General features: G+C 45.4%; 3 protein-coding genes across 9 annotated transcripts; all 3 read right to left on the bottom strand.

Moving 5' to 3' along the window:
* Window positions 1–64,270: 64,270 nt before the first annotated feature.
* UBOX5 (U-box domain containing 5) lies at window positions 64,271–81,563 on the bottom strand. Of its 5 annotated transcripts, none has more exons than XM_077280299.1 (6): window positions 81,428–81,486; window positions 80,048–80,112; window positions 75,200–75,292; window positions 73,131–74,298; window positions 70,879–71,046; window positions 64,271–67,218 (listed from the first exon to the last, which is right to left on the bottom strand). In XM_077280299.1, the coding sequence occupies exons 3-6, from the start codon at window positions 75,251–75,253 to the stop codon at window positions 67,010–67,012; spliced, it is 1,599 nt and encodes a 532-aa protein (XP_077136414.1). In that variant the 5' UTR covers window positions 75,254–75,292; window positions 80,048–80,112; window positions 81,428–81,486; the 3' UTR covers window positions 64,271–67,009. The 5 variants fall into 5 exon arrangements, with proteins under 5 accessions (XP_077136414.1, XP_077136415.1, XP_077136412.1 ...); XM_077280300.1 differs by lacking the exon at window positions 81,428–81,486 and adding an exon at window positions 80,743–80,864; XM_077280297.1 differs by lacking the exon at window positions 80,048–80,112 and having other exon boundaries at window positions 81,428–81,563.
* Window positions 76,931–81,552, bottom strand: FASTKD5 (FAST kinase domains 5). 3 transcript variants are annotated; one of them, XM_077280293.1, is made up of 3 exons: window positions 81,428–81,472; window positions 80,048–80,112; window positions 76,931–79,446 (listed from the first exon to the last, which is right to left on the bottom strand). In XM_077280293.1, exons 2-3 carry the CDS (start codon window positions 80,064–80,066, stop codon window positions 77,129–77,131), a joined length of 2,337 nt encoding a protein of 778 aa, XP_077136408.1. In that variant the 5' UTR covers window positions 80,067–80,112; window positions 81,428–81,472; the 3' UTR covers window positions 76,931–77,128. The 3 variants fall into 3 exon arrangements, with proteins under 3 accessions (XP_077136408.1, XP_077136409.1, XP_077136410.1); XM_077280294.1 differs by lacking the exon at window positions 81,428–81,472 and adding an exon at window positions 80,743–80,769; XM_077280295.1 differs by lacking the exon at window positions 80,048–80,112 and having other exon boundaries at window positions 81,428–81,552.
* Window positions 81,564–82,034: 471 nt separating the features above from the next.
* Window positions 82,035–143,837, bottom strand: LOC143793043 (progonadoliberin-2). Its single transcript, XM_077279624.1, has 4 exons — window positions 143,750–143,837; window positions 117,714–117,886; window positions 100,342–100,425; window positions 82,035–82,501 (listed from the first exon to the last, which is right to left on the bottom strand). Exons 2-4 carry the CDS (start codon window positions 117,849–117,851, stop codon window positions 82,466–82,468), a joined length of 258 nt encoding a protein of 85 aa, XP_077135739.1. The 5' UTR covers window positions 117,852–117,886; window positions 143,750–143,837; the 3' UTR covers window positions 82,035–82,465.
* Window positions 143,838–144,179: the final 342 nt, after the last annotated feature.

Genomic DNA, 144,179 nt, shown 5'->3' with positions numbered 1-144,179 from the left:
ATATATATGTTAAAAAATGATTTTATTACCAAAATTTATTACAAAAAAGAAAAAACGACAACAAATAATACTACAGTATTTTACAAAATGTATAATTAATGAGGAGACCAGATCCATATAATAAAAAAGATACTAGAAAAATATATAATTCATATACATATATGTGACCTTCCAGAGTGCAAAAACAAAAAACAATAGATGGCGCTATAATAGGCCTTCTATCCCAATAAAGTGCATATGCATCAATAATAATAGTCTAACCCAGACAATAAAGTGCATAAATCTCTGAAAAAATACTAGTACCAGTGTGAAGATGATCTGTGGCCCTCCAGGACTCCGACCCCAACGTACGTTTCACCTGAGTGGCTTTTTCAAGGAGTTTTCCTGACTCCTTGAAAAAGCCACTCAGGTGAAACGTACGTTGGGGTCGGAGTCCTGGAGGGCCACAGATCATCTTCACACTGGTACTAGTATTTTTTCAGAGATTTATGCACTTTATTGTCTGGGTTAGACTATTATTATTGATGCATATGCACTTTATTGGGATAGAAGGCCTATTATAGCGCCATCTATTGTTTTTTGTTTTTGCACTCTGGAAGGTCACATATATGTATATGAATTATATATTTTTCTAGTATCTTTTTTATTATATGGATCTGGTCTCCTCATTAATTATACATTTTGTAAAATACTGTAGTATTATTTGTTGTCGTTTTTTCTTTTTTGTAATAAATTTTGGTAATAAAATCATTTTTTAACATATATATATCTTTCATGTGATTATTTGATATATGTTCACTTTTGACATTGGTTATATGGTTATTTGTGGACATGAATTCGCTAGGGTGAATTTTGTTGTGTTTTTGCGATTTAATATGGGCAGTCAAATTCAGTATGGTGTGGGAATCATATGGTAGCGTTGTGAGGGCACTATATAGAAGTATTACTTGAAAACTATATTGTTACAGGAAAGAAATTGAAAACTATATGAAAGATTTATATAGGCATTGTATGACGGTATTATTTTGGCACTTTTTATGGGCATTCAAATTCAGTATGGTGTGGGAATTATGTGGCTCGGTTATGAAGACACTATATAGAAATATTACTTAATTGTAAGATTATTACAATAAACAACGCCAGGGCCGGACTGGGACTAAAATTCAGCCCTGGCATTTGAAGGCACACAGGCCCACTTGTCACATGGTGACAAAGTGGGGCCCTAGGTAAAGTTTAAAATGGGGCCCCAAATGCTAACATATTGCACATCACACAAAAGCATTTCGTTTGTATTTACAAGCGCTGAGTTCAGGCCGCTAAATGAGTTTGATCGACAATACGGAAGTTGTTCAACGCTTGTTTCCCGGCCTCTTTCCACCAACTGAGGAATAATGATGGGACAGAACGATCACTAATAGATCACTAACAGATCACCATACAGTATCATGTTATAAGCAGCACATCTACAGTTTACACCCGCGATGTGCTGCTGAGAACAATGATTTTTGTTCCAGCAAAAACAATCTGAATATGCAGCATTTTACTTGTTTAGTAAAATACACCCCATAGTCCTCCATATATTATAATGTGCACCACAGTCCTCCACATAGTATAATACACTCCTCATAGTCCTCCATATAGCATAATACTGTTGTGAACTCTATTTTTGGGCTCCCTCTAGTGGTCACAAGCGGTACTGTGTAGTGTTGTCTTTCTGCAGGTGGCCTCATCAGCTGGTTCGTTATCCTTGGTTGGTTTCCTATTTAACTCACCTGGATACTCAGTTCCTTGCCTGCTATCAATGTATTCAGTGCTCTTCAGATTCCTGGTGACTACCTTGCTCCCAGGCTCTCCAAGACAAGCTAAGTCCTTGTTTGTTCATTTTCTGATCATCAGCGTTCATCATGTTTTTTTGTCCAGCTTGCTAAAATGTGATTTCTTACTTGCTGGTTGCTCTAGGGGACTGACTTTCTCCCCCCACACCGTTAGTTGGTGTGGGGGTTCTTGAAATCTCAGTGTGGATATTTTGTAAAGGTTTTTTACTGACCGCATAGACCCCTTTGCTATTTTCTGCTATCTAGAATTAGTGGGCCTCTTTTGCTGAATCTGCTTTCACCCCTGTGTATGTGCCTTCCTCTTACCTCACCGTTATTATCTGTTGGGGGCTTCTATATCTTTGGGCATTATTTCTCTGGAGGCAAGAGAGGTCTTTCTTTCTCTCTAGGGGTAGTTAGTTCCTCAGGCTGGCTAGAGACGTCTAGGATTTTTAGGCACGTTCACCGGCTACTTCTAGTGTGTTTGGATAGGTTCAGATTTGCGGTCAGTCCAGTTTGCCACCTCCCTAGAGCTTGTCCTATGTTTTGTTACTTAGCTGGAGTAATTTGTGATCCTCAACCACTAAGGATCATAACATAATACACTCCTCATAGTGCTCCATATAGTATAATGCACCGCCATAGTCATCCATGTAGTACAATTCACTTCCCATAGTAAAATACACTCCATAGTCCTCCATATATTATAATGTGCTCCACAGTCCTCCATATAGTATAATACACTTCCTATAGTCCTCCATATTAAAATACAGTGCTCAGTCCTCCACATAGTATAATACACTCCTCATAGTGCTCCATATAGTATAATGCACCGCCATAGTCATCCACGTACTACAATTCACTTCCCATAGTATAATGCACCCCATAGTTCTTCATATAGTATAACGTATTCCCCATAGTCCTCGATACAGTATAATGCAGCCCACATATAGTATAATGCAGCCACCCCAGAGTATAATGCAGCCACCCCACAGAGTATAATGTAACCCCCCATAGAATATAATACAGCCCACCTTCCCATAATATATAATGTAGCCCCCCATAGAATATAATGCAGCCCCCCATAGAATATAATGCAGCCCCCATAGTATATAACACAGCCTCCCCCATAGTATATAACACAGCCCCCCCATAGAATATAATATACCCCCACAATAGTACATAACACAGCCACATAGTACATAACATGGCCTCCCCCATAGAATATAATATACTCCCCATAGTATATAGCAAAGCCCGCATAGTATATAGCACAAACCGTATAGTATATAGCACAGCCTGCATAATATAGCACAGCGTGTGTAGTAGATAACACAGCCCACACAGCAGTATACAGCACAGCCCACGCAGTAGTATACAGCACAGACCACGCAGTAGTATACAGCACAGCCCACGTAGAAGTATACAGCACAGACCAAACAGTAGTATACAACACAGCCCACAGAGTACTATATACAGCACAGCCCACAGAGTACTATATACAGCACAGCCCACAGAGCACTATATACAGCACAGCCCACAGAGTACTATATACAGCACAGCCCACAGAGTAATATATACAGCACAGCCCACAGAGTACTATATACAGCACAGCCCACACAGTAGTATACAGCACAGAGCACAGCCCGCATCTCTCCTCCCCCCCCCGAGAATGGCCCACTGTCCAGTAAAAAAAAACAAAAAACACTCTCCTCATCTCTCCTCTTGCCTGCGTTGCTTCCTGGTTCCTGCTCCTGTCTCAGCAGCTGCAGTCTGCCCGAGACACAGCAGGTGCGCGATGATATGACGTCATCGCGCACCCGCAGTGTCAGAGGCAGAGCGGGGAATGATGGGAGAGGGAGCGTCTGTAGACGCTCTCTCCTCCATCATTACATTCAACTGTACCGGCGTCTACACGCCGGTATAGTTGAATGCGACGGCGAGGGGGGGAGTCGGCGAGGGGGGGAGTCGGCGGGGGCGGGGGAAGGCAGATCGAGCGGCTCACGACTGGCATTTGCCAGAAGTGCCCGATGGCCAGTCCGGCCCTGAACAACGCTACGTTTCCACGCATTTTTTTCCGCAGCATGTGCACTGCGGATTTTATTTTCCATAGGTTTACATGGTACTGTAAACTCAGGGAAAACTGATACGAATCCGCAGCGGCCAATCTGCTGCGGATCTGCAGCAAAATCTGCAACGTGTGCACATACCCTCAAAGGGAACCTAACAGCTGATACATGCAGCGCCCCAGAGTCCTGGTCGTTGCAGTAGCATGGTTCAGCCACTAAGGGGGGCCATGCTGCGTTCGATGGCACGGAAGGAGTTCTCTGAGCAGGTATCACAGTCACCAATACATTTCACAGCTGGGCCTCCGGGGGGAGCTAAGGGTGCTATTCATTAGGCCACTCCCCACCATAGTGGGTAAACTGGGGGTCAGGCAGGAAGTTAGGGAGAACGCTGACGGGATTGAACGGAGCAACACCTGGTGGCAGAGGGTGTTGTGAAGGGAGAGACTGTAGGGTCTCTGCCAGGGGTGGGATCCTGGCAGAGGCTTGGCATGGAAAGAACGTAAAGGGACCGTGCCTGCTCAGCATAGCGGCGGTGCCCAAGGAAGGACTAAGAAGCGAGATAGATTGTGCTGAGTGAGAAACGAAATCAAGCGAAAGGAGATACCAGTGAGGGTTGTGCTGAAAGAGGCAGCACCTTACTGAGGCGCACTACCGGTGGCCGGAACGCCGAGGAGGTAAAGAGTTTCAAGCCATACCTCAGACCTACGGCAGGGCAGTTAGCTTGAGGCGGACTGTCTCACGCATCACCCAGGAAGGCAAAGGGGGGTACCAACAGGAGAGGGGCGCAGATAGAGTCCCGGAAGATCTCCGAGCCTCCCCGTCATACGGGTGCGTTCCTACCATAGTATCTGGAGGGACGAGGAAGATCATTGCGAATTAAGTTGTTGTGAGGGAACACGAGAAACAGACACAACAGTTGTGGGGTACTTTCCGTAAGCACAGCAGGGAAGGACTGCAACACATAGCGCTAGAAGGAAGGCACCGATTTCCACCTGCAAAGAGAGCTCTGGAAGTGCCATTGGACCGGCCGGACTTGCGCAGCCTGGTGAGCCGTATTCCGGACTGAGGACCCAGAGAGCTTCAGTAAAGAGGTAAAGAGACTGCAACCTGGTGTCCTCGTTATTTACCGCGACCTGCACCCCACAACTGCACCGCTACAACATCACTTATTGCACCGGACGTCCCCCACTGACAGACAGGGCCACGGACCGGGTCTAGCCACCGTGACAACCCCAGGACTGAGACCTAGAGGCCCGGCTCCGGGTACCCCTCGGCCCTGCGGCGGTGTGGGGGCGCTCCAACTTGGCGTCACGAACAGGATCTACTTAAGCCTGAAGAATCAGGTCATGTGTGCCTAGAGACTGTGATTTACTGTACTTTATTGCAAGATTGTGCTGCGCCATTGGCCGCCAGAAGTTCCCGCCAAAAGGCGCCGCCATTGCTACACCCCAGGAGAAGGAGGGTGTGTTATGGGCGGAGACTCTCAGTGTGGCGCGAGAAATGGCTACCGCCCCCTGCACTTCTGGCTGCAAAGAGATGACCTGCCCCAAAACAGAAGACAACCCCCTGAGATGCAACGGCGGGAAGCGGGTGATGGAGAAGCCCGACCTCAGAGAAATGGCGGAGTTAGGTGCATGCACTGCCAGCGACTATCGGGCGGCAATGATGAACGGCGAGTGCCTGAGCGAGGAAGAAGCAGTTCAGGCCTGCCTTTCTTCACCGGAGGAGGAACCACAGCCAGCGGAGCCGAATCCGAGCATCCCATTGGAGGAGCCCCGGTCCGGGCTGCAGCAGACTCTAGCGTCCTCGTTAACGGACCGGAGCGACACCGATGGAACCACATTAGACGCAGGTATGGCCGACGCCCCTGCTCCCCTTCACGAGCCCGCTTCCATGGCCCACCTCCATCGCAGTAGGGAGCGACTTATCTCGGCAGGGCTAATGGTGCTATCCCCCGATGACCTGGGAAGGATGGTGCCACCGCTGTCGACTGGAGTGGGGGAGCCTGTGGATGTGAGCTTAGATGGAGTAGTTCTTCGGTGGGACACCCCCTGGTTTAGAGCAGATGGATCCCGGGAGAACGGGTCCACTCTTGCGGTGCTTACATGGGAACAATATAGACAGTGCTTGATTCTACAGTGGAAAGGCCGGAAAGAGGCCGAGTCGATGGGCCCATCGAAAGTACAACAACCCCCTCCGGCATGGGATGACAGAGATGTGACAAGGCGGGGCACTGTGTTGGCCTACCATGCAAGAAGAGGGTGGGGCCTCATACACGAGCCAGGATTGGATACTGACGTTTTTGTTGCGCATTGTAACGTGAGGGCTCCCTGCTGTGGCCGAAGTGGAGAACCATTGCAAAAGGGGGATTCGGTGACCTACAGCCGCCACCAGAACCCGCTCGGGTGGTATGCACGGAATGTTCGGCGGTGTATGTCTGGAGCCGCGACCCTTACCGCCTCGGACCTGGTCCCAGGAGCACCCGATCTTGTCACCATCGCAACGGTGCGCCTGGTTGCGGCCACCGAGTTGGCCAGTCGAGTTCATCTTCACGTTCGAACCGCGGACGCTGGCACCACGGTGGCTGGGGAGCAGGAGCCCAAGCCACCAGAAAAAGAATAAACCTCGATACCATGGAAAATGTAAATAGTTACTGTTTGTCTTTTATTCCTTTAAGTTGCTGCTAAACCCGCCCAGGGTTAATGGATCCCTCTGTTCACCCGGGATCCTCTTTGTTTGTTTTCCTTTCCTAAAATTTTTGCACAAGTTTAAAGAACTGCAGAAATCATGGACTGTGCATGATTCGAACTTCCCTTGTAAATAGTTTGCACCTTCTTAAAGGTGCTCCCTACTGGTTTTAGCCAAAGACACTTTGCGAAGATATTTGCCCTATTTGTTGGAGTTAAAGACACTTTGCGAAGATATTTGCCCTATTTGTTTGAGCCAAGGACACTTTGCGAAGATACCTTTCCTACCGGTTCTAATTAAAGACACTTTGCGAAGATACCATGCCGGAACCTTTGCATGGGCCGGTAGGCTGAGGAGATGAGCTACCTTAGAAAGACTTGGTCTCCTCTTAAAGGGGATGTGAGAAACTGAACTTGAGAGAGATACTGTTGCAGAACAGTAATGCCATAATGATGCCTTGAAAAGAAATGTAACTGTTTTACATGCTAAGTTATATGTGTTGAATTTGTTAAAATGTGAAATTTGAATAATGTTTTGAAGACATGAAAGATGCAGAGAGCCCGTAGGGGTAGAAGTAGAGGTCTGCACAGTTGAAAGTAAGAGAAGTAATAATGAGGGTGAGGATAGAAGGTAAACCCTGCGTCCCCATTGAAAAGTTACTTTATTGCTAAGGACAGAGAGTGAACCCGTAGGGGTTAGAGAGTGAGTCCTTAAAGGGGCCGAGTAGAGCTGGCTCAGAGTTCTTCAACCGAAAGGAATGTTATGTCTATACTGTGTATAGTAGCGAAAGGCAGTAGGCCCTGGCTGAACAGGGCGGTCCTGTAGAAGAAAGGAGAGGCAGTAGGCCTGGTGCCGTAGGGACAGGCGGTCCTGCAGGTTCACAAGAAGGAGAATGTAAAGTTGAAATGCCTTATAATGTGATTATAGGAAGGCCTTTGATAGACTAAGAGTGTGAGTTTCTTAAAGGCAATGTTAAGTTACTATTTCAAAAATTGTACTAAATAGAATACCCGGTTGGGTAACAGAAGTTATTTATACTCTGTAAATTATAAGGTTAATTATGTTTGTAACGTTACAAGTGTCCTCACCTCCCATAAAGGGAAGCCTACTTAAGTATGCTTATTGTTATTTGCACTCAACGAAATTGTATGTCTTTTTGCTAACCTGTATTGTTGTTTTTCTTCCCAGTCCCGGAGTACTGTGTTTAACCAGGGGGGAGTGCAGCGCCCCAGAGTCCTGGTCGTTGCAGTAGCATGGTTCAGCCACTAAGGGGGGCCATGCTGCGTTCGATGGCACGGAAGGAGTTCTCTGAGCAGGTATCACAGTCACCAATACATTTCACAGCTGGGCCTCCGGGGGGAGCTAAGGGTGCTATTCATTAGGCCACTCCCCACCATAGTGGGTAAACTGGGGGTCAGGCAGGAAGTTAGGGAGAACGCTGACGGGATTGAACGGAGCAACACCTGGTGGCAGAGGGTGTTGTGAAGGGAGAGACTGTAGGGTCTCTGCCAGGGGTGGGATCCTGGCAGAGGCTTGGCATGGAAAGAACGTAAAGGGACCGTGCCTGCTCAGCATAGCGGCGGTGCCCAAGGAAGGACTAAGAAGCGAGATAGATTGTGCTGAGTGAGAAACGAAATCAAGCGAAAGGAGATACCAGTGAGGGTTGTGCTGAAAGAGGCAGCACCTTACTGAGGCGCACTACCGGTGGCCGGAACGCCGAGGAGGTAAAGAGTTTCAAGCCATACCTCAGACCTACGGCAGGGCAGTTAGCTTGAGGCGGACTGTCTCACGCATCACCCAGGAAGGCAAAGGGATGTACCAACAGGAGAGGGGCGCAGATAGAGTCCCGGAAGATCTCCGAGCCTCCCCGTCATACGGGTGCGTTCCTACCATAGTATCTGGAGGGACGAGGAAGATCATTGCGAATTAAGTTGTTGTGAGGGAACACGAGAAACAGACACAACAGTTGTGGGGTACTTTCCGTAAGCACAGCAGGGAAGGACTGCAACACATAGCGCTAGAAGGAAGGCACCGATTTCCACCTGCAAAGAGAGCTCTGGAAGTGCCATTGGACCGGCCGGACTTGCGCAGCCTGGTGAGCCGTATTCCGGACTGAGGACCCAGAGAGCTTCAGTAAAGAGGTAAAGAGACTGCAACCTGGTGTCCTCGTTATTTACCGCGACCTGCACCCCACAACTGCACCGCTACAACATCACTTATTGCACCGGACGTCCCCCACTGACAGACAGGGCCACGGACCGGGTCTAGCCACCGTGACAACCCCAGGACTGAGACCTAGAGGCCCGGCTCCGGGTACCCCTCGGCCCTGCGGCGGTGTGGGGGCGCTCCATACATATCTCCTGATCCATGGCAGTATGTGCCAGACAAGGGCTGCATGATTTCAGTCATGTATGTTTCGTTGTGAAATGCTGCACTATTTCTTAGCAATGTATGTCAGTATTTCATTTTCTGAGAAAATAGATCTCGGGCAACTTTTATATGGTAACAATTTCTTTGACACCTTGCATGTGTTAATAACAATTGTGGACGCAATTTTGCACTTACTCTGTATACCTAGATAGTAGCATGTCCATATTCTGGTGACCCATGGGTCTCCAGTACAACACTGGCTGCACCGTCCACAGAATATCTGAAGGCTTAATTTACCAATCTTCCTGCATGGGTGGAAAACTGACAACCCTTCTGGACACCACGAAAGGGGCAGAGCGGTTGTCACTTTCTTTTGCTTTTCTAGTCCCCTTGGTTTCTAGGTTCATCGCACTGTAATTATCCAAATTGTTTTTCTTTTATGTACTTAGAAATAATGACACCACATAATGATAACAAAATTATTCTTCAGCTTTGTTCTTGTTCTTTCATTGTTCTATTATTGTTCACCCCTCATTACCGTGTCTCTGCTGTATGGATGATGTATATTGTTATATAGTATTGTCTATAGCTGTCATTTAGCGCTAAACTTTTTGATTTTTGGTTTAACTTTCTTTGGTTTATTTCCTATTTCAGGAGTCTCAAATTAAAAATCCTGTGAAATGTCGCATTGCGATGCCTAGTGTCCTGCTACTCAACAGCCCCCTAAATACAATACGATGGCCACATAGGTACAATGGGTACAGAGAGAATTCAGACCCCTTTAAATTTTTCACTCTTTGTTTCATTGCAGCCATTTGGTAAACTCAAAAAAGTTAATTTTCTTCTCATTAATGTACACTCTGCACCCCATCTTGACTGAAAAAAAAAGAAATGTAGAAATTTTTGCAAATGTAATAAAAAAAGAAAAACTGAAATATCACATGGTCCTAAGTATTCAGACCCTTTGCTAAGACACTCATATACAAGTCACATACTGTTCATTTCCTTGTGATGATCCTTGAGATGGTTCTGCCCCCTTATTGGAGTCCAGCTGTGTGTAATTAAACTGATAGGACTTGATTTAGAAAGGCGCACACCTGTCTATATAAGACCTCACAGCTCACAGTGCATGTCAGACCAAATGAGAATCATGAGGCCAAAGGAACTGGCCAAGGAGCTCAGAGACAGAATTGTGGCAAGGCACAGATCTGGCCAAGGTTACAAAAGAATTTCTGCAGTACTCAAGGTTCCTGAGAGCACAGTGGCTTCCATAATCCTTAAATGGAAGAAGTTTGGGACCACCAGAAGTCTTCCTAGACCTGGCCGTCCAGCCAAACTGAGCCATCGTGGGAGAAGAGCCTTGGTGAGAGAAGTAAAGAAGAACCCCAAAATCACTGTGGCTGAGCGCCAGAGATGCAGTAGGGAGATGGGAGAAAGTTCCACAAAGTCAACTACCACTGCAGCCCTCCACCAATCGGGCCTTTATGGCACAGTGGCTCGTCAGAAGCCTCTCCTCAGTGCAAGACATATGAAAGCCCACATAGAGTTTACTAAAAAACAAACGAAGGACTCCCAGACTATGAGAAATAAGATTCTCTGGTCTGATGAGATAAAGATAGACCTTTTTGGTGATATTTCTAAGCGGTATGTGTGGAGAAAACCAGGCACTGCTCTTCACCTGCCCAAATACAATCCCAACGGTGAAACATGGTGGAGGCAGCATCATGCTATGGGGGTGTTTTTCAGCTGCAGGGACAGGATGACTGGTTGCCATTGAAGGAAACATGAATGCAGCCAAGTACAGAGATATCCTGGATGAAAACCTGTCCCAGAGTGCTCTGGACCGCAGACTTGGCCGAAGGTTCACACCTTCCAACAAGACAATGACCCTAAGCACACAGCTAAAATAAGAAAGGAGCGGTTTCAGAACAACTCTGTGACCATTCTTGACCGGCCCAGCCAGAGCCCTGACCTAAACCCAACTGAGCATCTCTGGAGAGACCTGAAAATGACTGTCCACCAATGTTCACCATCCAACCTGACGGAACTGGAGAGGATCTGCAAGGAAGAATGGCAAAGGATCCCCAAATCCAGGTGTGAAAAACTTGTTGCATCATTCCCAAGAAGACTCATGGCTGTACTAGCTCAAAGGGTGCTTCTACTCAATACTGAGCAAAGGGGCTGAATACTTATGACCATGTGATATTTCAGTTTTTCTTTTTTAATAAATTTGCAAAAATTTCTACATTTCTGTTTTTTTTCAGTCAAGATGGGGTGCAGAGTGTACATTAATGAGAAAAAAATGAACTTTTTTTAAATTTACCAAATGGCTGCAATGAAACAAAGTGTGAAAAATGTAAAGGGGTCTGAATACTTTCCGTACATACAGAATGCTGCCCCCCCTCAACCCCCTTACGTACATTACAATGGCCCCACAGAACCCTGAATACATTTGTATGGTCCCACATCCCCCTATATAAATTACAATGTCCCCCTTACATACTGTATGATGGACCCAAAGCCTCCTTACATATAGTATGATGACCTCTCAGCCCCCTTACATACAGTATGATGGACCCACCCCCTACATATGATCTTCCCTACATACAGAATAATAGACAAAAAGCTCCATATAAACAAAATAATATATACAAAAAATGTATAGCTGTGGAATAGTATGATGGTCCAACCGCTCCATATATACAGAATGATGGCCAGTGGCCACACATCATATCTACTTACAGAATCATGGCCCTATGGCCTCCTTACATAAAGAATGATGGCCCCTACAGCTCAACCTTACATACACTATGATGACCCCTACAGCCTAACCTTACATACAGTATGATGGCCCTTACAGCCTAACCTTACATACAGTATGATGGCCCCTATAGCCTAACCTTTTGTACAGTATGATGGCCCCTACAGACCAACCTTACATACATTATTATAGCCCACAGCTTTCTTACATACAGTATGATAGTTCCACAGCACCTTTACATACAGATTGTTTGCCCTGCAGCCCCCTATATACAGAATAATGGTCCTACAGCTCCCCTATAAACAGTATGATGGCCCTATAGCCTACTTAAATACAGTATGATGGCGGTACAGCTCCCTACATATAATTGGATGGCCCCCACAGCTCCCTTAATACAGTACTAGCTGAAGAGCCCGGCATTTCCCGGGCATAGTAACTAACTGTGGTTAGTTATAACAAATTATATTATAATTATAACAAATTGGCAGGGGTGCATTCGTGCACTATTATTCGTGTACATTTATTCAAAGTACTTTTTTCTAAGTACTCGGCAGTTATAACATGGCAGAATATAACAAGCATCTCTTTTCTCTTCATTCAGGTAAACTTATCATTCATTCTCTGAACTGAAATATCCTGCATGTCTACTGCTCCACTCCCTGACAGCAAGCAGCCTGAATGGTATCTGAGTCATTCTATCTTCGGCATTGAATCCTGCATATATCTATATATGTTAGCCATCTTATTATGCAATTGTTTTTGTCTATAGATATTTAACTCACTTCTGCTTGTCCTTATGCAGAAAGATCACATAACTGTTTCAAAGTGGTTTATGATCCATGTAGACCTGGACATTTGTTTATCTGATCACTACATTTATTGTGTCCTGCTGTCTCAACTGAGTTAGATTGATTGGTAACGAGAGGGAAAAAAGAAAAAAAAAAGTGAGATCTAAGAGCTAGCCTTCTATAGGTGTAGACATACTTTGGGGATGCATTCGTGCAGGGGTGCATTCGTGCACTATTATTCGTGTACATTTATTCAAAGTACTTTTTTCTAAGTACTCGGCAGTTATAACATGGCAGTTAGACAGGGCAGGAGACAGGTAAGAAAAACTAAATCTATTCCCTATTCATTTGAAACAGAACAAATTCTTACCATATGTATTTGTATAATCTATATCCTGGCTGCTGCATTCACTCACTTTCACCGCCCTTGCATAAACTCTTTACACTCCATCCATATCAGCCCCTCTGTCCTTGCCTCTCCTATGTATAGCACTCATGCTCTGTTCCCATTGCTTAACAGCGCAGATCCATTCAGTCCCACCATCCAACACAAGAGAAACTCTCACAAATCACTTAACCATCTGCTCACTCTTTCTATCCTCCTTCTCCTAGTTGCTGGAGACATCTCTCCCAACCCCGGCCCCCCATGTTATAGCCAGTCAAACCTCCCAACTGCTACACTCAGAAACCCCTCTAACCTTATTAATATTCCATGCATGCCTTCTGTCTCTTTCAATTGTGCCCTTTGGAATTCTCGCTCTGTGTGTAATAAACTCTCCTTCATTCATGACTTCTTCCTTTCTAGCTCTCTTAATCTCCTGGCTCTTACTGAAACCTGGATCCAGCAGTCAGACACCACCGCTGCTGCTGCTCTTTCATATGGTGGACTACACTTTTCTCATACCCCAAGATCAGACAACAGAGCAAGTGGAGGCGTTGGTCTGCTCCTTTCACCCAAATGTATCTTCAAAATTATCCCCCAAGTACTCTCACTTGTATTCCCTTCCTTTGAGGTCCATGCTGTCAGACTCTACGTCCCTTCTCCATGCGAGTGGCGGTGGTGTATCGTCCTCCCGGCCCCTCTCATCAGTTCCTGGATCACTTTGCCACCTGGCTTCCACACTTTCTCTCCTGTGACACCCTTACCCTTATCATGGGTGATTTCAACATCCCCATTGCTTCTCCCCTCTCCCCATCTGCTTCTCACCTTTTATCTTTAACCTCCTCTTTCGGCCTCTCGCAGCATACTAATTCTCCAACACATGAAGATGGAAACTTCCTTGACTTGGCCTTCTCCTGGCTTTGCTCAGTGGATGATTTCACAAACTCCCCTCTCCCGCTCTCTGACCACAACCTTCTTTCATTCTCTATCAAGAACTGCCATCCCGCTCAGGTCACCCACACTTTCCACACTTATAGAAACATACAGGCCATTAACACTCAGAAACTTATGAAGAACTTGCAGTCCTCATTGGCCCCAATCTTCTCCATCTCATGTCCTGATTCTGCTCTGAAGCATTACAATGAAACCCTGCAAAGTGCCCTGGATGAAGCTGCACCTCCTATACATAGAACAACTCAGCACAGACGGCGACAACCGTGGCACACGCTGCAAACACGTTTCCTGCAGCGGTGCTCCAGGTGCGCCGAACGTCTGTGGAGAAAATCTAATCTACCCGAAGATTTCATCCATTATAAGTTCATGCTAAAAACATACAACTCTGCCCTTCACCTCTCCAAACAAACCTATTTCAACACCCTGATCACCTCACTGTCAAATAACCCTAAACGTCTCTTTGACACTTTCCAGTCCCTACTCAACTCAAGAGAGCAGGCCCCAACCACGAATCTCCACGCTGACGATCTGGCCAATTACTTCAAAGAAAAAATTGACCACATTCGACAGGAAATCATCTCCCAATCCCTTCATACCATGCACTGTCCTCCCTCCCCCACTGCATCTAGTTCACTCTCTGACTTTGAGCCAGTTACAGAAGAAGAAGTAGTCGGGCTCCTTGCATCTTCTCGCCCGACCACTTGCACCAGTGACCCCATTCCGTCACATCTCCTCCAGTCCCTTTCCCCGGCTGTCACCTCTCACCTAACAAAAATATTCAACCTTTCTCTCACTTCCGGTATTTTTCCCTTCTCATTTAAGCATGCCATCATACATCCATTACTTAAAAAACCATCCCTCGACCAAAACTGTGCCGCTAATTATAGACCTGTCTCTAATCTTCCCTTCATCTCTAAACTCCTCGAATGCCTGGTCCACTCCCGTCTTACCTGCTATCTCTCAGATAACTCTCTTCTCGACCCTCTTCAATCTGGCTTCCGCTCTTTACACTCTACTGAAACTGCCCTCACTAAAGTCTCTAATGAGCTACTAACAGCTAAATCTAATGGTCACTACTCCATGCTAATTCTCTTGAATCTCTCCGCAGCATTCGATACTGTGGATCATCAGCTCCTCCTCAATATGCTCCGCTCCATCAGCCTCAAGGACACCGTTCTCTCCTGGCTCTCCTCCTATCTCTCTGACCAATCCTTCACTGTATGTTTTGCTGGTTCCTCCTCCTCCCACCTTCCCCTTACTGTAAGGGTTCCTCAAGGATTAGTCCTAGGCCCCCTCCTCTTCTCTTTGTATACTGCCCCTATTGAACAAACAATCAGTAGATTTGGTTTCCAGTACCATCTCTATGCAGACGACACCCAATTATAAACCTCTTCTCCTGTTATCACGCCGACCTTTTTAGAAAACACCAGTGATTGTCTTACCGCTGTCTCTAACATCATGTCCTCCCTCTATCTGAAAAAACTGTCAAAAACTGAACTCCTCGTGTTCTCTCCCTCTACTAACCTACCTTTGCCTGACATTGCCATCTCTGTGTGCGGTTCCACCATTACTCCAAAGCAACATGCCCGCCGCCTTGGGGTCATCCTTGATTCCGAGCTTTCATTCACCCCCCACATACGATCACTGGCTCGCTCTTCTTATCTGCATCTCAAAAACATTTCTAGAATTCGCACTTTTCTTACTTTCGACTCTGCAAAAACTCTTACTGTTTCACTTATTCATTCCCGTCTGGACTATTGTAACTCTCTACTAATCGGCCTCCCTCTTACCAAACTCTCCCCACTCCAATCTGTCCTGAATGCTGCAGCTAGGATCATATTCCTCACCAACCGTTACACCGATGCCTCTACCTTGTGCCAGTCATTACACTGGGTACCCATCCACTCCAGAATCCAGTACAAAACTACTACCCTCATCCACAAAGCACTCCATGGCTCAGCACCACCCTACATCTCCTCTCTGGTCTCAGTCTACCACCCTACCCGTGCCCTCCGCTCCGCAAATGACCTCAGGTTAGCATCCTCAATAATCCTCAATAATCAGAACTTCCCACTCCCGTCTCCGAGACTTTACATGTGCTGCGCCGATTCTTTGGAATGCACTACCTAGGTTAATACGATTAATCCCCAATCCCCACAGTTTTAAGCGTGCCCTAAAAACTCATTTGTTCAGATTGGCCTACCGCCTCAACGCATTAACCTAACGATCCCTGTGTGGCCTATCATAAAAAAAACCCAAAAAAAACCCATAATCAGGTTCCTCGCATCATGTTCTCATACACTTTATGCAATTAATAGCCCTCTGTGTCTGTACTGTTACATACTTAGGCTGTTAACTGGTTCATGCAGCTTTACATGAACACCCGAGCCTTACACTATGGCTGGTCCAAATAACTAAAGCAATTGTCACCATCCACCTCTCGTGTCTCCCCTTTTCCTCATAGTTTGTAAGCTTGCGAGCAGCAGGGCCCTCATTCCTCCTGGTATCTATTTTGAACTGTGATTTCTGTTATGCTGTAATGTCTTTTGTCTGTACAAGTCCCCTCTATAGTTTGTAAAGCGCTGCGGAATATGTTGGCGCTATATAAATAAAATTATTATTACATATTATTATTATTAATTATAATGATTATATTGCACATAAAAACATTTCACATCATATATTCAACACTGCAGCTTTGCAACACAAATTAACTAAATGATTACCCAATTATTGATAGTATTTTATTTTCAACTCATTCAAGAACCTTTTGATAAACGACATTTTTGGTTTTTATTTCCGGTGCAAAGATGAACAGATTTTTGTCAGTTCCAACTCTTGAACAGGCCACGTAAAGTTGACCATGAGAAAAGCCTGAAGATTTCAAATCGATCCCTACTACTTTCAAGGAATGTCCCTAAGTCTTGTTAATGGACATTGCAAATGCCACTGGAAACTGGAGGCGTTTAAAATCAAAAGCCGAATCAGATGGAATGAGTGGAATTCTTGGAATGAAAATGTCCTCTCCTTTGGCTAGTGTTGAGCATTCCGATACCGCAAGTATCGGGTATCGGCCGATACTTGCGGTATCGGAATTCCGATACCGAGATCCGATACTTTTGTGGTATCGGGAATCGGAATCGGAAGTTCCCAGTGTATGGTTCCCAGGGTCTGAAGGAGAGGAAACTCTCCTTCAGGCCCTGGGATCCATATCCATGTAAAAAATAAAGAATTAAAATAAAAAATAGGGATATACTCACCCTCTGACGCGCCCTGGTAGTAACCGGCAGCCTGCTTTGCTTAAAATGAGCGCGTTCAGCACCTTCCATGACGTCATGGCTTCTGATTGGTCGCGTGCGCTCATGTGACCGCCACGCGACCAATCACAAGCCGTGACGTAATTCTCAGGTCCTAAATTCCTAATTCTAGGAATTTAGGACCTGAGAATTACGTCACGGCTTGTGATTGGTCGCGTGGCGGTCACATGAGCGGCACGCGACCAATCAGAAACCGTGACATCATGGAAGGCCATAAACGCGCTCATTTTAAGCAAAGAAGGCTGCCGGTTCACAGCGGTAAGGTCTAGGCTGCGTCGGAGAGGTGAGTATATCAATATTTTTTATTTTAATTCTTTATTTTACACATTAATATGGATCCCAGGGCCTGAAGGAGAGTTTCCTCTCCTTCAGACCCTGGGAACCATCAGGGATACCTTCCGATACTTGAGTCCCATTCACTTGTATTGGTATCGGGTATTGGTATCGGATCAGATCCGATACTTTGCCGGTATCGGCCGATACTTTCCGATACCGATACTTTCAAGTATCGGACGGTATCGCTCAACACTACCTTTGGCACATCCTGTCAAAATGGTTGCTTCAATTACAGGTGTAAACAGGTTCTTAATCAAGAGTCTTGTTCCATTACACAGCTTTGGTGGATCTAAATTTCTCAACAGCAGAATAGGTGCTCCAGGTTTTAGAAAGAGTTTATGTGGAGGAAGTCTTTGTGGTTTCAACGAATTGAGGAACTCTATTGGATAGAATAATGCTTGATCAGGGTTTGTTACTATATCCACTGACTTTGTAGGTCATGCACATACTTGGAAGGAGACCAAAAATTTGAAGATTGATCTTGTTGACACTATCATTTTTCGGAGCTAGAATAACCCTTTCACAAAGCCAGCCAGACTTTCTGAAGTTGCATTGAATGATTCCAAAAAACTTTTCTTTTAGCTCCTCAATTGATGTAACAAAATGTAGCAAAAGTAGTATTTTTACCTCTGTATTTGTAAGCTAAAACTTAGCGTAAAAACAAATCAGAGGAAAAGTATATTAGAAACACGTCACCACTTCTGTATTTTTCTCCCACTCCTGGTCTTGACTTATAAATACTGAGGTAAAATACTGACCAAATACTGAACACTGTGAATGTGGCCTTATACACAGCCTCCACCTGCAGCGCCTCACTCTTCTCTATACACAGCCTCATACAGCAGCAGCACCTCACTTCTCTCATTTTCCCATCATGCCTCTCATTTCCCCCTCACATCTCTCATTTTCCCCCTCACATCTCTCATTTTCCCCCTCACATCTCTCATTTTCCCCCCTCACACCTGTCATTTTGACCTCACACCTGTCATTTTCCGATCACTCCACTATTTTCCCCTCACTCACTCCTCTCATTTTCCACTCAAACCTCTTCATTTTCACCTCATGCCTCTCATTTTCACCCTACACCTCTCATTTTCCCCTCACTCCAGTATTTTCAACTCACTCTAGTATTTTCCCCTCACGCCTCTCATTTTCCCCTCACTCCTCTCATTTTCACCTCACTCCTCTCATTTTCCACTCATACCTCTTCATTTTCACGTCACACCTCTCATTTTCCCCTCACTCCACTATTTTCCCCTCACTCCTCTCATTTTACCCTCACTCCACTATTTTCTGCTCACTCCCCTCGTTTTCCCCTCACTTGTTTCATTTTCTCCTCACTCCTCTCTTCCCCTCACAAGTGCACAGCAACTTCCTGTTATGAGCACAGCAGTGTAATCCATAAGGCTCCTCCCTTTCACTTGATGTCATGCCTCACAGGAGCAACTCTATTCTAGGCATGAGCTAGATGTGGCCTGTGCCTGCCGCGCACTGATACTCTGAAGGTGGCGGCCCTTATTGTAGCTCGCAGTGGCTGGGACGTTGCAACCAGTGAGTTTTGCCGGGTGGCTTTCGAGGTGAATGTGTCTCCGGCCGTTTGTGCTAACAATGTGGGCCGTGTGGATGGGGCTTTGCAAGTGGAGTTTGTGTAACTATGTGGAGTGGACATAGCTTGATACATACACACACATACATACACTCAGCTTTATATAGATAGATAGATAGATAGATAGATAGATAGATAGATAGATAGATAATGGCCCCACATTTGACTTCTGTCTTATTTAGTTACTTAAATTGTTCCTCTAATCTAAATTCCAGTTATCATGTGATAGCCGAAGTTTGGTCACATTTTTAACAGATGTCAAACTACTAGATTTTTTTAGACTAATTAATGGCAAGTAATCTAAAATTATCCTAAATAAAACATTCTTGCAAATAGTTTTATTTTACAAATATTTTACTGTTTCAAGTCTACAGCTCCTATATAGACTTGTGTTTCCATAGTTACAGAATATAAACACTGTGTATTCTGATCCTGAAGCCACGTAGTAATCACCTTCATCTTCACCCCCCAGTATTGTCTGTAGATTAGCAAAAGGAAAGGTCAGAGGTAATGGAGTAAAGGTACCTTCACACTAAACGACTTAGCAGCGATAACGACAGCGATCCGTGACGTTGCAGCGTCCTGGATAGCGATATCGTTGTGTTTGACACGCAGCAGCGATCAGGATCCTGCTGTGATATCGCTGGTCGTTGCTGAAAGTTCAGAACTTTATTTGGTCGTCAGGTCGGCGTGTATCGTCGTGTTTGACAGCAAAAGCAACGATGCCAGCGATGTTTTACAATGGTAACCAGGGTAAATATCGGGTTACTAAGTGCAGGGCTGCGCTTAATAACCCGATATTTACCCTGGTTACCATTGTAAAAGTAAAAAGAAAACACTACATACTCACCCTCTGATGTCTGTCACGTCCCCCGGCGTCCTCGCTGCTGCTCAGAGCTTCCTGCACTGAATGTGTCAGTGCCGGCCGTAAAGCAAAGCACAGCGGTGACGTCACCGCTGTGCCCTGCTACTGCCGGCGCTTACACAGTGCAGGGAAGCGGACGCCGGGGGACGCGAATGTAAGTATGTACTGTTTGTTTTTTTACATTTCCACTGGTATCCAGGGTAAACATCAGGTTACTAAGCGCGGCCCTGCGCTTAGCAACCCAATGTTTACCCTGGTTACCCGGGGACTTCGGCATCGTTGGTCGCTGGAGAGCGGTCTGTGTGACAGCTCTCCAGCGACCACACAGCGACGCTGCAGCGATCGGCTCGTTGTCGATATCGCTGCAGCGTCGCTTAGTGTGAAGGTACCTTAACACATGTCTGTGGGATTTGTCTGGGCTGGCTTTACTTTCTGCCTACATAGAAGCTGCATAGAAAATGGTAGGAGAATTTCATCAGGACTGTTTCCAAAGTTGTATATAATTTTAGATAAATTGGAAATAGTTTTTTGCATAAACGTATATATCCTGGTATTATGCATACATGTCTCATCTGGAAAATCCCTTTAATTTACCCTGTTCGCATGGAAGGAACCGTACTTGGGTTACTCACCTTGAGTCATAATCTAAACTTTGCTCTCTATGGGTCCTCCAATGCCTTTGCTTTCAGAATCATTCCACTCACACCTCTCCCCCAACTACTCCCACAATACCTTAGCGCCATTTCAGAAGTTATTTTTGGAGTTGGATTTTCTCTTTAAAGGTGAATTTCCATTTTAATCCAACTACAAGGTTTGAAATGATATCCTGAAAGGTAACCAGCTGAGGGAGATCCATTATCGGTGGATAGTGAGTGGTGCGGCAAAGTTTGAAGGCTTTTGTATCATTACATAGAAATGTCAGAAAGAACTAGAAACTTTGTCAAAAATTTATTTTACAATACCTGTGACAGACGATGACATTTTAGGTGTTTAGTGGAGGGAATAATGTTGATGCTAAGAGTCCAAATCATCCATTACTTAATTTATCCAGAACATCTCGAAAGGATAATACTTAATTACAAGCACGATTAACGATTCACCTGAGAATGTGCAGAAAGTTTTTTGGGGTCAACAAACTTAACACAAAAGTTGCAAAGTGGGAATTAAGAGTTGTTTTCTTTTCGGCAGGTTCCACAGATTCATGATCAGATAGAGAATTGGGGAGTTTGGTGGCAAAGTCAATTCCTTTCCATTAGACAGCCCCTTTAACTATGTGGCTTCATATAGAATTGCAAAATTCACATTTACTGGTATAGATAGAACTGAATGAATAAATATAGATTAGACAGAAAGACTTCACCACATGCACATTAGACAGGAAAGAAAAGGGGAAAAAATTATCCAAATGCAACATTCAGTCTAGAAAAAGCTGAGATGGTGCTCATCGAAAAGAAATGTGTAGGGAAGGTACTGAGAAAGTAATGTAATGGAGTCCCATATGGTGTTTAGAGTGTGACAAACCCCTAACAGATTTTTCCAAAATTAAAGATCTAGAACTCAAATGTTGTCCCCAACTAATCTGCAGCTCACGAGTAGCTTCACAATCTCAACCTTTCCTTTTACTTAGTCAAGAAGGTATGTACTACATTTAAAAAAAAAAAGAGCCCATGTATGCAAAAAAACGAAGCAAATCCTACTTTTAGCTCCAATCATAACATTTTATGCAATTTTTTTGTGTGATCTGGGAATATTTTGTGTTGGATGTGCACTGAATCAAAATATTGTAGAAAATCTGTATAAATTGTTTATTTTATAGTAAGGCATTCACATTTTGCCTTCTTTTGACAGCAGATATGTTATTGCCTAATTATCATGTTTTAATAAAATTATCAGTCCGGAAACCAGTTCGTCATTCAATAGACTAATTTGCTGTGACTTCGTCGGCTCGCTTGCATGGTAATAAGTCATTTCTCGGAGGCGCTAGGTCCCCTGTATTACGTCTTCTGCACTTATAGTGCACAGACCCCTTGGTTGTGACTTTTGAGCCCCCGTTATGGGTCATGTTTACGTGATAAACGCTAATATCGGGGGGTCAGAGTCATTATGGAGACACTTGCACATCCTAATATTGAGCTGACGTGAGTAATGTAGGATTAAAATCACGAGCTTTAATGTCTGTCGTAAATTATCTCTGGAATCAAAGGCTATACTATTATCTTATCACACCCCTCCATTCTCTGTGTACAAACACAATGAAGTCAAGGCGATGGGGGTCCGCAATGGCGAAAAGTGAAGAACCTCATAAAGACGTTAATAAAATGATTGCAGGGTTTTCATATCTACTCTATCGACATCTTCAAAGGCAAGTCGTGAAAGCAAACCCCCCCAACCCGACCACTACAGCCCTCAATGGCCGAAGTTTTGAAGTAGTAGACAAAAGAAAGCAGAAGGGATCGACACAAAGAACACGGATTCTTCAAAGTCCGTTTCCACTTCTTGTTCGATATAAAGCGACTCCCACACAATGAAGGTATTATTTATGCAGCCATTACATAAGCCCATGGAATCATTAAGGGCCTATCTGAGAGCAAAATTATCGAAATGCTCCCCTCATATTAGCTATTCCACATACATAATGTCACCCATGACTTAGGTCCAAGGATGAGAAAATCAATAATTGTTGGCAACCATAACTACTAATGATGTACAGTACTGGGGTAAAGTAATAGGCAGGGGTGGAACAATGCTGCAAAGTAAAAATGCTTTTAAAAATAGAATTGTTAATAGTTTTTTTTTTCAATTAACAATATGCAATGTGAACGAAAAAAGAGAAATGTAAAGCAAGACTCTATCTCCCTGCATTGCCACCTGGCGGTTATGGGGCCCCTGAGCAAGAGGGGGGAACCCCAGGACCAGGCCCCCCGCCAGTCATCGCAAGTTGGATGCAGATACAGTTAAAAGCACTGATGAGACACAAAGCGTCATGTTCCCTCTCCCATCACCCCCTCTCAGCATCTGAAGTCCCTGACGCAGACACTGACAGCGGGCACGATGATGACATTACTTGGCATCTGCTGTCCTGAGATGAGCGGGTGCTCGACTGCTCGGAACAACGGGGGTAACGATGAGGAGAGGTGAGTATTGTATTATTTTTTTGTTATGGAGAGTGCATTATACTATATAGAGTCTGCCTATGGGAAGTGCATTATACTTTATAGAGGCCAACAGGGAGTGCATTATACTATATAGAGTCTGCCTATAGAGAGTGCATTATATTATATAGAGACTGCCAATGGGAAGTTCATTATACTGTATGGAGGCCTACAGGGGTGATTTATACTGTATAGAGACCTATAGGGGTGCATTATACTGTATGGAGACCTATGGGGAGTGCATTATACTATTTAGAGGCTGTCTATGGGGGGGTGCATTATACTACATAGAGTCTGCCTATGGAGAGTGCATTATATTATATAGAGACTGCTTATGGGGAGTTCATTATACTGTTTGGAGGCCTACGGGCAGGGTCGGACTGGCCCACCGGGACACCGGTGAAATGCCAGGTGGGCCCTGCCCCAGAGAGGAGGAGGAAGAAGGAAAAAAAAAGGACGCGCGCCCTTTAAATCTTCAGGAGACGCTGACCGCTGCCATGACCAGGGCCGGCAACACCACCCGGCAAACCCAGGTAAGCTCTGGGGGCCCTGGGCGAACGGGGTGGGACACAGAGTATGGGGTCCGTGCGTCGGGGGAGTCAGGTGCCAGCGCTGGCATCGGGCCCCCCTTCTAATACTCACTTCTCCTCATTCTGGGCGGCAGCTTCAGTGCCCTCTGACTCTGCGACGTCTCAGGGCAGAAGGTGCGATGACGTCATCACTGCGCGCTCAGCCTCTCTGTCCTGAGCGTTGCAGAGCCGGAGAGACGCTGAGTGTACCGGACCTGTGGTGGGAACGAGAGAGGTGAGGATTTTACTTTTTTTTTTAAATGTATGGTGCCCATAGTAATGTATAGAGGAGCGCAGGGGCATAATACTGTGTGGAGGAGCTGGGGGGCATAAAACTGTGTGGAGGAGCTGGGGGGCGTAATACTGTGTGGAGGAGCGGGGGCCCATAATACTGTGTGGAGGAGCGGGGGCCCATAATACTGTATGGAGGAGCTGGAGGCATAATACTGTGGAGGAGCGGGGGGCCCATAACACTGTGTGGAGGAGCGGGGGGGCATAATACTGTGTGGAGGAGCGGGGGCCCATAATACTGTGTGGAGGAGCGGGGGCCCATAATACTGTATGGAGGAGTGGGAGGCATAATACTGTGGAGGAGCGGGGGGCCCATAACACTGTGTGGAGGAGCGGGGGGGCATAATACTGTGTGGAGGAGCGGCTTCCCAGAATGCTGTGTGGAGGAGCTGGGGGGATCTCATAATACTGTCTGGAGGAGCGGGGGTGGGCATAATACTGTATGGGGGGGCGGGGTCCCATGATACTGTGTGGAGGGGTGGGCTTCCTGGATACTGTATGGAAGAGCGGGAGGGCATAATACTGTATGGAGGAGCGGGGTCCCATAATACTGTATGGAGGAGCGGGGGGACATAATACTGTATGAGGGAGTGAGGTCCCATAATACTCTATGGAGGAGCGGAGGGGATAATACTGTGTGGAGGAATGGGGTCCCATAATACTGTATGGAGGAGTGGGGATCCATTATACTGTATGGAGGAGCGGGGTCCCATAATGCTGTATGGAGGAGCTGGGGGGCATAATACTGTGTGGAGGAGCACGGGGCCCACAATACTGTATGGAGGACTAGGTGGTTGGCCATAATACTGTATGAAGGACTATGAGGTGCCCATAATACTGTATGGAGGAGCATTATATGGGGCCAATAATACTGTATGGAAGAGCATTATATGGGGCCAATAATACTGTATGGCAGACTTTGTGGCTGGCCATAATACTGTATGGAGGACTATGAGGTGCCCATAATACTGTATGGAGGAGCATTATATGGGGCCAATAATACTGTATGGCAGACTTTGTGGTTGGCCATAATACTGTATGGAAGACTATGAGGTGCCCATAATACTGTATGGAGGAGCATTATATGGGGCCAATAATACTGCACGGAGGAGCATTATATAGGGCCAATAATACTGTATGGAGGACTATGTGGTTGCCCATAATACTGTATGGCGGACTATGTGGTTGCCCATAATACTGTATGGCGGACTATGTGGTTGCCCATAACACTGTATGGCGGACTATGTGGTGCCCATAATACTGTATGGAGCACTATGTGGTTGCCCATAATACTGTATGGAGGACTATGAGGTGCCCGTTATACTGTATGGAGCACTATGTGGTTGCCCATAATACTGTATGGAGGACTATGAGGTGCCCATAATACTGTATGGAGGAGCACTATATGGGGCCAATAATACTGTATGGAGGAGCATTATATGGGGCCAATAATACTGTATGGAGGAGCATTATATGGGGCCAATAATACTGTACATGGAGGAGCATTATATCGGGCCAATAATACTGTATGGCGGACTATGTGGTTGGTCATAATACTGTATGGAGGACTATGAGGTGCCCATAATACTGTATGGAGGAGCATTATATGGGGCCAATAATACTGTATGGAGGAGCATAATATGGGGCCAATAATACTGTATGGAGGACTATGTGGTTGCCCATAATACTGTATGGTGGACTATGAGGTGCCCGTTATACTGTATGGAGCATTATGTGGTTGCCCATAATACTGTATGGAGGACTATGAGGTGCCCATAATACTGTATGGAGGAGCCGTGTTATGATCCTAGAGGCAAGGATCACAAGTTTGGCTAGCTAAGTAACTAAACCGACGACCAGCTCTGGGAAAGTGGTATCTGGATTGACCGCAACCTGATCCTATCCGCAAACAACTATAGGCAGCCGTGGAACGTTACCTGGAAATCCTAGACGTCTCTTCACGGCCTGAGAAACTACCTATTCCTAGAGGGAAAGTAAAGTCCTTACTTGCCTCAGAGAAATGACCCCAAAGATATAGAAAAGCCCCCCACAAATATTAATGGTGAGTTAAGGGGAAAGCACAAACGCAGAGATGAAATAGATTTAGCAAATGAGGCCCGCTAACACTAGATAGCAGAAAATAGGAAGGGAGCTGTGCGGTCAATAGTAAACCCTAAGCAAAATATCCACGCAGAGATTGCTCGAGCCCCCGCACCAACTAACGGTGCGGGGGAAGCAACTCCGTACCCCAGAGCTTACCAGCAGCAAGAACTCACATATTAGCAAGCTGGACTAACTCATCATACACTGAAATCATATTGCAGACTGATAAGCAAAAAATAATCAAACAGAAACTTAGCTTCTCCAGAAGAGACTGAAAACGAAGATAATCAGGGGAGATCGGAATAGCACTGAATACATCGACAGCTGGCAACAAGTGGAGGTGAAGCAGAGCTAAATAGGAAACTCCCCAGTGCATAACGAGGCAGCTGATCCAGCCACAGATCAGCAGGATAACAAACAAAGCCACCAGGGGGAGCCCAAAAACAACACTCACACAATACCACCTGTGACCACAAGAGGGAGCCCGAAAACAGAGTTCACAACAGTACCCCCCTTGAGGAGGGGTCACCGAACCCTCATCAAAAAACCCCAGGGCGATCAGGGTGAGCCACATGGAAGGCACGAACCAAATCAGCCGCATGAACATCAGAGGCGACAACCCAGGAATTATCCTCCTGACCATAGCCCTTCCACTTAACCAAATACTGAAGCCTCCGTCTAGAAATACGAGAATCCAAGATCTTCTCCACCATGTATTCCAATTCTCCCTCAACCAGCACAGGGGCAGGAGGCTCAACCGAAGGAACCACAGGCACCACATACCTCCGCAACAACGACCGATGGAACACATTATGAATAGCAAACGATGCTGGGAGGTCCAAACGAAATGACACAGGGTTAAGGACTTCCAAAATCTTATAAGGACCGATAAACCGAGGCTTGAACTTGGGAGAGGAGACCTTCATAGGAACAAAGCGAGAAGACAACCACACCAAGTCCCCAACGCGAAGTCGGGGACCCACACAGCGACGGCGGTTGGCAAAGCGCTGAGCCTTCTCTTGTGACAGCTTCAAATTGTCCACCACATGATCCCAAATCTGATGCAACCTATCCACCACAAGATCCACTCCAGGACAGTCAGAAGGCTCCACCTGACCCGAGGAAAAACGAGGATGAAACCCCGAATTACAAAAAAAAGGCGAAACCAAAGTAGCAGAACTAGCCCGATTATTAAGGGCAAATTCGGCCAATGGCAAAAAAGCCACCCAGTCGTCCTGATCAGCAGAAACAAAACATCTTAAATAGGTTTCCAAGGTCTGATTAGTTCGCTCGCTCTGGCCATTCGTCTGAGGATGGAAGGCCGACGAAAAAGACAAATCAATGCCCATCTTAGCACAAAAGGTCCGCCAAAATATAGACACAAACTGGGATCCTCTGTCGGAAACAATATTCTCAGGGATCCCGTGCAAACGAACCACATTTTGAAAAAACAGCAGAACCAACTCGGAGGAGGAAGGCAACTTAGGCAAGGGCACCAAATGGACCATCTTAGAAAAACAATCACACACCACCCAGATGACAGACATTCTCTGAGAGACAGGGAGATCTGAAATAAAATCCATGGAAATATGCGTCCAAGGCCTCTTCGGGACAGGCAAAGGTAACAGCAAACCACTGGCACGAGAACAGCAAGGCTTAGCCCGAGCACAAATTCCACAAGACTGCACAAAGGAACGCACATCCCGCGACAAGGAAGGCCACCAAAACGACCTGGCCACCAAATCTCTGGTACCAAATATTCCAGGATGGCCTGCCAACACCGAAGAATGAACCTCGGAAATAACTCTGTTGGTCCATCTATCTGGGACAAACAGTCTCTCCGGTGGACAACGGTCAGGTCTATCCGCCTGAAACTCCTGCAGCACTCGTCGCAAATCTGGGGAGATGGCAGACAAAATCACCCCTTCTCTGAGGATACCAGCTGGCTCAGAATCTCCAGGAGAGTCAGGCACAAAACTCCTAGAAAGAGCATCAGCCTTCACATTCTTCGAACCAGGCAGGTACGAGACCACGAAATCAAAACGAGAGAAAAACAGCGACCAACGAGCCTGTCTAGGATTCAGCCGCTTGGCCGACTCGAGATAAATCAGATTTTTGTGATCAGTCAAGACCACCACACGATGCTTAGCTCCCTCGAGCCAATGTCGCCACTTCTCAAATACCCACTTCATAGCCAACAACTCCCGATTACCGACATCATAATTCCGCTCGGCAGGCGAAAACTTTCTTGAAAAGAAAGCACATGGCTTCATCACAGAGCCATCAGAGCTTCTCTGCGACAAAACAGCCCCCGCTCCAATCTCAGAAGCATCAACCTCGACCTGGAAAGGAAGAGAGACATCTGGCTGACATAAGACCGGAGCCGAGGAAAACCGGCGCTTCAGCTCCCGAAAGGCCTCCACAGCCGCAGGAGACCAATTAGTAACATCAGAACCCTTCTTGGTCAAATCCGTCAAAGGCTTAACAACACCAGAAAAATTAGTGATGAAGCGACGGTAAAAATTAGCAAAACCCAAGAACTTCTGAAGACTCTTAACAGATGTAGGCTGAGTCCAGTCATGAATAGCCTGGACCTTGACTGGGTCCATCTCAATAGTAGAAGGGGAAAAAATGAAACCCAAAAAAGAAACCTTCTGGACTCCAAAAAGACATTTTGAGCCCTTCACAAATAAAGCATTGGCACACAGGACCTGAAACACCATCCTGACCTGCTTAACATGGGACTCCCAATCATCAGAAAAAAACAGAATATCATCCAGATACACAATCATAAATTTATCCAGATACTCGCGGAAGATGTCGTGCATGAAGGACTGAAAGACAGAAGAAGCGTTAGAAAGTCCAAAAGGCATCACCAAGTACTCGAAATGGCCTTCGGGCGTATTAAATGCAGTTTTCCATTCATCACCCTGCTTAATACGCACAAGGTTATACGCACCACGAAGATCTATCTTGGTGAACCAACTAGACCCCCTAATGCGAGCAAACAGATCAGATAACAATGGCAAAGGATACTGAAATTTGACCGTGATTTTATTTAGAAGGCGATAATCAATACAAGGTCTCAGGCAACCATCCTTCTTAGCCACAAAAAAGAATCCCGCACCCAGAGGGGAGGAGGAGGGGCGAATAAGTCCTTTCTCCAAAGACTCCTTTATATAACTCCGCATAGCAGCATGCTCCGGCACTGACAAATTGAAAAGTCGTCCCTTAGGAAACTTACTACCAGGAATCAAATTTATAGCACAATCACAATCCCTATGAGGAGGTAGAGAACTGAGTTTGGGCTCATCAAATACATCCTGGTAGTCCGACAAAAACGCAGGGACTTCAGAAGGAGTGGATGAAGCAATTGACACCACAGGAGCGTCGCCATGAATTCCCTGGCAACCCCAACTTGACACAGACATTGCTTTCCAATCCAGGACTGGATTATGAGTCTGCAACCATGGCAGACCCAACACGACAACATCATGCAAATTATGCAGAACAAGAAAGCGAATCACCTCCTGATGAACAGGAGTCATGCACATGGTCACCTGCGTCCAGTACTGAGGTTTATTCATAGCCAATGGTGTAGCATCAATACCCCTTAGTGGAATAGGGAATTTTAAAGGCTCCAAAACAAAACCACAGTGCCGGGCAAATGACAAATCCATCAGGCTCAGGGCAGCACCTGAATCTACAAAAGCCATAACCGGGTAAGGTGACAGCGAACAAATCAGGGTAACAGACAAAATGAACTTAGGCTGTAAAGTACCGATGGTGACAGATTTATCAATCTTTTTTGTGCGCTTAGAGCATGCTGAGATAACATGAGCTGAGTCACCACAGTAAAAGCACAACCCATTTTGCCGTCTATAATTTTGCCGTTCACTTCTGGTCAGAATTCTATCACATTGCATAGACTCAGGTGTCTGTTCAGAAGACACCGCCAAATGGTGCGCAGGTTTGCGCTCCCGCAAACGCCGATCAATCTGAATGGCCAGAGTCATTGACTCATTCAGACCTGCAGGTGTAGGGAACCCCACCATGACATTCTTAATGGCTTCAGAAAGACCCTTTCTGAAATTTGCAGCCAGGGCACACTCATTCCATTGAGTAAGCACCGACCATTTCCGAAATTTCTGGCAATACACCTCTGCTTCATCTTGCCCCTGAGAGAGGGCCAACAAAGCTTTTTGAGCCTGGTTCTCAAGATTAGGTTCCTCATAGAGCAATCCAAGGGCCAGAAAAAACGCATCCACACTGAGCAATGCAGGATCCCCTGGCGCCAATGCGAAGGCCCAATCTTGAGGGTCGCCGCGCAAGAAAGAAATAATAATCTTAACTTGCTGAACGGAATCACCAGAGGAATGAGGTTTCAAAGAAAGAAACAATTTGCAATTGTTCTTAAAATTCAGGAACCTAGATCTATCTCCAGAAAACAACTCCGGAATAGGTATTCTAGGCTCTGACATAGGACTGTGAACAACAAAATCCTGAATACTTTGTACCCTTGCAGCAAGAACTCACATATTAGCAAGCTGGACTAACTCATCATACACTGAAATCATATTGCAGACTGATGAGCAAAAAATAATCAAACAGAAACTTAGCTTCTCCAGAAGAGACTGAAAACGAAGATAATCAGGGGAGATCAGAATAGCACTGAATACATCGACAGCCGGCAACAAGTGGAGGTGAAGCAGAGCTAAATAGGAAACTCCCCAGTGCATAACGAGGCAGCTGATCCAGCCACAGATCAGCAGGATAACAAACAAAGCCACCAGGGGGAGCCCAAAAACAACACTCACACAATACCACCTGTGACCACAAGAGGGAGCCCGAAAACAGAGTTCACAACAGAGCAGTATATGGGGCCAATAATACTGTACATGGAGGAGCATTATATGGGGCCAATAATACTGTATGGCAGACTATGTGGTTGGCCATAATACTCTATGGAGGACTATGACGTGCCCATAATACTGTAGGGAGGAGCACTATATGGGGCCAATAATACTGTATGGAGGAGCATTATATGGGGCCAATAATACTGTATGGAGGACTATGTGGCTGCCCATAATACTGTATGGCGGACTATGTGGTTGCCCATAATACTGTATGGCGGACTATGAGGTGCCCGTAATACTGTATGGAGCACTATGTGGTTGCCCATAATACTGTATGGAGGACTATGAGGTGCCCGTTATACTGTATGGAGCACTATGTGGTTGCCCATAATACTGTATGGAGGACTATGAAGTGCTCACCGACACAAAAAGAGGACTTAAAGATCCTCCAAAAAATTGAAAAAAGTCACAGAGAAAAATGCAGAGATGTTTACCTGCTGAAAACACAGGTGCAAAAAATACCGATGAAACAACCACTTTCAATCCAGTGTTGGCTGTTTGGTGAGCTTTTATTCTATGTTTAGCATTAGGACTGGCAAAATGTAAGGACCCTTGACGCAGGTTGCCAGCTTACGTATTGAGGCCCCAATATAAACTAATACCTTACATACATTGATATGTGGGTTTTTTTTGCACTTTATCTTGCAGGGTGTGGTCGGACCAAGATGGCTATGTAAACTGTTGGCCTCTGTTCACACAGCATGCATTTGTGCGTCAGTAATAGGCTGTAAACCAGATGCTTTGCATTGCCTGTGTGAACAATGCCACATACAGACTATTATCGCTTATCTTTTTTGTGCTCTAATGCCAAACAGCCAACACTGGATTGAAAGCGGTTGTTTCATTGGTATTTTTTGCACCTGTGTTTTTGCCATCATTAAACGTGTCCGCCGCACCCTGCTAGTGCATTTGGTTGGAGGCTTCAGCAGGTAAACATCTCTGCATTTTTCTCTAGGACTATGAGGTGCCCGTAATACTGTATGGAGCACTATGTGTTGACCATAATACTGTATGGCGCACTGTGTGGTGCCTATATATTGTACTATATCTGTTTTCTATCTGTGCATCAGGAATTGTGGCATGTGTTAAAGGGACCCACTGATACTCTTTCGCCTGAGGCCCATGAAAACCTGGAGCCGACCCTGGCGACAACGCACATCAAGATAAATACCGGCTGCTACTGTGACAGGGCGCTCTGCTCTGTGACAGGCCATGTGTTGAAGTCACATAGCAGTTTAGTTAAATGACTCCTGCAGCCTTTGATAGGCCGGCGGCCTTTCAATGTTACTACTATGTGACATCAGTGCAAGGCCTGTCACAGAGCAGAGCGCCCTGTCATAGCGGCAGTGGGCAGCCATTGTAACGACCACGCCGAATATGAAGCCAAAAGAGGATGCTGGGGAGCGCAAGAAGGTGAGAAGAATCCCCCCCACTGTAGTTGGGCAAGGTAGTGGCGATAGGGATGGACATAGGGGCCCAGGGAGGGTACATTAAATAAAGGTGCCCTGTATGAGGACATTATTACTGGAAGGGGCCCAGGATAGGGACCTTATTAAGAAGGACATTGGGGTCCAAGATGGAGACATTAAATAAAGGGGCCAAGGATCTGGCACCTTATTAAATAAAGGGGTGACATAATTACTGTATTGAGGTCAGGATGAGGAACATACATTATTGGTTTATGGTGGCAAGTGGGGACATAATTACTGTAGGGGCCAATCAGGGGACATTATTACTGCTGTAAGTTACTTTTGAGCTTACTGTCCTCCATGGGGAGAACAAAAGGGGGTCCTGCTACTGTGCAGGGTGGCACTATGTCTTTTTTTCTTCATCTGACATAGTATAGAAGTCACGGAAAATAGTGGGGAATGTGCTCTGGAAGCGATCAGCTATAGCTAACTGTGTTATTTTATGCAGAGACGAGACTTTGCTGGAAGAAGTAATGGCGGTCTGCACTGGATGAAGAAAAAAAGACTTCAACTACAGATGTCACCGGTGAGTCAGTGTGTTGCTTTTACACTTACATTATATACTGTATACTGTGTACAGAGCTCCTTTGTATAATGTCACTGGTGATCACTGTATTATGTGTACACTGACGCTATATACAGAGCTCCTGTGTATAATGTCACCGGTGATCACTGTATTACCTGTACACTATACACCATATACAGAGCTCCTGTGTATAATGTCATTGGTGATCACTGTACTACCTGTACACTGACACTGTATACAGAGTTCCAGTGTATAATGTCACTGGTGATCGCTGTATAACCTGTACACTATACACTATATACAGAGCTCCTGTGTCTAATGTCATTGGTGATCACTGTATTACCTGTACACTATTTACAGAACTCCTGTGTATAATGTCACTGGTGATCACTGTATTACATGTTCACTATACACTATATACAGAGCTCCTGTGTATAATGTCACTGGTGGTCACTGTATTACCTGTACACTATTATTATTATTATTATTATTTATTGTTATAGCGCCATTTATTCCATGGCGCTTTACAAGTACACTGACACTATATACAGATCTCCTGTGTATAATATCACCTGTGATCACAGTATTACCTGTAAACTGACACTATATACAGAGGTACTGTGTATAATGTCACTGGGGTAATAACAGTGTTGTTAGTATTGTGTATTCATAATCAATATTGTAGTATTGGGTCACTTTGTGTTGTTAATTTATGGTCTGGTCACGGCGTGGCAGTATTTCTCCTTGTATGTGGTATCATTTGGTCCCTATATGCTGGTAATATTTTTTTTTTTTTTTTTTACTCATTTATATAGCGCTATTAATTTGACAGTGCTTTACAGACATTATTGCCACTGTCCTCGATGGGGATCACAATCTAGATTCCCTAGCAGTATGTCTTTGTAAATGTGGGAGGAAACCAGAGTACCTGGAGGAAAGCCACGCAAACACGGGGAGAACATACAAACTCATTGCAGATGTTGTCCTTGGTGGGATTTGAACCCAGGACCCCAGCGCTGCAAGGGTGCAGTGCTAACCACTGAGCCACCGTGCTGCCCTAATATGTCATATTATTCAGTCACTATGTGGTGGTAATTTGTGATCTGGTCATGGTGTGGCGGTGTTTGTCCCTTGTATGTAGTATTATTCGGTCACTATGTGGTCTGGTCATGGTGTGGAGGTATTTCTTCCTGTATGTGGTAATATTGGTCTTGGTATAGTGGATTGTATTGTGTATGGTGGTCATTTGTTCTCTCTGATATTAATTAGGAGAAGATTCTTTATTTCCATTAGAGTTTTAATGCTTTGTACACAGCGGCGGAGATGCACTTACAGGGGTTCTCCTGTGGAAAAAAGTAATCACCTCTCCACAGGATAAATGATAACATATTGATTGGTGGGGGTCTGACTGCTTGGACGCATTCAGCAAAATGTGGAACTTTTTATCCCCATTAGACTGGAGTGGCATGTCCGACTAGATCACTGATCCATTCATTCCCTCAGCGGCTGCACTTGTTTTTTTCTGGAAGCCCAAAGAGAATGAATAGAGCTGCGGTCAGACATCCCACCTGCCGCTGCATTTTAAAATAGGGATAAAAGTGTCCTGTCAGGGATAAAATTTCCCCATTCTTCTGATCAGTGCAGTTTCTAATGGTCGGACTTAAGCGATCACCTATCCTGTGGAGCCCAAGGATCAGTGATAATTTGATTACCCAAAGAAACCCATTAATGTAAACTACCGTAATTATACATCCCAGTTATTGGGGTGCACAGTAGATATGCAGCAGCTGCCTGTGATTTACAGCTGATGCTCCGCTATAATGACAGATATTTGCATATAGCTGTAGGGTGGGCCCCTAGAGTCCATTCCACTGGTGGGCCCCAGACACCCCAGTCCGACCCTGCCTACGGGGGTAATTTATACTGTATGGAGGCCTATGGGGGTGTATTATACTGTATGGAGGCCTATGGGTGTGCATTACACTAGAATCTTTCTATGGGGGGTGCATTATAGTATATAGAGTCTGCCTATGGGGAGTGCATTATACTATATAGACTGCCTATGAGTAGTGCATTATACTATATAGAGGCCAACAAGGAGTGCATTACACTATATACAGTCTGCCTATGGGGAGAGCATTATACTATATAGAGGCCAGCAAGGAGTGCATTATACTATATAGAGTCTGCCTATGGAAAGTGAATTATATTATATAGAGACTGCCTATGGGGAGTTCATTATACTGTTTGGAGGCCTACGGGGGTGATTTATACTGTATGGAGGACTATGGGGGTGTATTATACTGTATGGAGGCCTATGGGGAGTGCATTATACTATTTAGAGGCTGTCTATGGGGGGTACATTATACTATATAGAGTCTGCCTATGGGGAGTGCAGTATACTATTTAGAGGCTGTCTATGGGGGGTGCATTATACTATATAGAGTTTGCCTAAGGGGTGTGCATATACTATATAGAGTCTGCCTATGAGTAGTGCATTATACTATATAGAGGCCAACAAGGAGTGCATTATACTATATACAGTCTGCCTATGGGGAGAGCATTATACTATATAGAGGCCAGCAAGGAGTGCATTATACTATATAGAGTCTGCCTGTGGAGAGTGCATTATATTATATAGAGACTGCCTATGGGGAGTTCATTATACTGTTTGGAGGCCTACGGGGGTGATTTATACTGTATGGAGGCATATGGGGAGTGCATTATACTATTTAGAGGCTGTCTATGGGGGGTGCATTATACTACCGTGTTTCCCCGATAGTAAGACAGCGTCCCACATTCTTTTACCACTCAAAAGTCCCACTATGTCTTACTTTCGGGGGGGTGTCTTACATTGGAAAAAAAACCTGTGTGGTCGCTGGAGAGCTGTCACACAGACAGCTCTCCAGCGACCAACTATGCGAAGTCCCCTGGTAACCAGGGTAAACATCGGGTTACTCAGCGCATGGCCACGCTTAGTAACCCGATGTTTACCCTGGTTACCAGTGTAAATGTAAAAAAAAAAAGAAAAAAAAGTGAGGTGTCATATCTTGTTTTTGCCAGAGGTGATTTTGGAGTTTTTGGGCTGTCGGGACAGAATACAGTGGCTCTTCCTTTGCCTTTTGGTGTTTTTAATCCTTCAGAAAGATACTGTTGACTTCCATCTCCAAGTTCTAATGGTCGCTTCGCCGGAGGGCGCCCCAGTGCAGGCTGCAGTAGGCCGGCTCTGGCGGCGGGTCCATGCCGGGTGGAGTAGATGAAGCTGGCCGCTGCTTGCTGCTCCGGAGCGCACAGTCCGTGCGGGGGATGGTGCACCGGGCCGGGGGAGGACAGGACGTGCAGGTATCCGCCGCCTCCTGCGCCAACCACAGCGCCGCCCCCGGCCACAAACCCCCCGGAGAAGCTGGAGCATTTGTCGGGGAGCAGCAGCTGGTCGTGCCCGAGATGGCTTCCCTTTCTCATGGTACAGAGCCGCCGCCTTCTCCGCTCTCCTCCTTGTGACCCCAGTAATCCGCACTGCCCGGCCTGCACCCTACAAATAGCCGGGGCTGCAGTTAGAGCAGGTCCCCTCGGTGCTGAGGTGAGCTCGTCGGAGGGCTATCGAGCACCGGGGGAGGCGGATTGTACGGCTGTGTGTGCTCGGGCCCCAGCTCCGACCTCCCTGCCACCGCCGCGGCTAAAAAATGGCTCCAGGAAGCTGACAATGAATGAAGGGATGCGGTTTACGCGCGAAGGTCGGAGCTGGGCCCCGAGCACACACAGCCGTACAATCCGCCTCACAAGGAGGAGAGCGGAGAAGGCGGCGGCTCCGTACCATGAGAAAGGGAAGCCACCTTGGGCACGACCAGCTGCTGCTCCCCGACAAATGCTCCAGCTTCTCCGGGGGGTTCGTGGCCGGGGGCGGAGCTGTGGTTGGCGCAGGAGGCGGCGGATACCTGCACGTCCTGTCCTCCCCCGGCCCGGTGCACCATCCCCCGCACGGACTGTGCGCTCCGGAGCAGCAAGCAGCGGCCAGCTTCATCTACTCCACCCCGCATGGACCCGCCGCCAGAGCCGGCCTACAGCAGCCTGCACTGGGGCGCCCTCCAGCGAAGCGACGATTAGAACTTGGAGATGGAAGTCAACAGTATCTTTCTGAAGGATTAAAAACACCAAAAGGCAAAGGAAGAGCCACTGTATTCTGTCCCGACAGCCCCAAAACTCCAAAATCACCTCTGGAAAAAACAAGATATGACACCTCACTTTTTTTTCTTTTTTTTTTTACATTTACACTGGTAACCAGGGTAAACATCGGGTTACTAAGCGCGGCCCTGCGCTTAGTAACCCGACGTTTACCCTGGTTACCAGTGAAGCCTTCGCTGAATCGTCCGCATCCCGCAGTTAATGCAGCAAAAGGTACCGGTACGGCTTATATTTTTCCAACGTACAGTACTATGTCTTACTTTCGGGTGTGCGTCTTACATTAGTCGACCCCGCTAAAACCCCCACTACGTCTTACTATCGGGGGTGTCTTACTATCGGGGAAACACGGTATATAGAGTCTAACTATGGGGAGTGCATTATACTATTTAGAGGCTGTCTATGGGGGGTGCATTATACTATATAGTCTGCCAATGGGGTGCCTTATGCTATAGAAGCCTATGGGGAGTGCATTATTCTATATAGTCTGCCTATGGGGAGTGCATTATACTATATAGAGGCCTATGGGGTGTGCATTAAACTATATAGAGTCTGCCTATGAGAGTGCATTATACTATATAGAGTTTGCCTATGGAGAGTGCATTATACTATATAGAGTGTCTATGGGGGTGCATTACACAATATAGTCTGACTATGGGGGTGCTTTATACTATAGAGGCCAATGGGGGTGCATTATACTATACAGAATCTACCTATGGGGAGTGCATTATACTGTATGGAGGTCTATGGGGAGTAAATTATATTATATAGGCCTACTGGGAGTGCATTATAATATATAGAGTTTCCTATGGGGACTGCACTATACTGTATAGAGTCTGCCTATGGGGAGTGCATTGTGCTATTTAGAGTCTGCCTATGGGGTTGCATTGTACCATATAGAGTCTGCCTATGAGGGGTGCATTATACTATATAGAGTCTTCCTAAGGTGAGTGCATGATACTATAGTCTGCCTATGGTGAGTGCATTATACTGTATAAAGTCTGCCTATGGGGAGTGCATTATACTATATTGAGTCTGCCTATGGGGAGTTCATTATACTGTATGGAGGCCTATGGGGGGTGCATTATACTATACAGAGCTATAGGGAGTGTGTTACACCACATAGAGTCTGCCTATGGGGGAGTGCATTATACTATAAAGGCCTGTGAGGGTGCGTTATACTATAGATAGGCATATGGGAAGTGCTTTATGCTATATAGAGGCCTATGGGGAGTGCATTATTTTATATTGAGGACTATCTGTTGCATTATACTATAAGGAGGCTATTTAGCGGACCATCATACAGTGTGGGAATTAATGTGAGGTCTTTGTACAGTGTCGGAGCCATCAATTTGCGGGCTACTAAGGGGTCAGTATACTGTGTGGGTGGTACTATACAGTGAGGGGGCATTATACTGTGTATAAGAGAGCATCATACTGTGTATAGAGGAGCTGTACAGGGGGGAGACTCCGGACATTATTAAATGTAAAGTGAGCACTCATTGTTATAGGGGAACTCGGGTTACTGTGACTGTCAAGAGGGCACACAGAGGGCATTATTACTTTCTGGGGGGGGCAAAATATGGGCACTGTTTTCTAGAGAACTTGCACACGGCATTACTATATTCTAGAGAGTTGTTTTACCATCTAGAGCAGTGATGGCGAACCTATGACACGCGTGTCAGTGCCGACACGCGTAGTCATTTTCAGTGACACGCCGGCCGCCGGCCGCGGCCCCATAGAAATTGCTTCTTTCCCAGGGTCTGAAGGAGAGGAAACTCTCCTTCAGGCCCTGGGAACCATATTAATATGTAAAATAAAGAATTAAAATAAAAAATATTGCTATACTCACCTCTCCGACGCAGCCTGGACGTCCGCGAGGGAACCGGCAGCGTTGTTTGCTTAAAAATCGCGGTTTTCCTTCCTTACTTGAAGTCCCGGCTTGTGATTGGTTGCGTGCCGCCCATGTGACCGAGACGCGACCAATCACAGCAAGCCGTGACGTAATTTTAGGTCCTTCAGGATTTTAAAATTACGTTCCGGCGTTGTGATTGGTTGCGTCGCCCATGTGACCTCACGCAACCAATCACAACGCCGGAACGTAATTTTAAAATCCTGAAGCTGCACTTCTGAGGCTGCTGTCTGGAGGCCCTGTGATAGCTGTCTGGACTCAGGCCCTGTGATAGCTGTCTGGACTCAGGCCCTGTGATAGCTGTCTGGACTCAGGCCCTGTGATAGCTGTCTGGACTCAGGCCCTGTGATAGCTGTCTGGACTCAGGCCCTGTGATTGCTGTCTGGACTCAGGCCCTGTGATAGCTGTCTGGACTCAGGCCCTGTGATTGCTGTCTGGACTCAGGCCCTGTGATAGCTGTCTGGACTCAGGCCCTGTGATTGCTGTCTGGACTCAGGCCCTGTGATTGCTGTCTGGACTCAGGCCCTGTGATAGCTGTCTGGACTCAGGCCCTGTGATTGCTGTCTGGACTCAGGCCCTGTGATAGCTGTCTGGACTCAGGCCCTGTGATTGCTGTCTGGACTCAGGCCCTGTGATAGCTGTCTGGACTCAGGCCCTGTGATAGCTGTCTGGACTCAGGCCCTGTGATTGCTGTCTGGACTCAGGCCCTGTGATAGCTGTCTGGACTCAGGCCCTGTGATAGCTGTCTGGACTCAGGCCCTGTGATAGCTGTCTGGACTCAGGCCCTGTGATAGCTGTCTGGACTCAGGCCCTGTGATAGCTGTCTGGACTCAGGCCCTGTGATTGCTGTCTGGACTCAGGCCCTGTGATTGCTGTCTGGACTCAGGCCCTGTGATAGCTGTCTGGACTCAGGCCCTGTGATTGCTGTCTGGACTCAGGCCCTGTGATAGCTGTCTGGACTCAGGCCCTGTGATAGCTGTCTGGACTCAGGCCCTGTGATAGCTGTCTGGACTCAGGCCCTGTGATAGCTGTCTGGACTCAGGCCCTGTGATAGCTGTCTGGACTCAGGCCCTGTGATAGCTGTCTGGACTCAGGCCCTGTGATTGCTGTCTGGACTCAGGCCCTGTGATTGCTGTCTGGACTCAGGCCCTGTGATTGCTGTCTGGACTCAGGCCCTGTGATTGCTGTCTGGACTCAGGCCCTGTGATTGCTGTCTGGAGGCCCTGTGACTACTACAGCAACCATCATCCAGTGAACTGTGGGGTGTCATTGGCCATTACTGAGATAAGTGAGAGGGAGGCATCAGTGATGGCGAACCTGTGGCAGTCCAGCTGTTGCAAAACTACAATTCCCATCATGGCTGGCCATTCAAAGCAAAGGCTTTGGCTGTGAAGACATGATGGGAATTGTAGTTTTGCAACAGCTGGAGTGCCACAGGTTCGCCATCACTGGAAGAATTCCCCCTCCCCCTCACTTATCTTAGTTCACGGCACCCCACACAAGTTAAATAATAGCAAGACCAACAAAAGAAACCAACTGACAGATGAACAAAGAAGTCACTAAGCAGGTAAGTTAATTCTAATTATACATATTTGTTATTTAAACTATACATGTCGCAAAATTATGTTTTTTTATCAAGGTGACACACCACCCAAGCTATGCTCGGTTTTTTGGCGAATTTTGACACACCGAGCTCAAAAGGTTGCCCATCACTGATCTAGAGGCACAGAGAACAACACAGCAGGTGCAGTAAATGGGACACATACGGCAGAAGCGGCTCAGTATTGGGGTATCAGCAGAATGAGATGTTTGTACAGGTTGGGGATAGATGGGGAAGGCGCTGGACATGTGAACAAATGTCTTTGTTGTAATCTCTGCAGAAGAGTCCTGGCTGGAGAAGTTGTCATGTCAGTCTGGGCCACATGGAAAAGACGTTTGTAGTGTAGCCCTGGAGCGTCTCTCGATAGTCCAGCAGCATTCTCCTAACATTGCCGGGCTCTATTTCCCTTCATACCTTTTCTCAATGGCCTCAATGTCCTGATGTTGTCTCTCACCTTGATCATTACTAACGGCTCCACAGTTCTTTGGAAAGAACTCAAGGTGGGAATGGAGAAAGTGAATCTTCAGAGACATGAGTTCGCGAAGCTTGTGGTAGCACATGAGCATCTCATCCACCAGCTCTCATTGGACGCACACTTGTTTCCAAAAAATCCTGAACACTCTTAAAATTATTCCACGCTGCCTTCTCGATAGCCTGAAGTACGTCATTGAACGGAATGTCCTTTTAACGCTAGTTTGATGTGTAGCGCAGGGAGTAACATTTTCTTAGAAACAACCAATGGTTTGTTTTGTACATTTTTGTACCAGGGTGAAGTGTTTCTCTTCCCTGGATAAGCGAACATGCTCGGATAAACTGTTCTCCAGCCACAGTCAGTTTTCTATGTTACTTAAGAAAATCGCCTCCAAGCCTGAAAGTGAACCTTTGAGCAAAAAGGGAAAGTTCAGATTCTATTAAATACTTTAGTAACCGGCTATCTTGATGTTTTTGAAATAGAAAATAATTGAACTTAATATACTTTCATTATGAAATCAAAACTGGTTATTTGTAAATGGCTCTCGCCTTCCCAGCAGCTCCACGTCTACAGTTATTCCCACAAATGAAGAAGGGGCTGGCTGTCAGGTTTAGTTCATTAACAAGCCCAGCATCCCTCTCGATCTCTTTGTTAACTATTCAACAGAGTCTAATAGACGATTCCATTACTTGGCTATTTCAGAAGGAGAGCAGGAGTGGAGTTTCCAGGATGGTGGAAAAGGGCATCAGGACATGGGCATAAACTAGACTAGCAAATTCTATCTTTTTCTATTTGCAAAACATCCAAAAAGCAAGTGACCACCAATACCTTTCCACTGGCCTTTACCTCTCTCTTCCTATAACTATTTTTCTAGCCCCAGACAAAGAGGATGTAATATATACAGTGTTTTCATCATTTTTCCTCCACTTGATTTCTACCATTGTATGTTTCACTATAAGTAGCTCAGTCACATATAAGTATGTATACCAGTTTCATTTTGGGCATACTAATGTATATGACGATACTATTTTGCGGTGCTTATTTTTACATATTTGGCTTTAGCTTAGAAAATTGCTCCTAGTTTCAGTCTGCAGTCTTCATTCATTTTCAGACCCATTAAAATGCAGTTTGCAACCTGAACTAAGTTTCAAGTGTTTCTCTTGTGGAAATGTATCGTCCAGTAATAAAGGATGCATGTGAGGTGTATATCCAGGGTGCTTCCATCTTTATTAGCTCATATATCAACAACGTTTCCCTTGCTTCATTTTGCTGCTCTTGCCTCCCTTTCTATAGCCCATTTTCTTCCCTCCCAGAGACTGTAGATCCTTTGTCTTCTCCACACTGTAAAAATCTGTCTGTAACTGTGACGATAATGTATAATATGATTTTCAATTTTCCTTGTTATTGCACACGCTGTGGGCTAGTCCGACCCCCCTCTCTTCACTTCTGCTGCTGTGTGCTTGTGAATCCCAAACCTCTAATTCCCTCCCACCAAAAGAATGGTCATTGCCCCTGTATCTGCGGTAGACAATTATCCCATCTAATACCAGCTGAAACTGGTATAGTCCCTCTCAAAAGACATGAGGTTCTTTGTTCTATTATAGTAAGATATTGGGCCACTGATTTGGGCTAGAAAAATAAGGAGTACATATTGCGAATTGCCATCGGTAGATCTGTCAACCACTAGCAGCTAAACACAATGAGTACAAAGTGCAGAATTCTCCTGAACCGTGTGGAACAACTAGTACGAATTTCATATCATTAGATAGCTAATTTTAATACAAGATGAATGATGTGTGTGCCGTTACTCTGCTAGATTCACGAGCACAGTTATGAGAATTATAAGTATTGCTGGTAAAATCTGTACTTTGAGGAGAGGTGAGGGTGCAGGTAAACCAGCCCCTTTAGTGATGTCACAAGCCTGCAAGTATAAGGCATGGCACAACTCAACCTTCAGTCTTGCCTGAGGAGCTGTTACAGCAGGACCCTCTGATGAACTGGGACATTTGGCTCTGCCCACCGGCCTGGTAAGCTGAAATGATCTGAGCACATGGGAGTTTTCCTTTCTGTTTTAATCCCTGTTTTTTTTATAATTGCTGTACATACTTTAAATTGTCTCATATTGTAAAATCTTATATACCTTTTATAAACACTGCCTAATCTTTTTATGGAGTAAAAGTTATAATATTTACTAGCTTCGTTCCCTTGCTCTAAAACATACCCTAAGTCTTCTGAAGTTAATTACGCTACTAATTTGGGTTGGCTCTGAAGCCCTCTGTGGAGAAATCTGAGCTGGTGGCAGCGAAGTGTGTTCTGGGCTATGCAGGTGAGCTGGCAGCGATGGAATGGGGTTTTATAAGCTATTGTCTGGCTGCGGCCTGAGCATTTATAATTCCCTCGCTGCAGCGCGCCTGCTAGCCAGTCCACAGTGAAGTGGCCCATCCGGCGACCAATTATCCTAGGTGTAGTTCCCTGACTAACCTGAGAGTAAGGGGGCACCGGAGAGCTGCAAGTTCCAAAGCGGAACTGGAAAGCGGGATATAAATAAATCCCTGCAGTTCGTGTTATATTGTAGCAGCAGTGGGATAACTAAAATAAGCCCCTTCGGTAAATTGGTAAGCCTTGTTTGTGTTGTCATCACATGGTAGCAGTGGTGGGATAGCTAAGATAAGCCCCCTGCACATGTCATCGCCGTGCGCTGGCCAACGGTCACCCCGATTTGTGACATATTGGTGGCAGAGCGGTGGGATCAGAGAGCATTAGTGATCTGGTTTGAGCAACCATTCCTCTCACTGAAAGTGGCACGGTTCTTTCCAAGGACCCTGCAGCAATAGTTTGGAGAACGAACTCAGTGTTTATTAGTCCTGAGATAATTGAGTGTACTTGTGATTATCCCCTCCCTTTTCCCTTGGTTTTTCTATCCTATCTTTTATTTGACAACCATGGCTGCGATGGGAGAAGTGTGGTATAAGCAGCTTAAGAAGGACGCTCGTATTGCCCTTTGCGGGGTGTGGCAGATCAACGCCACGAGCAAAAACAAAGGCCAACTAGTCACGGCTCTGGTGCAATGGGAAAACGGCCAGAGCCCAGCAGGCGCAGAATCCGGCCCAAGCAGAGGTGGTGCTGCAGCAGAGGTCCAACCACTGAATGCCGGCCCTACTAGCAACCAAGGCGAATTGGACCCCCACCTGCTGGCGGCCTTGGAACAACTCACCGCTGACGACCGTGATGGACATCCGCAGCTGATCCAGCAGTACTGTAAGGAGGCCAAAGCCGAGCGAGAGGCCCAGCGAGCCGAGCGCCAAGCCCAGCGAGAATTTGAACTGGGGATGGTCCGGCAGGGGGGATACCCTCCACCACGAGCCCAACAGCGCTTAGATACCGAAGCCCCAGCCCGAGCACTTCCCTGTGATGGAAAGGGATGGGGACTTGGACACTTTTCTGCAGGCCTTCGAGAAAGCCTGCAGATTGTACCAGCTGCCTACGGAAGAATGGGCACGATACCTGACCCCAGGACTGAGAGGCAAAGCTCTGGAGGCATTTGCTGCCCTCCCTCAAGAACAAGATGGTGACTATGAGGCCATCAAGCAGGCTCTGATAACCAAGTACCAGCTTACACCTGAGGTTTACCGTAGAAAGTTTCGGAACCTCCAACGTGGCCCACACGACAGCTACGGCGATGTGGTGCATGGACTCAGGACCCACTTTAACCAGTGGATCCAAGGACTGTCAGTGACCACCTTTGAGCAGCTGGGAGACCTGATGATCAAAGACCGGTTCTTACATCTTTGCCCAGCTGAGGTGCGACAGTTCGTGATGGACAGAGAACCCAATGACGTGACGAAAGCAGCGCAGATTGCAGATGCCTATGAGGCCAACCGTAAATCAGAAGTGCGGGAGCCAGTCACTGCCAGCTGGAGAGGGGGTAAGCCTGCAACGAAAGTCAGTGCCCCTACCAGCCTACACAACAGAGGCCCTGTCCTCTTTGCCAACAGCACCAGACCTACCACCGACCACCAGTGTTTTGTTTGCAGACTGGTCATATCAGTCCCTACTGTCCAGACATGCAGAGGAACCCACCCAGCCAAGGCCCCAAGGCCTAGTGCAGCAGTTCTTTTGGTTGGGTGTGTGACAATGTGCAGCCCGTCACCGTGGAGGGCCATGTTGCTACAGGCCTCAAGGACACAGGGGCTGAACGAACCCTCATCCAACCCGAACTGAAGAGATCATTCTGGGGAAATCCCTGTCACTGGGATTGGGGGCATCAGCTGCCCCTTGCCGATGGCCCAGGTTTTCATTGATTGGGGTGTTGGGAGCGGGATGAAGGAAGTGGGGCAGTCTTATAACTTGCCCACTGATGTTTTTGTTGGGGACTGACTTGGGGAGGATGGTTGCGTACTACGTCCCTGACACCCCTCCCCAATCTGATAATAAGGGTAATGCTAACCCTGATGATGATGATGATGATGGGTAACTGAATGTGTTACCTGACAATGCTTTATCAAGTAATGATGCATCTGATAACCATTTTTTCCCTAGGAATGATGCTGAAAATGATGTAAATGTGCCAACTGAACCTGATAACCATTTTTCTGCAAAGGTTGATGTGTCCACAGGAGTGCTCAGCCACGTCACTCCGCAGGGTGGGATGGCTGAGGAACCCCTAACAGGAGCAAGCGTCGGTGCTCAAGGAAATGGGAAGGTGAATGGGAACCGTGAGGAAGGTGATGCCATGCAACTGACCAGTGCCACCGAGGAAGGTAACTGGCCCCTAAGTAGCACGGCTCCTGAAGTGTTGGGGGTGGATGGGGAGGTAGTACCCATAGCAGCGCCGGCTGATGGGTCTGTAGATATCGTCGGGGGGGCAGCATACGTAGCCGCTGCCACCCACAGTCGGAGTGCCCAGATCACAGGTAGCGCCCTGCCTTCTGGACCCTCCTCCACTACATGAGAGACTGAACCAGAGGTGAACCCAGAGCAGGTGCCAGAGGGTCCCAGTGAGGAGTGGACCCTGATGTCACTTCTGGCTGTCCCTAGCCAAGAGTTTCAGGCTGCTCTGCACACAGATGCAAGCCTGGAGAATTTGAGACAACTTGCCGAGACGCCCACCTCCGTGACTGATAAGGAGAGGGTGTTCTGGGAACAAGGGAGGTTGTACCAGGAGACAGTACCTGGAAAATCTCAAAAGGAGTGGTTGAGGGAAAAACAGCTGGTCGATCCGCAGCAATTCTGGAGTGAGTTGTTGCGGATTGCCCATGAGATCCCGCTCGCTGGACACTTGGGGATCAGCAAAACTAAGGCCCTGCTCTCTCAACACGTCTATTGGCCCAAGATGGGGACAGATGTGTCAAACTATTGCCGCTCCTGTGTCACCTGTCAAAGAGTGGGGAAGGCAGGGCTGTCATGATCTCTGCAGGCAGAGATCATAGCAAGCCTATAGAGGGACAAGCTCTCGGAAGATGGAACTATACTGACCATGAACTAAGCCTGCCGCGCAACTAGAAATAGCCAGGTAGCATTTCCTATTTATCGCTAGATGCCCAGCTCTGGCCTAAGACCTAAATAGCTAGCAGAGGGAAATATAAGACCTGGCTCACCTCTAGAGAAATATTCCAAAGAAGACAGTAGCCCCCCACATATAATGACGGTGAGTTCAGATGAAACAACAAACGCAGCAGGAAAATAGTCTTAGCAAATTTGAGGTCCGCTTACTAGATAGCAGAAGACAGATAGTGTTTTTCTGCTGACCATGAAAGTATACTAACAAAACACCATCCAGAGATTACCTTAAACTCTGGCATTAACTCATAACGCCAGAGTAGCAATCCCTGATCAACGAGAGCTTTCCAGACACAGTAACAAAACTTCAGCTGTGAACTGGAACAAATAGGCAAAACAAAACATGGACAAAAGTCCAACTTATCAGTAGTTGTCTAGAAGCAGGAACAAGCACTGAGAGGCATCAGATAACATTGTTGACCGGCAAGAAACCACCAGAGAAATGAGCTTAAATAGCGACACCCACTACTGATGGAATCAGGTGAAACAGGAAAGAGGATGACAAGTCCAATTCCACAAGCGGCCACCGGGGGAGCCCAGAATCCAAATTCACAACAGTACCCCCCCCTCAAGGAGGGGGCACCGAACCCTCACCAGATCCACCAGGGCGACCAGGATGAGCCCTATGGAAGGCACGAACAAGATCAGAAGCATGAACATCAGATGCATTGACCCAAGAATTATCCTCCTGGCCGTAACCCTTCCAGTTGACCAGATACTGGAGCCTCCGTCTGGAAACACGAGAGTCCAAAATTTTCTCCACAACGTACTCCAACTCACCCTCAACCAACACCGGAGCAGGAGGCTCAACTGAAGGTACAACAGGTACCTCATACCTGCGCAATAACGACCGATGAAAAACGTTATGAATGGAAAAGGACGCAGGGAGGTCCAAACGGAAAGAAACAGGATTAAGAATCTCCAATATTCTATAAGGGCCGATGAACCGAGGTTTAAACTTAGGAGAAGAGACCCTCATAGGGACAAAACGAGAAGACAACCACACTAAATCTCCAACACAAAGCCGAGAACCAACACGACGATGACGGTTGGCAAAACGCTGAGTCTTCTCCTGGGACAACTTCAAATTGTCCATAACCTGTCCCCAGATGTGATGCAATCTCTCCACCACCGCATCCACTCCAGGACAATCCGAGGATTCCACCTGACCGGAGGAAAATCGAGGGTGAAACCCCGAATTACAGAAAAACGGGGACACCAAGGTGGAAGAACTGGCCCGATTATTGAGGGCGAACTCTGCCAATGGCAAAAAAGCAACCCAATCATCCTGGTCAGCAGAGACAAAACACCTCAGATATGTCTCAAGGGTCTGATTAGTCCGCTCGGTCTGGCCATTAGTCTGAGGGTGAAAAGCAGACGAAAAAGACAAATCTATGCCCATCCTAGCACAGAATGCCCGCCAAAATCTAGACACAAATTGGGTACCTCTGTCAGAAACAATATTCTCAGGAATACCGTGCAATCGGACAACATTCTGAAAAAACAGAGGAACCAACTCAGAAGAAGAAGGCAACTTGGGCAGAGGAACCAAATGGACCATTTTAGAGAAACGGTCACAGACCACCCAAATGACAGACATCTTCTGGGAAACAGGCAGATCTGAAATAAAATCCATCGAGATGTGTGTCCAAGGCCTCTTAGGAATAGGCAAGGGCAACAGCAGTCCGCTAGCCCGAGAACTACAAGACTTGGCCCGAGCACAAACGTCACATGACTGCACAAAGACTCGCACATCTCGTGACAGAGAAGGCCACCAGAAGGATCTTGCCACCAAATCCCTGGTACCAAAAATTCCGGGATGACCTGCCAATGCAGAAGAATGTACCTCAGAGATGACTCTGCTGGTCCAATCATCCGGAACAAACAGTCTATCAGGCGGACAACGATCCGGTCTATCCGCCTGAAACTCTTGCAAGGACCGCCGCAGATCAGGAGAAACGGCCGACAAAATTACTCCCTCCCTAAGGATACCTGTGGGTTCAGAATTACCAGGAGAGTCCGGGTCAAAACTCCTAGAAAGGGCATCTGCCTTAACATTCTTAGAACCCGGTAGGTATGACACCACAAAATTAAAGCGAGAAAAAAATAAAGACCAGCGCGCCTGTCTAGGATTCAGGCGTCTGGCAGTCTCAAGATAAATCAAATTTTTGTGGTCAGTCAATACCACCACCTGATGCCTAGCCCCCTCGAGCCAATGGCGCCACTCCTCAAACGCCCACTTCATGGCCAAAAGCTCCCGATTCCCAACATCATAATTCCGCTCTGCGGGCGAAAATTTGCGAGAAAAGAAGGCACAAGGCCTAATGACGGAGCAGTCGGAACCTTTCTGCGACAACACTGCCCCAGCTCCGATCTCCGAAGCGTCAACCTCAACCTGAAAAGGCAGATTCACATCAGGCTGACGCAACACAGGGGCAGAGGCAAAACGGCGCTTAAGCTCCTGAAAGGCCTCTACAGCATGAGGGGACCAATTAGCAACATCAGCGCCTTGTCTGGTCAAATCAGTCAGTGGTTTAACGACATCCGAAAAACCAGCAATAAATCGGCGGTAAAAGTTGGCAAAGCCCAAAAATCTCTGAAGACCCTTAAGAGAGGAGGGCTGAGTCCAGTCACAAATAGCTTGCACCTTGACGGGATCCATCTCAATGGAAGAGGGAGAAAAAATATACCCCAAAAAGGAAATTTTCTGGACCCCAAAAACGCACTTAGACCCCTTCACACATAAAGAATTAGACCGCAGAACCTGAAAAACTCTCCTGACCTGCTGGACATGAGAGTCCCAGTCATCAGAAAAAATCAGAATATCATCCAGATATATTATCACAAACTTATCCAGAAAATCGCGGAAAATATCATGCATAAAAGACTGGAAAACTGAAGGGGCATTAGAAAGACCAAAAGGCATGACCAAATACTCAAAGTGGCCCTCGGGCGTATTAAATGCGGTCTTCCACTCATCCCCCTGCCTGATCCGCACCAAATTATACGCCCCACGAAGATCAATTTTAGAGAACCACTTAGCACCCTCTATACGAGCAAACAAATCAGTAAGCAATGGCAATGGGTATTGATACTTAACAGTGATCTTATTCAGAAGCCGATAATCAATACATGGTCTCAAAGAGCCGTCTTTTTTTGAGACAAAGAAAAACCCAGCTCCCAAGGGAGAAGAAGATGGACGAATATGTCCCTTTTCCAAAGACTCCTTTATATATTCCCGCATAGCAGCATGTTCCGGCACAGACAAATTAAACAAACGACCCTTTGGATATTTACAACCCGGTATCAAATCTATGGCACAATCGCACTCACGGTGCGGAGGTAACGACCCAAGCTTGGGTTCGTCAAAGACGTCTTGATAATCAGAGAGGAACTCAGGGACTTCAGAGGGAATGGACGACGAAATAGAAACCAAAGGTACGTCCCCATGAATACCCTTACATCCCCAGCTCAACACAGACATTGCTCTCCAGTCCAAGACTGGGTTGTGAGACTGCAACCATGGCAATCCCAGTACCAAATCGTCATGTAAATTATACAGCACCAGGAAACGAATAATCTCCTGGTGATCCGGATTGATACGCATGGTTACTTGTGTCCAGTATTGTGGTTTATTATTGGCCAATGGGGTGGAGTCAATCCCTTTCAGAGGAATAAGAGTCTCCAAAGGCTCTAAATCAAAACCACAACGATTGGCAAAGGACCAATCCATAAGACTCAGAGCGGCGCCAGAGTCAACATAGGCGTCCGTGGCAATGGATGACAAAGAGCAAATCAGGGTTACAGACAAAATAAACTTAGACTGAATGGTGCCAATGGAAACAGACTTATCAAGCTTCTTTGTACGCCTAGAGCATGCCGATATAACATGAGTAGAATCCCCACAATAGAAACACAATCCATTCTTCCGTCTAAAATTCTGTCGCTCGCTCCTGGACAGAATTCTATCACACTGCATACTCTCTGGCGTCTTTTCCATAGACACCGCCAGATGGTGCACCGGTTTGCGCTCCCGCAGACGCCTATCAATCTGAATAGCCATTGTCATGGACTCATTCAGACCTGCAGGCAAAGGGAACCCCACCATAACATCCTTAACGGCATCAGAGAGACCTTCTCTGAAAGTTGCCGCCAAGGCGCACTCATTCCACTGAGTAAGCACAGACCATTTACGGAATTTTTGGCAGAAAACTTCAGCTTCGTCTTGCCCCTGAGATAGTGCCATCAAAGTTTTTTCTGCCTGAAGTTCCAAATGAGGTTCCTCATAAAGCAAGCCCAAGGCCAGAAAAAACGCATCCACATCGCGTAACGCAGGATCCCCTGCTGGCAATGAGAAGGCCCAATCTTGAGGGTCACCCCTGAGCAAGGAAATCACAATCCTAACCTGCTGAGCAGGGTCTCCAGCTGAACGAGACTTCAGGGACAAATAAAGCTTACAATTATTTCGGAAATTCTGGAAGCTAGCTCTATTCCCTGTGAAGAACTCCGGCAAAGGAATTCTCGGCTCAGATACCGGAGCATGTACCACAAAATCTTGTAAATTTTGTACTTTCGTGATGAGATTATTCAAACCCGCAGTTACACTCTGGAGATCCATTATTGTCAGGTGCACACAGAGCATACAGAGATTAAGAGGAGAGAGAGAAAAAAGACTGCAGCAAGGCAGACTGGAGGAAAAAAAAAAAAAAAAAATTCCAGCAGACTTCTTATAACTCTCCTTTCTCAACCTGGGTCTTTAACACTTTATAGGCCGGTCAAACTGTCATGATCTCTGCAGGCAGAGATCATAGCAAGCCTATAGAGGGACAAGCTCTCGGAAGATGGAACTATACTGACCATGAACTAAGCCTGCCGCGCAACTAGAAATAGCCAGGTAGCATTTCCTATTTATCGCTAGATGCCCAGCTCTGGCCTAAGACCTAAATAGCTAGCAGAGGGAAATATAAGACCTGGCTCACCTCTAGAGAAATATTCCAAAGAAGACAGTAGCCCCCCACATATAATGACGGTGAGTTCAGATGAAACAACAAACGCAGCAGGAAAATAGTCTTAGCAAATTTGAGGTCCGCTTACTAGATAGCAGAAGACAGATAGTATACTTTCATGGTCAGCAGAAAAACACTAACAAAACACCATCCAGAGATTACCTTAAACTCTGGCATTAACTCATAACGCCAGAGTAGCAATCCCTGATCAACGAGAGCTTTCCAGACACAGTAACAAAACTTCAGCTGTGAACTGGAACAAATAGGCAAAACAAAACATGGACAAAAGTCCAACTTATCAGTAGTTGTCTAGAAGCAGGAACAAGCACTGAGAGGCATCAGATAACATTGTTGACCGGCAAGAAACCACCAGAGAAATGAGCTTAAATAGCGACACCCACTACTGATGGAATCAGGTGAAACAGGAAAGAGGATGACAAGTCCAATTCCACAAGCGGCCACCGGGGGAGCCCAGAATCCAAATTCACAACACAGGGCCTGCTGTTAAGGCTCCCCTGATCCCTTTGCAAGTGATAAAGGAGCCTTTCCAGTGGATCGCGGTGGACATTGTGGGCCCGCTGGCTGTCCCCAGCAGCTCTGGAAAGCAATACATCCTTACTGTGGTAGACTATGTACCAAGAGGCAGTGGCTCTGTCCTTCACTAGGGCAGATAAGGTGGCGGATGCACTGTTGGCTATCTTTTCACGTGTAGGATTTCCCAGGGAGATGCTTACCGATCAAAGGACCCAATTCACGTCTCGCCTAATGGAGGCTCTCTGTAAGAGAATGCAGGTGAAGCGTCTGGTATCGAGTGCGTATCACCCACAGACCAATGGCTTGTGTGAGCGCTTCAATAGTACCCTCAAACAGATGCTACGCATGCTGGTTGAGATCCAAGAACGCGACTGGGAGTGGTACCTCCCACACCTGCTGTTCGCTTACCGAGAGGTTCCGCAGGCCTAACCGGGGTTCTCCCCCTTCGAGCTCCTGTACGACGGCGAGTCCGGGGACCCCTTGGGTTGGTAAGAGAGTCCTGGGAAGAGGAGCCGAACCCTTCTGAAGTGTCCATAGTGGAGTATGTCATGCACTTCCATTACAAGATGCAGACCTTAACGCAGTTGGTGCATGACAACATGACGCAGGCTCAGGCTGACCAGAAGCACTGGTACGACCAGAACGGCCCGGGAGCGGACCTACCACGTGGGTCAAAAGGTGTGGGTGCTGGTCCCCGTACCAAAGGATAAGCTTCAGGCAGCCTGGGAAGGCCCATACATCGTCCACCAACAGCTCAACCCGGTCACTTATGTGGTCACGCTTGACCACGCTTGGGGTAGGCGAAAGGCCTTTCACGTCTACATGATGAAGGCTCATCACGAACGTGAACCTTTCGTCCTATCGGTCTGCAGCCTGCCTGAAGACGGGGAGGAAGACCCCCTCCTGGACATGCTGGCCCAAGCCAAGGCCGGTGGGTCCATTGAGGACGTGGAGGTAAGCGCCTCGCTAACTGAACCCCAGATGTTACAGTTGCGGACCAAGCTGGAACCCTTCCGGGCCGTGTTCTCCAACTGACCTGGAAGGACTGAGTTAGCAGTTCACGAGGTGGACACCGGGAATCATGCCCCACTATGGCGAACACCCTATCGAATCTCCGACCAGGTGCAGCAGGTTATGCGCCAGGAGATCGATAAAATGTTACAGCTGGGGATGATTCGACGGTCAAAGAGTGCATGGGCCTCACCTGTAGTTCTCGTGCCTAAGAAGGATCGGACCACCCGGTTCTGCATGGACTAAAGGGGGCTCAACGCCATCACAGTCTCTGACGCGCACCCAATGCCGCGCATCGAGGAGCTGCTTGAGAGGTTAGCTGGCGCAGAATATCTGACCATAATTCATCTGAGTCGAGGATACTGGCTGATTCCCCTGAAGCCCGAGGCGCAGGAGAAGTCCGCCTTTATCACACCCTTTAGACTGTATGAGTCCATGGTCATGCCCTTCAGCATGAAGAATGCCCCTGCCACTTTCCAGGGGATGGTCAAGCACCTGCTACAGGGACTGGAGAAGTACGCCATGGCGTACTTGGATGACATTGCCATCTTCAGTTCCTCCTGGGATGAACACCTGCAGCATCTCGAGGAGGTGCTCAGGCGAATTCTCTGTGCCGGATTGACTATCAAGCCGGGAAAGTGCCAGATGGGCATGAATGAGGTCCACTACCTGGGGCACTGGGTAGGCGGGGGCACCCTAAAGCCAGAGCCTGAGAAAGTGGGAGCGATCGTGAACTGGCCCACCTCCAGGACCAAGAAACAGGTGATGTCCTTCCTGAGCACTGCAGGGTACTATAGGTGCTTCGTACAGCACTATAGTAGCCTGGCAAAACCCTTGACGGACCTCATCAGGAAGAAGCTACCCCACATCATCAACTGGACTGACGGCTGTGAGGGGGCCTTCTAGGCATTGAAAACAGCACTGCGCAATGCCCCTGTGTTGAAAGCAGTCGACCGTTCTTGGTGCAGACTGACGCCAGCGAGTTTGGCCTCAGTGCTGTGCTCAGCCAGGTTGACTCAGAGGACCAAGAGCTCCCCGTGTTATACCTGAGCCGGAAATTTCTGCTGAGAGAAGTGGCATACTCCACCATCGAGGAGTGCCTGGCCATAGTCTGGGCACTGCAACGATTGCTGCCCTACTTGTACGGCCACACCTTTACTATGGTGACTGACCACAACCCTCTACACTGGCTACATGCCATGTGTGGAACCAACGGAAGGTTGCTACACTGGAGTTTTACCCTCCAGCAGTATGACTTCACCATTGAACACAAAACGGGCAGGGAGCATGGCAATGTGGATGGGTTGTCCCGCCAGGGTGAACCTGCTGAGGTGCGCATGGTGGAGTACCGAGAGGTTCTGCCTCCATAGCGCACACCAGAAGGGGGAGGTGTGAAGATAATGTATAATATGATTTTTAGTTTTCCTTGTTATCGCACACGCTGTGGGCTAGTCTGACCCCCCTCTCTTCACTTCTGCTGCTGTGTGTGTGTGAATCCCAAACCTCTCATTCCCTCCCTCCAAAGAATGTTTATTGCCCCTGTAGCTGCGGTAGACAATTCTCCCATCTAGTACCAGCTGAAACTGGTATAGTCACTCTCACAAGACATGAGGTTCTTTGTTCTATTATAGTAAGATATTGGGCCACCGATTTGGGCTAGAAAAATAAGGAGTACATATAGCGAATTGCCATTGGTAGATCTGTCAACCACTGTAAGCGCTAGCAGCTAAACACAACGAATACAAAGTGCAGATTTCTGCTGAACCGTGTGGAACAATTAGAACGAATTTCGTATCATTAGACAGCTAATTTCAATACAAGATGAATGATGTGTGTGCCGTTACTCTGCTAGATTCGCGAGCCAAGTGATGAGAATTATAAGTATTGCTGGTAGAATCTGTACTTTGAGGAGAGGGGAGGGTACAGGTACAGCGCCTTTAGTGATGTCACAAGCCTGCAAGTATAAGGCACGGCACTCCACAGAACCTTCAGTCTTGCCTGAGGAGCTGATACAGCAGGTCCCTCTGATGGAACTGGGACTTTTGGCTCCGCCCACCGGCCTGGTTAGCTGAAATGATCTGAGCACATGTGAGTGTTACTTTCTGTTTTAATACCTGTTTTTTTTATAATTGCTGTACATACTTTAAATTGTCTTATATTGTAAACTCTTGATATACCTTTTATAAACACTGCCTAATCTTTTTATGGAGTAAAAGTTATAATATTTACTAGCTTCATTCCCTTGTTCTAAAACGTACCCTAAGGCTGGTTTCACACTTGCGTTTTTATCTGCATGCGTTTTTAAAAAAAACGTGTGAAAAAACGCATGTAAACGCGGTAAAACGCATGTGTTTTTTAGACGCATGCGTTTTTATAGAAAAACACAAGAAAACAAGAAAAAAAACAAAAAACCCTAACCCTAACCCTACCCCCAACCTGAAATACGTGGCACTGAAATACGTGGCACTGAAATACGTTTATATATGTATATATGTATATAAGTGCCACGTATTTAAGTGCCACGTATTTAATTGCCACGTATTTAAGTGCCACGTATATAAGTGCCACGTATTTCACGTAAATGCCACGATATTTCAGTGCCACGTATTTCAGTGCCACGCATTTAAGTGCCACGTATTTACGTGCCACGATATTTCAGTGCCACGTATAACCACGTAGTTATAGTATTTATAGCACGTGGCACTTAAATACGTGGCACTGAAAGACGTGGCACTTAAATACGTGGCATTTAAATACGTGGCACTGAAATATTGTGGCACTGAAATACGTGGCACTGAAATACGTGGCACTATGACTGTCAGAAAATGTTCATTAAACGGTTAGGGGTGATGTTAGGGGTAGGGTTAGGGTTTGGATCCCTTTATCACCTTGATGGTGGTGGGTGACTTTTCAGTGTGTTTTCAGTTTTTTTTCTATAAAAACGCATGCGGTTTTAACGCAAACAAACGCATGTGCTTAAAAACGCATGCGTTTACATAGACAGCAATGCATTTTTTTGCCGCAAAAAAACGCCTCTCAAAAATACTACAAGTAGCATTTCTGAAAATGAAGGCATGCAGTAAAAAAACGCATGCGATTGAAAACGCGACCAAACGCGTACAAAAAAAAGCATGCGTTTTCAATGTTAAATATAGGGAAAAAAACGCTGCAGACAAAAACGCAAGTGTGAAACCACCCTAAGTCTTCTAAAGTTAATTACGCTACTAATTTGGGTTGGCTCTGAAGCCCTCTGTGGAGAAATCTGAGCTGGTGGCAGCGAAGTGTGTTCTGGGCTATGCAGGTGAGCTGGATAGCTGGGAGAAATGGTTGGAGCAAAAAAAGAGCTGTCGGAACCAGGAACAGGTGTTTTGATGTATATGTAGTGGAGTTGCAGCTGACTCAGGCAGATAAAGGAATTGCAAACAATTCAGCAGTAGCAAAATTATATAATTTTTTTTTTTTTTTACTGAAGACCAATTAGAAATTTGCTTAAATTTGCAGAAGAAACAAATGAATAAAAAAAAATCTGTGCAAAGGCTTACATAGCATATAAGGTTTAGTATTCAGTACCGGCTTAGCTTGCATGCTGCTTGAAACTTGACTACAATACTCTCAACTGTTTCTTCTGTGGCGGTATTATTAAGGTACAAGTCACACTATTCCAGCAGAAGTCAGTTAATTCCCAACATGTCAGCGAGCAGCGTCTTCATATGATTATATTTTCATTGTTATTCCAGTCTCATGAGGATTAGGTGTGATCTCAGGACACATTTATAGCTGAATCACATACGACTTTTTGTTTCTCCAAAACACAACATCTGTTCTTTTTCAAAACTGTAACAAAAGAGTGAAAAAGATTTGGACTTTTGAAGTAATAACTCTGATCCACTTATAAATTATACAGAAATCCGTCTCGGGGCTAAGAACTGTAGACTCCCTTATGTCAAGTTCATTCTATAAACTGTACAAAGATTTTGTTTCTTGTTGAACAACTTGCGTTAACTTGCCAAATCGTGAAAAATGTTCTTCTCTTTGACAAGTAAAGTTGGAAGGAATGGTTTAGCCGACAATTACTAGAGGGCCGAACATCTTAAAGAGGTCCATATCCTTTATTATTAATGATAAAGAGCAGCAGTCAATGCTACCCAGATGGATCACTGAAAAACAAAAAAGGAGGAATGGGTGAAGGGGACAGCTTGAAGACCAAAATAGTCATATGTCTTGCCGGTTACTTGTTGTTGGAAGAGTTCATGGTGGAGTACAGATTCATCCTAACTTTTTCCATGGTCTCTATTTACAACCCTTCTCTACTCTTCTACACATATTGCTAAGATGGACACAGGCATTGCTGACTTGATTAGTGGCAAATTCAATTTATGTGTAGTCAAAATAGATTTAGACCCAAGGACTGTGCGAGGTCTCCACTAAAGTCTACATTTGTTGAAGGCAAACCATGAATCAGGAAAGGATATAAAGGAGTTGTGGAACAGAGTAGTTCTATAGAAGTGCCTCAGTTCATTAAAGGGAACCTGTCACCTAAATATTGCCTTGCGCAGGCGTGTACTCCGGAGGACAGAGAATGAACTTCAATCCAATATTGTGGCCAGCATGCAGCCAGCGGGTAAGGAAAGGGTGAATCAAACACCCGAAAACCCCGCCCATATGACCCAAAACTGGTCCCGCCAAATTCAGGTGACAGGTTCCCTTTAAGAATACTCCAATACCTCCTACTAGCCACCAAGAGCAAGCAACACTACTCTGTCCTCCTTCTCCTGGACCTGTCTTCTGCCTTCGACATGGTCGACCATTCCCTCCTGCTACAGATTCTCTCATCTCTCAGCATCACAGACTTGGCCCTATCCTAGATCTCGTCATATCTAACAGATCGAACATTCAGTGTCTCCCTCTCCACCACCTCCTCACCTCGCCCCGTCTGTCGGTATTCCTCAAGGCTCAGTCCTAGGGCCCCTGCTCTTCTCCATCTACACCTTTGGCCTGGGACAGCTCATAGAATCCCACGGTTTACAGTATCATCTCTATGCCGACGACACACAGATCTACCTCTCTGGACCTGACCTCACTTCCTTACTGACCAAAATCTCACAATGTCTGTCTGCTATTTCAGTTTTCTTTTCTGCTCGCTTTCTAAACTGAACATGGATAAAACAGAATTCATCATCTTTCCCCCATCTCACTCCGCCCCTCCACAAGACCTATCCATTAAAGGGAACCTGTCACCCCCAAAATAGAAGATGAGCTAAGCCCACCAGCATCAGGGGCTTATCTACAGCATTCTGGAATGCTGTAGATAAGCCCCCGACGTATCCTGAAAGATGAGAAAAAGAGGTTAGATTATACTCACCCAGGGACGGTCCCTCTGCGGTCCGGGGCCTCCCATCTTCTTACGATGGCGTCCTCTTGATGTATTCATGCTGCGGCTCCGAAGCAGGCGTACATTGTCTGCCCTGTTGAGGGCAGATCAAAGTACTGCAGTGCGCAGGCGCCGGGAAAGGTCAGAGAGGTCCGGCACCTGCGCACTGCAGTACTTTGCTCTGCCCTCAACAGGACAAAGTACGCCTGTGCCGGAGCCGCAGCGTGAAGACAAGAGGATGTCATCCTATGAAGATAGGAGGCCCCGGACCGGACCGCGACGCCCATCAGATCGGACAGCCCCCCCCCCCACGTGAGTAAAATCGAACCTCTTTTTCTCATCTTTCAGGATACATCGGGGGCTTATCTACAGTATTCCAGAATGCTGTAGAAAAGCCCTGATGCAGGTGGGCTTAGCTCATTTTCGATTTTGGGGTGACAGGTTCCCTTTAATGTCAATGGCTGCTCACTTTCCCCAGTCCCTCACGCTTGGTGCCTTAGGGTGATACTCGACTCTGCACTCCCTTTCAAGCCACATATCCAAGCCCTTGCCTCCTTCTGCCAACTCAAACTCAAAAATATTTCCCGCATCCGTGCATTCCTTGACCATGAAACCACAAAAACACTAGTGCATGGCCTTATCTCCCGCCTCGACTCCTGCAACCTCCTACTCTCTGGCCTCCCCTCTAGCACTCTGGCACCTCTCAAATCCATCCTACACTCTGCTGCCCAATTAATCCACCTCTTTCCCCGTTATTCCCCATCCTCCCCTCTCTGCCAAGCCCTTCACTGGCTTCCTATTGTCCAGACTCCAGAGGCTCCAGTTCAAACCCTAACTATGACATACAAAGCCATCCACAACCTGTCTCCTCCATACATCTGTGACATGGTCTCCCGGTACTTACCCACACGGAAACTTCGATCCTCTCAAGATATCTTTCTCTACTCCCCTCTTATCTCTTCTTCCCACAACCGCATACAAGACTTCTCCCATACTCTGCAACTCTCTATCCCAACACATCAGACTCTCGCCTACCACAGAAACCTTCAAAAAGAACCTGAAGACCCACCTCTTCCGACAAGCCTACAAACTGCAGTGATCCTTAGTCTGCTGAACCGCCACACAATTAGCTCTACCCTCTCCTAGTGTATCCTTACCCATCCCCTGTAGACTGTGAGCCCTCGCGGGCAGGGTCCACTCTCCCTCTGTACTTATGTGTGCCTTGTTTTGCTCATGTTTATTGTACTTGTCTATAATTGCCCCTTCCACGTGTAAAGCGCCATGGAATAAATGACACTATAAAAATGAATAATTATACCAAGAATGGAGTAGCAATAAAGACCTCAACATGGTGGTGGTAGTCAGGCCTACATGTTTTGGAGTCCACAAGTTTGTGTAAACTTGGACCTGGCCATCAAGCCTTTGCACGACCAATGTTCTCCTGTGCTCTATTGTTGTATCAGTCCACTGTGGGTATTTTTAAAGCTATTTGTCAATTCTAGTCTCAACCCTTGATATGATGCCGTTAACGTTTTTATTTTTCACATAACAGGAATATATTAAAAAATAGGAAAATGCTGTTTGGACACAAAGCACAATCAATTGTGAACTGAGAGAGAATGATCGGTATCTTTTTTGGCACCTCGTCACAGGTTGATAAACCTTCTGGTGTTCTAATTTATATCTCAATTAGCAACTTATAAACCCTATATTCCAGCGTGTATTATCCACATGTGGACGCCTTTATGCAAGCTCTTGGTGTATTTATAAAAACCACATATACTTGGTTAAATGAAACCTCGTGCACTGGTTATAATCGTAGGTCCAGACGAGTATCCATCAGTAGGGTCTCGTCATAATGTAACTACAGGTCAAAATGTGTCCCAGTCGATCTATTCATCCAGTGTTTGTGACCACAAAAACAATACCGCCACATTAACCAAGAAACACGTAATCATTATTAGCATTGTCCTAAACTTTTTTATGCACAGCTCGTCTATAATTTGGTCTTTTCTGTGGTAACATAGGGATGCGAAACCTGGACAATAAAAGAACAAGACAGAAGAATTAACGCCTTTGAAATGTGGAGCTGGAGAATATGTTATCAATGCCATGGATGGAAAGAAGAACAAATAAATACAAATCAAGGCAGACAATGTCACTTGAAGAAAGGATCATCAAGCTATCATAGAATGGTAGAGTTGGAAGGGACCTCCTGGGTCATCTGGTCCAACCCCCTGCTCAAAGCAGGATTCACTAAATCATCCCAGACAGATGTCTGTCCAGCCTCTGTTTGAAGACTTCCATGGAAGAACTCACCACCTCTAGTGGTAGCCTGTTCCACTCATTGATCACCCTAGCTGTCAAAAAGTTTTTTATAATATCTAATCTGTGTCTCCTCCCATTCAGTTTCATCCCATTATTCTAGTCTTTCCTTGTGCAAAGGAGAATAAAGATGATCCTTCTAAAACATGACAGCCCTTGAGATATTTGTAGACAGCTAAGTCTCCTCTCAGTCTTCTTTTTTGCAAGCTAAACATTCCAAATCCTGTAACCGTTCCTCATAGGACATGATTTGCAGACCAGTCACCATTCTGGTCGATCTTCTCTGAACTTGCTCCAGTTTGTTGATGTCTTTTTTTAAAATGTGGTGCCCAAAACTGGACACAGTATTCCAGATGAGGTCTGACCAAAGAGGAATAGAGGGCAATAATGACTGTTATTCTGTTAATACATCCCAGAATTACATTTGCCTTTTTTTGCTGCGGCATCACACCGTTAACTCATGTTCAGTTTATGATCTATAACAAAGTCTTTTTCACATGTCCTGTTGCTTAGCCCTATTCCTCCCATTTATTGCATTTTTCCTTGTTAAAAAACATTCTGTTAGTTGCTGCCCACTGCTCCAGTTTATTTATATCTTTTTGAATCCTCTCTCTCTCTTCTCTATTATTAGCTATCCCTCCTAGCTTTGTGTCATCAGCAAATTTAATCAGTGTACCCTCAATTCCTTCATCCAAATCATTGATAAGGATGTTGAACAATACAGGGCCCAGGACAGAACCCTGTGGTACCCCACTTGAGACATTCTTCCAACTGGATGTGCAGCTATTTACGACCACTCTTTGGGTCCGATCACTAAGCCAGTTATAAATCCACCTAACAGTTGCCTTATCCATTCCATACTTAGTCATTTTTTCAATAAGGATGATGTGAGATACTTTGTCAAATGCTTTGCTGAAGTCAAGATATACTATATCTACAGCATTTCCCTGATCCACCCAGTCAGTGATTCTGTCATAGAAGGAAATTAAGTTAGTCTGACATGACTTATTAGTTACAAACCCATGCTGACTCTGGTTAATCACTTCATTCTTATCCAGGTACTTACATACATGTTGTTTAATAATTTGTTCAAAGATCTTGCCTGGTATGGAAGTCAGAATCACCGACCTATAGTTCCCTGGGTCCACCTTCTTCCCCTTTTTGAATATAGGAACAACATTTGCTCTTCTCCAGTCTTCTGGGACTTCTCCTGTTCTCCAAGAATTTTCAAAGATTATGGAGAGTGGTTCAAAAATTTCTTCTATCTCTTTCAGTACTCTGGGGTGTAATTCATCTGGACCTGCCTATGACTTGCCTATTTTGACATATCATACACCGGTCGAAAGAATAGAAGGAACAAGGCGAAGAAGTCCAGCAACTGGATGGTTTGATAATAAAAGGTTAATGGCGGGCAAGACCCTGGTGGACCTATCTAGGCTTGCACAAGATCAATCTTCCTACAGATCGTTCACCCATCAAGTCATCATGGCTCAAGATCAACTTTTTTCGCTTCTGGAGAAAAACTTGGACCTCTGGCTGGGTCTTTCACAATGATGTTCCATTTGATCCAGTATTTGGAATGTAGAAAGTGAGCAAGCAGTCAACACTAAGGCCAAAAGTAGTCATTTTTGGAAGATCGGCCATGACATTATGTTATCCTCCTAAGTATAGAATGATTTAGGCTCTTATTATCTTGTCAATTACTATGAAAGACTTCTCTTTTTTTTTCTTTACGACAATCGGAGATTGTCAGTGTTGGGATGAAGCGTTTAGATCAGATTGCAATTTTTCCTCTGTCATTTGTTGCATTTGCATGGTATTTTCTATTTAAAATAATCTATATATAATTGTCTAAGGGGTACTTCAGTCTTTCTGTCCTCAACTTCCGTAACGGAAATCCCGCGTCGCTGATTGGTCTCGCCAGCTGCCTGTCATGGCTGCCTCGACCAATCAGCGACGGACACAGTCCGATTAGTCCCTCCCCACTCCCCTGCAGTCAGTGCCCGGCACCCGCATACTCCCCTCCGGTCACCGCTCACACAGGGTTAATGCCAGCGGTAACGGACCGAGTTATGCCGCAGGTAACGCACTCAGTTATCGCTGCTATTAACCCTGTGTGTCCCCAACATTTTAAATATTGATGCTGCCTATACAGCAACAATAGTAAAAAAAGTAATGTTAAAAATAATAAAAAAACAAAAAACCTGCTATTCTCACCCTCCGCAGTCCGCTGAGCCACAAGCGGCTGCCGCCATCTTCCGTTCCCAGAGATGCATTGCGAAATTACCCAGAAGACTTAGCGGTCTCGCGAGACCGCTAAGTCTTCCGGGTAATTTCGCAATGCATCCTGGGAACGGAAGATGGCGGCAGCCGCGCGCATCGCCAGAGCTTTGGTGGATCCCGGAGGGTGAGTATTCACTATTTTTTATTTTAATTATTATTTTTTTAACAGGGATATGGTGCCCACACTACTAAATACTGCGTGGGCTGTGTGATATACTGCATGGGCTGTGCTATATACTGCGTGGGCAGTGTGATATACTGCGTGGGCTGTGTGATATACTGTGTGGGCTGTGCTATATACTACATGGGCAGTGTGATATACTGCGGGGGCTGTGCTATATACTACATGGGCAGTGTGATATACTGCATGGGCTGTGTGATATACTGCGGGGGCTGTGCTATATACTACATGGGCTGTGTTATATACTGCGTGGGCTGTGCTATATACTACGTGCCCTGTTATATACTGCGTGGCCTGTGTTATATACTATGTCGCCTGTGTTATATACTACGTCGCCTGTGTTATATACTGCGTGGCTGTTATATACTGCGTGGGCAGTGTTATATAGTACGTGGGCTGTGTTATATACTGCATGGCCTGGATTAACGCATCGGGTATTCTAGAATATGTGTGTATGTATGTATATAGCAGCCACATAGTATATAGCACAGGCCACATACTATTTATCTACTATATACTACATGACTCTTATATACTACGTGGCCTGTGCTATATACTATGTGGCTGCTATATACATACATACATATTCTAGAATATTCGATGTGTTAGAATCGGGCCACAATCTAGTAAAGAAATAAAAGGCTAAAAAAACAAGGCCGTATTGTCCAGACTGGATTTACTGCAGCATAGCCAAATTTGGTGGCAGACACTTTCAGAAGTCGGTTCAAAAGGCTTAGGTGAACCACAAGTGAAGGACTGGTTCAGTAGACTAAAATAAGGCAAGCGGTGGCACATGCCCTTCCTCCAAAGCAAAAAAAATAAGTATTTTAAAGCACAGAAAGCAAACCACAATAACAAAATTTTAGCAAATCTTTAATGCGCCATACATTACATTGAGCAGTTGTTATCCAAAGAACGTCCTACATGTTCTTACACAGACTATTCACTCGTCCGTAAGATTATTTAGATTGTGGCAAGACGAGAAGGTGCTTGTGAAAGTATTTGGCCCGTGTTGACATTGGCTTGAAATTTGACAGTTTAACTTACACAAAGGCACAAGAAACAGGCAATTTCGGTTCCATCACATATGCTGAAAAACACATATGGAACTTTACTTAAGACCCAGCAAGCTTATAGCCATATAAAAATCGATGAGCTTGACCTTATGTTTCAAAAAAGACAATCAGAACATGGAGAGATCTGGAAACATTCACATTACAAGGGATAGTCGAAACTGCATGTAATCTTAGGGAGTATTGTTGGCAATGGACAAAAATAGCTAAATTTTATCCAACAAAGAGTATAGTTAACATGGCGCAGATTTTACACAACTCTTCTAATTCATTGGTTTAGGGTTTGTAGAAATCCATGTGTTTGGCACCAAAAAAAAAAAAGCAATTTAGTAGAACACATGTTCGAAGAATACTGCAACAAAAATAGAATTCATCCCAAGGATCAGCTCACAACGCTCGTGGCTGCCCTTTCATGGCTTCTTCTTTACGAACGCACGTGGCTGCCCTTTCATGGCTTCTTCTTTCCCTCCATCAGAGCCAATCAATTCAGTAAGACCGTTTAGCTGGTGACAATAACGGAGTAGTCTACATTATTCTTTTCTGCTGAATTGGACACAGCTGGAAAACAGTGGTCAAACGTTTCATAATTTGGGCTCCATTTGTCTTATTCCACTGAATGGCTTTAAACGGGAGCACAGCAAAACCCTGCTTTTCGGATACACAGACCGAAGCCAACGGAGTCACAATCAGGTACCAAAACGTGATCTGAACCTGGCCAAGCTCATCTTGCCAGAACGTGAATATATAAATGGAGACTTGACAACGATTCCCACTTCACCAAAAAATGGATGCTCTGATGATCTGTACGGAAAGAGATTATTTTTTTCTAATGTTTTCTCTCTGCATTAATTGTATGACAGTAAGAAACATGTTTCTCCAAGATGGGTTACGACAATGCATCATTTTACCAAGCTTCAGTCAAATTTTGAAAAAATAAACCAAAGCCTATATAAAATAGATGTTTTCCTAAGGTGGGCATCTATAATACTTTGGGTAAAGAGTAAATGATGTCACAAAACATCAATCTGCACAGTGTTACCACAGTCAGCAATGAGGACCTAGACTTACGGAATGAAACTGACGTACTGCAAGAACACTTCACGTAAAGGTTAGAATTGTCGCACATTCACAGCCACCGTCTCAGAATTACAGCACAGTGAGGGTCGTGTACAAGTGTTCGAAGGTCTCTGAAGAAATTGCAAGTCCCCTTTCTGCAATAGTTATGTCATCTTTGCACTGATGGCCTCCAGTAAATCAACGGTGTAGAATGGAATTTTTTTTTAAAAATTGTACAAATGCCAAATTTCGGCATTTTTCTCCAACCGGGGTGGAGTTTAGTTATTTTTAAAAAAAACCTATGTGTATCAATTTATAAGGAAAAGGGGAATAATCTACTGGATACATGGACAATAAGAATGGCCAAGTCAAGCTCCGCTACGATATAGCATCTACACTATTCGTATATGACTCTATTGAGAGGGATGTCACGTCATCATAAATGGGTAATTTTGCAATTTACTTACTAATAATCTACTGGAGAGTGGATGAATTTTTAATGACGGTATTTTGCATACTTCTTGTTGCCAGGACTACAGGCCACCGCTGCAGAGAGTGGTCTTCTCGGCAAGGAATGCAGCGCTCATAAGCTCTTTGCTATGGTGACTGCAAGTGCTGCTCTGGAGCATCATCACTCCTCCGGTGCTGTAGAGGCAAAGCCACTGGTCCCCACCGTCAATCACTGAGAAGCGCATTGATCCTAGCGATCAGGAGGCCTCAGGTCAGGAGTGATATCTCCTGAAGATGTTGATGATAACCATTTAAGAAAACATTCTACATCGCTGCTCCGCATCGACCACAAAGACGGTCATCCTACTGACGTTAGAGAACATCTTTAAGATGGTTGCTAGGATGTAGACAGATTGGATCTGAAACCTTCGAACAGGTACCTGAGATGAATAATTCTAGACTGAAGACGGCCATATTGCAAATTGTACTTATGTCATGTGACAGGAAGTGCACATATATGGAGGGAGCGCCGTTCCTTTGACACATTTGGCGCCAATTTAATAACCACATTAGTCAACTGAAGGAAGACGGGGTGGTCTGTGCAAAGAGGGTGCCCGAGTAAGGCCATTTTATTACTATGGAAATGCTCAAGAGACCAACAGGGCACAACGGATGGCGGTACGAGGCCTGTTATTACTGGAACCACGAGGGGGAACATACCAGGCACCAAGGAAGGAAAGCATGAGGATCACGATACACAATTGCACTTAATTCCAAAATCAGGTTTCCATCAGGCGTCCGTTGTGGAATCCCATTGTAAACACAAAAACTAGATTTTTTTTTTGGCTAGCACAGCTATGAGCGAGCGGAGAGGCCGAGGCTCTGGCGCAACTTCCTAATATGACCTTTCTAAATAAATATGCACAAGTCTGTAGAGATTAGCAGCAAAGGTTGTGTCCCGTCTAAGCGTTATACCCTGGAAGGAAGCTGAACGTGATTGCTCCTCTGGTCTTGGCGCCGTCTACAGGTGGACCCTCAGCACGTCACGGGTGGCAACGGTCCGATTGCAATTCCTGCAGACGATGGAAAGCGCCTTTTGCGTTTCGGCCAGGCAAGGGCGACACATCAGGTGGCTGCAGGAAAGCTGGTAAATGGGTTCAGTCTTAGAATAAGCTGAAAATGTCCTCAGACAAGACGCGCAGCCTTGATCCGCGCCGCTCCTCGCATGCTCTGCAGAAGAGAGATCCCACACACAAAATCGTTACTAAAACCTGACGTCAAAAGGCAAATACACAACGATGAAGTCTGAAAGTAGAACCCCCCCTTTATGTAAAGACGATTAATACAGTCATCAATAATGGGGACCCGTCCTGGACACCCCCTGATCCTGCAATGTCAGCAGTACCTGCGAGAGATGGTGCGGCGGCAACATCAAGAGTGATAAATCCATGGCCTATTGTGGGCCTTCAGGAAGTGGATACTGTCTTTGTTTTTCACCAGTTAATTTACTTAGGCTGTGTGCTCACGTTGCCGATTTTTTGCGTTTTTTGCTATAAAAACGAGATAAAAACGCTTAAAATACGCATACATATGCATCCCATCATTTAGAATGAATTCCACAATTTTTGTGCATATGTTGTGCTTTTTTTCCCCGCGACAAAAAACGCATCGTGGAAAACAACGCAGCATGTTCATTAATTTTGCAGATGTTTTGCGGATTTCCCACTATATTATTGCATCCCAGAACCTCCGGAAAAAACACGCAAAAAATCCGCAGAAAAAAACGCGAAAAATCCGCATGCGGATTTCTTGCAGAAAATGTCTGGTTTTGTTCTGCAAGAAATCCTGACGTGTGCACATAGCCAGTCTGTCTTTAGCACAAAAAATCCTTGTTAGTGACTTTCCTTCTTAATCATCAAAGCGGTGACATGGCTTAGTTTTTGTGTTTTTTGGGGTGTGGGGGAGGGTAAAGAGTTGTCATTATATATTAGTAACATTCTGGGAACTTTAGTCTTTTTATGTATACAATATTTTTCTATTTTTCTTTTTTACTGCTTTCTGATAACATATTTTTGGATCTTTGTGGACCCAGCAATATTTATCTTTAAATTTATTTCTAATGTAAAAAAGAAGAATTTTGTGCTTTTTAATATCGTTACAGCTCTATAAAAAGAAAAAAATTAACTATATTTTAGACCCAACTTCTATGAAGTTTTTCACTCAAAACCATACTGTATGGTAAATTGGTCGGCATAACACTGATATGCATCGTTATTAGACGCTTGGATCTAACTGAAGAGGGGGTGAGAAAGGAGGTATTGTGGCAATAACATAACTGTGACATCTAAGGGGGTCACTGCCAGAAAAATGCTGTTAGAGAAGTGGCCGTGATATCACTCATTACCGAGCTTTGTATTTTAACAATTTGCGGGAAAAACCCGCCAACTAGGACGTCATTCACACGTATTAGTCTTTTCTCGTTATTGGGGTAAATGGGTTGAACTAACTTCTTAGGTCTTCATCAGTGATTCCAATCATAAACTTCAGTCTTTGCGATGATGTTTTTTCTTTGCTTTTTTCCCCACAAGTCACAACTTCATTTATTTAGAGATGAGAAACAACTTAAAAGTTCTGGATTTGTACCAGACAGTTAGTGTCCGGCGGTAAATGCTGAACACAGACTTCTGCCAGAAGCCCGTCGCATAGTCTGGAGTTCCCAGGGAAGCCCGTCACACAGTCCAGAGTTCCGGGGGAAGCCCATCGCACAGACCAGAGTTCGGGGGAAGCCCGTCGCACAGTCCAGAGTTCCGGGGGAAGCCCGTCGCACAGTCGAGTTCCGGGGAAGCCCGTCACACAGTCCAGAGTTCCAGGGGAAGCCCGTCGCACAGTCCAGAGTTCCAGGGGAAGCCATTCGCACAGTTCGGAGTTCCGGGGGAAGCCCGTCGCACTGTCCAGAGTTCCGGGGGAAGCCTGTTGCACAATCCGGAGTTCCAGGGGAAGCCCGTCGCATAGTCCACACTTCCGGGGGAAGCCCGTCACATAGTCCAGAGTTCCGGGGAAAGCCCGTCGCATAGTCCAGAGTTCCGGGGGAAGCCCGTCGCACTGTCCAGAGTTCGGGGGAAGCCCGTCGCACTGTCCAGAGTTCGGGGGAAGCCCGTCGCACAGTCCAGAGTTCCGGGGGAAGCCCATCGCACAGACCAGAGTTCGGGGGAAGCCCGTCGCACAGTCGAGTTCCGGGGAAGCCCGTCACACAGTCCAGAGTTCCAGGGGAAGCCCGTCGCACAGTCCAGAGTTCCAGGGGAAGCCCATCGCACAGTCCGGAGTTCCGGGGGAAGCCCGTCGCACTGTCCAGAGTTCCGGGGGAAGCCTGTTGCACAATCCGGAGTTCCAGGGGAAGCCCGTCGCATAGTCCACACTTCCGGGGGAAGCCCGTCACATAGTCCAGAGTTCCGGGGAAAGCCCGTCGCATAGTCCAGAGTTCCGGGGGAAGCACGTCGCACAGTCCGGAGTTCAGGGAGAAGCCCATTGCATAGTCCGGAGTTCTGGAGGAAGCCTGTCGCATAGTCCGCAGTTCTGGGAGAAGCCCGTCGTATCGCATTGTCCAGAGTTCCGGGGGAAGCCCGTCGCATAGTCCGGAGTTCTGGGGGAAGTCCGTCGCATAGTCCGGAGTTCTGGGGGAAGCCCGTCACATAGTCTGTAGTTCCAGGGGGAAGCCCGTTCAATAGTCTGGAGTTCCGGGGGGGGGAAGCCCGTTGCATAGTCCGGAGTTCCGGGGGAAGCCCATCGCATAGTTCCATAGTCCAGAGTTCCAGGAGAAGCCCGTCGCACAGTCCCATAGTCCGGAGTTCCAGGAGAAGCCTGTTCAATAGTCTGGAGTTCCGGGGGGGGGGGAAGCCCGTTTTCAATAGTCTGAAGGAAGCACGTCGTAAGTGGAGAAGGGGAGAATCAGTGGAGGAGAAAAGGGTGAGGCAGAGAGACGCACATAGCTGCATGAAGACTTGATTTTTGGAGATCGAGTTGTAGGTTTGACATTTCACCAAATAACAGTGAAAAATGAGAAAGAAAACCCTGAAATTTGGTTAAATGGCCCAAATAAAATGCAATTTCAATGGTCTTTGGGGTTTCGTTTTCATAGCAATTTGCGTGACGAGGTGACGGGATGGTCAGTACGGTTACGATGACTCCTAGACTTGTGCAGACTTTTTTATATTTTATTGGCTTAAAAAAAAAAAAATACTTCCATTTGTAAAATAGAAAAAAAAAAAAATTTGCTTGAGTACTCTCATTTTGAAACCTATAAATTCTATTCTTTACCCCGTGGATAGACCTGTATAAGAGTTTGTTTTTTATATTACTACCATTTTGGGGTAAATAATTTGTATTGCATTTTTAAAAGACATGCAGTTGCTTTTTTTTCCCCCAGCTTATATTCTATGGATTACATTTTTGTTATACTTTCATATATTGGACTTTTACAGACACAGCCATAGTGAATATCTTCTTGTTTGTAATTATTTTTTTATATGTAACTTTTTATTTTGGAAGCTGAAGGAGAATTAAAAGTTTTATATTTCTGTTTAACATTTTTAAAAGTTAACTTTTTTTGTCTTGAACTTGTGATTACTTGGTCTCTTGTTCTATGTTACAATACTTGGTACTGCTAGTATTGAATACAGTCAAGATCTCTAAAGACTATCCTGTGGCTGAGCCTCACAGGAGTACCAAGGTGGCGGTAATGGGTGTCCCCACTGCCATAGCTATCCATTAGGGCCCCATGGATATAGGGAGGACCATGAGGGGCAGGAGATGCAGGATAGACACGGTGCGCCTCATCCCTGCATTACTCAATATACGGATCATTGCCAGTAGTGATCTTCTCTAGGACAATACCGGTGAAGGTTGAGGCTGTGGTCCAGCGTGGGCTCCCAGCGCTCTCCATGTGAAATCCTGGCTGCTGACTCTTCATAAACCTTGCTGTGTACGACGGCATGGAGCCCAGGGCTGAGGTGAGAGCCTGGTCTAGGCTTTGTGTTAGTCTCTGCTCATGGGATATTGACTCTGTGGGCAAACAAACCAAAATCTTAAATCAAATCCCAAACCCCAACATTCATTTTCCAGCCCAACATCCTCGATGTCCCATTTCCCCTCCCACTGTGAGCCTCTTGAGTTTAGATGAAAAAGAGGAAAACAAATTTTTTTTTAACTTTTCCTAAGCCTTGACAATTCAGGCCCAAAGCCAGAGACACATGCCCATTCCTAAAATCTGTCAGTATGGAGACGTTGTCTACACTGATCACCTATGTGGACGTTGTGGCTAAACATACAGGGCAAGATCACTCCTAGGAATCACTCATAAGGATCCAGGAGAGCCTGCTTATCTCGGAAAACCTGGCTGATGAGACCATCAATACTTTTGTGAACCTCAACAGGGTTGTCCAGTTGAAAAAATGAAGTTTAGATGCTGTATTAACTGATGAAGCTGCTCCAATGGTCAGATTTAATGGTGGTCCCAGCTTGGGGCTGGGCCATTTTCAGCTTCTTCTCGACACAGGAGAAAGTTTTCTGTGTCGGCACGCTCCAGTGTTGACAAAGGATCATCCTTCGCTACCGAAATGAGAAGCTAGTCCCCTTCTCTCACAGCGCTGGACATTGGCCAACTTTCTCCAGTGTCGAGAAGCTTCCTCACAGAGGAAAAGGGTCTCTAGTGCCACTTATCCACCATTTAAAGATCCTTCATTTCACATGAATAAGGAAGTAAAACCAGACCGGAATTTTCTCCAGAACAAGCAGTCCGCCATCTTCAGACAGCTGTCTCATCAGTGCAACGTAGGAGTATGGTTGGCTGTGTGAGAGGACTTCGACAGAGGATAGAAGGGTCAAAGTTTGGAAGTGGCCATTTTTGCTCTTTTTTTTTTAATTCCGGCTGACCCCGACTATTCTGCACATTTTTTTGTTAAATTCCACATAGTTCCAGAGATTTTAATTTATTGCTACTTTGTATGCTCTTAACAAAAGAGCGGTGCTCACTGGGTAATAAAGCAGAGCAGCCGATTGACGCCCCCGAGGAGCTGGTGACCATAAAAATTAGCACTAAATATAAAAGGTCTTGATCTCTGGAACTGTATGGTGAATAAAAAAAAAACAATACTCAGGAGAGTAGCAGGAATAAAATGAGAGCAAAAAACTGTCCACGATTGATCCGATGATACGTCTACTAAGGTGGTCCCCAAATTGAATTGCCACTTCCCAGTTAAGCCTCTGTTCTTGTCCTATATGTAGAGGCTATTTGAATACTGTATTTCTGAGGGAACATTGCGAGGTTTATAGTTCTTCCTGCACTAATATGGTGGTCTCCATCAGGAGAAACATTCCCTATTATGGATTTATCGGCCTTCAGCTTGGCCACAAGCCACGGTGAATTGATGGATGAATGATCTGTAGGAAGATCAATCTTGTGCAAGCCTGGATAAGTCTACCAGGGTCTTCACTGCCGTAATTTTGTTAGCATGGGTTGCTGGTGCCTTAGTTTTGGCCATTGCCTTTTAGATCCCCATTAACGTCCTCTCCTTCACACAACCACTTTATACTGACGGGTAAGAACGATGTAAAACCTATATACAAGTGGAGGTTCTGGTTTGGCTTTATATCTACAAGTCATGTGACAAAGTTTCTTTAAAACAGTGGATATTGTCTTCTAGGATTTCTACTTCCAATTGGTGTCGCTAGAGTCCTTGTTCTCTTCCTATTTGCATATTTTATTTCCCACAGAGCACTGCATGTACTATGAGTTTCCCTACCCCAGTTTGGCAGTTTTCTTAAAGGGGCTGTCCAGTACTTTTATATTGAGGGTCTGGGACATCAAATTGGTGGGGGTACGAAACCCATCACCCCTGAAGATCAGCCCTGATGTGATCAGTTCTGGAACTGAACAGCACAGCTCCGTAAACTGTATAGTGGCTGTGGCCAGGTCCTGCACAATGAATAACGGTGGATCTGCAGCACGGCCACTACACAGTTGACAGGAGTCTCCAGCATCGGAAAACAGCTGATCGGTGAGGATGACGAGTATCGCACCTCCCCCGATCAGGTATTGACGACTGATTCCTACTTTACCCTTTAGAAATAGCCAGCGTTAGGAGTACCTGAATTGGAGCAATCCATCTGTGACGTGCGACTGTCATTCTCCATCTTCATCTTTTTCATGCCGATCGCTGAGGTAGAAGAGAGGCCACTCACTGCCGAAAAGTAGGTGTCTACCTTATCGCCATCGTTGGCCGAATCCTCCATCCACTCCACTTTCCTCTTCATGGAGGACAAAGTGATAGCGGAAGCAGTCACTGGGGCGCCGACTCGCGCTCTTCCCAGGAGATTGGAGCCGGGAATATTGTGCTGTAGGAGGAAGTAGTCTATCCTAGCTTTGAGTGAAGGATGCGGGAGAGGCTGGGAGTGTGCGGTGTACGGCACACCCGTAAACGGGTCACTTGGCATCCTGCCCCACGACGCTTCACTTTGGTTGCATTTGTCAAGTGTGCCTTGGTCGATGACTTTCCCCGATGGAAGGACTATGGGGAAAGTCATGATCTCCAGTGTAATTGGGTCCAGGAACTCCTCGGGGACATCTTGGAGAATATTGGCGAGCTCGCTCAGGCTGTGCTGTGTGTTTTCCGAGTTGCTTTCCATTGGCGACGCCGGACGTTGCTGCCCAAAGCCATGGGGAAGACTCAGGCAAGCGATTTGGTAGACACTCTCCACCAGTTCCTTGGGGCAAGTCTTTGCCGGCTGCCCCCACACCTCCACCCTCTTTATACTACAAGGCGTCCCCCCGGCCACATGCGTTATGCAGATCTTCAGGTGGCCAACATTACTTAGTGAGTGCAGCCCCTTGTTCCACAGATCTTGGCAAGACGAGCCATGGTAGGACATCACGTTATCGGTCTGATGGAACGGGTGTCTAGGCTTGAAGCCCCGGTTATTGAAAGTAGCCTTGCTTTGATTTTTTAGCACAACTTTTCCCACCAAAGTAAAGACTTCTTTGCCCGGTGCCTGGCCGACCGAAGCCGGCTGGTTCACCTCGTGGTTAGTACTAGACATTTTGTTGGTGGAGGTAGCTGTATATATGTCCATTCCTGAAAAGTGCTGGTGCCCCCCCGAGGAGGTGTCAATATTAATCCTACATATATCTAGGTTAAAGGGGAAGGAGAAGGTGATGTGTATCGGAGGCTTAATGAAATATTCACAGCGAAAGCCTCGGTTCCTTTTCGCCAGATCTTCGGAGACCAGATTCTCCACTTCGTATCCATCAGCGCTGATCTAAGAACAGAGGAGACATGTCATGGTCTATTCTTTGTACCGGTCTGACATTTCTCTACCTAAAATTGTGGATTTCTCCATGATTGGATTTGAAATCTGAACTTTGGGGAAAAAAAAGGAAGCGACGTATATATTCTTAAGGCGGATTCTGTTTGGAACCTATGTGGACTCTCCATGGAATCTGTGTGCAAATCAAATTACTTTTGCAGATTTTCTTTCAGAGCATTATCTGAACATGTCTGAGGGCAGCATAATGTAGGGGCAGAGACCCTGATCCTAGTGATGTGTCACTTACAAGGCTTTCTGCTGTTGATTCTATAACATCAGTGTTTTATCAGCAGGAGATTATCACTACAGGACTAGGTATCTCGTGCCATGTTGTCCTCCTGAGATGTGTAATCCTACTGATTGGAAGCTTGCTGCCTATGCAGTGTACTCAGAAAGTTACCAATCAGTGATGGGAACAGGGTAATACAGAGCTCAGCATTCTGAGCTCTGCAGAATAGAAAACTGTGATTGTATCAAAATGACAGCAAGCAGCATATTGCTGGAGTCCGGGATTCAATTTATCGCTGGGTTTTTGCTATGTAATCTGAGAGCAGCACGATGTAGAGGCATAGGCCCCGATTCCAGCGATGTATCACTTACTGGGCTGTTTGCTGTCAATTTGATACAGTAACAGTTTTCTTCGCTACAGATCTAGCAGTGCTCAAATGCTGAACTCTGTATAACTCCAGCTCTCTGTGTACATTGGCAGAAAGCAGCCAATCAGTGCTGGGGTCGTGGTTGGACTAGGAGGCACGAGACACCTAGTCGTGTACTGAAAAACTTGTTCTTTCGCTAGGAAATGTAAAGCCATCGATTCAATTATCTTTAGCGTTTAATAATTAGCAAACGTTACCTTGTTGCAAAATACCCGTGGCTTGAACTGAGGAAGGCAGAGATTTACGACCATCTTGGCGCAATATAGTGTCAGGTCTCCGCGCAGCAACACCTAGGAGATCAGAGGGTTAACGTTCAATCACAGGCTGTGGGTTACGGTACTGTGACGATGGTTGGGATCAGTGATGGATGGTGGACACTGGATTCATTAAAAAGGGAGATTTCAATAGAGAAAGTGGCACAAAATATTGTGTACGGTAACGCTGATATCCCTATGTAGCATACGCAAGACGTCGCCATAAAGATCGACACAAAGCTTTCTATATTTTCATAACGGCACCACTCTGCTGAACTAGTGCAGCCATCCCATAATTTACCAGTGTCTTCATGACTGATGCGTGGACCTAGGATATGTAACACAGGGAGCGACAGAAGCGCGACTCTCGGTCCTTCCTTACAGACGGACATGTAATGATCTAACAAGCCGGGATCCCTTATGAACACCGACATCGCCACCTCCTGGTCATTGATGGCTACAGCAAGACCCAAATCCCAAATTTTGGGAGAAATCTGTAGATTTTTTTTTATTCTTTTGCTATTCCTGGTAACATTGCTACTTTTTGGTTATGTGGTTTTTTTATTTTCTTTTTTGCATCTTTATTGTGACTTAAAATTAGAGCAGATATCAATTAATTGCAAAAATTTTTACTTAAATGGTCAAAACACAAAACAAGATAGATATTTCTGTCCAACGTTTACTATAGATATTTATCTTTATTATCCATGCGTTCCCTACTGTCCCCCGATATTATCGCCCCCAGGAGACCACCGATAACAGCGGTGATGGTAACAGCCCATCTACATAGACATGGTCACAGGGGCGCACACATTACCTGCAGAACCATAGAATGAGGGGTAAAAACAGACGGTCACTGGAAGAACTGATCCGGCTCTGCTAACCCCCAGACCCCCAGAGGGAGGTTCATGGTGAGGGGCAACTGCGGTCACATGACCATAGAACCAAAATGTGAGGAGCCGTATGTGTCTGATCTGATTTTGTGGGTGAAACTCACAGGGTCAGCAGGGCGTCTCCTGATCAGCGGTGTGGGGGCTGTACCTTCCTATCTGACAGATGGGACATGTCTAACCTCCATGGAAACAGCAAAAATATTCAGCTTTATTATTATTAACAATATTTCTTCCTGAAGCCCAATAATCCAGAAAATGTTATATTAATATTCAGGTCCCTTAAATATCAGTCTAAAGGGATTTTCAGGAATAATGATAATACTAGCAAACAACAACAGAGGAGGGGAAAGTGGAAAGCGGGAAGGCGGAAGGGGAAAGCGAGGTGGAGGGGAAAGCGAGAAGGCGGAGGGGAAAGCGGGAAGGCGGAGGGGAAAGCAGAAAGGCGGAGGGGAAAGCGGAAAGGGGGAGGGGAAAGAGGAAAGGCGGAGGGGAAAGCGGGAAGGCGGAGGGGAAAGCGAGAAGGCGGAGGGGAAAGCGGGAAGGCGGAGGGGAAAGCAGAAAGGCGGAGGGGAAAGCGGAAAGGGGGAGGGGAAAGAGGAAAGGCGGAGGGGAAAGCGGGAAGGCGGAGGAGGGCGATAATATGCTTATATAATATTTGCTATTTTAACTTATTCCTCCCCAAATAATTTTTTTTTTTTACTTTGCGATTTAAATGCACCTAAAAACCAAACACAAATTCAATCTGCAGAAAACAATAAATCTGACACTACAGAGACAAAAATAAATCCCACCATCTTTTTTTATTCACAGTAAATAGCATGGAGGAGAGGGCTGGAGATATCATTTCCTTGTGTCACGACTTTATTACTTCTCGTGAATGAATAAACCGATTGGATCAGTTCCGTGTTGGTCGGTCATTGATGACTTTGTCCTTTGGATTGTGATGATCAGTGGTCAGCACTACAGACCCAGCCGTCCGTCACCTCGCTTGGTCCAGTGATTCGAACACTTTGTAATGTAGATATGAAAGTTTTTCCGATTGGGAGCATTTGGTTAGAGGATACCACTCCCAGTACGGCAGCTCCACCACCACGTAACCCAACTTCTGCAACTGCCTCCTTTTCATGCCATGGAGACCCAAGAGCCGTTTCTGACCATAGCAATAGTGATTCCGGTTGGTGACCTGAAGGGCCAGCTTAATAACCTCAGCAACAGGTTTCTTATCAAGTTTCCTTCGTGTGGTCAACTGGGACAAAAGGTCTTCAGTGATTCTGGCAGAATCTTTATTTTTTGGACTGTCCCGAGTATCGTCAGGAAAAGGGTTCAGGTTTTTATTGAGTAATTGGCTCATGAGGTCATCGGTGACTTGGATGCCAATGGGTTTCTTCTTCGATCGCTCAGCTTTGACAATACTTGCATTTATCGGGATGGGCTTGTTGTTGATATCAAAGTGGACCTCCAAATCTTTTGATCGAGTATGAGGCAAGATCATGTGGTGCTTTACGAACTCAGGACCTCCCAACAAGGTTTCTAACACTGAGGCCGCTTCCAGAGCCTCTTCCTTCACGTAGATGTCCAGTTTGGAGAAATTTAGAAGCATTTGGGTAACTTCTTGGCGAAGCTCGGGGGAGATGGTTTCTCCAGTGTATTCTGGGCATTCGATCTCTACACTACCAGCTATGGTGAAGAGATCCTTCTTCAGTTCGAACAGGCTTATTTTAGATGACTGAATGATGAACGCTTCGCTTAGGGCCACCTTGATTAAATCCAGCGGGAACCTCTGACAAAAAGCAAGGGCCATTAGGCAAGTCAAGAAGTGTTCAGGAAAGCTCTGAAATTCTTCAAGATTTTTGTAGATTTCTTGAATTAAAACGGAGTAGAAAATGTCAGCGTTGGGTGGATTATAGGTCAAGATGCCAAAAGACCAGAGCAACTTGGCAATGTCTTTGCTCCTACAGTAGCCTACTCGATCCGGAATGACCGAGGCGACTGTATTCATGAGATCTTCATCCAGAATATGCATTGAGGCGAAAGACAGGGTAACGTGCATAATGCCCTGAATGCCCATGTTGGGTATACGTTGACCGGCCACCTTTCCAACTTGCCTAAAAAACTCCACATGGTCGACGCGGGTGAAGCGGAACATTTTAAGAACGTTGACTAAAGAATAGTTGCTTATGTCATTGATGTTTTCTACGATCAGATCACCAAATTTTCTCATCAGATACTCAGATAACCCATGACCGGTCTTAAAAAAGCCTAGACAAACCGTCCCGATTTCTTCTAGGTTGATGGTTTGGAGATATCTTAAGACCACAGCCTCGAGTTTCTCCATCAACTCTTCAGGGGCTCGTCTCCCTTCACCGATGATGTATATTAGCTGGATGGCCTGGGCTAAAGTTAGGTTTATAGAACGTAAGTGCATATAACTGTACATTATATCCAAAAACTTCGGGACGCTGAACGAGAGGCATCTCCACATATCTGCCACCAAAAGTAACTCATTGGTAGACAGGTACCAAACCCGGCCACTAAACTCTTTTTCGTAGGCCTTCAGAATGGGGTGATTCGTGGGAATTTTGAGTTGGACGAAGGCTCTGAGGATACGGATGAGTTCTTGATGACTGTAGAGCTGTAGGGCTTCAACGCTGCGGCCACATAATTTCTCAAAAAGTTTATTGGATTTTAGGTCTCCCATATGGTCTTCAGGGACGCAACTTAGTTTTTCCCAAAAATCTGAAATTTCTGCAGGAGAGAGGCCGTTACAAGCCTCTTTGAGTAGAAGGGTTTCGCCTTCTTCCTTGGATGTGTGCACAGTATGTCCGAAGCTGTAGCACAGAGACTTGTACTCTGCTCTACTCTGTTGGAAGCCCCTCGGATCGGCCATGCTATTGTACGATTCCACGTCATCGTACATGTCCTCATTTTGGCTTTTCCTATACGTCTTTGAAAATTTCTCCGACAGGTTTTCTCGGGTACGTGACGGCAAGTCCAACTTTTTAATTCTCGGCGGACCAGTTGCATTTTTATGCTGCTGGTAGAGACGTTGCGGTCGCCTCTTCTCGGCCGCTGTGGGGTAGTCTGAAGGTCTTTTGGGATCGGGAAGGTCTCCAGCATTGCTGCACACTTTCTTGTAATGGGAAGCGGGCTGATCAGCGATTCTTCCAAGTGGATCTGTAGTTTTAACGCTCATCCATCGAGTGAAAGATGAAAATGAAGCCGTGCGGAAAACGCCTCCTTGAAATCCTCGACATAGTGCAGTGGCCATGGGTCTTGAGGAACCGAATTGGAAGATTACTGAAAAAAGGGGTAGATGGAGAATGAAGATAAGTGTCTTCCTGATATATAATAATGCACAGAAAAGCAATCAGATGGAAGAAACATCCACAAGAGATAAGAGGCCTGGAAGTGCGTGGACAGGCGACGCGACGGAAAGACACTCCAGGCGGCTCACGTACATTCATCTCACGATAGCAGGCATTAAAGGAGTCAATTAAATGCCCAAGAAAAGTACTGTAAGAAGAAAACACCCAAGGGAAAGAAAAAATATTGTACCTTGGACAACATAACGCAGGACAAGTCACCACCAACACATCATGGGCGTCAAACACCAGGCACCTCCACCGATCAGCTGGAATAAGCACCGGCCCAAAGTATACAGAGATGGGAAACTGCAGCTCAGTCCACTGTCTAGTGGCCACTCTCGGTACTGCAGCCCCGATTACAGTGACTTCAATGGGAGCCAAGCTGCAGTACCTGAGAACGGCCACTACGTGATATACGGAGCTGTGCTGTACAGCTGATTGGTGGAGATCCGTCACCCGTCACCCCCACCAGTCTGATATGGATAACCTGTCCTATATCAGAGTTCTGGAAACCCCTCCAACTAGAACCATACCTCTATGTGGGACGGGCATTCTCCACCATGGACTGGAAACAACCACCGCTGCAAACAATCACCACCTGACGGGTGAAGGAAACCAGATATACAGGAGAAGGACCAAAAATTACATTAAAGGGACTCTTTCAGCACAGAATGGCCCACCGCTCGGTGCTCCAATGACATAAACACCCCTTCACTGCTTGTTTTCCCTCAGTCTCCATCCCCTTTTCTTTGACTGACAGCTCTAGCTTCATAGAGATAGATGGGAAACAAGTGGGGAAGGACGACCACATCAGCAGGCACTCGGCGCCCGCAGGCACTCGGCGCCCGCAGGCACTCGGCGCCCGCAGGCACTCGGCGCCCGCAGGCACTCGGCGCCCGCAGGCACTCGGCGCCCGCAGGCACTCGGCGCCCGCAGGCACTCGGCGCCCGCAGGCACTCGGCGCCCGCAGGCACTCGGCGCCCGCAGGCACTCGGCGCCCGCAGGCACTCGGCGCCCGCAGGCACTCGGCGCCCGCAGGCACTCGGCGCCCGCAGGCACTCGGCGCCCGCAGGCACTCGGCGCCCGCAGGCACTCTGCGGTGGTCTGCTCACCCTGGTGAAGGCATCAGATGTGAACAGTAAGGGAGAGGTCGTTCTTTTTAGCACTTCTTTCTCTAACACCCTTCAGCGCTCCTGGTACCAAAACTGCCCGGTCGGTCTATAATTACCACTGCAACATAGAAGTTCCGACACAGGTTCACGGGACCGCTGCAGCCAATCACACAGCTCACTATCGATCGGCCCAGCAGTCAGAGAGAACAGGAAGCGGAGACCGGTGAAGGAGGAACACAAGAAGGGACGGGGAAGAGATAATCACTTTTTTTGTCTTTTGTTCTGAACCCTGACAAAATCAATCCGATGTGGAAACCCCCTCTAAGATCACAAATGGGGCGATGATAAAGTATCGCCCATCAATAATGACGCTGTACGACGGGTAACGGGGGGCTACACATGGCTGCCGGACACCGGGGGGGAGGGAGGTGACCGGTGACTGACCAGCAGGGACATTATAAATGTCGCTTTATGCATCACTGATAGCGCTCTGCTCCGTTCTCACCGCCCGTCACCAGGCGCTAATCAGGTTGAAAATCAAACACAATGTCAGTAACCATCGGTTTCTATAGTGACCGGGTCTGTGAGGAAGGACAGGGGGCCACAAGTGTCACTGACCCCACAGCTCTAGACAACCAATCAGAGAGCAGCTCTCATCTCCAAATCCGCTCTGGGAAACTCAAAGCTGAGCTCTCATTGGTCGCCGTGACGACTGATCGTCACCAGTCTATGACTACACCGGAGCCGCATCCGTGCCCCTCTCCCCGTCTACACCGGTCCGCACTGGCGATGGTGACATACCCGCTCCGCTCTCCTCAGATCACCGCCTGTCCATGCACTGGGAAGAGACGCAATCCAGAGGCGCACACTGATGACGCGGCCAATGTCACAGCTCTGCCGGGCTACAAGGCGTGGTTAACTCTTTGGTGACGTCACAAGTCGGCGCCTTGCCAGTAAGTGGGTGGCTGTAAAATGCCAGTAAATGGGCGGAGCTTGACGCAAACGCGATGTAAGCGTAGAATGTGGAGGCGGAGCCAGGAGTGGTTGTCAATCTAATATAGGCGTGTCCAGACGCTAGCTATGATCCAATCAAGAGATGTGTGGGCGGAGTCAGTACTTACCAAGTCCAAAGTGCGTGGGCAGAGCTCGTGGTAACCTGGCAATGGAATGTATGTGGGCGGAGCTATTTACCAATGTGTGGGTGGAGCTATCATATATTGTGTAAACGGTGCCCACGACTACCACTAGGTGGCGCTGCTTGTACCATGACCTGCAGGGGCGGTCCCTGCACCGCCCAGTGCTCAGCTGTGACACACCTCATGCGTCCGGCAGGTGGCAGCACCGCACAGCAGAACAGATGGAGGGGGCATTAACTTTATCACTGGGGGCGCAGAGACCGTAGGTGACCATAATCGGATTATTATTATAATATGTTTTTGGTAATGTGCGGTCCTCCTGGGGACCCCGTAATGTAGCAGGTGGGCTCCCCCTGGTGGCCGGCAGCAGGCGCACACATTCAGGCCCAGACACCTTTATTACCAGATGTGGATTTTATTTCCTGTCCCATTATTAACCCCCTCAGCGCCATCTACAGTGAAAATACACGGAAATTATTTATGAAAATCTCAGGAAAATGGAGAAGGCGACGAGTGAGGAAACCCCGGAGGTCTGCGTCTTCATGTGTGACGAACGCTGGATCCTGGAGGACGGCGGATGAGGAATGTCCTGTAAATCCCAGACAGAAATCAAACGTGGCGATCCGTGCCCGGGTGAGGGGATGGTGGAGAGGGACGGCGGGAGTCCGGGGCGAAACGGGGAGAGTAATTTCATGATAACGTGTCACTTCTTCTGCAGCTGTCTCGCCAGCACATCCGCCTGCAAGAAAGCAAGATGGAGAGTCAGAACAGAATACTGAGGGGCGAGAAGTTAGATTTTTTGTAATATTGTGTGTGCACCCTGTATGGATCACACGCAGCTCCTGAGCCCGCACCAATCACCCGCACCCTGTATGGAGCGCACATCTCCTGAGCCCGCACCAATCACCCGCACCCTGTATGGAGCGCACGCAGCTCCTGAGCCTGCACCAATCACACGCACCCTGTATGGATCGCACACAGCTCCTGAGCCAGCACCAATCACCCGCACCCTGTATGGAGCGCACGCAGCTCCTGAGCCCGCACCAATCACACGCACCCTGTATGGATCGCACACAGCTCCTGAGCCAGCACCAATCACCCGCACCCTGTATGGAGCGCACATCTCCTGAGCCCGCACCAATCACCCGCACCCTGTATGGAGCGCACATCTCCTGAGCCCGCACCAATCACCCGCACCCTGTATGGATCGCACGCAGCTCCTGAGCCCGCACCAATCACCCGCACCCTGTATGGAGCGCACGCAGCTCCTGAGCCCGCACCAATCACCCGCACCCTGTATGGAGCGCACATCTCCTGAGCTCGCACCAATCACCCGCACCCTGTATGGAGTGCACGCAGCTCCTGAGCCCGCACCAATCACACGCACCCTGTATGGAGCGCACATCTCCTGAGCCCGCACCAATCACCCGCACCCTGTATGGATCGAACACAGCTCCTGAGCCAGCACCAATCACACGCACCCTGTATGGATCGCACGCAGCTCCTGAGCCCGCACCAATCACCCACACCCTGTATGGAGCGCACGCAGCTCCTGAGCCCGCACCAATCACACGCACCCTGTATGGATCGCACACAGCTCCTGAGCCAGCACCAATCACCCGCACCCTGTATGGAGCGCACGCAGCTCCTGAGCCCGCACCAATCACACGCACCCTGTATGGATCGCACACAGCTCCTGAGCCAGCACCAATCACCCGCACCCTGTATGGAGCGCACATCTCCTGAGCCCGCACCAATCACCCGCACCCTGTATGGAGCGCACATCTCCTGAGCCCGCACCAATCACCCGCACCCTGTATGGATCGCACGCAGCTCCTGAGCCCGCACCAATCACCCGCACCCTGTATGGAGCGCACGCAGCTCCTGAGCCCGCACCAATCACCCGCACCCTGTATGGAGCGCACATCTCCTGAGCTCGCACCAATCACCCGCACCCTGTATGGAGTGCACGCAGCTCCTGAGCCCGCACCAATCACACGCACCCTGTATGGAGCGCACATCTCCTGAGCCCGCACCAATCACCCGCACCCTGTATGGATCGAACACAGCTCCTGAGCCAGCACCAATCACACGCACCCTGTATGGATCGCACGCAGCTCCTGAGCCCGCACCAATCACACGCACCCTGTATGGATCGCACGCAGCTCCTGAGCCCGCACCAATTACCCGCACCCTGTATGGAGCGCACGCAGCTCCTGACCCCGCACCACTCACCCGCACCCTGTATGGAGCGCACATCTCCTGAGCCCGCACCAATCACCCGCACCCTGTATGGAGCGCACGCAGCTCCTGAGCCCGCACCAATCACCCGCACCCTGTATGGATCGCACGCAGCTCCTGAGCCCGCACCAATCACCCGCACCCTGTATGGAGCGCACGCAGCTCCTGAGCCCGCACCAATCACCCGCACCCTGTATGGAGCGCACATCTCCTGAGCTCGCACCAATCACCCGCACCCTGTATGGAGTGCACGCAGCTCCTGAGCCCGCACCAATCACACGCACCCTGTATGGAGCGCACATCTCCTGAGCCCGCACCAATCACCCGCACCCTGTATGGATCGAACACAGCTCCTGAGCCAGCACCAATCACACGCACCCTGTATGGATCGCACGCAGCTCCTGAGCCCGCACCAATCACCCACACCCTGTATGGAGCGCACGCAGCTCCTGAGCCCGCACCAATCACACGCACCCTGTATGGATCGCACACAGCTCCTGAGCCAGCACCAATCACCCGCACCCTGTATGGAGCGCACGCAGCTCCTGAGCCCGCACCAATCACACGCACCCTGTATGGATCGCACACAGCTCCTGAGCCAGCACCAATCACCCGCACCCTGTATGGAGCGCACATCTCCTGAGCCCGCACCAATCACCCGCACCCTGTATGGAGCGCACATCTCCTGAGCCCGCACCAATCACCCGCACCCTGTATGGATCGCACGCAGCTCCTGAGCCCGCACCAATCACCCGCACCCTGTATGGAGCGCACGCAGCTCCTGAGCCCGCACCAATCACCCGCACCCTGTATGGAGCGCACATCTCCTGAGCTCGCACCAATCACCCGCACCCTGTATGGAGTGCACGCAGCTCCTGAGCCCGCACCAATCACACGCACCCTGTATGGAGCGCACATCTCCTGAGCCCGCACCAATCACCCGCACCCTGTATGGATCGAACACAGCTCCTGAGCCAGCACCAATCACACGCACCCTGTATGGATCGCACGCAGCTCCTGAGCCCGCACCAATCACACGCACCCTGTATGGATCGCACGCAGCTCCTGAGCCCGCACCAATTACCCGCACCCTGTATGGAGCGCACGCAGCTCCTGACCCCGCACCAATCACCCGCACCCTGTATGGAGCGCACATCTCCTGAGCCCGCACCAATCACCCGCACCCTGTATGGAGCGCACGCAGCTCCTGAGCCCGCACCAATCACACGCACCCTGTATGGATCGCACGCAGCTTCTGAGCCCGCACCAATCACCTGCACCCTGTATGGATTGCACGCAGCTCCTGAGCCCGCAGCAATCACACGCACCCTGTATGGATCGCACGCAGCTCCTGAGCCCGCACCAATCACCCGCACCCTGTATGGAGCGCACACAGCTCCTGAGCCCGCACCAATCACCCGCACCCTGTATGGAGCGCACATCTCCTGAGCCCGCACCAATCACCCGCACCCTGTATGGATCGCACGCAGCTCCTGAGCCCGCACCAATCACCCGCACCCTGTATGGAGCGCACGCAGCTCCTGAGCCCGCACCAATCACCCGCACCCTGTATGGAGCGCACATCTCCTGAGCTCGCACCAATCACCCGCACCCTGTATGGAGCGCACGCAGCTCCTGAGCCCGCACCAATCACACGCACCCTGTATGGAGCGCACATCTCCTGAGCCCGCACCAATCACCCGCACCCTGTATGGATCGAACACAGCTCCTGAGCCAGCACCAATCACACGCACCCTGTATGGATCGCACGCAGCTCCTGAGCCCGCACCAATCACACGCACCCTGTATGGATCGCACGCAGCTCCTGAGCCCGCACCAATCACCCGCACCCTGTATGGAGCGCACATCTCCTGAGCTCGCACCAATCACCCGCACCCTGTATGGAGCGCACGCAGCTCCTGAGCCCGCACCAATCACACGCACCCTGTATGGAGCGCACATCTCCTGAGCCAGCACCAATCACCCGCACCCTGTATGGAGCGCACGCAGCTCCTGAGCCCGCACCAATCACACGCACCCTGTATGGATCGAACACAGCTCCTGAGCCAGCACCAATCACACGCACCCTGTATGGATCGCACGCAGCTCCTGAGCCCGCACCAATCACACGCACCCTGTATGGATCGCATGCAGCTCCTGAGCCCGCACCAATCACACGCACCCTGTATGGAGCGCACGCAGCTCCTGACCCCGCACCAATCACCCGCACCCTGTATGGATCGCACGCAGCTCCTGAGCCCGCACCAATCACCCGCACCCTGTATGGAGCGCACGCAGCTCCTGAGCCCGCACCAATCACACGCACCCTGTATGGAGCGCACGCAGCTCCTGACCCCGCACCAATCACCCGCACCCTGTATGGAGCGCACACAGCTCCTGAGCCCGCACCAATCACCCGCACCCTGTATGGAGCGCACATCTCCTGAGCCAGCACCAATCACCCGCACCCTGTATGGAGCGCACGCAGCTCCTGAGCCCGCACCAATCACCCGCACCCTGTATGGATTGCACACAGCTCCTGAGCCCGCACCAATCACCCGCACCCTGTATGGATCGCACGCAGCTCCAGAGCCCGCACCAATCACCCGCACCCTGTATGGAGCGCACGCAGCTCGTGAGCCCGCACCAATCGCCAGCACCCTGTATGGAGCGCACACAGCTCCTGAGCCCGCACCAATCACCCACATCCTGTATGGATCGCACGCAGCTCCTGAGCCCGCACCCTGTATGGAGCGCACGCAGTTCCTGAGCCCGCACCAATCACCCACATCCTGTATGGATCGCACGCAGCTCCTGAGCCCGCACCCTGTATGGAGTGCACGCAGTTCCTGAGCCCGTACCAATCACACGTACCCTGTATGGAGCACACGCAGCTCCTGATCCCGCACCAATCACCCGCACCCTGAATGGATCGCACACAGCTCCTGAGCCCGCACCAATCACCCGCACCCTGTATGGAGCGCACGCAGCTCCTGAGCCCGCACCAATCACCCGCACCCTGTATGGAGCGCACGCAGCTTCTGAGCCCGCACCAATCACCCGCAACCTGTATGGATCGCACGCAGCTCCTGAACCCGCACCAATCACCCGCACCCTGTATGGAGCGCACATTGTTGTGAACTCCGTTTTCGGGCTCCCTCTTGTGGTCACAGATGGTATTGTGTGACTTTGGTTTTTTGGCTCCCCCTGGTGGTTTGGTTTATTATCCTGCGGGTCTGCTGGATCAGCTGCCTCGTTATTCACCAGGGAGGCTCCTATTTAGCTCTGCTTCACTTCCACTTGTTGCCGGCTGTCAATGTATTCAGTGCTATTCTGATTACTCCTGATTATCTCGTTTTCTGCCTCTTCAGGATAAGCTAAGTTCTGTTTGAATATTTTTTGCTCATCTGCCTGCAATATGATTTCTGGGTATGATGAGTCTAGTCCAGCTTGCTAATATGTGATTTCTTTTTGCTGGTAAGCTCTGGGGTACGGAGTTGCTTCCCCCGCACCGTTAGTTGGTGCGGGGGCTCGAGCAATCTCTGTGTGGATATTTTGAATAGGGTTTTTATTTGACCGCACAGTTCCCTTCCTATTTTCTGCTATCTAGTATTAGCGGGCCTCATTTGCTAAATCTGATTTCATCTCTGCGTTTGTGCTTTCCCCTTAACTCACCGTTAATATTTGTGGGGTGCTATTCTATATCTTTGGGGTCATTCCACTGAGGCAAGAGAGGACTTTCTTTCCCTCCAGGAATAGTCAGTTTCTCAGGCCGTGAAGAGACGTCTAGGATTTTTTAGGTAACGTTCCACGGCTGCCTATAGTTGTTTACGGATAGGATCAGGTTGCGGTCAATCTAGTTACCACTTCCCCAGAGCTAGTAGTCTGTTCAGTTACGTAGCTAGTCCGACCTGCGATCCTTGCCACTAGGGTCATAACAGTACAGCCGGCCTATAAAGTGTTAATTGCATGGCAGAAGCAGGAGAAAAGAAGCTTGGAGATATTTTTTTTTTTTTTTGCTGCCGTGTGTCTAGCTGCTGTGTGTCTGGCTTCTCTCCTCCTCTTAATCTTGGTGTGGCTCTGAGTTCAGCTGCTGATATGGATATCCAGAGTTTAGCCTCCAGTGTAGATCATCTTGCTTCAAGGGTACAAAGTATTCAGGATTTTGTTGTTCACAGTCCTATGTCAGAGCCTAGAATACCTATTCCGGAGTTGTTTTCTGGAGATAGATCTAGGTTCCTGAATTTTAAGAACAATTGCAAGTTGTTTCTTTCTTTGAAACCTCGTTCCTCTGGGGATTCTGTTCAGCAAGTTAAGATTATTATTTCTTTCTTGCGTGGCGACCCTCAAGATTGGGCCTTCGCATTGGCGCCAGGGGATCCTGCATTGCTCAGTGTGTATGCGTTTTTTCTGGCCCTTGGATTGCTCTATGAGGAACCTAATCTTGAGAACCAGGCTGAAAAAGCTTTGTTGGCCCTCTCTCAGGGGCAAGATGATGCAGAGGTGTACTGCCAGAAATTTCGGAAATGGTCTGTGCTTACTCAATGGAATGAGTGTGCCCTGGCTGCAAATTTCAGAAAAGGTCTTTCTGAAGCCATTAAGAATGTCATGGTGGGGTTCCCTACGCCTGCAGGTCTGAATGAGTCAATGACTCTGGCCATTCAGATTGATCGGCGTTTGCGGGAGCGCAAACCTGCGCACCATTTGGCGGTGTCTTCTGAACAGACACCTGAGTCTATGCAATGTGATAGAATTCTGACCAGAAGTGAACGGCAAAATTATAGACGGCAAAATGGGTTGTGCTTTTACTGTGGTGACTCAGCTCATGTTATCTCAGCATGCTCTAAGCGCACAAAAAAGATTGATAAATCTGTCACCATTGGTATTTTACAGCCTAAGTTCATTTTGTCTGTTACCCTGATTTGTTCCCTGTCATCTTACCCGGTTAATGCTTTTGTAGATTCAGGTGCCGCCCTGAGTCTGATGGATTGGTCATTTGCCAGGCGCTGTGGTTTTGTTTTGGAGCCTTTAAAATTCCCTATTCCACTAAGGGGAATTGATGCTACACCATTGGCTATGAATAAACCTCAGTACTGGACACAAGTGACCATGTGCATGACTCCTGTTCATCAGGAGGTGATTCGCTTTCTTGTATTGCATAATTTGCATGATGTTGTCGTGTTGGGCCTGCCATGGTTGCAGACTCATAATCCAGTCCTGGATTGGAAAGCAATGTCTGTGTCAAGTTGGGGTTGTCAGGGAATTCATGGCGACGCTCCTGTGGTGTCAATTGCTTCATCCACTCCTTCTGAGGTCCCTGCGTTTTTGTCAGATTACCAGGATGTATTTGATGAGCCCAAACTCAGGTCTCTACCTCCTCATAGGGATTGTGATTGTGCTATAAATTTGATTCCTGGTAGTAAGTTTCCTAAGGGACGACTTTTCAATTTGTCAGTGCCCGAGCATGCTGCTATGCGGAGTTATATAAAGGAGTCTTTGTAGAAATGACTTATTCGCCCCTCCTCCTCCCCTCTTGGTGCGGGGTTCTTTTTTTGTGGCTAAGAAGGATGGTTCCTTGAGACCTTGTATTGATTATCGCCTTCTAAACAAAATCACGATCAAATTTCAGTATCCTTTGCCATTGTTATCTGATCTGTTTGCTCGCATTAGGGGGTCTAGTTGGTTCACCAAGATATATCTTCGTGGTGCGTATAACCTTGTGCGTATTAAGCAGGGTGATGAATGGAAAACTGCATTTAATACGCCCGAAGGCCATTTTGAGTACTTGGTGATGCCTTTTGGACTTTCTAACGCTCCTTCTGTCTTCCAGTCCTTTATGCACGACATTTTCCGCGAATATCTGGATACATTTATGATTGTGTATCTGGATGATATTCTGTTTTTTTCGGATGATTGGGAGTCCCATGTTAAGCAGGTCAGGATGGTGTTTCAGGTCCTGCGTGCCAATGCTTTATTTGTGAAGGGCTCAAAATGTCTTTTTGGAGTCCAGAAGGTCTCTTTTTTGGGTTTCATTTTTTCTCCTTCTGCTATTGAGATGGACCCAGTCAAGGTTCAGGCTATTCATGACTGGACTCAGCCTACATCTGTTAAGAGTCTTCAGAAGTTCTTGGGTTTTGCTAATTTTTACCGTCGCTTCATCGCTAATTTTTCTGGTGTTGTTAAGCCATTGACGGATTTGACCAAGAAGGGTTCTGATGTTACTAATTGGTCTCCTGCGGCTGTGGAGGCCTTTCGGGAGCTGAAGCGCCGGTTTTCTTCGGCTCCGGTCTTATGTCAGCCAGACGTCTCCCTTCCTTTCCAGGTCGAGGTTGATGCTTCTGAGATTGGAGCGGGGCTGTTTTGTCGCAGAGAAGCTCTGATGGCTCTGTGATGAAGCCATGTGCTTTCTTTTCAAGAAAGTCTTCGCCTGCCGAGCGGAATTATGATGTTGGTAATCGGGAGTTGTTGGCTATGAAGTGGGCATTTGAGGAGTGGCGACATTGGCTCGAGGGAGCTAAGCATCGTGTGGTGGTCTTGACTGATCACAAGAATTTGATTTATCTCGAGTCGGCCAAGCGGCTGAATCCTAGACAGGCTCGTTGGTCGTTGTTTTTCTCTCGTTTTGATTTCGTGGTCTCATACCTGCCTGGTTCGAAGAATGTGAAGGCTGATGCTCTTTCTAGGAGTTTTGTGCCTGACTCTCCTGGTGATTCAGAGCCAGCTGGTATCCTCAGAGAAGGGGTGATTTTGTCTGCCATCTCCCCAGATTTGCGACGAGTGCTGCAGGAGTTTCAGGCGGATAGACCTGACCGTTGTCCACCGGAGAGACTGTTTGTCCCGGATAGATGGACCAGCAGAGTTATTTCCGAGGTTCATTCTTCGGTGTTGGCAGGCCATCCTGGGATTTTTGGTACCAGAGATTTGGTGGCTAGGTCCTTCTGGTGGCCTTCCTTGTCGCGGGATGTGCGTTCCTTTGTGCAGTCTTGTGGAATTTGTGCTCGGGCTAAGCCTTGCTGTTCTCGTGCCAGTGGCTTGTTGTTGCCTTTGCCTGTCCCGGAGAGGCCTTGGACGCACATTTCCATGGATTTTATTTCAGATCTCCCTGTCTCTCAGAGAATGTCGGTCATTTGGGTGGTGTGTGATCGTTTTTCTAAAATGGTCCATTTGGTGCCCTTGCCTAAGTTGCCTTCCTCCTCCGAGTTGGTTCCTCTGTTTTTTCAAAATGTGGTTCGTTTGCATGGGATCCCTGAAAATATTGTTTCCGACAGAGGATCCCAGTTTGTGTCTAGATTTTGGCGGACCTTTTGTGCTAAGATGGGCATTAATTTGTCTTTTTCGTCGGCCTTCCATTATCAGACGAATGGCCAAACCGAGCGCACTAATCAGACTTTGGAAACCTATTTAAGATGTTTAGTTTCTGCTGATCAGGACGACTGGGTGACTTTTTTGCCATTGGCCGAGTTTGCCCTTAATAATCGGGCTAGTTCTGCTACTTTGGTTTCGCCTTTTTTTTGTAATTCAGGGTTTCATCCTCGTTTTTCCTCGGGTCAGGTGGAGCCTTCTGACTGTCCTGGAGTGGATGTTGTGGTGGATAGGTTGCATCAGATTTGGAATCATGTGGTGGACAATTTGAAGCTGTCACAAGAGAAGGCTCAGCGCTTTGCCAACCGCCATCGCTGTGTGGGTCCCCGACTTCGCGTTGGGGATTTAGTGTGGTTGTCTTCTCGCTTTGTTCCTATGAAGGTCTCCTCTCCTAAGTTTAAGCCTCGGTTTATCGGTCCTTATAAGATTTTGGAAGTTCTTAACCCTGTGTCATTTCGTTTGGACCTCCCGGCATCGTTTGCTATTCATAATGTGTTCCATCGGTCGTTGTTGCGGAGGTATGTGGTGCCTGTGGTTCCTTCGGTTGAGCCTCCTGCCCCTGTGCTGGTTGAGGGAGAATTGGAATACGTGGTGGAGAAGATCTTGGATTCTCGTATTTCTAGACGGAGGCTTCAGTATTTGGTTAAGTGGAAAGGCTATGGTCAGGAGGATAATTCCTGGGTTGTCGCCTCTGATGTTCATGCGGCCGATTTGGTTCGTGCCTTCCATGTGGCTCACCCTGATCGCCCTGGGGGTTTTGATGAGGGTTTGGTGACCCCTCCTCAAGGGGGGGGTACTGTTGTGAACTCCGTTTTCGGGCTCCCTCTTGTGGTCACAGATGGTATTGTGTGACTTTGTTTTTTTGGCTCCCCCTGGTGGTTTGGTTTATTATCCTGCGGGTCTGGCTGGATCAGCTGCCTCGTTATTCACCAGGGAGGCTCCTATTTAGCTCTGCTTCACTTCCACTTGTTGCCGGCTGTCAATGTATTCAGTGCTATTCTGATTACTCCTGATTATCTCGTTTTCTGCCTCTTCAGGATAAGCTAAGTTCTGTTTGAATATTTTTTGCTCATCTGCCTGCAATATGATTTCTGTGTATGATGAGTCTAGTCCAGCTTGCTAATATGTGATTTCTTTTTGCTGGTAAGCTCTGGGGTACGGAGTTGCTTCCCCCGCACCGTTAGTTGGTGCGGGGGCTCGAGCAATCTCTGCGTGGATATTTTGAATAGGGTTTTTATTTGACCGCACAGTTCCCTTCCTATTTTCTGCTATCTAGTATTAGCGGGCCTCATTTGCTAAATCTGATTTCATCTCTGCGTTTGTGCTTTCCCCTTAACTCACCGTTAATATTTGTGGGGGGCTATTCCATATCTTTGGGGTCATTCCACTGAGGCAAGAAAGGACTTTCTTTCCCTCCAGGAATAGTCAGTTTCTCAGGCCGTGAAGAGACGTCTAGGATTTTTTAGGTAACGTTCCACGGCTGCCTATAGTTGTTTGCGGATAGGATCAGGTTGTGGTCAATCTAGTTACCACTTCCCCAGAGCTAGTAGTCTGTTCAGTTACTTAGCTAGTCCGACCTGCGATCCTTGCCACTAGGATCATAACAGCACATCTCCTGAGCCCGCACCAATCACCCGCACCCTGTATGGAGTGCACGCAGCTCCTAAGCCCGCACCAATCACCCGCACCTTGTATGGAGCGCACGCAGCTCCTGAGCCCGCACCAATCACCCGCACCCTGTATGGAGCGCACGCAGCTCCTGAGCCCGCACCAATCACCCGCACCCTGTATGGATCGCACGCAGCTCCTGAGCCCGCACCAATCACCCGCACCCTGTATGGAGCGCACGCAGCTCCTGAGCCCGCACCAATCACCAGCACCCTGTATGGCGCGCACGCAGCTCCTGAGCCCGCACCAATCACCCGCACCCTATATGGAGCGCACGCAGCTCCTGAGCCCGCACCCTGTATGGAGCGCATGCAGTTCCTGAGCCCGTACCAATCACACGTACCCTGTATGGAGCACACGCAGCTCCTGATCCCGCACCAATCACCCGAACCCTGTATGGAGCGCACGCAGCTCCTGAGCCCGTACCAATCACCCGGACCCCGTATGGAGCGCACGCAGCTCCTGAGCCCGCACCAATCACCAGCACCCTGTATGGATCACACGCTGCTCCTGAGCCCGCTCCAATCACCCGCACCCTGTATGGATCGCATGCAGCTCCTGAGCCCGCACCAATCACCCGCACCCTGTATGGAGCGCACACAGCTCTTAAGCCCGCACCAATCACCCGCACCCTGTATGGATCGCACGCAGCTTTTGAGCCCGCACCAATCACCAGCACCCTGTATGGATCACACGCAGCTCCTGAGCCCGCTCCAATCACCCGCACCCTGTATGGAGCGCAAGCAGCTCCTGAGCCTGCACCAATCACCCGCACCCTGTATGGAGCGCACGCAGCTCCTGAGCCTGCACCAATCACCAGCACCCTGTATGGATCACACGCATCTCCTGAGCCCGCACCAATCACCAGCACCCTGTATGGATCACATGCAGCTCCTGAGCCCACACCAATGACCAGCACCCTGTATGGATCACACGCAGCTCCTGAGCCCGTACCAATCACCCGCAACCTGTATGGAGCGCAAGCAGCTCCTGAGCCCGCACCAATCACCCGCACCCTGTATGGAGCGCTTGCAGCTCCTGAGCACGCACCAATGACCCACACCCTGTATGGAGCGCACGCAGCTCCTGAGGCCGCACCAATCACCCGCACCCTGTATGGAGCGCTTGCAGCTCCTGAGCACGCACCAATGACCCACACCCTGTATGGAGCGCACGCAGCTCCTGAGCCCGCACCAATCACACGCACCTTGTATGGAGCGCACGCAGCTCTCGAGCCCACACCAATCACCCACACCCTGTATGGAGCGCACGCATCCTGAGCCCGCACCTTGTATGGAGCGCACGCAGCTCCTGAGCCCACACCAATCACCCACACCTTGTATGGCGCGCACGCAGCTCCTGAGCCTGCTCCAATCACTCGCACCCTGTATGGAGTGCATGCAGCTCCTGAGCCCGCACCAATCACCCGCACCCTGTATGGAGCGCATGCAGCTCCTGAGCCCGCACCAATCACATGCACCCTGCATGGAGCGCACACAGCTCATGAGCCCGCACCAATCATCCACATCCTGCTCGCCAAACATCACATGTCAAGAAGGAGTTAGTAATGAATTTTCTATGACATCTGATAATCCAGAATATTTAATAATCCAGCTCAGCTCAGGTCCGACTAATGCTGAATTAACCCCTTCCTGACATAGCACATCCAATTTCCAGTCCCTGTGTATGGAGGGGGCTCAGGTGCCGGGTTACACAGCCGACATCTTCATAGGAGAAAGTCACTCTGCTTGAACACTGCAATACCGTAATATTGAACCACCTACAGTATTACAAGTAATCAAAAAAAAAAAAACACAGGTACAATTCCCCAGGCCTATGGGGACTAAGAATATAGAGGAAAAAATGTAAATAAGCCACGTATATGTGCACTAGATGGAGGTCCGATGCTATCGCATTGGGAGGGCGCTAATATCACGATGGAGGCAGGCATGCGGCGATGATGTTGTTGCCTAGTGGCATCCTGTGATAATCTAATGACTTTTGCCTCAGGGGACTCATGTGCTTGACACCTACGCTTATATGCATTGCTTTTTTCCCAGCGATGCTGTTGCTCTTCAAGAGTCTCATTTGCCCTTTGTTGTCTTCGAAGTTGAGCCTTTGCTGCTTTCCTTTCATTGTCATTGGCGTACTTTTTAGGAGGAGCCATGTTGGCGTTGATATTTGCTTTTTAAAGGGGTTTTCCCACGAACAAAAGTTCATTTTAAAAATTGTCTGTGTCTGACCGTGTACCGAACATACCACAGCTCCTGGGCAGGGGAGGAAGGAAAAGACAATACTGACATTACAGCAGGGGGGCAGCATTTTGTGAGGTAAAATATTGTTTAAAAAGAGTCAGTGAAATATTTTACCTGACAAAAGAAATCCTCTTTGATCCCCTAATGTAATGTCAGTATGGTCTTTTGCTTCCTCCCCTGCCCAGGAGATGTGGTATGCTCCGTACACGGTCAGACACAGTCAATTTTTAAAATTAACTTTCGTTCGTGGGAAAACCCCTTTAATGTGAGCGGCTTCCTTTGCCTGTAGACACGTCGAGCATCTGCCGCCGGGATCAGCCGAATCATTCACTGCACCTGTGCGTAATTCGCGCAGGCACAGTAAATCAGACCACCACCATCTTTGTGCAGACAGATAGTGGCAGTCACATTAAAACTGCGCATGCGCTCCTCCTTACAAAGACGGCGGCGGTCAGTGAATCTTTCGGCTGATACTGGTGGCGTCGTGTTCGCGACGGTATTCCGCTGGTGGTACCATGCAAGAGGTTGCGTGAGTGTGTGAGTGAGTGTGTGTGAATGTGAGTGTGTGAGTGTGAATGTCAGTGCGAGTGTGTAAGTTTGTGAGTGTGAATGTGTGAGAGTGAGTGTGAATGTGTGTCAGTGTAAGTGAGAGTGTGTGTTTGTGTGGTGCGTACGGCATATAGTGTGTGTGTGTGGTGTGATGGTGTTCCTCTGGTGGTACCGCACAATAGGTTGGTACCAGCAGCAGTTTCCATATTGAGACACCCATCACTTGCGTGCCCCAATATGGCGGTCGGTGAACTTCCTCTGCTTGGAATTCTGGTATACGGTGACATCTGGACAGAACAGGAAATGAAAACATTACAAGGCAATTATATAAATAGATATAAATGCATGTATATTTTTATTTTACTCGCAATTACTTTCCACAGCATTTTACAAACATCATCACTGTCACCATTGGGGCTCACACTCTATACTTTATTCCCTATCAGTTGTTGTAGTGTGGGAGGAAACCGGAAAACTTGGAAGAAACCCAAGCAAACATGGGGAGAACATGCACCTGGCTGGCTCTGTATAAAACCAGGCTAGGTGTTCTTAGTCAGCTTTGGGAGTTGAGCAGAGTGGATTTGTGTTGGAGCTGAAGACTGAGACAAGCCGGGATCCCTCTCTGAGAAGAGTCTGCACAGTCCGTGTGCGGAGAAGCAGGTATCACTTGTTACTATGGAAGATAGCTGTTTTGTTTGACCAGATTGGGGCTAGCTCAGCCGTGTATCAGTAGCCATGGTCTGTGTCGTTTAGTTAGGTCCTGGATAAGGATAGGGATTTATGTCATGGTTTTGTTTGGTACTGTGCAACCTGTGGAAATAAACGTCACGTTGTTTTGATGCAAGAATCCAGTGCCTGTGTGAACGCTGCCTACTGCCCACCTGAGAGCGTGGATTACTACAATTGGTGGATGAAATGAGTTTGTGAGGTCCCAGAGCGTACAGGCGATTGCAGTGTAAAGATTGAATGTCCCGGGTAAAGGCACCTACTGCGCTGAAGATACAGTCTGAAACATGGAGGAGCTTGTTAAGCAACTGGTCCAAGTGCAGCAGCAGATACAGCAGCAGCAGACCCAACATGAAACCGACACACTACTGATCTAGCAAGTTCAGCAGCAGCAGCAGATAGCTCTCCTACCAGAAAATGTCCGGGCACAGGACAGTCAGGTGAAGCGAACGGTACGGGAGGCCTTACAGAAAAGGACTCTGGAGAATGGCGTTGAGACTTTCAGGATTGTCTTTGAGAGGGTGGCAGACAGAGAGAAACTGCTTCTGTAGTAATAGGAAGAGGTCCTTCCTCCATACCTGACATGGGAACCACAGAAAGCATTCTATGACCTTGCCGTGCAGGAAGCCAAGAAGTACAACAAGCCGAAGATTATGGCACGTTTGAGCATCACCCTGGCAGTCCAGGCCCACGGGTGCAACTCTGGAGCTACCAAAAGGACAAATCTCATCAGACACAGATGTTCGACCTGTTACACCTGCTCTCCAGCACAGATGGTGGAAAGAGTGGTAGTGGACCACGAAGTACACACAGAGTGGGATTCTGTGTCCCACCAAGTGGGAGTAGTCAAAGACTTGTTGCATGCTGTTATCGGACAAGACTTTCCATTCTTCTGGGACTTCTTGGCTAAAGTTGTAGCACCCAGTAGTCTGGTATGTCGCCAGGAGTCGGCTATGGTAAGAAGGTCGCATGATGTATACGGTGAATTTCCATTCACTGTACTGGTTAGAAAGGAGGATGAAGGAGCATTCCCTGAAGCCAATATCCCTGACCAGGAGGAGTCCCAGGACAACTTTGGGACTTCAGAGCTGAGGGACTTAACAGTAAAAGGCTCTTTGGAAAATGTAAATGGTGTTCAACAGGAGGCGGGAGCCAATAGTCGGTTTCTGCAAGGGGCCAGGCATAGTGATTTTTTGTGTCATGGGAGCAAAGTGAAGGGACAGGTAAGAGAGAGCCTGCTCAAGAGGAAAAATCCAGGGGGTATAATAAGTTGACTCAAGTGAGACAATTAATGCCTGGGGATCGGTTAATTGTGTTAGTGCCCAAAGGGGGAAAGCAAGTTCCTTACCCAGTGTCAGGGACCCTATAGGGTGGTGGAAAAAGTGGTAGAGGTCAACTATAAAGCATATCGACCAGTGAAAAGAAATGCCACCTACTAAAACCTTGGAAGGGTATGAAACCGGTTGAAACCCCTTGCTGGTTGGCCTAGTCAGAAGCCAACATTTCAGGTGTTAAAGAGGCAAGAACTTTGCCACCTTCTAAAAATTGTCATGACCGAAAATTGGTACCCAAAATAGGGACAGGTTCTTAGAGTTACTAGGTCATCCTCATGTCATCAAGCATGAGCCTCACGTTTGGGTCAATTTAAATGCCTGTAGGCTCTGTGTGTTGTCAGATGGTGCAGAGCCCCCCCGCTGTGGGCAGAGGGGGAGGGTATGTAGCAATGCCAGGTAGGCTCTGGGTTCATCTAAATCAGTCAACTGGGGGAAGCTGACCAGAGTAGATGTGTGATGGAGCTCAAGATAGGGACAAGCCAGAATCTCTCTGTGAGAAAAGACTACAAGCCCTGTGCTCCTAACTGCAAGTGTCAGTGGTTGCTATGGACGATAGCTGTATATTGGGACTAGCTCAGCCATCTATGAGTAGCCAGGGTTTGTGTTGTTTATTTAGTGCCTGGACAAAGCCAGGATTTATATTTATGTTTTTGTTCTGGTGCTGTGGATATAAGTCACATTGTTTTGACAAACGAATCCAGTGCCCTTGTGAACAACACTGCCTAATGCCTACCTGAGAGCGTGAATCCCTACAGTGTATTTATGTGTGTGTATGTGCGTACTGTATATATATTGCTACACGGATGAGAAAGCCGCTGTACTACACTATATATGCAGTGTCCATCAATGAGGGCTCACTTGTGTTATAATTAGGCTCATACCTAGTCAGCTTCCAAACAAAACTGAACAGCAAACTATAGGTCTTTCCACCTTCACTCCCAGACCGTTATGGAGCAGCTCAGCCGCCCTTTTACATCAGCTGCCCCTCCTGGGTTGGACGAATGGAATGACCAGTCCCGCCCAGCTCTTCCAGTCGTTCCTAAAATCCGGGCCCATTAAAAAAATCTTCTCAGCATACATACCTCCCATCCAGGATCTTGCCAGCTGTTTCCTTACAAATATATACATGTGTGTGTGTGTATATGTATATATATATATACATATGGGTGTGTGTATATATATATATATATATATATATATATATATATATATATATATATACTGTATATATTTATATATATATATTTTTAACACCCTATTTTTTTAATAATAACATTTGGAGCATTCCCTTTAAAAAAAGAAAAAAATTGCACATGTGGTAAAGTAAGATCTATGAAAACATAAAATTAATCAGACTGAACTGTAAATACCGTAAAGAGAAAAAAATTAAAACTCCAGAATGGCGGTTTTTCAGTTTCCGCAATTCCAAAAAAAAGCAATGAAAAATACAATAAAAACATCATATGTAACCCAAAATGGTATCAATAAAAATGACAGCTTGCCACGCAAGATACAATTGCTTCCACAGGTCCACTGATGGAAAAATGAAAATGTAACGAGTCTCAGAAAATTGTGAAAATTATTTTTTTTTACAAAGTTTAGAAAAAAAATTTCACCACTTAAAAAAAAAAAATAATTCAAGTTTGGTATTGCGGTAATCGCACCGAATCATATCGCCAGGTCACTTTTACCACACAATGAATGGAGAAAAAAAAATCAGAAAAACAGTGGCAGAATGGAGATTTCTTTTTCACACTTGGAAATTTTTGTTTTCACTTTTCAGTTCACACTAGTCATTTTTGCTACTTTTTTATGCGCTTTTTTAATGCAAATTTTCAGCTGCTTCTTACAGTACCAGTAAAGCCAATGAAATTTCAGAAATCTCATGCGCACACATTGGTTTTTGTGTCATCAGTATTTTGTGCTTTGCCTGGTTTTTAGCACAATGGAGCATGTCACTTTTTTCAGAGTTTTTTCAGCGTTTCTCACCCATTGACTTGAATGGGCGGTGAAAAAACACTGAAAAAACGTAGGTATCATGTTATGTTTCTGCCAAAACCTGATTTATAGGAGTAGATCGTTATTTTTTTAACACTAAACATTATCAGCATGTACAAGAGACAAATCTAGTATGCCAAAACTGCAGCAAAAAAGCAGCGAAAAAACATGCTTTTTTTCTGCAGCTTCTTTCCTGCCAAGAGATCAGGTTTTGTTGAAAAAAAATGAAAAAATGCCTGATGTGAACTTATCCTATATGGTAAAATGAATGAAGTCATTCAGTCCTGCACACAGCTGTATATGTTGATGGCAAAATTAAAAAGTTGTGGCTCTTAGAAAAAGGGGAGGAAAAAAATTAAAGGCCAAACATGAAAAAAAAGCTGCAAGCGGGAAGGAGTTAAAATAATTTGACAGCGTCTCTTGTATTCCATACAGTAGATTCTCACCAATATGTTCTTTAGCAGGTTTTTCCTGGAGTTCCTGAGATAAGCGCACTCCTCTCCTTCACATAACTTAATTTCTTCTGAGATCTGAGGACAAAATGGAGATTGTGACAAAAAGCAAAACTTGCTTATGGAGCGCCCCATGGGGCCATGGAGTAGTCGGTACCGAGTCCTGCGGTTCACAGGGGGATGTCATGGTGGCTGACTCGATCCGTGGCCCTGGGACGTCAGTGTAAAAGGGAAAGGTCTTTAAAGGGATAAAGTTTGTGTTTGTGACGCCACCTGTGGTATTCGGTCAGGGTGACCAACGCTGCTTTAAGGGGTCCGCTGGGGTGATGTTATAGCAGCTAGATGGTATACCTTCCCATAGGTGAAGTATGTCCCCAGGGCTTCCCGGTGAGTGGATGGTGTGAGGCGCAGAGAAGAACGAGGACACAAGGTTGCAGTCTCTTTACCTTTACTGAAGGCTTCAGCATCCACAGTCCAGAGCACCAGATCACAGGGCAGGCAGAGTCCGGCCAGTTTGGAGGCAAGTCCAGAGTCCCCTTTGTCCAGGTGGAAATCAATAGCCTTCCCTTGCGCTGCAGTGTTGTAGTTCCTTACTGCCTAAGGCTTCACATAAGGTCCTCACAGATGTAATGTCTTTCTCTCTGTCCCCCCGTATAGGATAGGACAAACCCGTATGACTGGTGGCTTGAGGCGGTTTATAGTGACTCTATCATGCCCCAGCCTCTAAGGGATGCCACTGTGCCTCCTGGGTGTAGGGCGGACAGGTAACGTGAAATTAGCTGTCCTGTCGGTCTCTGGAGCAAGGCATAAAGGTCGTTAATCTCTCGGTGTTTTGGCTACCGGGATTCTGCGCCTCAGAAGGAAGCAGCCTGTGTAGGGCTGGTTCCCTTCTGGTATCCACTCCTTTGCTACAACTTCCTTCACTCTCGCTGCAATACAGTTCTGCCTTCTATTGTCTCTTCCCAGGAGCTGCAGCTCTGAGGGCATGCACAGCTCCGTGTCCTTCTTCTTCGTTCTCTGACAGGATCCCACCCCTCTCAGGGACCAACTTAGGCTACGTTCACATTTGCGGTCAGCGCCGCAGCGTCGGGCGCCGCAGCGGCGCCGCATGCGTCATGCGCCCCTATATTTAACATGGGGGCGCATGGACATGCGTTGTGCTGCGTTTTGCGCCGCATGGCCGCAAGCGTTGGACGCAAGAAACGCATCAAGTTGCATTTTTTTTGCGTCCAACTTTCGGCCAAAAACGACGCATGCGGCGCAAAACGCAGCGTTTTAGCGTGCGTTTTGCCGCGTTTTTGTTTGCGTTGTGCGCTGCGGCGCACAACGCAAATGTGAACGTAGCCTAACTGAGCTGAGCTCAGCCAGCAGCTAACTCACTTTCCATACAGGCGACCAGTTTTACCTATGTGGGGAGTGATCTAATAAATAGGAGCAAGATCTCCCCTGGTGGCCTGGAGTGTGAAATGTGTTGCACGTTTGTGATACCTGGATGCATTTATCCTTCTTTGCCTCCAAACGTAGCATCACTCTCCCCGAGAGGAAAGCAATACCACTGCGACGACCAGGACCCTGGGGCGCCGCACTTACATTTATCCTAATAACTCATATATCTTATTAGAGAAGTCTTCTTTCTCCACTTGTGAGCCAGCAGAATCAGAGAAGAACTGACACACAGTCGGTGGAGCTGCTTGTTTGCTTCACTCCATTCCTGGATTCACAGATACACTGCTCAGTACTGATATATAATATCCTCCACCCTGCTGTTGCTTCTGGGCATGTGCAACATAGAGGTAGGAGAGAAGGAATCCCTCATGCCTGTGTGTGCTGTGTATGGAAGATATCATAGCAGCAAGTCTTCCCCCACCAGCTCAGAGACGAGTGAGAATTAGGAATCGAACCTTCAGAAGGAAAACAAGGCTACAAATTTAGGATAACAGTGACCGCTCAGGTCACCCCCACTTTCCACACTTATAGAAACATACAGGCCATTAACACCCAGAAACTTATGAAGAACTTGCAGTCCTCATTGGCCCCAATCTTCTCCATCTCATGTCCTGATTCTGCTCTGAAGCATTACAATGAAACCCTGCAAAGTGCCCTGGATGAAGCTGCACCTCCTATACATAGAACAACTCGACACAGACGGCGACAACCGTGGCACACACTGCAAACAAGTTTCCTGCAGCGGTGCTCCAGGTGCGCCAAATGTCTGTGGAGAAAATCTAATCTACCCGAAGATTTCATCCATTATAAGTTCATGCTAAAAACATACAACTCTGCCCTTCACCTCTCCAAACAAACCTATTTCAACACCCTCATCACCTCGCTGTCCAATAACCCTAAACGTCTCTTCGACACTTTCCAGTCCCTACTCAACCCAAGAGAGCAGGCCCCAACCACAGATCTCCGCGCTGACGATCTGGCCAATTACTTCAAAGAAAAAATTGGCCACATTCGACAGGAAATCATCTCCCAATCTCTTCATACCATGCACTGTCCTCCCTCCCCCACTGCATCTAGTTCACTCTCTGACTTTGAACCAGTTACAGAAGAAGAAGTAAGCAGGCTCCTTGCATCTTCTCGCCCGACCACTTGCACCAGTGACCCCATTCCGTCACATCTCCAGTCCCTTTCCCCGGCTGTCACCTCTCACCTAACAAAAATATTCAACCTTTCCCTCACTTCCGGTATTTTTCCCTCCTCATTTAAGCATGCCATCATACATCCATTACTTAAAAAACCCTCCCTTGACCAAAATTGTGCCGCTAATTATAGACCTGTCTCTAATCTTCCCTTCATCTCTAAACTCCTGGAATGCCTGGTCCACTCCCGTCTTACCCGCTATCTCTCAGATAACTCTCTTCTCGACCCCCTTCAATCTGGCTTCTGCTCTTTACACTCTACTGAAACTGCCTTCACTAAAGTCTCTAATGACCTACTAACAGCTAAATCTAATGGTCACTACTCCATGCTAATTCTCTTGGATCTCTCCGCAGCATTCGACACTGTGGATCATCAGCTCCTCCTCACTATGCTCCGCTCCATCGGCCTCAAGGATACCGTTTTCTCCTGGTTCTCCTCCTATCTCTCTGACCGATCCTTCACTGTATGTTTTGCTGGTTCCTCCTCCTCTCACCTTCCCCTTACTGTTGGGGTTCCTCAAGGATCAGTCCTAGGCCCCCTCCTCTTCTCTTTGCATACTGCCCCTATTGGACAAACAATCAGTAGATTTGGTTTCCAGTACCATCTCTATGCTGACGACACCCAATTATACACCTCTTCTCCTGCTTTCACGCCGACCTTCTTAGAAAACACCAGTGATTGTCTTACCGCTGTCTCTGACATCATGTCCTCCCTCTATCTGAAACTGAACCTGTCAAAAACTGAACTCGTGTTCTCTCCCTCTACTAACCTACCTTTGCCTGACATTGCCATCTCCGTGTGCGGTTCCATCATTACTCCAAAGCAACATGCCCGCTGCCTTGGGGTCATCCTTGATTCCGAGCTTTCATTCACCCCCCACATCCGATCATTGGCTCGCTCTTCTTATCTGCATCTCAAAAACATTTCTAGAATTCGCCCTTTTCTTACTTTCGACTCTGCAAAAACTCTTACTGTCTCACTTATTCATTCTCGTCTGGACTATTGTAACTCTCTACTAATCGGCCTCCCTCTTACCAAACTCTCCCCGCTCCAATCTGTCCTGAATGCTGCTGCCAGGATCATATTCCTCACCAACCGTTACACCGATGCCTCTACCTTGTGCCAGTCATTACACTGGCTACCCATCCACTCCAGAATCCAGTACAAAACTACTACCCTCATCCAAAAAGCACTCCATGGCTCAGCACCACCCTACATCTCCTCTCTGGTCTCAGTCTACCACCCTACCCGTGCCCTCCGCTCCGCTAATGACCTCAGGTTAGCATCCTCAATAATCAGAACCTCCCATTCCCGTCTCCAAGACTTTACACGTGCTGCGCCGATTCTTTGGAATGCACTACCCAGGTTAATACGATTAATCCCCAAACCCCACAGTTTTAAGCGTTCCCTAAAAACGCATTTGTTCAGACTGGCCTACCGCCTCAGCGCATTAACCTAACTATCCCTGTGTGGCCTCTTAAAAAAAAAAAAAAAACATAATCAGGTTCCTCGCATCATGTTCTCATACACTTTATGCAGTTAATAGCCTCTGTGTCTGTACTGTTACATACTTAGGCAGTTAACTGGTTCATGCAGCTTTACATGAACACCCGAGCCTTACACTATGGCTGGTCCAAATAACTAAAGCAATTGTTACCATCCACCTCTCGTGTCTCCCCTTTTCCTCATAGTTTGTAAGCTTGCGAGCAGGGCCCTCATTCCTACTAGTATCTGTTTTGAACTGTGATTTCTGTTATGCTGTAATGTCTATTGTCTGTACAAGTCCCCTCTATAAGTTGTAAAGCGCTGCGGAATATGTTGGCGCTATATAAATAAAAATTATTATTATTATTATTATATAATGGCCAGAAGTAGTGTTATTCCTCATATACGGTACATACAACAGCTTGTTCTGAAGAGTTACATCTTACATTTGAAAGGAATATTCCAATCTAGTTTAGTTATCACCCATTCACTGGATATATGATCATTCATTCTTACATCGGCTCTCGTTCATTCAGCTCCTCTTGGCTGAGGTCTTCCAGCCAAGGAGAATGGCGAACACAAGTCACCCCATTCTAGTCACTGGTGGAGGGTCCTAGCTGTGGGACACACACCAATGTAATACTTTCATGTATCCAGTGTAGAGGGGATTATTTATTTATACCACAAAATCCCTTTAAAGAGCATTTCCACCTGACTCTCCTTGTACCGGTCGCAGCGATGCCATGATGGAGTGTTTGGTTTCACGTACTCCTGCACTGATTAGAATTACTTCACCATCGTATTAAACTGTGCAAGTTTTTTCCTTGCTAGCAGTGCAAGGGTTAATCTGTTCAGTTGATGCTCCTGGAGCTTTCCTACTTGGATGATCTGAGCTGTTCAGTGTTGGCCACTCCCCACTGCTATACTATATATGCTCTCCTCTGGCACTCACAGTGAAGGAATTAATTACTTATTTGATCCCTTGCTGATTTTGTAAGTTTGCCCACTGACAAAGACATGAACAGTCTATAATTTTAAAGGGAACCTGTCACCCCCAAAATCGAAGGTGAGCTAAGCCCACCTGCATCAGGGGCTTATCTACAGCATTCTGGAATGCTGTAGATAAGCCCCCGATGTATCCTGAAAGATGAGAAAAAGAGGTTATATTATACTCATCCAGGGGCGTTCCCGCTGTGGTCCGGTCCAAAGGGTGTCACAGTCCGGTCCAGCGCCTCCCATCTTCTTATGATGACGTCCTCTTCTTGTCTTCACGCTGCGGCTCCGGCGCAAGCGTACTTTGCCCTGTTGAGGGCAGAGCAAAGTACTGCAGTGCGCAGGTGCCGGGAAAGGTCAGAGAGGCCCGGCGCCTGCGCACTGCAGTATTTTGCTCTGCCCTCAACGGGGCAGACAAAGTACGCCTGCGCCGGAGCCGCAGCGTGAAGACAAGAAGAGGACGTCATCGTAAGAAGATGGGAGGCCCGGACCGCGACGCCCATCGGATCGGACCTCCCGCCCAGGTGAGTATGATCTAACCTCTTTTTCGCATCTTTCAGGTTACATCGGGGGCTTATCTATAGCATTACAGAATGCTGTAAATAAGCCCCTGATGCCGGTGGGCTTAGCTCACCTTTGATTTTGGGGGCGACAGGTTCCCTTTAAGGGTAGGCTAATTTTAACATTGAGAGATAGAATATCAAAAATAAAATCCAGAAAATCATATTGTATAAATTCTATAGATTTATTTGCATTTTGCAGGGAGAAATAAGTATTTGGTCCCTCTGGCAAACAAGACTTAATACTTGGTGGCAAAACCCTTGTTGGCAAGCACAGCAGTCAGACGTTTTTTGTAGTTGATGATGAGGTTTGCGCACATGTCAGGAGGAATTTTGGTCCACTCCTCTTTGCAGATCATCTGTAAATCATTAAGATTTTGAGACTGTGGCTTGGTAACTCGGAGCTTCAACTCCCTTCATAAGGTTTTTATGGGATTAAGGTCTGGAGACTGGACTGGCCACTCCATGACCTTAACGTGCTTCTTTTTGAGCCACTCCTTTGTTACCATGGCTGTATGTTTTGGGTCATTGTCTTGCTGGAAGACCCAGCCACGACCCACTTTTAATGTGCTGGAGGAGGGAAGGAAGTTGTCACTCAGGATTTTACAGTACATGGCTCCATCCATTCTCCCATTAATGCAGTGAAGTAGTCCTTTCCAGAGAAACACCCCCAAAACATAATGTTTCCACCTCCATGCTTGACAGTGGGGACGGTGCTTTTTGGGTCATAGGCACCATTTCTCTTTCTCCAAACATGGCAAGTTGAATTAATGCCAAAGACCTAATTTTTGTCTCATCTAACCACAGCACCTTCTCCCAATCACTCACAGAATCATCCAGGTGTTCATTGGCAAACTTCAGATGGGCCTGCACATGTGCCTTCTTGAGCAGGGGGACCTTGTGGGCACTGCAGGATTTTAAACCTTTATGGCATAATATGTTACCAGTGGTTTTCTTGGTGACTGTGGTCCCAGCTGTCTTGAGATCATTAACAAGTTCCCATGTGTAGTTTTAGCTGATATCTCACCTTCCTCATGATCAAGAATACACCACGAGGTGAGATTTTGCATAGAGCACCAGATCGATGTCGATTGACAGTCATTTTGTATTTCTTCCATTTTCTTACTATTGCATCAACAGTTGCCTCCTTCTCACCCAGCATCTTACTTATGGTTTTCTAGCCCATTCCAGCTTTGTGCAGGTCTATGATCTTGTCCCTGATATCCTCATAAAGCTCTTTGGTCTTGACCATGTTGTAGAGGTTAAAGTCTAACTGATTAATTGAGTCTGTAGACAGGAGTCTTCTATAAAGGTGACTATGTAAGACAGCTGTCTATAATGCAAGTAACGAGTTGATTAGGAGCGTCTAACTGGTCTGCAGGAGCCAGAACTCTTAATGGTTGGTAAGGGATCAAATACTTATTTCTCACTGCAAAATATGCAAATTGTCTCTTCAGAGAGGAAGAGGACTAGAACTCTAGTGCCCCCTATTGGAAGTAGCAATACTAATAGTCAATGTTGACCCTTTAACGAGCCTTGTCACATGACTTAGGATAAAAGCCAAACCAGAATCTCAATTTGCAGACACTGTGTTTCGGGGTACTGCCCCTCGTCAGTGCAAAGTGGAGATCTAGTTTGGCTGAGTGAGAGGCGTCTGACCGGGATCCAATAAGTATCGTTTCTCTTTGCGGAGAGTGACATGTTAAGCATGTCGAGGTGAGGAGACTTAAAGCCGCAATGCAACTTGCATATTTCCCAGAGGAGCTTTGGGGCTTTAAGTCTCCTCACCCCAACATCCTTAACATGTCACTCTCCGCAAGGAGAAACAATACTTCTTGGATCACTGCAAAATACAAATAAATGTATGTAATTTATACAATGTGATTTTCTGGATTATATTTTTGATATTCTATCTCTCAATGTTAAAATTAACCTACCCTTAAAATTATAGACTGTTCATGTCTTTGTCAGTGAGCAAACTTACAAAATGAGCAAGGGATCAAATAATTATTTCCTTCACTGTAGGGCTTACCAGTGTTAGTTCTTACTGCCTGGTTCTAAGGTGTACATATTTCCTCAGTGGGCACAATTTTTTTTACTGGCTGAGATCCATATTGACAAAAGTAAGGTGTTTTTTTCAGCCTTTCTGGGCAATTGGGCTGGGTTTAATTTGACTCACAGGTTCATCCAGGACCAGGGTCTAAAGCTATGTAAACTATCCAGACCAATATCCACAATCGCCATTGACTCCACACCTTTGAGCCAGGGGTATTTTACTCCGGTCGTCCGAGGGATACATGTGTAGGTAGGGGCCATGTTCTTGCAATTTATTCATTGTTATGTGCTAGGGGGCTTGTCTTGTCTTGTGGTTATTGGACTACCATGGCTGACATTGCATAATAATGTAGTCGTCTGAAAGACTTGAGAGATGCTAAGGTGGAGTGAGTACTGTCAAGGACACTACTTGGGAACCCAGTTGCCAGAGTGGATAACTGGTCTTTGCCGAAATACTTTGAGGGTGTGTTCTCGAAATAGAGGTACCTCTTTAACCAGATCGTTGAGTCAAGATGTTTTTCTAAACTGGACAGCTGGGATGGATATAATCTCATTCAAATTAAGGAGGGAATGAGCTTTTAATACACCTGAGGGATACTATGAAAACCTTGTGATGCCATTTGTGTTGACTAATGCTCCCGCCATCTTCCAGCACTTGATAAATGACATTTTTTATCACCTGGTAGGTAGATTTGTGGTGGTCTATCTTGATGATATATTAATTTATTTGCCTGAGTTACACCAGGTACATGTCAGGCAGATCTTACAGATACTCAGAGACAATAAATTGTTTATCAAACCATCAGATCCCTTTTCTGGGTTATTACTTATCGTCCACCGGTTTTCACATAGGTCCGACGAAAGTCAGGGCGGTACTGGTACAGGGCGGTACTGGATTGGGATCGTCCTGAAAACTTAAAGGCTTTACAAAGGTTTTTTGGTTTCGCCAACTACTACCGTAAGTTCTGACAGATATGACCAGGAAAGTGATGGACTTTTTCAAGTGTTCCAGTCCGGCCAGTAAAGCATTTTATTACTTCAAAGAAATGCTTTGCTTCCTCACCGATTCTTATACAGCCTGATGTAACCATTCATTGTAGACGTTGACACGTCTGAAGTGGGGGGGGGGTTGTATTGTCGCATCTCCAAGTAAATGCCGTCTGTGTGTTTACTTTTCAAAGAAACTGTTGTCCGCTGAGAAAAATTGACATTGGTAACAGGGAACTCTCAGCAATGAAGTGGGCTTTTGAAGAGTGGCAACATCTTTTGCAGGGGGCAGTACATCCGGTCATGGTAATTATTGATAATAAAAATCTTTTATGTTTGGAATCTGATAAGCATATGACACCTAAACAGGCAAGGTGGTCTTTGTTCTTCACCAGATTTAACTTGTGGTGAGGTGACTTATTGGCCGGGGAATAAAAACATTAAGGCGGATGCCTTATCTGGTTGTTTTCCTGGAGGTGGAGATAATTGCGAACCGTTCCCTTTTATTGAAAGGGGTGGTTATTGCAACTATTTGTTCTGATCTGCAGAAAGAGGTTGTAGAGGCTCAGAAGGATGTTGCCGATCTCGGGGCACGACTCCTTCTGGTTCTTTCGCCTTTGTGCTGTGATCTCGTTTCTCACTTCTCCACAATATACCTCGCTTCGTGTCCTTTGTTAAGATGCCGCCGCAATGAAGTGCAGGCATGGCTCCGTAACGCTCTGTCCTTTCACTAGGCCTCTGTCAGGATCCCACCCCTGACAGGGACCCCCCTGAATCTTCCCAAGTAACACTCTCCTTTCACTAGATGTTACCTGGGCAAAACCCAGTCAGCTTCTCCCTAACTTCCTATCCAACCCCCAGTTTTACCAGAGTGTGAGGAGTGGCCTAATACATAGAACCCTTTGCTCCCCCTGGTGGCCGAAGTGTGAAGTGTAATGTGTGACTGTGATACCTGGTCAGGTGAACTCTTTTAGTGCAATCAGACATACCATCACTCCCCTTAGTGACAGAGCGACGTTACTGCAACGACCAGGACTCTGGGGCGCTGCACTCCCCCCTGGTTAAATCCAGTACTCCCGGACTGGGAAAGAAGAACAACAATACATATTAGCAAAAGACATACAAAATTTTGAAATGCAATAAACAAGTAAATTTAACAGTGCTTCCCTTTATGGGAGGTGAGGACACTTGAACGTTACAAACAGAAACATATTTACATAGCGCTTAAGATTTTAAATAACATTTATTAAATAACTGACTATAACTAACCATTATTACCCAGCCGGGCATTCTATCTACTAAGTGCAAATTCTGAACAATAATTTAACTTTTTCCTTTAAGGGCGTAAGGACAGGTACCCACTAAAGGCATACTATAAAACACTATAGTACAAATTAGCTTTTCTTTATTTTCCTAAGTACAAATTCACCAACCATCTTCTTATGGCTTTCCGGAGGACTCACTAACCCCTACGGGTTCACTTTATTGAAACTCAGTATTCAACTTTCCTTCGTCCTCAATCTCTAAAGAACATCATTAAACATTTTCCTATTACTATCTATCCAACTACATACTATTCCTATGTAACATTATCTCTAGTTAACTTCTCTTAAGACAACATTATATTTTGGCTAAGTGCAACATCTCAAGTCTCCTTGCAGCGCTGGGGTCCTGGGTTCTAATCCCACCTTGGACATCATCTGCAAGGAGTTTGTATGTTCTCCCCGTGTTTGCGTGGGTTTCCTCCGGGTTCTCCGGTTTCCTCCCACATTCCAAAGACATACTGATAGGGATTCTAGATTGTGAGTCCCATTGGGGACAGCGATGATAATGTGTGCAAACTGTAAAGCGCTGCGGAATATGTTAGCGCTATATAAAAATAAAGATTATTATTATTATTATTAAGTCTCTTTGAGGTAGTGCAAACTATCGATTTGCAAGTCTGATAAAGCAAGAACATCTGCGCTGTAATCCGGAACAGTCTCTTGAAAAAGCTCTTCTTTTTGTAAAACCAGTAGGGGGCACCTTTAAGAAGGTGCAAACTATATACAATATCAGTTTGTGAATTATTCACCGTCCATGATTCGGCAGTCCTTTAAAACAGTGATGAACTCTGTGCAAAACATAAAACAATAGGGATCCCGGGTCAACAAAGGGATCCCTTTAAGAATAACCCTGGTCGGGTTTTAAGCAGCAAAACAGGAAAAACAAACAACTATTTACATCCTCACGATCCCGAGGTTCATTCTCATAGTAGGTTGCAAGGCATCAGTCGGAAGCGGACGCTTCCTGACCAGGAAAGCTTCGGTTCCGTGTCCCCATCCGATGCGGTGTCAGTATCAGTGGTTTGCCTCTCAGGTGCGGCCAGGTCACCCGGTGTCTGGATTCGAATGTCAGCTTTGGTTGCAAGTTCAGTAGCGGCAACTATGCACACAGTTGTGATAGTAGTAGAATTTGTCAGGTCAGAGTTAGTCGTAGTCAGGGCAGCAGGTGGCGCCACTGCAGGCTCGCATCGTTGGACGTTCCGAGCGCACCATCCTTGCGCACTCCGATGACGAGTGTAGGTCACCTGGTCCCCTTTACATAGTAGTGGATTGTCACATCTGTTGCGGAACGGGGCTTTCACATTGTAGCTGGTAAAGAAGACTTCAGTCGGCAGTCCCGGTTCTTGTATAGAGCCCCAACCCCATTTCGGGTGAAAGGCCAGTACAGTTCCCTGTTTTATTAGGTTTTTCTTAACGCGCTCAGTCTTTGAGTTTTGTACTTTCGATGGGTCACTTTGTTCTGTCTCTTTTCGTTTTTTCCAGTGTAGAACTAAGCATTGTTTATATTGTTCCCAGGTGAGCACAGCAATGCTGAGACCCTCCTGCCTGACCCCGTCTGGTCCAATCCTTGGGGTATCCCACTGGAAGATCACCCCCTCTGAGCTCACATCTAGTGGTTCTCCCATAGTTGTTGGTAACGGAGGCACCAGCTTCTCCATAGTGTCGGGGGTTACCACTACCAGCTCGGCGGCGAGGAATCGGTCATTGTCGGGATGGGGAGCGGTCACGGGAGCAGGATCGGTCGGGGGAGCAGGGGCGCTTTCCATACCTGCGTCTGATGTGGTTCCACCGATGCCGGTCTGTTCCACTGATGAGGACACTGGAGTCGGCAGCGGCTCGGACCACGATCCTTCCGAGGCGACCCTCTGGGACAGCCCCGACTTCCATTGCTTCGCATCTGCTGGCTCCATGTCCGGGATAGGTTGACTAGCACTTACTGCTATTACTAATACTGCTCCAATTACTAATACTGCTGCTATTACTAATACTGCTGCTATTACTAATACTGCTCCTATTACTAATAATGCTGCTATTACTAATACTGCTCCTATTACTAATACTGCTGCTATTACTAATACTGCTCCTATTACTAATACTGCTGCTATTACTAATACTGCTCCTATTACTAATACTGCTCCTATTACTAATACTGCTCCTATTACGAACACTGCTGCTATTACTGATACTGCTCCTATTACTAATACTGCTCCTATTACTAATACTGCCGCTATTACTAATGCCGCTATTACTAATACTGCCGCTATTACTAATACTGCTCCTATTACTAATACTGCTCCTATTACTAATACTGCTGCTATTACTAATACTGCTCCTATTACTAATACTGCTGCTATTACTAATACTGCTCCTGTTACTAATAGTGCTCCTGTTACTAATACTGCTCCTGTTACTAATACTGCTGCTGTTACTAATACTGCTCCTGTTACTAATACTGCTCCTATTACTAACACTGCTGCTATTACTAATACTGCTCCTATTACTAATACTGCTCCTATTACTAATACTGTTCTTATTACTAATACTGCTGCTATTACTAATACTGCTCCTATTACTAATACTGCTGCTATTACTAATACTGCTCCTATTACTAATAATGCTGCTATTACTAATGCTGCTGCTATTACTAATACTGCTCCTATTACTAATAGTGCTGCTATTACTAATACTGCTCCTATTACTAATACTGCTGCTATTACTAATACTGCTGCTATTACTAATACTGCTCCTATTACTAATAATGCTGCTATTACTAATACTGCTTCTATTACTAATACTGTTCTTATTACTAATACTGCTGCTATTACTAATACTGCTCTTATTACAAATACTGCTGCTATTACTAATACTGCTCCTATTACTAATAATGCTGCTATTACTAATACTGCTCCTATTACTAATACTGCTGCTATTACTAATACTGCTCCTATTACTAATACTGCTGCTATTACTAATACTGCTCCTATTGCTAATACTGCTCCTATTACTAATACTGCCGCTATTACTAATACTGCTCCTATTACTAATACTGCTCCTAGCACTTACTGCTGCTATTACTAATGCTGCTCCTATTACTAATACTGCTGCTATTACTAATACTGCTGCTATTACTAATACTGCTCCTATTACTAATACTGCTGCTATTACTAATACTGCTCTTATTACTAATACTGCTCCTATTACTAATGCTGCTCCTATTTATTGAAACTCAGTATTCAACTTTCCTTCGTCCTCAATCTCTAAAGAACATCATTAAACATTTTCCTATTACTATCTATCCAACTACATACTATTCCTATGTAACATTATCTCTAGTTAAGTTCTCTTAAGACAACATTATATTTTGGCTAAGTGCAACAGTAAACATTCCCTTTAAGAGGAACATCTCAAGTCTCCTTGCAGCGCTGGGGTCCTGGGTTCTAATCCCACCTTGGACATCATCTGTAAGGAGTTTGTATGTTCTCCCCGTGTTTGCGTGGGTTTCCTCCGGGTTCTCCGGTTTCCTCCCACATTCCAAAGACATACTGATAGGGATTCTAGATTGTGAGTCCCATTGGGGACAGCGATGATAATGTGTGCAAACTGTAAAGCGCTGCAGAATATGTTAGCGCTATATAAAAATAAAGATTATTATTATTATTATTATTATTAAGTCTCTTTGAGGTAGTGCAAACTATCGATTTGCAAGTCTGATAAAGCAAGAACATCTGCGCTGTAATCCGGAACAGTCTCTTCAAAAAGCTCTTCTTTTTGTAAAACCAGTAGGGGGCACCTTTATGAAGGTGCAAACTATATACAATATCAGTTTGTGAATTATTCACCGTCCATGATTCGGCAGTCCTTTAAAACAGTGATGAACTCTGTGCAAAACATAAAACAATAGGGATCCCGGGTCAACAAAGGGATCCCTTTAAGAATAACCCTTGTCGGGTTTTAAGCAGCAAAACAGGAAAAACAAACAACTATTTACATCCTCACGATCCCGAGGTTCATTCTCATAGTAGGTTGCAAGGCATCAGTCGGAAGCGGACGCTTCCTGACCGGGAAAGCTTCGGTTCCATGTCCCCATCCGATGCGGTGTCAGTATCAGTGGTTCTCCTCTCAGGTGCGGCCAGGTCACCCGGTGTCTGGATTCGAATGTCAGCTTTGGTTGCAAGTTCAGTAGCGGCAACTATGCACACAGTTGTGATAGTAGTAGAATTTGTCAGGTCAGAGTTAGTCGTAGTCAGGGCAGCAGGTGGCGCCACTGCAGGCTCGTATCGTTGGACGTTCCGAGCGCACCATCCTTGCGCACTCCGATGACGAGTGTAGGTCACCTGGTCCCCTTTACATAGTAGTGGATTGTCACATCTGTTGCGGAACGGGGCTTTCACATTGTAGCTGGTAAAGAAGACTTCAGTCGGCAGTCCCGGTTCTTGTATAGAGCCCCAACCCCGTTTCGGGTGAAAGGCCAGTACAGTTCCCTGTTTTATCAGGTTTTTCTTAACGCGCTCAGTCTTTGAGTTTTGTACTTTCGATGGGTCACTTTGTTCTGTCTCTTTTCTTTTTTCCAGTGTAGAACTAAGCATTGTTTATATTGTTCCCAGGTGAGCACAGCAATGCTGAGACCCTCCTGCCTGACCCCGTCTGGTCCAATCCTTGGGGTATCCCACTGGAAGATCACCCCCTCTGAGCTCACATCTAGTGGTTCTCCCATAGTTGTCGGTAACGGAGGCATCAGCTTCTCCATAGTGTCGGGGGTTACCACTACCAGCTCGGCGGCGAGGAATCGGTCATTGTCGGGATGGGGAGCGGTCACGGGAGCAGGATCGGTCGGGGGAGCAGGGGCGCTTTCCATACCTGCGTCTGATGTGGTTCCACCGATGCCGGTCTGTTCCACTGATGAGGACACTGGAGTCGGCAGCGGCTCGGACCACGATCCTTCCGAGGCGACCCTCTGGGACAGCCCCGACTTCCATTGCTTCGCATCTGCTGGCTCCATGTCCGGGATAGGTTGACTCGGCTCCCCTGCCGGTGGCTCCGAGAGGTCCGGATCCTCCAGCTGTGGTGGGTTCGGATCCGCCTCCGGTCGATGGGGATAGCCCGGGATCACTTCGTCGACGTTGAGGTACTCGCTGGTCACCTCCGCCATCTCGAAGTCGGCAGCTGCACTCGCACCTGGCTCCGCCATTTTCCGGGGGTGGATCTCCTTCTTGTCTTGGTTCCCGCCGCAGCAAATCAGGGGGCAGTCCTCCTGTACTTCGGGGTACGTCGTCTTCTTGCAGCATTAATCGGAGAGGACGGTCGTCACTTTTGGCGCCGCTTTGATAGTCTCCTCCCATGGCATGCCCTTCTTCCTCTGCGCTCCTCATGGCGCTGTAGTGGCGGTGGTTTTGGCGGGAATTTTTGGCGGCAAATAGCAACACACAGTCTTTGCAATAAATCACGGTTCAAGCACAATTCAATCACAGTTCCAAGGCACACATGACCTGATTCTTCAGGCTTAAGTAGATCCTGTTTGTGACGCCAAGTTTGGAGCGGCCCCCAGATGCAGGGCAGCGGGGTACTCGGTACCGGGTCTCTCGGTTCTAGGGATGTCACGGTGGCCCGACCCGGTCCGTGGCCCTGCTAAGGGGCGCCCAATAAAAGGTGTAGGTGATGGTGTAGGTTGCGGTAAATAACGAGTAAACAAGGTTGCAGTCTCTTTACCTCTTTACTGAAGGCTTCAGCATCCGCAATCCAGAGCACTGCTAACAGGGCTGGCTGAGACCAGCCGGTCCGAAGGCACATCCAGAGTTCCCTTTGCAGGTGGAAATCAGTAGCCTACCTACTAGCACCTGGGTGTTGTAGTACTTCCCTGCTGAGCACCACGGGATAGTCCTCACAACTGTCGTGTATGTTTCTGTTCTTTCTCTCCGTCCCCCAGATGATATGGATGGGACGCACCCGTATGACGGGGTAGGCCTGGAGTTATTTTATAGGGACCCTAGAGACGCCCCTCTCCCACAATTGCCTCCGTTGTCTTCATTAGGTGTAAAAGGTGAGACAGCCAACCTAAAGTTAACTGCCCGGCCGTAGTTCAAGTAATGCGTAGAGTCTATTACTTCCTCGGCGTTCCGGCCGCCGGCTACGTGCCTCAGAAGGATGTTGCCGATCTCGGGGCACGACTCCTTCTGGTTCTTTCGCCTTTGTGCTGTGATCTTGCTTCTCACTTCTCCACAATATACCTCGCTTCGTGTCCTTTCTTAAGATGCTGCCGCAATGAAGTGCAGGCACGGCTCCGTAACGCTCTGTCCTTTCGCTAGGCCTCTGTCAGGATCCCACCCCTGACAGGGACCCCCCTGAATCTTCCCAAGTAACGCTCTCCTCTCACTAGATGTTACCTGGGCAAAACCCAGTCAGCTTCTCCCTAACTTCCTATCCAACCCCCAGTTTTACCAGAGTGTGAGGAGTGGCCTAATACATAGAACCCTTTTCTCCCCCTGGTGGCCGGAGTGTGAAGTGTAATGTGTGTCTGTGATACCTGGTCAGGTGAACTCTTTTAGTGCAATCAGACGTACCATCACTCCCCTTAGTGGCAGAGCGACGTTACTGCAATGACCAGGACTCTGGGGCGCTGCACACGCATGTCTTTATATAAAGGAGAACCTTACAAGGGCCCACAAATCTGACCAATATGCAGGTGGAGGCCCACATCCAAATTTTGCATCAGAGCCCAGCGAACTCTAGTTATGTTACTGTATACAGATAATAGTAGTCACATATATTACTGGTCATAGATAGTTGATATATTAGTTTCTTGGGGTGCGGTACATAGGATGTTGCTTGGGGTGCGACATGTAGGGCATTTCTCAAGGTGCGGCATGTAGGACGTTGCTCGGAGTGCAGTATGTATGACGTTGCTCGGGGTGTGACATGTAAGACATTTTTTGGGGTGTGGTATATAGAACGCTGCTCAGGGTGCCGCATATAGGATGTTGCTCGGGGTGCGGTATATAGGACGTTGGTCGGGATGCGGCATGCCGGACGATGCTCGGGGTGCAGCATGTAGGACGTTGCTCTGGGTGCGGCATGTAGGACATTGTTCAGGGTGCAGCATGTAGGACGTTGCTGGGGATGCGGCATGCAGGACGTTGCTGGGGATGCGGCATGCGGGACGTTGCTGGGGATGCGGCATGCAGGATGTTGCTCTGGGGTCGGCATGTAGGACATTGCTCGGGGTGCGGCATGTAGGATGTTGCTCGGGGGACGGTATATAGGACGTTGCTCGGGGTGCAGCATGTAGGACGTTGCTGGGGGTGAGGCACATGGGACGTACCTCTGGTGAAGCGGGCATGTCCAGCTCCCTCTTGCCTCCTGGGTACCAGCCATGAGACCAGTGCTGGCCGTGTGACAGCTGTGTACTGACTGCTATCAGGACGAGGAGGAGGAGGACCAGGTGACTCTGGAAGGCCATGGGTCTGGTTATGGTCGCAGTTCACAGAACTGGGTCTGGGAAGAAATAAAATGATGAAGATGTTCTCATGTTACATAGAAAAGATGGCGGACACAATGCAGGAAGCCAATATGGAAATAGTTCCATTAATTCTGCTCCTGTTACTACTGTTACTAATACTGCTGCTATTACTACTGATAACACTGCTCCTATTACTAATACTGCTACTATTACTACTAATAATACTGCTGCTATTACTAATACTGCTGCTATTACTAATAATTCTGCTAATACTAATACTGCTCCTATTACTAATACTGCTGCTATTACTAATACTGCCGCTATTACTAATACTGCTCCTATTACTAATACTGCTGCTATTACTAATACTGCTGCTATTACTAATACTGCTGCTGTACTAATACTGCTCCTATTACTAATACTGCTCCTATTACTAATACTGCTGCTATTACTAATACTGCTGCTGTACTAATACTGCTGCTATTACTAATACTGCTCCTATTACTAATACTGTTGCTATTACTAATACTGCTCCTATTACTAATACTGCTCCTATTACTAATACTGCTGCTATTACTAATATTGTCGCTATTACTAATACTGCTCCTATTACTAATAATGCTGCTGCTCCTATTACTAATACTGCTCCTATTACTAATACTGCTGCTATTACTAATACTGCTCCTATTACTAATACTGCTGCTATTACTAATACTGCTCCTATTACTAATACTGCTGCTATTACTAATACTGCTCCTATTACTAATACTGCTCCTATTACTAATACTGCTGCTATTACTAATACTGCTGCTATTACTAATACTGCTCCTATTACTAATACTGCTCCTATTACTAATACTGCTGCTATTACTAATACTGCTGCTATTACTAATACTGCTCCTATTACTAATACTGCTGCTATTACTAATACTGCTCCTATTACTAATACTGCTCCTATTACTAATACTGCTATTACTAATACTGCTGCTATGACTAATACTGCTGCTATTACTAATACTGCTCCTATTACGAATACTGCTGCTATTACTAATACTGCTCCTATTACTAATACTGCTCCTATTACAAATACTGCCGCTATTACTAATAATGCCGCTATTACTAATACTGCCGCTATTACTAATACCGGTCCTATTACTAATACTGCTCCTATTACTAATACTGCTGCTATTACTAATACTGCTCCTATTACTAATACTGCTGCTATTACTAATACTGCTGCTATTACTAATACTGCTCCTATTACTAATACTGCCGCTATTACTAATACTGCCGCTATTACTAATACTGCTCCTATTACTAATACTGCTCCTATTACTAATACTGCTGCTATTACTAATACTGCTCCTATTACTAATAATGCTGCTATTACTAATGCTGCTGCTAATACTAATACTGTTCCTATTACTAATAATGCTGCTATTACTAATACTGCTCCTATTACTAATACTTCTCCTATTACTAATACTGCCGCTATTACTAATACTGCACCTATTACTAATACTGCTCCTATTACTAATACTGCTCCTATTACTAATAATGCTGCTATTACTAATACTGCTGCTATTACTAATACTGCTCCTATTACTAATAATGCTGCTATTACTAATGCTGCTCCTATTACTAATACTGCTGCTATTACTAATACTGCTGCTATTACTAATACTGCTCCTATAACTAATACTGCTCCTATTACTAATACTGCTGCTATTACTAATACTGCTGCTATTACTAATACTGCTCCTATTGCTCATACTGCTCCTATTACTAATACTGCCGCTATTACTAATACTGCTCCTATTACTAATACTGCTCCTAGCACTTACTGCTATTACTAATACTGCTCCAATTACTAATACTGCTGCTATTACTAATACTGCTGCTATTACTAATACTGCTCCTATTACTAATAATGCTGCTATTACTAATACTGCTCCTATTACTAATACTGCTGCTATTACTAATACTGCTCCTATTACTAATACTGCTCCTATTACTAATACTGCTGCTATTACGAATACTGCTCCTATTACTAATACTGCTCCTATTACTAATACTGCTGCTATTACTAATACTGCTCCTATTACGAACACTGCTGCTATTACTAATACTGCTCCTATTACTAATACTGCCGCTATTACTAATACTGCCGCTATTACTAATACTGCCCCTATTACTAATACTGCTCCTATTACTAATACTGCTCCTATTACTAATACTGCTGCTATTACTAATACTGCTGCTATTACTAATACTGCTCCTATTACTAATACTGCTCCTATTACTAGTAATGCTGCTATTACTAATACTGCTCCTATTACTAATACTGCTGCTATTACTAATACTGCTCCTATTACTAATACTGCTCCTATTACTAATACTGCTGCTATTACTAATACTGCTCCTATTACTAATACTGCTGCTATTACTAATACTGCTCCTATTACTAATACTGCTCCTGTTACTAATACTGCTGCTGTTACTAATACTGCTCCTGTTACTAATACTGCTCCTATTACTAATACTGCTGCTTTTACTAACACTGCTGCTATTACTAATACTGCTCCTATTACTAATACTGCTGCTATTACTAATACTGTTCTTATTACTAATACTGCTGCTATTACTAATACTGCTGCTATTACTAATACTGCTCCTATTACTAATACTGCTGCTATTACTAATACTGCTGCTATTACTAATACTGCTCCTATTACTAATACTGCTCCTATTACTAATAATGCTGCTATTACTAATGCTGCTCCTATTACTAATAGTGCTGCTATTACTAATACTGCTCCTATTACTAATAGTGCTGCTATTACTAATACTGCTCCTATTACTAATACTGCTCCTATTACTAATACTGCTGCTATTACTAATACTGCTGCTATTACTAATACTGCTCCTATTACTAATAATGCTGCTATTACTAATACTGCTTCTATTACTAATACTGTTCTTATTACTAATACTGCTGCTATTACTAATACTGCTCTTATTACTAATACTGCTGCTATTACTAATACTGCTCCTATTACTAATAATGCTGCTATTACTAATACTGCTCCTATTACTAATAATGCTGCTATTACTAATGCTGCTGCTATTACTAATACTGCTCCTATTACTAATACTGCTGCTATTACTAATACTGCTGCTATTACTAATACTGCTCCTATTACTAATACTGCTCCTATTACTAATACTGCTGCTATTACTAATACTGCTCCTATTGCTAATACTGCTCCTATTACTAATACTGCCGCTATTACTAATACTGCTCCTATTACTAATACTGCTCCTAGCACTTACTGCTGCTATTACTAATACTGCTCCTAATACTAATACTGCTGCTATTACTAATACTGCTGCTATTACTAATACTGCTCCTATTACTAATAATGCTGCTATTACTAATGCTGCTCCTATTACTAATACTGCTGCTATTACTAATACTGCTTCTATTACTAATACTGCTCCTATTACTAATACTGCTGCTATTACTAATACTGCTCTTATTACTAATACTGCTCCTATTACTAATGCTGCTCCTATTACTAATACTGCTGCTATTACTAATACTGCTGCTATTACTAATACTGCTCCTATTGCTAATACTGCTCCTATTACGAATACTGCCGCTATTACTAATACTGCCGCTATTACTAATACTGCTACTATTACTAATACTGCTCTTATTACTAATACTGCTCCTATTACTAATGCTGCTCCTATTACTAATACTGCTGCTATTACTAATACTGCTCCTATTACTAATACTGCTCCTATTACTAATAATGCTGCTATTACTAATACTGCTCCTATTACTAATACTGCTGCTATTACTAATACTGCTTCTATTACTAATACTGCTGCTATTACTAATACTGCTGCTATTACTAATACTGCTCCTATTACTAATACTGCTGCTATTACTAATACTGCTCCTATTACTAATAGTGCTCCTATTACTAATACTGCTCCTGTTACTAATACTGCTGCTATTACTAATACTGCTCCTATTACTAATACTGCTCCTGTTACTAATACTGCTGCTATTAATAATACTGCTGCTATTACTAATACTGCTCCTATTACTAATACTGCTGCTATTACTAATACTGTTCTTATTACTAATACTGCTGCTATTACTAATACTGCTGCTATTACTAATACTGCTCCTATTACTAATACTGCACCTATTACTAATACTGCTGCTATTACTAATACTGCTCCTATTACTAATAATGCTGCTATTACTAATGCTGCTGCTATTACTAATACTGCTCCTATTACTAATAGAGCTGCTATTACTAATACTGCTCCTATTACTAATACTGCTCCTATTACTAACACTGCTCCTATTACTAATACTGCTGCTATTACTAATACTGCTCCTATTACTAATAATGCTGCTATTACTAATACTGCTGCTATTACTAATACTGCTACTATTACTAATACTGCTCTTATTACTAATACTGCTCCTATTACTAATGCTGCTCCTATTACTAATACTGCTGCTATTACTAATACTGCTCCTATTACTAATACTGCTCCTATTACTAATAATGCTGCTATTACTAATACTGCTCCTATTACTAATACTGATGCTATTACTAATACTGCTCCTATTACTAATACTGCTGCTATTACTAATACTGCTGCTATTACTAATACTGCTCCTATTACTAATAGTGCTCCTATTACTAATACTGCTCCTGTTACTAATACTGCTGCTATTACTAATACTGCTCCTATTACTAATACTGCTCCTGTTACTAATACTGCTGCTATTAATAATACTGCTGCTATTACTAATACTGCTCCTATTACTAATACTGCTGCTATTACTAATACTGTTCTTATTACTAATACTGCTGCTATTACTAATACTGCTGCTATTACTAATACTGCTCCTATTACTAATACTGCACCTATTACTAATACTGCTGCTATTACTAATACTGCTCCTATTACTAATAATGCTGCTATTACTAATGCTGCTGCTATTACTAATACTGCTCCTATTACTAATAGAGCTGCTATTACTAATACTGCTCCTATTACTAATACTGCTCCTATTACTAACACTGCTCCTATTACTAATACTGCTGCTATTACTAATACTGCTCCTATTACTAATAATGCTGCTATTACTAATACTGCTGCTATTACTAATACTGTTCTTATTACTAATACTGCTGCTATTACTAATACTGCTCTTATTACTAATACTGCTGCTATTCCTAATACTGCTCCTATTACTAATACTGCTCCTATTACTAATAATGCTGCTATTACTAATACTGCTGCTATTACTAATACTGCTCCTATTACTAATAATGCTGCTATTACTAATGCTGCTGCTATTACTAATACTTCTCCTATTACTAATACTGCTGCTATTACTAATACTGCTGCTATTACTAATACTGCTCCTATTACTAATACTGCTCCTATTACTAATACTGCTGCTATTACCTATACTGCTCCTATTACTAATACTGCTGCTATTACTAATACTGCTCCTATTACTAATACTGCTGCTATTACTAATACTGCTGCTATTACTAATACTGCTCCTATTGCTAATACTGCTCCTTTTACTAATACTGCTGCTATTACTAATACTGCTCCTATTGCTAATACTGCTCCTATTACTAATACTGCCGCTATTACTAATACTGCTCCTATTACTAATAATGCTGCTATTACTAATGCTGCTGCTATTACTAATACTTCTCCTATTACTAATACTGCTGCTATTACTAATACTGCTCCTAATACTAATACTGCTGCTATTACTAATACTGCTGCTATTACTAATACTGCTCCTATTACTAATAATGCTGCTATTACTAATGCTGCTCCTATTACTAATACTGCTGCTATTACTAATACTGCTTCTATTACTAATACTGCTCCTATTACTAATACTGCTGCTATTACTAATACTGCTCCTATTACTAATACTGCTCCTGTTACTAATACTGCTGCTGTTACTAATACTGCTCCTGTTACTAATACTGCTCCTATTACTAATACTGCTCCTATTACTAACACTGCTGCTATTACTAATACTGCTCCTATTACTAATACTGCTGCTATTACTAATACTGTTCTTATTACTAATACTGCTGCTATTACTAATACTGCTGCTATTACTAATACTGCTCCTATTACTAATACTGCTGCTATTTCTAATACTGCTGCTATTACTAATACTGCTCCTATTACTAATACTGCTCCTATTACTAATAATGCTGCTATTACTAATGCTGCTCCTATTACTAATAGTGCTGCTATTACTAATAATGCTGCTATTACTAATACTGCTGCTATTACTAATACTGCTCCTATTACTAATAATGCTGCTATTACTAATACTGCTTCTATTACTAATACTGTTCTTATTACTAATACTGCTGCTATTACTAATACTGCTCTTATTACTAATACTGCTGCTATTACTAATACTGCTCCTATTACTAATAATGCTGCTATTACTAATACTGCTCCTATTACTAATAATGCTGCTATTACTAATGCTGCTGCTATTACTAATACTGCTCCTATTACTAATACTGCTGCTATTACTAATACTGCTGCTATTACTAATACTGCTCCTATTACTAATACTGCTCCTATTACTAATACTGCTGCTATTACTAATACTGCTGCTATTACTAATACTGCTCCTATTGCTAATACTGCTCCTATTACTAATACTGCAGCTATTACTAATACTGCAGCTATTACTAATACTGCTCCTAGCACTTACTGCTGCTATTACTAATACTGCTCCTAATACTAATACTGCTGCTATTACTAATACTGCTGCTATTACTAATACTGCTCCTATTACTAATAATGCTGCTATTACTAATGCTGCTCCTATTACTAATACTGCTCCTATTACTAATACTGCTTCTATTACTAATACTGCTCCTATTACTAATACTGCTGCTATTACTAATACTGCTCTTATTACTAATACTGCTCCTATTACTAATGCTGCTCCTATTACTAATACTGCTGCTATTACTAATACTGCTGCTATTACTAATACTGCTGCTATTGCTAATACTGCTCCTATTACGAATACTGCCGCTATTACTAATACTGCCGCTATTACTAATACTGCCACTATTACTAATACTGCTCTTATTACTAATACTGCTCCTATTACTAATGCTGCTCCTATTACTAATACTGCTGCTATTACTAATACTGCTCCTATTACTAATACTGCTCCTATTACTAATAATGCTGCTATTACTAATACTGCTCCTATTACTAATACTGCTGCTATTACTAATACTGCTCCTATTACTAATACTGCTGCTATTACTAATACTGCTGCTATTACTAATACTGCTCCTATTACTAATACTGCTGCTATTACTAATACTGCTCCTATTACTAATAGTGCTCCTATTACTAATACTGCTCCTGTTACTAATACTGCTGCTATTACTAATACTGCTCCTATTACTAATACTGCTCCTGTTACTAATACTGCTGCTATTAATAATACTGCTGCTATTACTAATACTGCTCCTATTACTAATGCTGCTGCTATTACTAATACTGTTCTTATTACTAATACTGCTGCTATTACTAATACTGCTGCTATTACTAATACTGCTCCTATTACTAATACTGCACCTATTACTAATACTGCTGCTATTACTAATACTGCTCCTATTACTAATAATGCTGCTATTACTAATGCTGCTGCTATTACTAATACTGCTCCTATTACTAATAGAGCTGCTATTACTAATACTGCTCCTATTACTAATACTGCTCCTATTACTAACACTGCTCCTATTACTAATACTGCTGCTATTACTAATACTGCTCCTATTACTAATAATGCTGCTATTACTAATACTGCTGCTATTACTAATACTGTTCTTATTACTAATACTGCTGCTATTACTAATACTGCTCTTATTACTAATACTGCTGCTATTCCTAATACTGCTCCTATTACTAATACTGCTCCTATTACTAATAATGCTGCTATTACTAATACTGCTGCTATTACTAATACTGCTCCTATTACTAATAATGCTGCTATTACTAATGCTGCTGCTATTACTAATACTGCTCCTATTACTAATACTGCTGCTATTACTAATACTGCTGCTATTACTAATACTGCTCCTATTACTAATACTGCTCCTATTACTAATACTGCTGCTATTACCTATACTGCTCCTATTACTAATACTGCTGCTATTACTAATACTGCTCCTATTGCTAGTACTGCTCCTATTACTAATACTGCCGCTATTACTAATACTGCTCCTATTACTAATACTGCTCCTAGCACTTACTGCTGCTATTACTAATACTGCTCCTATTACTAATACTGCTGCTATTACTAATACTGCTCCTATTACTAATAATGCTGCTATTACTAATGCTGCTCCTATTACTAATACTGCTGCTATTACTAATACTGCTCCTATTACTAATACTGCTCCTATTACTAATACTGCTGCTATTACTAATACTGCTCCTATTACTAATACTGCTCCTATTACTAATAATGCTGCTATTACTAATACTGCTCCTATTACTAATACTGCCGCTATTACTAATACTGCTCCTATTACTAATAATGCTGCTATTACTAATGCTGCTGCTATTACTAATACTGCTCCTATTACTAATAGAGCTGCTATTACTAATACTGCTCCTATTACTAATACTGCTCCTATTACTAACACTGCTCCTATTACTAATACTGCTGCTATTACTAATACTGCTCCTATTACTAATAATGCTGCTATTACTAATACTGCTGCTATTACTAATACTGTTCTTATTACTAATACTGCTGCTATTACTAATACTGCTCCTATTACTAATACTGCTGCTATTACTAATACTGCTCCTATTACTAATACTGCTGCTATTACTAATACTGCTCCTATTGCTAATACTGCTCCTATTACTAATACTGCCACTATTACTAATACTGCTCCTATTACTAATACTGCTCCTATTACTAATGCTGCTCCTATTACTAATGCTGCTGCTATTACTAATACTGCTCCTATTACTAATACTGCTTCTATTACTAATACTGCCGCTATTACTAATACTGCCGCTATTACTAATACTGCTCCTATTACTAATACTGCTCTTATTACTAATACTGCTCTTATTACTAATGCTGCTCCTATTACTAATACTGCTGCTATTACTAATACTGCTGCTATTACTAATACTGCTCCTATAACTAATACTGCTCCTATTACTAATACTGCTGCTATTACTAATACTGCTCCTATTACTAATACTGCTGCTATTACTAATACTGCTCCTATTGCTCATACTGCTCCTATTACTAATACTGCCGCTATTACTAATACTGCTCCTATTACTAATACTGCTCCTAGCACTTACTGCTATTACTAATACTGCTCCAATTACTAATACTGCTGCTATTACTAATACTGCTGCTATTACTAATACTGCTCCTGTTACTAATAATGCTGCTATTACTAATACTGCTCCTATTAATACTGCTGCTATTACTAATACTGCTCCTATTACAAATACTGCCGCTATTACTAATAATGCCGCTATTACTAATACTGCCGCTATTACTAATACTGGTCCTATTACTAATACTGCTCCTATTACTAATACTGCTGCTATTACTAATACTGCTGCTATTACTAATACTGCTCCTATTACTAATACTGCTGCTATTACTAATACTGCTGCTATTACTAATACTGCCGCTATTACTAATACTGCCGCTATTACTAATACTGCTCCTATTACTAATACTGCTGCTATTACTAATACTGCTGCTATTACTAATACTGCTCCAATTACTAATAATGCTGCTATTACTAATGCTGCTGCTAATACTAATACTGTTCCTATTACTAATAATGCTGCTATTAGTAATACTGCTCCTATTACTAATACTGCTCCTATTACTAATACTGCCGCTATTACTAATACTGCACCTATTACTAATACTGCTCCTATTACTAATACTGCTCCTATTACTAATAATGCTGCTATTACTAGCACTGCTGCTATTACTAATACTGCTCCTATTACTAATAATGCTGCTATTACTAATGCTGCTCCTATTACTAATACTGCTGCTATTACTAATACTGCTGCTATTACTAATACTGCTCCTATAACTAATACTGCTCCTATTACTAATACTGCTGCTATTACTAATACTGCTCCTATTACTAATACTGCTGCTATTACTAATACTGCTCCTATTGCTCATACTGCTCCTATTACTAATACTGCCGCTATTACTAATACTGCTCCTATTACTAATACTGCTCCTAGCACTTACTGCTATTACTAATACTGCTCCAATTACTAATACTGCTGCTATTACTAATACTGCTGCTATTACTAATACTGCTCCTATTACTAATAATGCTGCTATTACTAATACTGCTCCTATTACTAATACTGCTGCTATTACTAATACTGCTCCTATTACTAATACTGCTCCTATTACTAATACTGCTGCTATTACTAATACTGCTCCTATTACTAATACTGCTCCTATTACTAATACTGCTGCTATTACTAATACTGCTCCTATTACGAACACTGCTGCTATTACTAATACTGCTCCTATTACTAATACTGCTCCTATTACTAATACTGCCGCTATTACTAATAATGCCGCTATTACTAATATTGCTCCTATTACTAATACTGCTGCTATTACTAATACTGCTCCTATTACTAATACTGCTGCTATTACTAATACTGCTCCTATTACTAATACTGCTCCTATTACTAGTAATGCTGCTATTACTAATACTGCTCCTATTACTAATACTGCTCCTATTACTAATACTGCTCCTATTACTAATACTGCTGCTATTACTAATACTGCTCCTATTACTAATACTGCTGCTATTACTAATACTGCTCCTATTACTAATAGTGCTCCTATTACTAATACTGCTCCTGTTACTAATACTGCTGCTGTTACTAATACTGCTCCTGTTACTAATACTGCTGCTTTTACTAACACTGCTGCTATTACTAATACTGCTCCTATTACTAATACTGCTGCTATTACTAATACTGTTCTTATTACTAATACTGCTGCTATTACTAATACTGCTGCTATTACTAATACTGCTCCTATTACTAATACTGCTGCTATTACTAATACTGCTGCTATTACTAATACTGCTCCTATTACTAATAATGCTGCTATTACTAATGCTGCTGCTATTACTAATACTGCTCCTATTACTAATAGTGCTGCTATTACTAATACTGCTCCTATTACTAATACTGCTCCTATTACTAATACTGCTGCTATTACTAATACTGCCGCTATTACTAATACTGCTCCTATTACTAATAATGCTGCTATTACTAATACTGCTTCTATTACTAATACTGTTCTTATTACTAATACTGCTGCTATTACTAATACTGCTCTTATTACTAATACTGCTGCTATTACTAATACTGCTCCTATTACTAATAATGCTGCTATTACTAATACTGCTGCTATTACCTATACTGCTCCTATTACTAATACTGCTGCTATTACTAATACTGCTCCTATTGCTAGTACTGCTCCTATTACTAATACTGCCGCTATTACTAATACTGCTCCTATTACTAATACTGCTCCTAGCACTTACTGCTGCTATTACTAATACTGCTCCTATTACTAATACTGCTGCTATTACTAATACTGCTCCTATTACTAATAATGCTGCTATTACTAATGCTGCTCCTATTACTAATACTGCTGCTATTACTAATACTGCTCCTATTACTAATACTGCTCCTATTACTAATACTGCTGCTATTACTAATACTGCTCCTATTACTAATACTGCTCCTATTACTAATAATGCTGCTATTACTAATACTGCTCCTATTACTAATACTGCCGCTATTACTAATACTGCTCCTATTACTAATAATGCTGCTATTACTAATGCTGCTGCTATTACTAATACTGCTCCTATTACTAATAGAGCTGCTATTACTAATACTGCTCCTATTACTAATACTGCTCCTATTACTAACACTGCTCCTATTACTAATACTGCTGCTATTACTAATACTGCTCCTATTACTAATAATGCTGCTATTACTAATACTGCTGCTATTACTAATACTGTTCTTATTACTAATACTGCTGCTATTACTAATACTGCTCCTATTACTAATACTGCTGCTATTACTAATACTGCTCCTATTACTAATACTGCTGCTATTACTAATACTGCTCCTATTGCTAATACTGCTCCTATTACTAATACTGCCACTATTACTAATACTGCTCCTATTACTAATACTGCTCCTATTACTAATGCTGCTCCTATTACTAATGCTGCTGCTATTACTAATACTGCTCCTATTACTAATACTGCTTCTATTACTAATACTGCCGCTATTACTAATACTGCCGCTATTACTAATACTGCTCCTATTACTAATACTGCTCTTATTACTAATACTGCTCTTATTACTAATGCTGCTACTATTACTAATACTGCTGCTATTACTAATACTGCTGCTATTACTAATACTGCTCCTATAACTAATACTGCTCCTATTACTAATACTGCTGCTATTACTAATACTGCTCCTATTACTAATACTGCTGCTATTACTAATACTGCTCCTATTGCTCATACTGCTCCTATTACTAATACTGCCGCTATTACTAATACTGCTCCTATTACTAATACTGCTCCTAGCACTTACTGCTATTACTAATACTGCTCCAATTACTAATACTGCTGCTATTACTAATACTGCTGCTATTACTAATACTGCTCCTGTTACTAATAATGCTGCTATTACTAATACTGCTCCTATTAATACTGCTGCTATTACTAATACTGCTCCTATTACAAATACTGCCGCTATTACTAATAATGCCGCTATTACTAATACTGCCGCTATTACTAATACTGGTCCTATTACTAATACTGCTCCTATTACTAATACTGCTGCTATTACTAATACTGCTGCTATTACTAATACTGCTCCTATTACTAATACTGCTGCTATTACTAATACTGCTGCTATTACTAATACTGCCGCTATTACTAATACTGCCGCTATTACTAATACTGCTCCTATTACTAATACTGCTGCTATTACTAATACTGCTGCTATTACTAATACTGCTCCAATTACTAATAATGCTGCTATTACTAATGCTGCTGCTAATACTAATACTGTTCCTATTACTAATAATGCTGCTATTAGTAATACTGCTCCTATTACTAATACTGCTCCTATTACTAATACTGCCGCTATTACTAATACTGCACCTATTACTAATACTGCTCCTATTACTAATACTGCTCCTATTACTAATAATGCTGCTATTACTAGCACTGCTGCTATTACTAATACTGCTCCTATTACTAATAATGCTGCTATTACTAATGCTGCTCCTATTACTAATACTGCTGCTATTACTAATACTGCTGCTATTACTAATACTGCTCCTATAACTAATACTGCTCCTATTACTAATACTGCTGCTATTACTAATACTGCTCCTATTACTAATACTGCTGCTATTACTAATACTGCTCCTATTGCTCATACTGCTCCTATTACTAATACTGCCGCTATTACTAATACTGCTCCTATTACTAATACTGCTCCTAGCACTTACTGCTATTACTAATACTGCTCCAATTACTAATACTGCTGCTATTACTAATACTGCTGCTATTACTAATACTGCTCCTATTACTAATAATGCTGCTATTACTAATACTGCTCCTATTACTAATACTGCTGCTATTACTAATACTGCTCCTATTACTAATACTGCTCCTATTACTAATACTGCTGCTATTACTAATACTGCTCCTATTACTAATACTGCTCCTATTACTAATACTGCTGCTATTACTAATACTGCTCCTATTACGAACACTGCTGCTATTACTAATACTGCTCCTATTACTAATACTGCTCCTATTACTAATACTGCCGCTATTACTAATAATGCCGCTATTACTAATATTGCTCCTATTACTAATACTGCTGCTATTACTAATACTGCTCCTATTACTAATACTGCTGCTATTACTAATACTGCTCCTATTACTAATACTGCTCCTATTACTAGTAATGCTGCTATTACTAATACTGCTCCTATTACTAATACTGCTCCTATTACTAATACTGCTCCTATTACTAATACTGCTGCTATTACTAATACTGCTCCTATTACTAATACTGCTGCTATTACTAATACTGCTCCTATTACTAATAGTGCTCCTATTACTAATACTGCTCCTGTTACTAATACTGCTGCTGTTACTAATACTGCTCCTGTTACTAATACTGCTGCTTTTACTAACACTGCTGCTATTACTAATACTGCTCCTATTACTAATACTGCTGCTATTACTAATACTGTTCTTATTACTAATACTGCTGCTATTACTAATACTGCTGCTATTACTAATACTGCTCCTATTACTAATACTGCTGCTATTACTAATACTGCTGCTATTACTAATACTGCTCCTATTACTAATAATGCTGCTATTACTAATGCTGCTGCTATTACTAATACTGCTCCTATTACTAATAGTGCTGCTATTACTAATACTGCTCCTATTACTAATACTGCTCCTATTACTAATACTGCTGCTATTACTAATACTGCCGCTATTACTAATACTGCTCCTATTACTAATAATGCTGCTATTACTAATACTGCTTCTATTACTAATACTGTTCTTATTACTAATACTGCTCTTATTACTAATACTGCTGCTATTACTAATACTGCTCCTATTATTAATAATGCTGCTATTACTAATACTGCTCCTATTACTAATAATGCTGCTATTACTAATGCTGCTGCTATTACTAATACTGCTCCTATTACTAATACTGCTGCTATTACTAATACTGCTGCTATTACTAATACTGCTCCTATTACTAATACTGCTGCTATTACTAATACTGCTCCTATTGCTAATACTGCTCCTATTACTAATACTGCCGCTATTACTAATACTGCTCCTATTACTAATACTGCTCCTAGCACTTACTGCTGCTATTACTAATACTGCTCCTAATACTAATACTGCTGCTATTACTAATACTGCTGCTATTACTAATACTGCTCCTATTACTAATAATGCTGCTATTACTAATGCTGCTCCTATTACTAATACTGCTGCTATTACTAATACTGCTGCTATTACTAATACTGCTCCTATTACTAATACTGCTCCTATTACTAATACTGCTGCTATTACTAATACTGCTCCTATTACTAATACTGCTGCTATTACTAATACTGCTGCTATTACTAATACTGCTCCTATTACTAATACTGCTCCTATTACTAATAATGCTGCTATTACTAATGCTGCTGCTATTACTAATACTGCTCCTATTACTAATACTGCTCCTATTACTAATACTGCTGCTATTACTAATACTGCTGCTATTACTAATACTGTTCTTATTACTAATACTGCTGCTAATACTAATACTGCTCCTATTACTAATACTGCTCCTGTTACTAATACTGCTCTTATTACTAATACTGCTCCTATTACTAATACTGCTGCTATTACTAATACTGCTCCTACTACTAATACTGCTGCTATTACTAATACTGCTCCTATTAATAATACTGCTGCTATTACTAATACTGCTCCTATTACTAATACTGCTGCTATTACTAATACTGCTGCTATTACTAATACTGTACCTATTACTAATACTGCTTCTGCTACAAAGTCTTCTATTAATCCTGGTGTTGTTGCTACTAGTGCTGCCTTCTACTACTGTGACTATTAGTGCTACAAGTCCTGAAGCTAGTTCTATTACTACTACTGTTATTAGTGCTACTTATTCTATTACTGCTGCAGTATTACTAGTCCTACTGGTAACTATTAATACTGCTATTATTATGCTACTTGTAGTACTTCTATTCCTCCTGCTGCTGATGTAGCAAATAAGATCCCGAAATACCAAAAATGGTTAAAAAAAAGTTTTAGAAAAATATTTTAAGTAAAATACTGATAAAAATGGCTTTTTATTCCCTTTTGTCCGTTATTTATTATCACCTGCACTGATCCACACGACAGAACAAACACATTATTTAGCCAAATTTTAAAAAATCACATTACAGGAAACTTGTCAGCCAAAAAAATGCCATTCCCTGCAGATATGGCGGTAATCCGCAGAGAAATAGAGTTTAACCCCGTGCAGCCTGTTACAGGGAAATAATGAAGCTTTATTCTCTGCTGCCGGATGGAGCGACATACTCAGCTCTGCTACATCTGTGCGTCATGGAAGTCAATATCGGACTGCCTGTCTGATTCTCCAGCCACTGCAGGACTACTACTCCCAGCATGTGCTTTGGCTGTCTGGCTATAGTGGGAGTTGTAGTCCTGCAGCAGGTTGGGTGTTAATATCCCCAGCTGGTGACGCTGCTCTGGGCACTGTCCCCGGGCAGCATTACCTAATTGATGCCTCCTGACCTGACACATAACATCGATCTCCGTTCCCTAAACCGTCTGGCGCCTAAACGACCCCCAGACTGTGTCGTCATCACTCTGTGAAGTGCAGTGGGAAATGAATCACTGCCCTAATACTGCAGATCTGCAACAATTCTATAGAGTTATAAAACAAAATAAAAAATAACCCAATATTTATTTAAAGGGTCCCAAATGTATCGCCTTAAAGGCAATATCCACTTTTTAACACCATTTCAATTTTAAGACTGTGTGCAGTCTCCACTAGGGGGAGCTCAGGATCTGACAGCAATCTGACCTATTGTTATACATCTCTCCAGCTCCCCCTGGTGGTGGCTACAGGTAGTAAAAATTGTATTATATAACCCTGGCGTTATATAAAGAATCTGAGTCTCAGTATCAGAAAAATTAAGTTTCAAGCACGAAAATAAAAGTAGGAATAATACAACAAAATATGGACAATTATCTGACGATCTGATGCCAATATTCTCACTGCAATTTCAGTCTCGCAAACTGACATAAAAGCTGTAAGTGATGTAGCAGAACTGAATGTGTTACTCACCTTTTCCTTCATTGCACAGTAATAAAACCGTACATAAGGCATTGTGACAAATAACAAACTCGGCTCTGCTACATCTGTCTTACAGCATCATGTCACTGCCGCTCATTTTTCGGTTCTTTGCAGCTTTTTTTCATCCTGTTATGAAGGCCTATTATGTCGGCTTACATTGAACCCTTGATTGCAGATTTTCGCCTCCGTCCCTGATTGTTTTTTAATACATTTTCGGGAACACTTCTCAAGTTCTATTACTTAGTAAGAAGTTTGGTCTTCGACCATTACCCCGACAGGTATATACATTGGGATTATACCCCTTAAAGGGCCCAGGTCACGATACTCAATGGGGACAACTACTGGGCGATCAGATGTTCTGGAAAATGTGAATAACTCGATTATTTTACTTTTTACAGTGTTTATTGCTTGGTAAAAATGACCAGGTGACGTGATTCTCCCGGTCAGTACGATTTCGGCGATACCAAACATGTAGAATTTCTTTTTTTTTAGTCCTCATAGGTGATTGCTGCAGTCAAACAAAAGGACCCCAACTACTTCAGTCAGGGACTTGGCAGCAGCAAGCAGGGGGTAAAACGGCAGCGATCGGAGCCAGTTCTGATAGCTGCTGTTGGAAGCAGTGACTGATGTAGAACAAGTATAAAAGGGGTTAAAATGATTGCTGCATTTTCCCTGCAAACACTCAGGATTTTGGTGCAGAAAAATCTGCTGCAAAGACTCACAAGTCTGCACACAGCCATAAGAGCAGCAATCTCTTTCCGGTGTCCTCAGAATTCGTTACAATGTATCAGTGCAGGTAGAAACCTATCAGCATTGCTGCACTCTGACAACCCTGACCTGTATAAGGCTGTGTTCACATGCAAAGTTTGGGGTTTTTTTAGGCAGTTTTTGAAATTTTATGCAAATTAAAAGCTGCTTTTTACAGGACGAGTAAAATCGTGGAGATCTCAGGAGTCTCCGCACACAATTGTCATATTTGTTTACTGACTAAAATGAAGAACTGCAGCGTGTCAATTCTTCCTGTGTTTTTCCATAGAAAGAAATGAGAAAGTGAGAAAAAAAAACTGCAAAAACACAAGAAAAAACAGGGTGGCATTTCTTCCTGCATTTCTGGTGAATAAACCTAAACTGTAGAAAAATCACACACCAAATCATCTGCACCAAAAACCGCAGCTAAAAACACTGGTCAAGAAAGCCTGTATTATGAATGCCAAAAAAGCAAGAATTACTGTAGAAAAAATGCTGAATGTGAACACAGCCGAAGCAGGACGGAATCTACACCGGAATATCTTCTACTGACAACAGAAAGAGAAAACCGCAATGAATTGAAACAGAATGTGAGCAGGTTGCGGGATGCAGTGACGGGCAGGAGGCAGAGCAAGGGTTAACTATTTTAATTCACACTACGATACTCCACAGGGAGGTTAAAGTTTAACTAGGGGGTTGGGTATTAACAGTTCTTGGGGGGTTAACTTATCCTGCCAGATGTTTATCAAGATGTGGTAGTCCCGGAGCTGGTGATGGCGCCAACAATGGCTGACATGGCTCTTGTCCAACATGGTCCTGGAGGTAACAATGGTCCGTCATCTGGTGACAGCGGTTGGTCTCCGGTACCTTCCACTGAGCCCCTAGTCCATGTACTGATGTGGACGGAGGAACGTGGGTCTGAACCTGAAGGGACCCAGCAGACGTACACTGGTGAATCAGGGCGCAGATGGCACTCCTGCACCCGGTCTCTCTTTGGCAGCACGCGCGCAGCACTCACTAGCCCGGAATGTTCAACACTGCACTTTGTGGTCACCAACGCGCACACTGCACGTCCTTCCTCACAGTCTCTGTCAGTGGTGGCGGGGATGCTCGAGTGTGGGCCTGAGCTATATCGGCTGCGCACTTTCTCTTCCCACCAAGTCTGCCCGTTTCTGCGCGCGCTGAGTCTGTAAGCGCTTAGCCACACCCCCTGTTTCCGCCTGCAATGATTGGTCCGGTCTCCTAAGCTTTCCCCCGGACAACAGAGGAGACAGCCCCGACAGTTCCGGACCTGGCACAAGAAAGGTGCCCGCGGCACAGTCCCTCTTCTTACAAGAACATATAATGAAAACATCACAGGTTTCTCGTAACCAGAAGATTTCAATATGGTGAGTGCAGCTCTGGGGTATAATACAGGATGTAACTCAGGATCAGTAATGTAATGTATGTACACAGTGACTGCACCAGCAGAATAGTGAGTGCAGCTCTGGGGTATAATACAGGATGTAACTCAGGATCAGTACAGGAACAGTAATGTAGTGTATGAACACAGTGACTGCACAAGCAGAATAGTGAGTGCAGCTCTGGAGTATAATACAGGATGTAACTCAGGATCAGTACAAGATAAGTGTCACGACACAGCTGTCAGGTGACCCGGGACCAGGGTCTTCTTTCCTGTCCCTAACATTAGGTGACCTAGCTCACCTTACTCCCCAGGATACTTCTGAAGGTGAAGATGCTGGTGCCTCCACTCTTGCCTTGTCCTCTGAGTTATTCCCCGTTCTTTCTCCTCCCCCACCTAGGGAAGAGGGGTGCTACTGTGCACCGTAGTACCCCAACCCGACAAACAAGGCAACACAAACAAGAGTTAACAGAAAACTCCAAGCATACAAAATATTCACTTATATACAACAGAGGAATGCCCCGGGGTGTGACAGTAGGGGAATAACTCAAAATAGAGGATAGGGAGTTACCATGCATACAGTACAAACCAAGCAACAGTCACAGATAACTCCTCCAACTCTTCGTCTTATATGAACTCCTCTCCCACCGTTAGCCATGCAGCAAATACTAGCTAGGAGTGGAAATGCTAGCTCTGACAAGGATTTGTATCAGAGCCCAGATTATAAAGGGGAAAGGAGTGGCTAACCGAGCTCAGCTGTGAGCACAGGGATTTCCAACATGGCTGGATAGCCCCTGTTCTGCCAGATGAAATAAACACATAATGTAGAAGTGCCTCTTCTCAGCACAGGAGTAGGAACAACTCCGTGACAGTACCCCCTCTTCTACGAGAGACCTCCATAATCTCAGGACCAGGCCTATCAGGGTGTGCCATGTGAAAAGCCCGGACCAGTCTGGCCGCATGAACATTTGATGCTGGTACCCGCCTCCTCTCCTCAGGACCGTACCCCCTTAAATGTACCAGATACTGAAGCAACCGACGATCAACACAAGAATCCAAGATCTTCACAAACTGAAACTCCAAGTTTCCATCAACAAAGACAGAAGATGGTGGTAGAGGTGATGGTACTGAAGATGCAACATATTTTTTGAGGAGAAAACAATGGAATACGTTACAGATCCTAAAGGTAGGTGGTAAAGAAAGTCGAATGCTACGGGATTGACGATGGCTATGATCTTATGAGGACCGATAAACCTGGGACCCAGTTTCAAAGACGGAACCTTCAGATTAATGTTCCTAGAGGACAACCACACCAAGTCACCAACACACAGGTCCGCACCCACCAAAAGTCTCCGATCAGCCACAATCTTATATTTGGATACCAGCTTCCTCAAATTATTTGTAACCGCCTGCCATATGGTAGAAATGGAAGATGAAAACCGTTCTTCCAACAGTAATCCAGAGGGGTGATTACCACTAAAAGAACTAAACTGAGGATTGAATCCATATGCCCCAAAAAACGGGGACTTACTGGTCGATTCCTGACAACAATTATTTACAGCAAATTCAGCTAACGTTAAACAGATAACCCAGTACTCCTGATTTTCAGATACAAAACGCCTGAGGTATGTCTCTAGATTCTGGTTAATCCATTCAGTCTGCCCATTAGACTGTGGGTGAAAAGTGGATCCCAGACTGGTGCAAAATGCCCTCCAAAACTTGGAGACAAACTGCACCCCCCGATCAGAAACAATATCGGTCGGGATCCCATGTAATCTTACAATTTCCCTTACTAAAACTTGCGCCAAAGATTTGGCATTTGGTAAAGCGATTAAAATGGGACATCAAACTGAATCTGTCCACTACCACCAGGATTACAGTATTCCCTTCTAACATGATTAGATCTGTGATAAAATCGACTGACAAGTAAGTCCAAGGTCTGCTGGGAATCACCAACAGTTGGAGATCCCCCAACGGGCGAGTATGAGAGGTCTTGGAACGCGCACAGACACTGCAGGCATACTCCCGGATATCCTTATGAGCACCTGGCCACCAAAAACGCCAACTAGATCAGAGGTGGCTTTATTACCAGGATGTCTGGCCAACATTGAATCGTAATGTTCGCTGAGGACTCGAACACGGAGATTAACAGGAACAAACAGTTTACCAAGTGGACGGGCAGAAGGGGCATCCCCCTATCAACAACCTCTCTCCAGATCGAAGCATATAGACGCCATAACCACCCCTTTTTGAAGAATAGGTTCACACTTATTTCCCCACCCCCAGGAAAGCAACGGGATAAGGCATCAGCCTTAATGTTTTTGTTTCCCAGCCTATATGTGACAAAAAAGTTAAACCTGGTAAAGAACAATGCCCATCTTGCCTGTCGAGGCGTTAGACATTTCGCCGATTCCAAATATACCAGATTCTTATGATCCATGATTACCATAACTGGGTGAACCGATCCCTCCAAAAAATGACACCACTCTTCAAAAGCCCATTTGATTGCTAAGAGTTCCCTGTTACCAATGTCATAATTTTTCTCAGAAAGTGAGTTTTTTAGAAAAATAAGCACAGGGACGCCATTTACCAGGGACGCACCCTGCAACAATACAGCCCCCACTCCCACCGCAGATGCATCAACATCAACAATAGAGGGTTGAGAGACGTCAGGCTGAATAAGAATCAGCACAGAAGAAAAACACCTCTTCAATGTATCAAATGCCTCCCTGGCAGGACTGGGGCACGTGGAGAAGTCCATCCACTTTCTGGTCACATCTGTAAGAGGTTTGGCTACTATTGAAAAGTTCTTTATGAATTTACCGTAGTAGTTGGCAAAATCTAAAAATATTTGTAACGTCTTCAATACCACCCAGACTTTCACCGGATCCTTGAGAAAACCGGTGGAAGACAACACATAGCCTAGGAAAGGGATCTCCTCAACCAAGAACATACACTTCTCGGGTTTGACATATAATTTATTGTCTCAGAGTATATGTAAGACCTGCCTGACATGTCCCTGGTGTGACTCAAGGTCAGGTGAATAAATTAATATGTCATCCAGATAGATAACCACAAATCTGCCTACTAGATGACTAAATATGTCATTTATAAAGTGTTGAAAGATTGAAAGACGTTCGTCAACCCAAAAGGCATCACCAGATTCTCAAAATGTTCCTCAGGCGTATTGAGAGTAGTTTTCGACTCATCACCCTCTTTAATGCGGATGAGAGTTTGTGCCCCCCTGAGGTAGATCTTAGAGAACCATTTTGCACCTACAATTTGACAAAAGAGGTCTGGAAGGAGAGGGAGTGGGTAAGGATCACGGACAGTGATCGTATTGAGTTCACGGAAATCCAGGCAAGGACATAACCCCCCATCTTTTTTATTTACAAAAAAGAACTGACTACGGAGTGCAGGGTCATTCCACTTGGTGTCCGTGGCCCACCTCCGAAACTCAGAGTAATATTCCTCCTCCGGCCGGTCTCCTTGCTGAAGTTGGCGCAGTGTGGACTCAGCTAAGAAGATGCGATCGGGGTCATCATATATAAGGCCCAGTGCCCGAAAAAATCCCTCCACCGTCTAAAGCAGCTAGGAGTCAGATGGGTGAGAAAATTACCATGCTTGCGGGTCACCCTGAAGGAGCGAGATTACTATCCCCACACGTTGCTCCTCTGTACCTGAAGAAACTGGACATAACCTGAAGTACAGTTTACAGACCTCTCTGAAAACAACAAACTCATCACCCCCCCCCCCCCCGAGAGAACCTGTCAGGCAATGCGACCTTGGGCTCCACTATGGTTTGCTAGGGAGATAGGAGTCCATCAGATGTATGAGGGTGCTGCAAACCCACCATGTGTAAATCTGCCACCTCCAGATTGAGATGCCGCAGTTGCCCTTTCAGAGCAGCAATTGGATCTATAATAGAACAGAAAAAATGGTTACGGTCAGAGCAAATGTCAAGATACAGCTGTCGGGTGACCCAGGACCAGAGGCTTCTTCTCTGTTCCTAACACTAGGGGGCACCTTCGCTCGCCCTACTCCCTCGGATACTTCTGAAGGTGAGGATGCCAGGGCCTCCACCCTTGCCTTATCTCCTGTATTAGCTCTCCGTCTGTTCTCTACCCCCACGCAGGGAAAAGGGGGTGCTACTGTGCACCCTAGTACACAAACCCGACAAACAAGGCAACAGAAAGAAGGGTTAACAGAAAACTCCAGGCATATAAAATACTCAGGTATAACAGAGAAATGCACTGGGGCGTGGAGGTAGGGGAATAAACCAAAATAGAGAAGGATAGGGAGCTACCACACATACAAACCAAGCAACAGTCACAGATAACTCCTCCAACTCTCCTCATATGAACTCCTCTCCCTCCATTAGCCATGTACTGTAGCAAATGCTAGCACTGACAAGGATTGTATCAGAGCCCAGATTAAAAAAGGGGAAGGGAGTAGCTAACCGAGCTCAGCTGTGAGCACAGGGATTTCTATCATGGCCGATTAACCCCTGTTCTGCCAGAAGAAATAAACACATTTAAAATGAAGAAGTACTTCTTCTCAACAACGAAGTAGGAGCAATCAGACGCTGCAGTCTTCTGGCTCCATACTGTCACTGTAACCACGTGACACCAGCAGAATAGTGAGTGCAGCTCTGGAGTATAATACTGGCTGTGCCTTATTACGTGATTGACTATCCATTTCAGTCACTGAGCATTACAAGTGGAGGGGTTCAGTGAGCAGCAGGATGACTTTGCTGTCAGGTATTACCCACCTCTCTGAATGATACATATCATTACTTATAGAACACTCCGGAATGTAGGGGCACATGTTCGTTCCTAGACCAGGTCGGAGTTTGCATAATTCTCGTTATTAGGGGTCTTAGCTTTTATCAGCAGATCGCATCATTTATTCTCTTTTCCAGTAGATTGTTGGGTCTCGTCCCTCCGGATCCTGCGCTGCTATCTGTCCATAGAGGACAATACGTCCCTGACACAGTGATTACAGATTCCCTCATTCTGGAGAGTATAACATTAGAGGGCTCTGCAGAACTGCAGCTCCCAGCTAGCAGAGCACTGTGGTACTTGTAGTCCTACCGCGGCAGATAATCAAAACTTTCCTGACTATATGACTAGAGACGTTACATTGTCATTACATTCCCAAATATCTGCAATTCATCATTCCAATGTCTCCGCTGTCTGCAGATCTTGTCGCCCCGACCACCCTCCGTCCTGAGCGGCCGCGTCATCCGTCCCGTCCCTTTAAATAGGTTTAATGGAGGTCGAAAGCGTAAAAGATTGAAAATTTCCAGCATCGTTCACGTGTGGAAAATAAAGTGTAAACTCAGACAGAAAGGATCAATGTCGAGATCGTCCCCAAGGAGTGTGAGCGGTCATGAGGCATCATCGTAATAATATATCCCAGGGATGGGACAGCGAATGGTTAATCTTTATAATCTCCGAGCCGCTACACCGTGCAAATGCCGTCACATCAAACCCCTTCATCTACGATAGCAGAGGCAGCAGAGTTTAGTTTGTCGCTTGGTACAATCAAGGTGTACAAAAGTCCGATCAAATTCTAATGATGTAGCGGTGGCGAGTTCGTTATTTGGCTCAGTTCCTGCTCATATCATGATTCTAATGATGTAGCAGAGCTGGATTTGTCACTTGGCACAACTACTAATCTGAACAGTTAGTGCTATATGCAAAATGCTAAGTTTAATGGCATCTTTGTAGGTAAAGATGTAGCAGAGCTGAGTTTGTCCTTTGGTACAACTCATGTTTGTATCACACTTTGATCTTTTCGGGAAAAATACTAAGTTTATGGCATATATTTAATATCCTGCTGGGACCCCACTGAGGTGAACAATGGGGGTCCCGGAATGCTATTTCTGCAAGTCCAATACAAGTGTATGGATAGAATCATATTTGCGGAACAGCAGAGCTCAGTTTGTGTAAATTGTAATAATTATCACATTTTGCTTCTGATAAAGATCTGCTAAGTTCTGTAAAAAAATGTAAACTTATCAAAATGCACAAAAACAGTTCAGACGCCGCCACGTCCGTATGTTACATATGTAGCAGAGCTGAGTTTGTCAGTGTAGAGAAAAGTTTTCTATCATTGCTATGTTCTACGCTAGTATTCTGGGTCTCTCCATAATAAGGAAACACTTAGAAATGAATGTCATATCTGTGTGTGACGTGATGTAGCAGAGCTGAGTTTGCATTTTGGTCTATCTATAGAAATGCAGGGAAATTATCACAAATGAATGAGTTCAGTGACGCAGTAAGCAAAAATGAAATATTCCAAATACCTATTTAGCTCCGACACATCATGTAGCAGGGTTGACTTTGTCATGGACACAATCCATTATTACACTATATTAGTGATCTATACAAATCAGTGGAGGAAAAAATACCAATTGTCATGAGACGCAAGAGAAGAAAATCATAAGAAATATATGACCCTGCCACAAAGATGCAGCAGAGCTGACTGTGTCATATATCTGTCCTAAGGAAATGGGATTAACAGAGTTTTCAGACAGGTTACAGATAAAGTGTTCAGTAACACACTCAGCTCTGCTACATCTGTACACTATGACATGCAGTAAGGTGGGCAGCAGGTGGGCACGTACCTTGCAGGTGTCTGCTTAGATCCTCCAGACTTCTCTAAGTGGCGAGCACCTGCCCTGCGTATTTATACATCCGCTGCGCCTGGGTGAGGACGACTTCCCAGGATCTGCCTTCTGCTGACGTCTGGGGTCTGACTGGTGACACCACCAGGTCTCAGTCACAGCACATGCCATCATATCTCCGGCTGGTGGGGGGCTCCAACACTGCGCTCCCCTCTTACATCTGGAGTCGGGAACAGTTTACGTAGGAAATAAAGTTGCAATGTCTATACATGTGAACATGGGGCAAAATCAGAGGCAGACAGCTCCTGAAATACATCATACAGTATACTGCCCCTATATGTGCAAATGTAAAAGAGAACATGATTCTACTGATGGTCAAAGTATGGAAATACAGCTTCATACAATGCTGAAAAGTCGTCACTTTTATAAA

Source organism: Ranitomeya variabilis, chromosome 1 (genome assembly GCF_051348905.1).
Source record: "Ranitomeya variabilis isolate aRanVar5 chromosome 1, aRanVar5.hap1, whole genome shotgun sequence".
Lineage (NCBI taxonomy): Eukaryota > Metazoa > Chordata > Amphibia > Anura > Dendrobatidae > Ranitomeya > Ranitomeya variabilis.
This window is presented reverse-complemented; position numbering and strand designations above follow the sequence as displayed.

What these genes read in the sequence shown, in the direction of transcription:
- UBOX5 (XM_077280296.1), bottom strand. Translation starts at nt 81,103, where the DNA reads ATGCATAAAGCGACATTTATAATGTCCCTGCTG. An exon ending in CATTTATAATGTCCCTGCTG is followed by an intron (nt 75,293 to 81,070) that starts GTCAGTCACCGG and finishes CTGATCTCCTAG; the next exon opens with GTGTTGCTGCGCGGAGACCT. An exon ending in CACAGCCTCAACCTTCACCG is followed by an intron (nt 67,219 to 70,878) that starts GTATTGTCCTAG and finishes TCTCTTCTGCAG; the next exon opens with AGCATGCGAGGAGCGGCGCG.
- LOC143793043 (XM_077279624.1), bottom strand. Translation starts at nt 117,851, where the DNA reads ATGGCCTTCCAGAGTCACCTGGTCCTCCTCCTCCTCGTCCTGATAGCA. An exon ending in ACATGCCCGCTTCACCAGAG is followed by an intron (nt 100,426 to 117,713) that starts GTACGTCCCATG and finishes TTTTGTCCTCAG; the next exon opens with ATCTCAGAAGAAATTAAGTT. An exon ending in ACCTGCTAAAGAACATATTG is followed by an intron (nt 82,502 to 100,341) that starts GTGAGAATCTAC and finishes GCTTTCTTGCAG; the next exon opens with GCGGATGTGCTGGCGAGACA.